Source organism: Lissotriton helveticus, chromosome 12 (genome assembly GCF_964261635.1).
Source record: "Lissotriton helveticus chromosome 12, aLisHel1.1, whole genome shotgun sequence".
Classification (NCBI taxonomy): domain Eukaryota; kingdom Metazoa; phylum Chordata; class Amphibia; order Caudata; family Salamandridae; genus Lissotriton; species Lissotriton helveticus.
In genome coordinates, this window is record NC_136073.1 from 770,060,087 (window position 1) to 770,204,265 (window position 144,179).

General features: G+C 43.4%; 1 protein-coding gene across 1 annotated transcript; it reads right to left on the reverse strand.

Annotated features, from left to right (window-relative positions):
• Nucleotides 1–10,306: 10,306 nt before the first annotated feature.
• Nucleotides 10,307–106,992, reverse strand: LOC144797754 (intelectin-1-like). Its single transcript, XM_078668513.1, has 7 exons — nucleotides 106,929–106,992; nucleotides 105,179–105,349; nucleotides 64,137–64,384; nucleotides 52,876–53,034; nucleotides 42,131–42,251; nucleotides 31,324–31,427; nucleotides 10,307–10,459 (listed from the first exon to the last, which is right to left on the reverse strand). The coding sequence occupies exons 1-7, from the start codon at nucleotides 106,984–106,986 to the stop codon at nucleotides 10,307–10,309; spliced, it is 1,014 nt and encodes a 337-aa protein (XP_078524639.1). The 5' UTR covers nucleotides 106,987–106,992.
• Nucleotides 106,993–144,179: the final 37,187 nt, after the last annotated feature.

Below are 144,179 nucleotides of genomic sequence, written 5' to 3' on the forward strand. Positions count from 1 at the left end.
AGGATATATGTTATTGAGAAAGTTTCCATTAAGCAAGACAGAAAGTGCTGAAAAAGAGACGGAATATTGACGAGAATCCTGAAATTAGGTTGGTAATGTCTTTAATCCCTGACTAGTGCACTTGATAAAAATAGCACTCCACCATCAGCCCTCAGAACAATCTAGGAAAACACCAGACGATGGAAGACTCCTACCTAACTTTCCTATGAAGAAGCCTGTGGTAACATCTACTTTTCCCCTGAACCCAAGGACTGGAATGACTCTTCAAGGATCAGTTGACTGATCCTCTGAAACTGCCTTAGAGTCACTGAGGAATACTGAAGAATTGCTTGATCCTGTGTGGGAGAATCAGCTCCACAGTTGGGTGTTGAATGCACAGTCCAAGTGTTCGCCCTGGTAGAGAGAGAATGGCTTTTGCAGCATCTTCAAGAAATTGTTATTCTTAGCTGTGGCAGAGAGGTCTATCTCCTCCTTGGAGCTCCTGCAGGATTCTCACAGACACTCATCAAGAAGACGGAGAGCATTATAGTGTACCAGCCTGAAAAATGGCTGATTTCACTTGCAGATTCCTGTCTGCACAGCAGAATAGTGTGGCAATAACTTTTGTCTTGATATTGGTGCAAAAGTGGCCTCTTGTGGTTTTTGGGGTAACACACCTTTGCTAACTTTGACTTTTACACCCTCCTTTGTTTATATGTGCATTTTTTGAGTTTTCTTTAAACAGTCAGAACTAGAGTTCCCTTCAGCCACTTCTAAGAATGTTTATTTTAATGTGGAGCCTATTGTGCTTTGTTCTTAACTTTGATGTTGTTTGGTAGTGCGTGTACATATCACACATTTCTCTGACGAAAGGATGTTGCTGCTGCCATAACTACCAAAAAATAATCCGAATTTTCTCAGTGAACTAGGTTGCATTCTACTTTGTGTTTTGTTGAATTGTTAGGGTCATCCTCTCTCAATTTAATAACCCACATGCTGACAATACACCAAGATATTTAATACAGGGATGTCCCAGGCTTACAAAGTAACTACTGTGTCTTAAGAATTACTGAAATAAATGCATTCATTACAGTTAAAGTTTTGAGCTTCACTTACTGTCAGGCGTCCGCAGTGTCTTGTTGATACATTATAATGTTTCTCAATAATGTTTATGCAAGAAGATCTTCAGAGAGTTATTTAGCCCACTGTCGGTTATCATCTTAAGTGACAGTATTAAATCATCCACAAGCAAGTTCCGTTAAACTTTGTTGCAAGTGAACTACCCCAATTACTCCCATTCACTACCACCACATCACTGGCTCAAAACAATAGTTTCCCTACATTCAACTTCACAGTTCCCACAAAGGCCTCCTTCATTGATAAAAACATTGACAATTACTTCCACACTTCCATAGACAGATCAAAAATGATTACTAAAACTCACTGGCAAGATGATCTTTAACAATCCGTTCCTGTTCAGTCGAGACAAAAAATCTGGTCTAAAATCCACACCACTTTTTGCTTGGCAACCACCACACAGACGCTATTTTATCATTATAACAGGTTATATCTAACTCCTTTATGGTTATATCAATACAAATTATCCTCAGACAATAATTGTTAGATGTGCCAAAAAGAGGGGAGTAATCTTGTTCATGAGTATACGCTCTAAAACCTTGTTGACATTGCCCTGAGGCAACCCTGCTCACCCCGTCTTTGTGGCCAGCTGCTGTGCTCCACGAGTCCTCCCGCTGCTGCATTTGTCATCGCTGCGGTCGCCGAGCAGAGGACTCGTCACCCCATCACCCCCTGAGGCGGCGCAGACCGGAAAACGTCATCTAAGCGCCTGGAGGCGCTATAAACTCAGCCTGACCCCCGCCTCGCGTGAGTGAGCGCGGAGCGAGCTGGGCGAAGCCCGGGCAAAGGGCGGGCCCTCTTAGGCCCTCAGAGGCCCGAGGAGACTGGGCTGGGCCAGAGTCCCTGGTTGTTAACTCGTCTGAGGACTACGGAACTGTAAGCAACCCTCCTTTTCGTAGTGTACTTTTACCCTTTTCCTTGGGAGTTCTTGACATTGTCTAAAAGTATAATCCTCACCCCTGAACTGTGGATCCCATCGAGGATCCTTTAGTCTGCACCAGCAAATTGCACATATTTGGAGCATATCACTTTGATTGAATACAGCCTCTACCTACCTAACCTATTTTCTACATGTTCCAAAAATAGCCTTATTAGAATATAGCTCTCTTATTTTTTGAGAACCCTGATATCCGCAGCTCACAAAAATGACACGCGAAACTAGAAGTAAGGCTGCAGCAGGAGGGACAATGTTGACGGGAACACTTGACGATTTCATAGTACGCACAAATTCATTGATAGATCAAGGAATTGTACTCATGGAGAGAAGGGTATCTCAAGACCTAGCGTTTGCTAAGAGGTCGTCCATGGGCCACATTGCCGCGGCACGTAGCCCTGAAAACACCTTAAGTAAATCTATTTCCTTGCAGACACACGTGGAGGTCCATAATATCGCCTGTACCCAGCCTGCTCTTCAAGATTTGATCTCTCATGATCCTCAGGCTCTGGCACCTTCGGGAAATATTATGACTACAGTACAATTAGATACCCAGGTTGAGAGTAGCAACAGTCAAATGAGAGGGAAAAGGGAGGGAGCAATCCCTAAAAATAAGCGTATTAACAATAACAACTCCACTGCCAAGAAGGCAAAAGCAGCGATGTGATGATAGTAGTAAAGAGGCAGCGAGGGAAATTCTTGGGGATGAGTGAGGGAAAGAAGAGGTTGGTTTTAAAACCGTGCCCATGACCGTTTTAGATGACATCACCCTAGACGACACATTAGCTGACATTTTTTCTAATAGTACCACAGCTAATAGCACAGGTACAAGAGCAGAAAGGGAAGATTCTTTAATATGTACTTTGACGATATTAATTAAATCCCTACTTACTCCCCTAGAAGAGAGGCTTCATGGGATAGAAACCGAACTCCATGAACTGCAGAAGGACATAAAAGCACAGTACATTGGCCAGGCAAAAAGAGTAGCCCATGCAACTTTATCGGCTAATAAACCCCAAACACTTAATCAATGTGTAGCGGAAGGGAAAAAAACAGTATCTAAATCCCCCTTGCCAAACCCCACTTCCTCTGAAGCAAGTAAAGCCTGTGCCAAATCCACTCCGGCAATCGAGGCAACCACAAATAAACCAGCTGGCCCCAATGTACCCACTTATAATCCCGACAAAGCTCAACAAGACAAGACCGATAAACGTAGAAGCATCAACTTACCACCAGAAGCATGCCCCTACGTGGTGGTCCTGACTGGGGTTCCAGAATTGACTTCTCAAATTATGGAACCCTTTTGGGCACTTAGAAATAAGGTGTTTCATTGGTTAAACTCCAATCATCCTTTACCACCAGCAATAACTAGTAACATCTTAATGGTTCAGAGGGTTCCCTGGGTGGGTTACAATAGAAAAAGATCTCAGGGGGATTGTGTGGTTGTAACCTTTGAAGACCCTCGAACAGTGGATCATATCTGCTTGGGGGTATCTAGAAACCATGGATCAATGATTGTGGCTAGACCCCTGTCCTACTTCTATATGCTAGTAATGCAATCAGACAACAGATGGAGCTGGACTAGGGACTCCAACTACGCCAGGGGAGGGAGGGGGCATGAAATGTATAGGGATTCCAACCAAAATAGCTGGGGAGGGGGCGGAGAAGATGGATGGACTCTAATACAACGAAGGGCTGGGAGAACACATCATGGTGGTCATCAGCACTGTGTAGAATGGTTGGGCCCACTGTTTGCTCCACCCTTTATCCCCTGCTACAATCGGTTTAGTGAATTGGAGGCTGTCGACTGACGCCCAGAGCGTGAAGTGGCCCTCCAGTCTTCCCCTTCTTTATCTGCTCCCTCAAATCCATCAGATAGTAGCTTACTACAGGAAATGCCTGACATGATTGTAAGAAGCTCAAGTGATAAGAGGGCCCCTCATGGCAATGAAATCATAAATTTGACAAATATTTTGGTGGGGGAGACTAATATATGCAAAAAGGGAGTAGGTCTTAAGAGTAAGAGTAATCAGATCTCTGTGTCCACAAAAACCCATGGTAAAACTATATCTGAAAAACATGGGAAGGAAATGGGACATGCCGTCATGGATGAGGCAGCAGTGGCTGAGAATAAAGAAATCTGCAGCCTGATGTTTTGGAACGTGGCAGGCTTAAAACAGAAAATCACTAATCCCTCCTGGGAAACTGTCACAATTAGTCTGGATATCTTGGCCTTGCAAGAAACTTGGACCATTGATCCTATACATCTAAACGACTATAAAACGTACTGTACGCCAGCAGTGGGGGGAGCATACGGGAGACCTAAGGCCGGTTTAACCACGTACCTCTCAAATTGTCCAACATATGAGAGGGTACGTTTCTAATCCAAATGTAGTTTTTATCATAAAATGGTGATAGATACTAGGAGGGGAGCTAGTGTCATTATCATAAATTTTTATAATAATATCCCAAGTAGTGCGATCCAGGATATTTTGAAAATGTTAGGTAACGATTTACAATGTGAAATAGATAGTAAGGAGAAGGAAGTAATCATTTTGTGGGGGGGGGGGATTGTGGTTCTGTGAAATCTGAACCCGTTTTATAAATGGCATGGTTTCGTTACGAATTTGATAATAGCAAACCGTAACTAGTGAGTTCGGCAAGTACGAGTGATCTCGTCACGCTAGACTTACAGATTCACTACGTATGTGGAGATTTCGTTCTGAACCATGTGTTCCATTTTGTGCATGGCAGCCATTTTGTGGTTGCCCTCACATAGGCTGATGACTGTGGCAGAACTAGTCTTTTTAAGGACATGTACACCTTAGCTCGAGTTCGTGCTGACTCCTGTTTGACCTGAGCGAACTGACCTCGTTGCCTGAATCTGACCTGGTTGAACTAGTTCCTTGCCCTAGAGCTGATCAAGATTGAGGATCAGAGCACAGGACATCGTAAAGTTTGATATGCACACAGACACCTGCCTTATCCTGCCCTATATCTGTTTCTGTTCTTCCTTTATGGCCTCTTTTATGACACGGGTTGTGGTCCTTTTATTATGGGTGTCGTTTGACTTATTGTAAGAAGGAATGTTGGGCTTTCCTGTATAATTGATGGTGGGCCGGGCAACTGAAAAGTGGGTTTGTCGTCATGCAATACTTTAGTTGTGGAAACATGTGATTGGTTAAAACTGTAAATAAGGAATGTTTGCCTGAAGCAGGATTTTTGGCATAAAAAGGGATGACTTGCTTTGTAAAGTTGAGCAGTCTCCTGAGAACTCATACCGTGATGATTTCTAGGACTTCTGTTACTGGCTGCAGCCAATAAATTTGATCTTTGACGCCACCAAGAAGTTTCCACGTTTCTGTATTCTGAGACAGGTGATACCCGAAGACTTTGGGCGTGCCCCTGGCGCCGCTGGGTCTTAAATAACCCGGTTCTTCAGGATTTTAACTGTCCACTTTGCAAAAAGGGCCAAAAAGGCATTTGTGGCTTAATGTTAGAGCAGGAAATTAACCTTACACATTTTGATCATACTTTAATCGGGGATCTGTAAAATGAGATATTATTTAATTATGATTTGGGATACGCAAATGAAATGGCCCATCGACCAACACCATTTTCCCCGACCTTTATTGGCAGGGGAGCATCGACTACTATTGATTTTAGCATCTGTTCAAATAGTTATGGTCATAGGATAAGTAGCTTCAAGATTCTGGACTCACCAATGAGTGATCATCTCCCACAATTACTTGAGATTGATATCCCATTTGTGGTATGGCAAAATGACCAGCCCCCTACGCAGGCAGCCCCGGACGTGATGCTGGGGAGGCAAAATGGGTACACACTCAAGTGGAGTAAGGTGGTCCCGGAGGAATTCCTAGCTAAGCTGGTGAATACCTGTACAGATAGCTTCAGAATTTGCCTGGATGAAGACTCCAAGAGTGAACACATAATAGAACATTTTAATATTATAGCATCTACTATTAAAGAGAGTCTGAGGGTGGAGTCAAGGAATGGGCACAAGAATAGCAGAAGATGGTTTGATAAGGCATGCACCAAGGCCCTCACTGAGCTTAAACACGCCATCCACCGGGTGCCCCGGGACCCCTCTTTAATAAGAGACCTAAGGAAACGTTACAATCTGGCATTGATTAACAGGAAGAATGCCATAAAAAGGGTGGCTTGGGAAGAACTATGTGCAGCTTCACAATCTAAAGACACATCTGCTTTTTGGAGGGCGGTAAATTCCCCCTTCCTTTATGATAATACCAAAGGCCGCATGGAAATTGCGATTAATGAAGATGACTGGGTTGCACATTTCTCCACTCTCTACATGTCCCTAGAGGAAACTCCCGAAATAGGACCCAACCTAATGCACGAGAAAAGGGACGATGCACAAAAACTGGTGGTAACTCTGCCCGAAGTTTTAATGAGTCTGAAAGCTACAAAGGGTGGAAAGGCGGCAGGTCCAGATGGGATCCCAGCAGATCTATATAAAGCCAACAGTGACATCTGGGGCCCCATGCTGGTACAGCTTTTTAACGCAGCATTAGTGAGGGGTCTGAGTCCATCATGGTTTACATCGATCATTGTTCCTATTTACAAGAAGGGAGATAGGCAAAATTGTGCATGTTATAGGCCAATATCCCTACTCGACTCATCTAACAAGATCCTTGGTAAAGTTATTTTAGCTAAATTACAAAACTGGGCAGAGGATAATGGGGTAATAAGTGATCTACAATTCGGATTCCAAAAGGGCATAGGAACCATTGAGCAGGGCCTAAATTTATTTATTGTTCAGCAGAAATACATAACGATAAAAAGGGAGCGTTTATATTTCACGTTTGTCGATCTCACATCGGCTTTTGATTGTGTGTCTCACAATAAATTATGGGAACTGCTGATAAGGCTGGGCGTGGAAGAACCGATCATTCGCTTCCTGAGGGAATTGTATTCAGGGGCCACTGCTACTGTTCGCTATGGAAAAGGGGGGGAATGTAGTAGATCATTTGGGATAGGGCGTGGAGTACGCCAGGGGTGCATCCTGGCGCCTTTTTTATTCCTGATCTATATAAATGGCCTGGAGCCTCGTCTCCTACAAGAGTGCAGGGATATGCCCATGGTCGGTAAAAGATCTATCCCTGCACTCTTGTATGCAGACAACGCTGTTTTAATGGCTCGTACCCCCATGGCCCTGTAAAACCTGATAACCTCCTTCAATAAGTTCATGCTCAGTTTGGATTTAAAAATAAACTGTAGCAAAACTTTTTCCATGAACTGTGGAACACGAACAAAGTAGCAAATGAAAACGTTGTTCATAAATAACGCTTCCTTAGAAAATACGTCCACCTTTCCTTATTTAGGCATCCTGTTTCATGAGACTGGTTCCTGGGCAAGTGCAGTAAAGGCAAGAACTCTCTTGTTCTCGAAGACAACAATGGCCCTAAAGAGTTTCATAAAAAAACTAGGAAAGAAACCGATAAGGGAAATTTTAACTATTTATAATGCAACGTGTTTATCGGTGGCTCTGTATGGATCGGGACTCTGGGGGTATGCCAACATAAAATCAATTCAACTAGTTGAAAACAAGTTTATGCGGTATATTCTGTCCATACCCGAAAGTATTGCGACCCTTATCTGTCACGCGGAGCTGGGGCAGCCGTATATCTCAGATATAATTAGAACCCAGCCCATTCTCCTGTGGCATAGGGTATGGACTATAAATGAGTGTGTAGTAAATCGTGCCATACTCCAGGATGTGTTAAAAGTTGCAAATGTTAATGGTCTTAAGTGGTTAAATTATGTTAAAACTTTTTTGACAGAAATTGACTGTCTACAGTATTATGAGGACCCACCTACAATGGTACACATATCCAGAAAATTATTGAAAAAACTGTGTATGGAACACCTGAGGGAAAAAAGATTGTCAGAGGAAACAAAGAAAAAGACGGTTTGCTCACATCAGCTGATTTTAACCGGAGATAAATTACAGCCATACCTAAGCCTTCCTATGTCCAATTATGATAGATTTCTTCTTACACGTTTTAGACTTAATATTGTTTTTGTTACTGACCTTCCCAGAAATGAACTCTTGGTCGAATGAATTGTGTATGTGCCCATGTAATGAATTGTCCCTGCAATCCGATATTCATGTTTTATTTTTTTGTACATTTTACACTTTGTCTCGTAGGAAATTTATTGTCCCTATCCTCAAAGAGATGAATTTAAATAGATGTCGCCCAGCGTTTCTTGAATTACAAAGGATGGACACTGTTTTTATTGTTGCATCACTATCAGAATTTTTTAAACATGTTTTTAAACTACGAAAATCGATCTGTATGGATGAATTTTAATTGTTCTTTTAGGGAAAAATTGTGTCTCCTTCTCCTTAGACAAAAACTGTTTTATTATTCACTGTAAATGGAATCTTAATTTGTTGCTTTTATGGTTATTGTCTTTTTAACCGAATAAAGTACTTTTTGAACTTTGAACTTTTGACTGTCCCCCGATCAGTCGATCCTGGTTACAAGTTTGGGTTACCATTACCGATATTTCCATGATTTCTTCTCCATTTGATAAAATGCATTCTTTTTTGGGTAGGACTTCTCCTATATGGAATAACTCTGTTATGCTGGGGAAGTTTGCAGATGTGTGGATTGCAATTGCTTTTCAGGTTATAATGTCTAGCTGGAGGAACGTCCAGGAGGTTTAGGGACAGATGTAGGAAGCCTAATACCAGTCGGTAATGGCCGAAATTACCGAATTTCGGCCTTTACCGACCGGTATTAGGCTTTTCAGATGTAGGGGCCTAATTTAAGGATTCGGTAATTTAAGGAATCGGTAAATTACCGAATTCTTAAATACCAATTCGGTAAATTACTGAATCCTTAATGTAGGAAGCACTCAAGTGAGTGCTTTTCACTTGTAAGGATTTGTTATTTACCACCAACTACAAGTTGGTGGTAAATAACGAAAACCGTTAAAAAAGCAATTTTGTGCTTTTTTAACAGTGCCATGTGGGCATGTATATGTGCCATATGTGCACCCATGCACTATTCAGGGGTGCAACAGGGTGTCAAAGTGGCACCCTGCCACCATTGAATGTGTTTCCCATTTTACCGAATCGGTATTTACAAATTTGGTATTTCCCATTCATTCCTATGGGCCTGGAGACCCATAGGGATGAATGGGAAATACCAAATTTGTAAATACCGATTCAGTATTTACCGAATCTTACCGATTCAGTAAAATTTACCGAATCATTAGCTACATATCATTTACCGATTCTAAAATACCAAATCGGTAAATTTTGGTATTTTAGAATCGGTAAATTATATTTACCTACATCTGGCCCTATGTTCCTTAAATGGTAGAATATGCGTTTAAATCACCGTAGACTAGACTGTGACGCAATCACTTCTACTAAGCTAATAATAAAGTGAGATGTTCTGAGGATGCGTCTTTCATCTTTTCTGTCTGCAAAATTGCCTACCTCCCCTTCTACCACTCATCTGTTCAACTCCCTTAACTCTATTTTTTTCTTCCATTGTCGTTGCTCATTAATTTGATACTGTGGTAGCTTATACCCTTCTCTTCCTCTTAATAGGCTTCATCCCACCCCCTTTTTCCCCTTCCTTCACTCTTTTCCATTATAGAAATGAGGAAATACTAAGTTATAACTATTAATTGTTTGTTGATTTAGTATATAGCGGTTAAGAACCATTGATTCTGGTTGCGTTATAATGACAATTTTATTTACAGTATGCTGTACTCCTGCTAATGTAAATTTCGTACTTCTTTAATAAAGAATAAAGACCTAAAAAGAGAATCCAAAAAGCAATCACTGCAAATGAAGACTAGTACAGATTAAATATGATCAAGGCATTTGGAAGTAATTGACAACATGATTAATACAAACGTGACATTTTCAGGTGATTTCTCTATTTTTTTATATGATAAAAACGTTGTATTTTATATGCAAAGAAATAAAGCATTTAATTCTAGCAGTCCACATTTTGCTACCTTGATTTTTCTTTTGTCGTGTGATAATGACATTTGACTTCTGCATATATAGAACTACAGTATATAACTCTAGCAATCCGCATTGTTTTAAAGTGCACTGGCGCCTTTGTCCACAACAGAACTTCCTACCTAATTTTCAAGCTCACATAACGATGTGGATTGAGTTAAATTGCAAATGAAGGGAATAGAATATTTTGCAATAGATGGGCAATGGTGTTTCCTGTTTTCCACTGATCAGCGGTACCATAGCAGCACCGCAGCCTCTGTGATCACTTTGCTTGCACTCCAGAATGTACCAGCTCCATAACCATTCCAATCAAAGCTGGCAAAGTCTCCGCACTGCTTGGGAGCAGCTTCAGGGAAGTGTCCTCCACCACCGATGCAATGCTGGAAGAAAGCAAAGGTAGATAAAACATCAAAAGTTATCCCCATAGAATGAAAAAAACCGAAAACAATTGCTACTTACAGATGATTACTTGGTATTTTGTAAAATAAGTATTATGTACAAGGTGTGTACAACTATGTTCCCAAAGTGACTGAATATGAGAAAACAATTATCTTTGAGCAGTGTGTGTTTAACCTATGTTGTTTTATGTGCCCCTGCGCCTAAATACATCAACTCCTACCTGAACTAAGGTATCTTTTGTAGACCCAATCGTATGTCATGTTCCTTTTTTCTTCCTTTTAACCAAATGGACATTCTGCTGCATGTCAGAAGCTATTGTGGGGCCATGGGAAACTAATTAGATCAAGTGAAGCTTCAAAGTTTAAATCAAAATGTTCCGCAGTTAAAAATTTAAAAACAGCAGAGTCAGCGCGTAGTGTCATCCAGTGATATTAGTCATGTTAGCGGTCTCTTCATTAAGAAATAGGGAAGGCTTGCTTTGAAATCTTTTAATGAATGTTCTAGTGTCCTCCTTGCACTGCCTTCTGGCAAGTCTGCAATGGGTGGCCAATGGGGTCTTTTATTTTTGTGCTTTTCATATTTCATATTCATCATTTTGAAGTCTGGATATAGATAGGCAACCTAATAAAGAGTATGTAGCTATACAGTAAACAACACAGATAAAAAAAAGATACAAAGAGGGAGGCACCTATTTAACGCCGTATGAACAATTTTAGCACAGCTTGAATGCAAAAAAATGAAGCAGTACCATATTTTTTGAGTTCTGCTCGCTAACGTCACCAGATGCGCTCAAGCTAGTAATGCAATAATTTCTCATCAGACTAAACATTGCACTATAACAAATAGGTGAGGGAGAGGTGTCTAGTGTGTGAATTGTAGTTAAGGAACAACCTCAAGTAGAGATTTTCACTCCTACAACTGCCCAATTGAAAAAGGCATTAGCAGTTGTGGCCGGTGCAGGTAAGTGCAGTGGGGCAGTGGAGCCCCACTGAGTCGACAGACGAAGGAATGGGTTTTATTTATTTATTTAATTTTACCTATTCCGTCATGTGTCAGCTTACACCCTACCACCCCAGCCCGCCCCCGCACACACCTGTACAGGCCACCACTGTTCATTTATTTACCACTGACTAAACAAAGAACACAACCCCATGCACTTGCATAGGAGGCTTCAGAACTCCTCTATGTGTTAAACTCTACCCAGCGGGAACAGGAGTTAGCAGCAATTGCCATAAAATGTTCTCAGAAGTGAGCCCGGAAATTGGTGCCAGGCTCAGCCTTCCACCTCAGTACTGTAATGTTTGTCAATATCAAAAAGTGGCACATCTACACTTGTTTGTAGGTGAACTTTTACAGGTTTAGGATTACTACTTGTTGTATGAATTGGTCCATATTTCTGATATTTCTTTTGCCCATTGTTGGCCTTTTATTAGTTTGGAGTTCTGTACAAGAATTCCACGCGCAGTCAGTTGCTATCCTGTTGTACACCTAGGGCTGAATCATAATGGACTCTGGGTAGAGCTGAGTAACTGTAATGTATGCAAAGCCAATTCATTTAGCTCCATCTTTCTCCAAATTAGAGCTCAATTTTGGTGTTTGCCTGTTTTTGAGCTGTGCGGTCTAAAACCACAGACTAACTTGGAGTCATATCGGGTTAACTGAATTGACTTTATGCCTTTTAGGCAGATAAAAAAGGGCCAGATTTATCAAAGTTTTACGAGGCCCTTGTGCTGTGCAATGAGGTTCAATGAGTGAGATTTACCTTGCGTGGCCCTACATGCCTTGATAAATCTAGAGAAAGACACACAATGAGTAACGCAAGGAAGTGGAAATCGCTGCATTGCATTACTATGCAGCAGGGAGACATTCCATGGCTGGAGCGTGGGTGTTTCCATGCATCCACCTATAGATTTTGGCGTATCTCCAGATTTACCATTAGTGGTAGACATAGGAATGTGTCAAAATGCTACGCCTCCCCAGGTGAGGCTTAACGAGAAGAAATATCTTTATTTCTCTTTGTTTTTCCTCTTTCTACATGTGCTACATTTTGCAGTACACATAGAAAGAGGAAAATGGCGTTCATGATTGTTTTTGTGCAGAAAAGTGTCCCTTCCTGCCTACAATGCAAACAATGGGTGACAAAGGGTGCCTGCCTTGGCGTTAGGCAGTCAACAGTGAGCCAGCACACAGAAAGGACATAAATGCACCTTATAATTGTAAACGCTGCATATTCCTGTGGTAAATTAAATTTACTTATTACCTCATTTCTGAATTGCTATGCTTAATAAATCATAATTTCTTGTCAATGCAAAGCGAGGAGTCCGTGGTGCTCAAATGAAGGAGGAGAAGACCAATAACTCGAGTTAAGGGGAGCGCTTCCAGCACCAAGCGGGCACAGGAGCAATCTCTTAAGTCCCTCTCTTGAAGTGGGGGTCTTTATTTTCAACAGCAGAATATTTATACAGTCTTGGTCACGAGGCAAAATAGAGGAACAAACAGGTCGTGGCAGATAGAGGAACAAAGATCAGCAAGAGGAGCAGAGTGTGAAGAAATGGGGGCGTGTCTTAGGCTTCGTGAGGGGACTTGCGATGTAAAATAGTCTGACAGTTGGAAGGGGGAGGCTTCCTCATTTGGGGGTTTGTGCTCATGCTTCATGTCAGAAACATGAACCATCTCTGCGGGGGAGCAGGAACTCATGTACTGGTTTCCCGGACTTGGCAGAAACCACATAGACAGATGGTGAAAATGTGGAAGGCCAGGTGCAGGGGTGTCGTGCTCGTGCTCGGGGTCTTGGGACACCAAAGGGTGAATTAAAAACAAAATGGTGCCGGCTTTTAATGTGGGCAATTATTAATCGCGCAAAGGGGATCGCGCAAAGGGGCATAATTAGATCGCGCAGAGGGCAGCGAAGGGGCATAATTATAGATTTTATTTCCACATTCCCTCCTTGCCCCAGAGTGTACCTACATTATATCAACCAAGGAGGTATCGATCGTTCTTTTATGTCTGACATGGGGCACTAGGAGGTCTCGGTGGTAAGTGGATGGGGCCACAAAGACAGGGGGTAACAGGAATGCTATATAGCAAGTTCCCCCCCAGTTCAAGGGCAGCTGCACATAGGCTGTTTGGCCACAGCTGAAATAAGTATGGCGAGATGCTAGAAATGAGGACTTTCCTCTGTCTTCAAAACTTATAGTGGTATGACAGTCACTGTGTCCTAATAGAACAGAGCCATTTTTCTGGATGCACAGGTGTCCTGTTACTGGTGAGACCGAGATGGAAGGGGGACCAGCATTCTTTTTAGGTTTGGTATTTAACATCTTGTAGGACATGGTCATGTTCCCTTGCTTGTATTCTTCACTTTCTAGGACTGGACCGGTCGCCTGAGGATCTCCCTCCTTATTAGGGTAACAGGCAGTATTGATTACCTTGTTTAAATCCCCCCAAGGCCACCCATTCTTGCATGAATTATTTCCGTCAGGGCAGGAGGTGGGGGTAGTATCGTCAGCTGTTATTAGGGCGAACCAGGCTTCACAAGTTCCATTATAAGAGAATGGGAAAGGAAAAAGAGGCATCCCTCCCTTTTTCTGATGAGGTGGGATGCGGCCACATATCCAACAATTGGTGCTATTACTGGCCTGCTGAGTGTGGTGTAGCATCTGTATGAAGGTATTGTTTCGCAAGGCTAGTCTATGGGCTTGTTCATGAGGGGGTAGGTCGTGATAGGTGTGTTCCTGAGTGCTGTTGGGTGAATGAGAGGTGTGTTGTGTTGGAGGAAAAACAGTGTGGAGAATCCAACCAAGACACGTCATAACTGCCATGAGGAAAAATAATACTGTCAAACATATAATAGGACCATTATGTCTTTTTCTAGAGTTCATTTTTTTTTCTCCCACATAGTCAAGGTGTTAAAATCCATTCCCATGCTCCAACCGCTTCACCACTGGACCGACGCCCAATGGACTTAATTAGCCAGAGTCCGAATGGCAGACCTTAACTTTGATTTGTAATCCTGTTGTGGGGTTAGTTCCAAAGGCAATAAAGATTGTTCAGTCACAATGTCAGTGGGATTGGCAGGGCCATCAGCAACAGTGTCTTTTTGTCCAAAATGTTTCCGGCAGTGGCTTGCGTGGAGCCAGCCCTTCCTGCCCTCGACCTTCACTGCTGTCCGTGTTGTTAGTAGTACGAGTCTTGGCTTCTTCCACCTGGGCTGGAGGGGACTGGTCCGGTCGAAGTTCCTCATGAGGACCCACTCCCCGGGTCGGATGGCGTGTTCTTCCGGGTTGGTTTTGTCAGGGAAGGTGGCAGCAACCTGAGAACGACAAGATTGGAGTGCAGACATCAAGGAAGCCAGGTAGTCAGTCAGCATAGTACTGTCAACATCAGTTATTCTTTTAGGCCTTGGCGTACCCCACACATTTGGTGGTCTGCCAAAGACCACTTCATATGGAGATAAGCCAGTTCTGGAATGGGCTACCATACGCATGTAGAAGAGGGCAACCGGTAAGGCTACCATCCAGTCCACGCCTTTGTCAGTGCATATCTTGGCCAATTTTGTCTTCAAAGTTTGGTTGTGCCTTTCTACTAGACCTGCTGCCTGAGGATGTCTTACACAGTGAAACTTCCAAGTGTACCCTAACAGAAGAGACACTTGCTTCATGAGTTCAGAGGAAAAAAGTTGGCCGTTATCTGAGTAGATGACATGGGGCAACCCATACCTCGGGAAAAACTCTCTAACTAATTGTTTAGCAGTTGTCGTTGCAGTGTAATCTGGGACGGGATAGGCTTCTGTCCATCTGGTCAGAGCACACACTACAACTAGCACATACTTGTGACCTCTACATCTCTCCATCTGGATATAGTCCATCTGGAGAACTTCAAATGGATGGTCAGGGGGTTGGAATCCTCCCTGTTCCACCTTTGTGCCTTTTCCTGGGTTGAACTGATTACAAATCATGCACGTTTTACTTTTTGTTTGGCTGCAGCTCTCAAATGTTTGTTGTGCAATATATTCTGTATGCTGTCTAACATTGCTTTTTCTCCCAGATGCCCTGGTCCATGTATGGTGTTTACCATAACCTGTACCATGGCATCCGGTAGAAACCAGACTGCTCTTTCAGGTGTCATCCAGCCTTGATCTGTAAGGACCCCTCCTTTTTCCTTCCATTCTAGCAGTTCCTGTGGTGTGGCGTGACTTTGGACATCCTGGATGTCAGAAAAGGGGTCTCGTATTGTATATTGGCGGTGTGGTATACTTAATTCTGTGTTTGCTGCTAACTTTGCTGCACTGTCTGCAGAATCATTCCCTTTTGATATTTCATCTGTTCCTTTTGTGTGCGCTTTACATTTTAGCACTGCGATTTTCTCTGGTAATTGACTGGCCTCTAAGAGGGCAGTGATGAGTGTAGCATGCTGTATTCTGGACCCATGTGATGTGAGAAAACCTCTCTCTTTCCATAATGTACCGAAGTTGTGTACAACTCCAAAGGCATATTGTGAATCAGTGTAGATGTTAACTGACTTTCCTTTTGCTAAGTGACATGCTCGTGTTAGGGCTATGAGTTCTGCTGCCTGTGCCAACAGTATCTCTATCTTGTGTGCTTCTAAAGTGTCTGTACCGTTTGTGACGGCATAGGCTGCTGCTAATTCTCCTGTGGGGAGTCTCATACATGAACCATCAACAAAGAGTATCATTTCTGCCTTAGCAAGGGGAGTATCTTGTAAATCTGGTCTTGGTTTGGTCACTAAATCAATTATGTCAATGCAATCGTGAATTTCTTCAGTAGGAGAGGTCAGTGGCAACAGTGTTGCTCGGTTTAAAATGTTGCAGCGTCTAATCTCAATGTGTGGCTGAAAAAGTGTCATCTCATATCCGGTGAGTCTGGCTATTGTCAGATGCTGTGTTTGTGTTCTGTTTAACAGAAGTTCTACAGCGTGTGGGACCTGAACTATCAGATGATGTCCCAATACAATAGAATCGCTTTGTCTAATAGCTTGTGCAGTAGCTGCTACTGATTTTAGACATGCAGGCAATGCTTGTGCTACTGGATCTAATGTGCTTGAAAAATAACCACATGGTTTATGTTTGTCTGCTTGAAGTTGGGTCAGAACTGATAGTGCTGTACCTGAGTTTTCTGTTACAAATAATGTAAAATCTTTGGTGTAATTAGGTGTTGCCAGCACTGGGGCTTGACACATAGCTTTTTTAAGAGACTGAAAGGCTTACGTGTGTTCATCTGTCCAGGGTAATTGTGGAGTAGCGCCAGCTTCGAGTGTTGTCAGCTGCACTAACGGTTTGGAAATGAGTGCAAATTGTGGGATCCACTGTCTACAATATGAGGTGAGACCAACAAAAGCTCGAACTTGTTTCTGTGTTGTTGGTTGTGGTATTTGTTGTATGAGTTGGATACGTTCCTGTGTAAGCTGCCTACCCTCCTTTGACAGCAAGTGCCCTAAGTATGCCACTTGCTGTAAACAAAATTGGAGCTTACCAGGGGAAACTTTATGGCCATTTGCAGCTAGGAATTCTAGTACTAGTAGTGATGCTTCAGCATATGCTGCGTCAGATCTGGCCGTAATGAGGATATCATCCACATATTGTAGTATGGCTGTATCCGTGGGCATTTGAACAGTATCTAGTTGTCTTTTTAATGCTTGGCTATATACGCTTGGACTCTCTGTGAAACCTTGAGGATCTCTTGTGAATTGGAAACTTCGTCCTTGTAAGGAGAAGCCAAAAAGGTATTGACTGTCTGGGTGAATAGGTATGCTAAAGAATGCGTTTTTCAAGTCAATGACTGAAAAATGCGTTGCTTCCGCATCTATGGCTGTGAGTAGGGTGGAGATGTCTAGAACCACAGGGTGTTGTGGAACGACACATTTATTGAGCTCTCTCAAATCCACCACTAGTCTGTAGACAGGTGGTGTTCCTGGTTCCACTTTTTTATGAACTGGTAAAACAGGGGAATTGCAAATGTTAGAAGTTGTTTCCTTAATCACACCTGACTGTATTAGGTCCTGAATAATTAACTTTTATGCTTGTTCAGCCTGAGGTGGAATTTTGTATTGCCTTATGCGTGGTAGTTGGGCTCCCTCTTTCAACCTTGTGAGGTGTTATTTCCATACATCCTACTGTGGTGGAATCAGTGGCCCACAGGGTGTGTGGCAAATCTTTCAAACGCTCATCTAATTCTCTGCTTGTGTAGTGGCCCTTGAAATCTCGTAGAAATAGTCTGACATCTGTAGGTGAGCAAACAATGACAGCTCCTAATTCTTTCAATGTTTTTATACCAAGCAAGTTTTCTGGACATGATTTTGTCAATATAAGATCTGTAGTTGTCATGAGGGGACCAACCTGCAAGGGCAGTGGCTTTGACGTGGCGTTTGTCAGAGGTTGTCCCGAGAAACCCAGAGAAATACTTTTTGAACCCGAGAGAGGAGCCTCTGGGACCTCTTGATGGCTTATTGTTGTTTTACTGGCCCCAGTGTCTAGTAGAAACTTCCTATCCTCCCCAAGAAGTCGGACCTCTATAAATGGACCTGTCTGATCTACTGGAATGGGGGTTAGGGGCAGTTTGTCATCTTCTCTCTCTGGGCAACATCATGAGAAATCTGGGTAATATTCAGTGTAGGCGCTGTCTATAATATTCATTTGGGCCATTTGTGTTGTCAGTGGAACTGAAGGTGTTGAACTGTCTAGGGAACCATTCTGTTTTGGCTGATATGGGCGTGGCTGGGTCTTACCAGTAGCCAAATTGTGCTTTAAGACAGGGCAATCTTTAACGAAGTGTCCCATCTTTTTGCAATAATTACAAGTGCTTTTTATATTTGTCTGGCTACTTGGTGTCTGTTGACGCTGGGGTGCAGTTTGGGCTACTAATGCTTTCATCTTTGTGTCTTTCATGCGTTTCTTATCATTTTCTTCTTCATCCCTAATGCGATTCTGGTGATATTATAGCATTTGTAACACCTGTGGAGGTGTATGTGCTTGCCAGGCACTTTCTACTTTTAGTACTCTGTCCTTAATGGCTGGCAAGGCGTTATCTACTAATTTGGAAAACAAACAGATGCGGGTAAGCTTCACTTGTCGGCGTAAGGCCGCTATTTACCGCAAAACACTTTTCAAGTCTAGTGTAATAATCTCCTATGTCTTCACCATGTTTCTGTTTGCAGGAGGAAATGGCATCCCAGTCCTCCTTTTTCACTGTTAGTAACTGTGGTAGCACCTTTAAAATAGTGCCAGGAAGTGCTTTTAGTCTGTCTCCTATACCTTGACCTGCTACTCTAGTATTTTCGTCATTCTGAAGTTCAGTCCATCTAATGTGTTCACCTGCTATTTCCCAATATTTTTCTCTTAGTTTGTCATATATACCTGATGGCAACAATAATTTCAGAATTGCTGTGATATCAGAAAGAGTATATGTTTCCATCATTAATACATCTCCTAATTCCTTAAAGAATCCAGCAGGATCCTTTGAGTGGGAGGGAACCATCTCTTTCATCCTTAGTAACTCAAGTTTTGTCAAGGGTACATAAATGAAGACGCGTTGTAGCGCTCCATTTGTGTCAGCTCTGGGGTGGACCTCTCTCATGGGGAACTGGCGTGTTTGAGGAAGTCTATTCGTTGATCCACACGTATTATGGGGAGATCTATATCCAGTCACTTTCTGGTATTTCTGTCTAAAATCTATAAATGTGTTGAGAAAAACTGAACTATTGTGGAGGAACATGTTATCAGCGCAGTCAGACAGAAAATCTTCGAGTCTTGGATCATGTTTAAAATGAGAGTCATTGAGTGTGATGAGATGTTGTACCATGTAGAGACTTGCTAATCTTTGATGTGAGCGTGGTAATGCTAGAAAAAGCTGGGCTATGAGGTAATTGTCATATATCTTATGTTGGGAGACCCACAGGGTCGCAGTTCTGGCTATTTCCTCCTCCTCCGGTGTAAGCGGAGGTTCCTGGTCTAACCAGTATTCTAATGCATTGGATGTATTTTCAAATAACTCATCTGGAGATGACCGTTCAGAGTGACCTTGGAAGAATGTAGGCGGGGGTGTTCGTGAATTAGGGGCGGAAGAACGAACGGGTAGGACTTTTTCAGTAGGTTCAGTAATTTCCTCCTCAAGTTTCGTATTCTCTTCATTTGTTTGCAAGTTTTGCAGAATACGGGTCACATTACGGGTGAACCTGTCTAGTGCATCATTTATAAGTTCTAGACTAGTGTGGTCGGATGCGGAATCTAATAAGTCAAAAAGTGAAACTGGTACATTTCTTTCCTCTGCATGTATGTGGTTTATGAAACAGCAAAGGAGGAACCTATACATGTGCATTTTTACAGGGTGTGATCTTCTTGTAGTCATAGCGTTAATGGCTCGTGAGTTCTCTCCAGTACGAAGAAACTCAGAGGCCGCTTGAAGAAACGTGTCAATTGCTGGTAGATGTCTTATTTCTTCCCAGGAGTCATGAAGTATTTTACTTATTCGGCCCGCCTCCCCTGTGTTGCTCGGAGTCGGGTCATAGGGGCAGTCAGGAATTGTTTTACCTGGGTCTGGACCTACGGCACCCCCTTCTGGAGTGAGAGGTGGTGCGTTATGTTGTGAAAGGAGTGGCGGAGGCAGAGGGTGTTGAATGACTGGAACTTCATAGGGTGGTGGAGTATCTAAGATAAAATTAGTAAAAGTATCCTCTGGTAGTGGGGCTGTAGGCTGTGCTGATGCAATGTTAAGGTTTTCAGGTGCAGATGGCAATGCAGGATAAAAACCAGTAGAAATGGCTGATTGTTCCCTTTTATTCCTTTCCCTAACTACTTATTTCCCTATTTCTTGTAACTGTTCTTTCTTGGCCTGCTCTGACATTCTCTTACCCTTTTCAACTTTGTGCAATTCCTTCTGTTGCCTCCTATGGACTTCTTTTCTCCATAATTCTACTGAGTCACTCTGTGACTGGCGGACTCTCTTTTTCTTCCATAACTGTTCCTCTAATTTCATAATACACTCCGTATCAAAACTACCATTTTCAGGCCATCTATATCTGAGTTCTAGGTCTTTAGTATATTCTACCCATAGATCACAATAAATAAGTGCACCGACACCGTGTTTTGCATACATGAAGAGTCCTGGAGTATCCCGAGGAGGAAGGGGAATTTCCTTCTCAAGAATACTCCTTTTGGTTGCCATCTTACGTATTTTCGAGAAAATAGGCATGATGGCAAGACTTTCAAAGATTTTAGAAGTGAGAAAAACACAAACAGAACAAATATCTTTACCGTACCCACGAAAGAGGTGAGTCCGTCTTTTATACTAGTTTAGTAGTCCTCACAAAATAAGTGAGAAACCCACAAAAAACATGTATCTTTACCGTGCCCACAAGGTAGTGAGTCCGTCTTTTATACTAGTTTTAGTAGTCCTCACCAAAGATAGGTGAGAAACCAACAAAACGCGTATCTTTACCGCCCCCACAAAAGCTGTGGGTTCGTTTTTATACTTTTCAGCAGTACTCACCGAAAAATAACTGGAAGGCCTCTTGAAGATTTTGGGAAAACACGGCGCGCAGTTTCAAGGTGGGATTTGTAGAACCTCGGACTCGTCTGCTTCGCAGGTTGGGCTTTGGTTCAGGACGTTCCGCTATTTCCTCACTGCCTCGTGTGGATGCTGGGCCGTAGTCGGTCCCCCTCTTCGCCTCGAGGGAGTTAGCGGGAATTCCCTGCGTTGTGCACTTTTGAAGTCCGTCAACGGTCAGGAGGGGACAGTAACGGGTCCAATATCGCCGGCGCGTGGGGGAAAGGGAATGTCCCTGTTCCGGGCGCCAAATAATGTGGTAAATTAACTGTACTTATTACCTCATTTCTGAATTTCTATGGTTAATAAATCATAATTTCTTGTCAATGCAAAGCGAGGAGTCCGTGGTGCTCAAATGAAGGAGGAGAAGACCAATAACTTGAGTTAAGGGGAGCGCTTCCAGCACCAAGCGGGCACAGGAGCAATCTCTCAAGTCCCTCTCTTGAAGTGGGGGTCTTTATTTTCAACAGCAGAATATTTATACAGTCTTGGTCACGAGGCAAAATAGAGGAACAAACAGGTCGTGGCAGATAGAGGAACAAAGATCAGCAAGAGGAGCAGAGTGTGAAGAAATGGGGGCGTGTCTTAGGCTTCGTGAGGGGACTTGCGATGTGAAATAGTCTGACAGTTGGAAGGGGGAGGCTTCCTCATTTGGGGGTTTGTGCTCGTGCTTCATGTCAGAAACATTTACCATCTCTGCGGGGGAGCAGGAACTCATGTATTGGTTTCCCGGACTTGGCAGAAACCACAGAGACAGATGGTGAAAATGAGGAAGGCCAGGTGCAGGGGTGTCGTGCTCGTGCTCTGGGTCTTGGGACACCAAAGGGTGAATTAAAAACAAAATGGTGCCGGCTTTTAATGTGGGCAATTATTATTCGCACAAAGGGGATCGCGCAAAGGGGCATAATTAGATCACGCAGAGGGCAGCGAAGGGGCATAATTATAGATTTTATTTCCACATTCCTACCCTTGTCCTTTGAACAGGCGCAGCAAAGAATGATAAACCTGTCCCAGGATCTCTGTGCTGAGTCAGCCGAGCTCATCGTGATTTGGCTCCAGGTTTTGTGTATGGTGAAATTGAGGACTGCTTGTGCTTTCCTGCCCTGTTGCATATGGTCTGGTACTTACCTAGGTCCCCTACTCCACGGCTGGATTCTACAGATTCTGGGGTATGGATGGCACCTCCCTCTCGGGAACTACATCATTTGAAACCACACCAAAATATTAGATTTTTTGATTGGGGGGTGTAACCCCCCCCCCAGCCGATTTATCAAAAATTAAAAAACATTTTTAAAAAACATATACAAAATTTTACGCAGAAAGTACAGATACATTGATAGACAAATGTTGTTAGAGGGCTAACTTTAACACAGTCTAATGCACAAGACACTCCTACCATAAATCTAACAATGCATATATTTACTTTCTGCGTGTCCCATCCAGAGCCTACGGCAAGGTCAATGACTGGCAGCTCCCCTGATCCCAGTGTACTACCAATACTACTCCCGGAGAAAGGTTGCGTAGGGGGTGCAGCTTACCAGACGGATACTTTCCCCCGGTCCCCCCTACGCCCTGTGCCTTAAACTCCATTACGGGGGCTGCAGACTTTTGCATACTGGCGCCTTGATGCGCATGCGCATGCGGTGGTGGCCCCAGGCGCACTGGGAAGGATGACTCCCCAGCCCCCATACCCCAACAGCCTACTTACCAGCTGTCACTACCCCTGGAGTTACATGATGCTGACCGCTAAGGACCAAAGACTATGCTTACCAATCATGACCTTACCTCCTGACCAGAGACACACAACTAAATACGACAATATTTAACTGAAACGGAAACTAAAAAATCTCACACTTTTATTTATACGTTAATTCCAAACAATTACATTCAATAACTTCGCTACCTGAAAATAAAATGGTTAAGGGAAACAAAAGAAAATTACCCATACATCACAAAACAAGTCCTTCCAACAACTCTGCCTTAGGCGATGATGGGTGGGAAAGAAAATTATTATGGGCCTCAGCTGGCCTGGAGGAAAGTACTGTGGTGAGCAAGAACAAGAGACTGTTCTGCTTCCCACTTCTCCCTTAGAAAGAGGGTGCCCGGGCTGACCAGTCCAAACCGGCCGACCTGGGCGCAGGCTGGACATTTGAACCGGAAGCACAGAAGTGCCTCTGGTTCAAAAGTCCTGCCTCTTGCCGATTGGTCACAAATGTGGGAGGGAGTGCCATGTCATTGCTGACACGGCCTCCCCCATCCCTCTCCTAAATCCGGGGACTAGTGTGACTGCCATAATGGCGTCGCGGGCTATCCTAGCCCTCGCCTTCCCCATTCTCATTTCATTGACTATCAGGCGTTTGGTGTTGCATGGTGCAAAGATGTTTGGTTACATGCTTGCTTCAAGTCTTTTGATTGTTGACTATTGTGCCATTTTGCATTGCACAGTTGTTCACAATAATCTCTTGTAAATTTGGGGCCATGGTTCCGCGCATGGTCTTTTTTGGTACCAATAATTATCATTAGGGCCCGACTGGCCGTAGCGGGCACATGGCTTCCCCCGGTGGGCCGCCAGGGTGGGGACTAGTTTTGGATCCCTGGGAGGCCATTTTTGTTATCGTGGTCTGGTTTTGAAGCATAGCTGCAATGTCGGTCCTCTGTAACAAAAGCAGCTGCAGTGTTTTCAACGCGCACCTCCACCCCCCTCCCGCGGGTGGTCCGACTCAATTGCCAGGGCCGGTTTGCATTTTCGGCCTGGCCCGATTATCATGAAGTGTATAGGCCTAAATACTTTAATTTAGGAGAACCAAGACTATACCTCACTACTTGCATTATATTTTTGTTTAAGGGTGCATCACTGGAACACGATATTCTGCTGAAACAAAGCAATCTGGCAACAGTGCCAAAGATACTTAACTTTGCAACCCCTGTTCACTGAAGCCTCAAAGTTTATGAATTTATTACGTACACTAAATGTGCAGGAGTAAATTGTAGGCATACTGATATTGTCCTGTAAGTCGCTAAGGAGCTTGACCACACGGTGCATGAAAACATACCACAAGGTCATGGACAGGCATTAGCAAGGACAAGACAGGTTTATCTTTTTTTCTAGCGCATGCGCATACCGTCACACAACATGCACTAACACATAGAAAACACCTATGCATGCGGACCAGCAGACATGTAGACACCTGCAGATAATAACAAACAGACATACAGGCGCTGAATACAGCCACCAGTGCACACAGGCTAACAAGCATAGAAAATATGCACCTAAGAGCACAGATAACCAGAAATAAATAAACCCATGCACATGACCAAGGGACCATTCAACAGGTCATCTCGAATGCAAGCATCCACGTGCATAACAACAGACTTATTAGCACTCAAATACACACCAACAACAGACATACAGATTCACGCATGCTGTTAGTCACACATGTATTCAAATATAAAATGTTTTTTGGCATCACCAGTACCAAACGCACAGATGAACAGTCAGCAAAAGGTGCAAATATAATGGCAGAGGGCTAATATATTTTTTTCTTGCCGCAGTAGCACGTCATACTTCACTTTGGGTTTTTACATGCACTGTAAATGCAACGTGCTTCTGTCATCTAATTTAAAGGTGCTCAAATTACTGCCCTTAAAATCATGGAAGGCTGAGTTGGCCATGTCATGATTTAAATTAATGACCTCCAGGCTACAACAGCTGTCCGCTCCAGGGTTAACAAATTCAGCCATCTTCATGGTATGCATGAAAGGATGCCGTATTAGATGGACAGATAACACCCCATAGCAAACTATAAAAGTTCAAACACAGACCGACAAGCTAACAGACTCCCATGAGCATAAACCTGCAAGCATGCAGGTGCACCTAGTCCAACAGTCAGATAGACAGCAACATACACTGAGCAACAGTACTATCACCTCTGCATAGCCACCAAAAGACACGCAGATGTCCATGCAAAGGACAAACAAGCATGTGAAGGTGCTCGTAGAGTAATAAACGTGATGTTATCCATTCATGCGCACACACAAGCAGGCATCAATACCACAGAACAATAGACATCCAGTACCCATGCCCTTGCAGGCACCTATGCACAGACAAACAGCACACCTAAACTACAATCACCCATATTAAGAGATGGACATAAAATCACCCACAGCCCACGTACAGGCCTACTTAGAGTAAAAGAAAACACACATACTGGTACAAATTATTGGTGGATGGGAAGAACGGATAGAGGGATGGACGAGGGACTGATGCAATGCTGGATGGGTGTTTGGATGCTACCGGCCTTATTTACCAGGCCCCTAGTGGCACATTTGTGTCACAGGAGTATCACTTTTTTGGCGATCTGGTAGCTGAATGTGCCACAGCAAGTTTACAAGGCCATGCAAAGCCACTATACGTGCACCTTCCACACTGAACACTGCGTCGAAGGGGATTTATATGGATGTTGCTGTGGGTGTTTCCACACAACACCCATGGAATCTGAAGCATTCCCAGATTTACGATGAACCATATACCAGGGAATGTGTCAGATTCTAACAACACCCCAGGGGCAACAAGAAGTACTATCTTTATCTCTCCTCGTTTTTCCTCTTTCTATGTGTGCTTCATTCAGAGGCACACATAGAAAGAGGAAAACACCTCTTGTGATTGTTTTTGTGCAGGAAGGTATCCCTTCCGGCACAAAAATGATCACCCGCTACAATGCAGACACCCTAACTCCATTGCGCAAGGGTGCGTGCGTTGGCTCATGGCAACCATTTGTGCACGAATGCTGCGGAAAAGGACAGGAATGCGCGATATCTCATAAACACGGCACATTCCTGCCCTTTTTGTTTGATGCAGGGCATTGCAGCAAAATTCCTTGCAGAACCCCCCTGCCTCATAAATGAGACCCTAAATGTTTAGATGGCTTAGCTCATGCTGTTGCTCATATGATTAAGCAAACCTATGGCTCAGCTCACTTCACACTTCTTCATCACACAATCACAGCTTCCAACAGGAAAAAGGCAAACAAAAAGCCTTGGATGCAACCAGTGGGGGCCGGCACATGTAAACATTGTGGGCGGGGCAGGACACAGCAGGTGCGGAACCGACAGACACCGAAATAGGTATCATTTATTTATTTAATTATACCTATTCCGTCACCTGTCGACCGAAACCCCCCCCCCCACCAAGCCACGCCTCACCTCACCCCACCACATTTACCTGTGCCGGCGGCCGCTATGCTCTACCATCAGCTAAATTCTTTGGGTCGACCCGAACACCAGTAGGTCTTCACCCCTCTCTAATGAAGCAATTTGCCCTATCCGAAACGCTCACCATGTTAATATTATTATTGTTGCCTCAGTGCAAAGGTTTTTAATCCCGGACACTCGCCTAATTATTATTGATTAGCTCGTACCTCCCCTGTGCACCTGGCTAAGCAAAGTGTGCATGCAAACATTCTGCTACCATGCAGACAGAAAAATAATTAGAGGAAACATTGTCGGGTAGAGAAAGGCACTGAATGTCACCTCAAATATGGTCCTTGGCCTGACTCAGAGAAATATTTTTTAAAAGAAACTTCACAGTTCATGCTCCTACAAATCTTGTTCTGCTTCAAGTTGGAATAGTGCAGTGCACATTGCATGCCCATGCTTTCCTTGGTCTCTTGGATATAGCCGTGCACCTTCACTGCAATGTAGCACTACAATTTACCTCCGGCATTTATAGCACAAACCAATGTCACACTTAGAGTGTCTGATTGTTCCATGGATGCCCAGTATTAAATATACTGTCCTGGAATTTCCATTTACAATTCTGGGGAACCAGGCTCGCTAATCCAATCAGTTGCAATGAAGCATTGCACTAATTTGATGTATGAAAGGCCAGGACTTTCTTACCTGACCATATCTGGCAACTCTAGTTAAGGGGCTGTCTGTATGCATCGGTTTCACTCAGAAATTCTTTCCACAAAAGACACGTTTTTTTTTATTCTGTTGAGAGTTCCAACTGTTTGTTTTCTTCTTTTCAGAGGAATTTGATGTGTATTCCGTGTTGACATTTTTCAACAACATACACGAAAATAGAAGACCTGCTGTAATATAATTTTTTTGAATCTGCCCGGCTCCCATTTTCATTACACCTGTTTACATTTCCCTGCGGACATGAATGACCCCATACAATAAATGAGATATTGAGGACTATAAAAGCTAATATCTGTACTATATTGTCTATTGCTGCTAGTTATGTGATTTGTATATGTTTTAAGCTTGACCCTTTAATTTATTGACCCTCCCTAATGAGGTGCTACTGGATCCCAAGCATACAAGCCAATGGCTCCAGCCATAGTGTGAAATCTATGACTAGTGATGATTTCTCAAGCCGTTATACGAGTAAAGATCATCAATGATTTTAATAAGGTTTGAAGGATTTTATCGATTTTATTGTTTTAATGGCTTCATATGAATTGTATTTGTGTGTACTTTTATGGCAGTGTCTGCCGAATAAAGAATATGATAAGATAAGATAAAAGCTAATAAAGCACTTTGACATGGATACCTTATTTCAGTATGACATCCACATATGGCTGTCGTAAATAGAAGATATACGATCCAGGTGAAGCCAGTTAATCCTTTAATAAGATGCAGAGAAGATACAAGAGTGGACTCTCCACCACAGCAGCAACCAGTAACTGCCGTGGAACAGAATCCGAGATCAGAGGAAAACATAGAACATGAGAGCAAAGCACATTCTGCAAAGCACATTCTGCAAGTAAAACATTCCAGAAATACTAGAGCGAATACTTTATGTACAACACATCTTCTTCCTTTCTATTGTTAAAAACAAAAGATAATGAAATTAAAAGAAAAACAAACAGAAATCTTAACAGATGAGCAATGACCATCACATGAGCATAAAAGCAAAACCTAACAAACAAAATCCTGTAAACAGGTTGGGGGGCCGAAATGCCTTGGAACACGATCATTGACCAAGCCACTAGCAGGTAAATTAGATGTTTGGAAAGAGTGGTTTACAGGTATAGGAGCATTTCCACTCCCCACATTGCGAGCTTCACCAGTCGGAAGTAAAGAAACAGTCTCAACAGGTGTATGAGCTAAGAGATAACCACTAGAACTGAGGGAAGAAGAGACATTATTCTCACCAGAAACAGCAACATTTCTTTTATATAGCGCCACTCTCCTAAAATTCCAACATTCACTATTGTTGAGAATGACACAATGATCAAGAACTTTCTTGACAGTAAAAGGTCCTTTGAATTTAGACAACCCTTTTTGGACTCTTCCACTCTTAATTTTGACCAGATCACCCACAATAAAAGGAGGAGACACTTTTGTGGAAGAGGGTAAGACTGGAGCTTTAGTTTGTAAAGTAACAACTTGTTTCATCCAGGCTGGTACCAATTTGAAACCAGGAGCTCGCCCTCTCATAATTTGGAACGGTGAAAACTGACCATCAAGTAAAGGAGTTGTGCGGTAGTCCTATAGCATTTCATTAACCATTTTCCTCACAATAGAACCATTGGCAGAGGCCATCTGAATAATAACTTTGACCACTTTGTTAGCTCTTTCACATATTTCATTGCCCTGGGGATTGTACAGGGAAGTGCGACGGTGAGAGACCCCACAAAGCTTTAGAAATGTCTGCATCTCTTTAGAGGTATGTTGTGTGCCATTATCTGTGATAATGACCGAAGGAATGCCTTCACCCTTAAAGAGATTTCCTAATAACTTAATAGTACTCTCCGTAGTAACATCATTAGTAAACTCAACATCTAACCATTTAGAAAAATTGTCAACCACAACAATGGCAAATCTATCCCTTTCATTTAATTCACCCATGGGACCTATAAAATCATGGCACATGCTGTGCCAGGGTAAGCCCTGGTTTTGTATGTGAGCATCCATAGATTTGGGTCGCACTTTGAGTCTTTTCTCACCTTCCCTGCAAATAGCGCAATTTTCCACCCACTCCACAACCTGAGAATCCATCCCTGGCCACCAAAAATGTTTTTTAAGCTGACACTGTGTGAGGGTCTGACTCATATGACCTTCATGTGCTAAGGCTAAAAGTTTCTTTCTGAGGCCAAATGGAGGTATACATTTTTGATCTTTGACTAAATTGTTATTATTGATGACAGATAGATCATCAAGAACTTTGATAAAAGGGTCTGACTGAAATAGGGACAGAACTTTCTCTCCTAGAACCAAGTCTAAGAAGTCTGATAACTTCCTGAAGAGTGTGATCAGCATTCATCTCGCGTTCCCAGTCACCAGCATCAAAGACACCCTCACCGGCAAACACGGCATCCTCTATGGAAGCAACAGCAATGTTATCAGCACCTTTATAGACAAATGGATCAGGAATGGTATGCCAATCCAGAGACATTCTAGAGAGGCAGTCAACCTGTACATTCTTCCATCCCTGGATATATTCAACAGAATATTGAAACTCTTGAAGTCTGGAGGCAAGTTTAACTAGTCTAGCTGACCCTTTACCAGTATCTCCGGGAGAAAGAATTTTAAGAAGTGGTTTGTGGTCTGTTCTTAAGACAAATTTCATGCCCCAAAGATATGTCCTAAAATACTCCACTGCCCAGGAAGCGGCCAACGCCTCCCTTTCAATAATCGAGTAGTTATTTTCAGCCTCGGTTAAGGTCCTTGAAGTAAAAGCAACTGTATGTTCAGACCCACCTTTCACTTGTAAAAGCATAGTTCCAAGACCAGTTGCACTTGCATCCACTGTAACAACAGATTTGTTATGTACATCAAATGACGATAGAAATTTAGCATTACAAATTTCTTTTTTGATATTTTCAAAACATTCCTGATGTTGAACATTCCATGAAAAGCCCACACCACGTTTAAGTAAGGATCTGATACATGAAGTTTTGTCTGAAAAATTCTTTACAAATCTTGAGTAGTACTCAATGAATCCCATAAAAGACTGTAACTGGTCATCGTCTTTTGTTTGGGGTGCAAAGTGAATAGCCTGACATAAGTCTCTTTTAGGTTTTATCCCTGTAGAAGTGATGGTGTAACCCAAGTAATCAATGTGATTGACTAAAAATTTACACTTATCTCTGCGGAGGGTGAGACCAGCTGAAGACAGTCTATCTAAAACTATCTTAAGAGTAGTGTTGTGTTGTTCGACTGACTGTCCATAAACCAAAATGTCGTCTTGAAAATAGACCATGTTACCTACTCCCTCAAAAATACTGGATACCTTCCCCTGGAAAACACTGGCCGCAGAATTGAGGCCAAAAGGGAGACGAGTGAACTGAAATGTACCATAGGGTGTGAAAAAGGCCGTCAAGTGTTTTGAATCTTTGTGTAAGTTAATCTGGTGGTACGCACTCCTAAGGTCTAGCTTGGAGAATACCTTGGCACCTTTCAAAGTGGTAACTAAGTCTGAAATATTGAGCAAAGGAAAGGTGTCTGCAACCACACACTGATTTAAAGACCTCAAGTACACGCAAAATCGGAGCTTACCGTCCGACTTCTTGGTGACGACAATGGGAGAAATCCATGGTGATGCCTCCATGGGTTCTATAACACCAGTCACTAACATATCCTCAATGAGCCGCTTGACTTCATCTCTAACAAGAATGGGAACCCGCCTAACTTTGTGTTGTACGGGAACTGAGTTTTTCTTTTAAATTATTTGTTGAGAATACCCTTTGAGTTGACCTAACCCTTCTCTAAATACACTTTTAGCTTCAGAGAGAATACTATCTAAGTCTCCATCCTCAATGATGATGACTTGTGGATTGGAACGAGGATTTGCAGAGAAGATACAAGAGCGGACTCTCCATCACAGCAGCAACCAGTAGCTGCCGTGGAACAGAATCCGAGATCAGAGGAAAACATAGAACATGAGAGCAAAGCACATTGTGCAAAGCATATTCTGCAAGTAAAACATTCCAGAAACACTAGAGCTTTATGTACAACAGTGGGATTAGTACAAATGCCTGGCACCACAATGTATTCTTTAAAGGAAGGGTTTCTATTTTTTGATGGAAAAAAACAGGTTCCATATTAACACGTTTCAACAACTAAACCCCTTTCGTCCAGCATGACACTACTTGGCCTCTTTTCTTGTTGCACTATTTCACAATTCCACATTACACACCCCAGTTCCTTGATTTTTCACCTCCAATATATTGAGTAAGAATACCAAATGTGACATTGAGGCAAACCTAAAAATAAACCCTACTCCCTCCCTCCGTCCATTTCGAATGAATATGTGGCTGATGATTGCCACAACTTACATGTTCACTGTCACAGCCGGTGACCTTCAACCCGGAACACAAGGCAAGGGCAGCTCGCTCGTTGTTTATCACTCTAAATTGGACATACCCAGCAGTAAATTGACCTGATGGTAAAAAAGACAAAAATGTATTAATCTGTAGGTAGACAACGTTATAGAATCTTAAAAGAGCTACAAATGTAACTGCAATTACAAGCATAATTCAGACTGATACAATGTTGTATGCGTTTGTCATTTATTGTATAGTGAGCTGAAATATTTAGGGCTCCCAGATGATCATGATTACAAATTTCTTCATGCTTTACAAGTTGTTTGCATGAATGAAATGGGAAATGTGCAATATTTCTGTAAGAATGTATTTCTTGGAAATAAAATATTTTGACTACGATTTTAAAATGTTAATATCAACAGAAATCAACTGTTTTGTGGGTCTTTATTGTTTTTTAATTACAAAAAATCATAAATTAGAATTTCTGTCCATACTGTACATCATGATTAATAGGCCAATAAATGGGTGTGCATACTGGTAACATCCATTTTAAAAAAAGGTGAGATGTGCTGTTTAATTTGTGTTTCACACACCTAATTGCCAGTTTGGACACATGCCCTACATTACAGATTACATTTTTATTCATTAGTGCATATTTGATTAAGAAATTCCTTTAAAAAATATATAAAAGTGTTACAATATTTTTTTCACATTTTCTGACAAGAAAAAAACCACAATAGTTACCATTGTGCAAACTGATAAAAAGGTGTATAAATCGCTGAAATGTGGCTGCACCTGTGCAAACAGGGCTGTACACCAATTATTTACTACCTCACATCAATTCATGATGGACTTTGTCTGCAATCCTGAACTTTCGCCCACAAATCATTTATTCTAGATATGTTCATCCTATGTTTTGTGCAGGGGAAGCAAAACATAACAGCAATCGGAATGCATGAGGCTATCACATAAAAATCCAAGACTGGGTGCAGTGTTTGTAATAACCGGGGCAAAGGTACCTACCCGAAGATTAATGTTATGCACCAGCACATTTTTCATCAATCGATCATAGTTGTGTATAGTGTGCTAATCACCCCGAGGGATATCCAGGTGCTAGCTTGATGCGAGTATATTCCAAAAGCCAGGTCTTGAGTCCACTCCTTAACTCGGGGAGGGATGTTGATACTCGGAGGTGGATGGGGAGGTCAGTCCAAGTTTTGGCTGCTAGGTGGGAGAAGGAGCGATCTCCTGTTCAGGTGCGATGGATGCTTGGGAGGGTGGCGAGGGCCAGGGTGGCAAACTACAGAGGTCTGTTGGGCCGGTGGAAGGTCAGGCAGTTGTTCAGGTATTCTCGTCCAGTGTTGTGGAGAGCTCTGTAGGTTTTCTTTTTAATACAGCTCATGGCACACTTGTAATTTAATGTGATGTCTGCTCTTCATTGCTACATGCGCAGTACTTCACATTTCTCCTTTCTACCTCTTCAGTTGAAACAGAAAGGAGACTTGTGTTGCCAATTGATATCATTGTGTAGACGCAAAACATTTTAGATGCTGAGGAAGTGCACACGTCTCCTTCCACCTCTCACTTTTGGGGAACCTTTTATGGTTAGGCATTCCATGAGAGTTCATTGGTTTTCTAACTCCCTCCTTTCTTGTGTGCGCCCTTCAAATGCCCATGCCCACATGCTCATTGTTGTTCTCGCCTCACATGCTGCCCCGCTCATTGTGTAGCTGTCCTTTGTTTGCTTCTCATCCTCACAATTGCTTCTGCTCTCTTGGTGATTTGTGTTCTGCTCTCCCTCGTCCCTCTGCCTTGTGTTCTTCTCCCCATGGGAGTGTCTCCCCGCCTCCATGTTGCTCTCCCCCTTATGCTGCATTTTCTCTGTCCTCACCCCATGCGCTCCCCCTATTTCCTCTTTTCTTACACCAGACCAACAGCTCTTTTTCTGTAAAAAAATGCACTTTTTCACTGAAAATCTAAATTTTTTAATTTACCAATCCAAGTGGCATCCGCCAGGTCTAATTGGTAAATAAAAACCACTTGCGGACCACGGATTCCAGAGCTGTCGAAGAAAGATTTCTGATGTTTTCACGTTAGTCTGCAGCACTTCTGTTGCATCAGCATATATTACAACTACCATAAAGCAACAGCATTTGCGTTTTAAGCCTAGCATTATTGCCCTTGCAGTTTAGAGTGCTGTTTGTTCTTCTAGACTGCCTTTACTCTAGGTTTCAAGCAGTATTTTTAACCCCTCTCATGCCCATGACGAGCTCAGCTCGTCATGTGCCATGGTGCTCCGGTGCTCATGACAAGCTGAGCTCGTCATGGCCCGTAGAACACTCGCACGCTGGGCTAATTCCCCTGCTGTGCTGAGCGTTCCATTAAACGGGCGTGGTCGTGACGAGCTCAGCTCGTCATGAGCACCGGAGCGCCGTGGCTCATGACGAGCTGAGCTCGTCATGACCATGGGGGCGCTGTGTGCCCCCCCAAGCCCCCCAGCACAGCAGGGGAATAGCCCCAGCAGCCAAGGGGTTAAGTCTCAGATCAAGAAACCTCTTTTTCATTGAACTCATCTCCTGCGTCTCTGTATACTTTAGGAAGCATGTAAGGGTGCAGAGACAAAGGGACATATTTACAAGTAAGTTGCGGAGCGCAGGTTAGCTCAAAGATTGCTAACACCCTGCTTGGTCACTTTAGAAATGCAGGGATGTGTCGTATTTATAATAATACAGATCACCTCTGCGTTTCTCCCTGCACTGGTGCTAAAATTAGCTGTCGTGCGACAATGCAGGCACGCTTGCGCCATAGTGCAAGGAGGCCTGCGTTGAGGGAATGATTGTTTGTGTGCAGGAAGGTTTGCTTCCTGCACATAAACAATCCAGAATGCATTGTGCAGCACACTTAGAAGTTGCATACATCATTTTTTTGATGATTGTTTATGTGCAGGAGAGGACACCTTCCTGCATATAAACAATCATTAAAGGCATTTTTGCTCTTTTATGTGTGAAGAAATAAAGCATGTCTCCTTGTTTTGCCATGTTAAGACCAGGTTTTCCCTGTTCTTAACCTCTTCCGTGCTCATGACGGCTCCCTGCCATCATGAGTCATGGTGGGCTTGTGCGCACAATGGCCGGGGGCAGTCTGTGCCATGCCTAGGATTGGAATGTCCCAGGAAAAGCTGTGGATTTCGCGCCGCAGCAAAGCGGTTAATTTTGGATCAGCTTCCCATTTATGCCACACTTGTAAATAGGGGGCAGCATCTAAATCAATGGGTGTTGCGGGGGAATACCAGCCTCAACACCCATTGCCCACCCCCTTCACGCTAAGTGTAGCGTGGAAGGGGGTCTTATTCACAAGGCAACGTTGAGCCATGTTACGTGGCTTCACACTGCCTTGAAAATAAGGCGAAGCCCCTATCGCCACAGGAAAGTCAAAAAAAGTGCCATTCATCTGGCGATATGGGCTTGTAAATATGCCCACAGGTTTCGTCAGCTGGGTGCTTTGAAATGCGCAGTTACAAACTTTTCATAGCTAAGGTCCAGATATACAACCACCCAATTTGCGACTTGCAAATTGCGCTCAATTGAGAGTCGCAATTTGTGAGTCGCAAATTGGGATGTGCAACAGTGTCAGAGACATTGTTAGCAATTCCCAATGGGGTCTCAAAATGCGAGGCTCATGAATATTAATGAGCCACTCGCAATTTGTGACCCCATTGAGAATGGCAAGCCCTCCCAGGTATGGTGGCCTGCTGGGATCAACAGACCACCATGTCTGGGACTGCTTTTAAATAAAGCAACCCGTTTTCCCTAACGGAAAATGGGATGCATTAAAAAAAAAATATTTTCTGAGCAAGTCACAAACCATTTGCTACTCCATTACCACCCTCTTGAAGAGGGTGGCAATTTGAGAGTGTTTTGCGACCACAATTGCAGTCGTAAAACATTGGTACACAGCTTTGCGGTCGCTATTAAGAAGGGAACACCCCTTCCTAATAGCGAGCCGAAAAACCTATTTAGCAAGTTGCAAATAAATTGTGACTCGCTAAATAGGCTTTGTACTTGGCCCATGAGGTTTTTGCATGCGCAAACGGGTCGCAAACGCTAAATGCATTTAATACATAAGTATAAGGTTTTAAGCTTTCGCAAGACCTCTGATTTTCTGATTTGGAGGGTCTGCCAATGCTAAAACTCTTTCACATCTGGCCCTGGGTGCCTTGAACTGTACAGTTTACTTGCATTGGTGGGTAGAGGATGTGGCGTTACGGCCAGAGTTGCTGACTTTGGAAAAGGAAAACCAGATTTAAGTCCCGGGGTAGGCTCAACATCCTGTGATTCCGGGAAAAATCACTTAATCTCCCTGTGTCAAAAAAATATAAACAAAAGAACTTTGACCTTGTGTAATGTAATTAACACTTACTGCCCTTGGGCCAAGTTTGCGCTTCATAAAACTGCGAAAAGATTTTGACCTTGGGGTCCCTGCCACACCCTAACCTGTTTGGCAGCTGCCTCCGGTTCTGTGGTGCTGCAGCCACCAAGAACCCGCACCCAGATATGTTGCACCTGCCAGTCTCCCCATGTCAAAGAGTGGCTTGCTTTCAGGGCTGGACTGGGAACCACAACCGGCCCTGGCAAAGTGCTCTCCCAGTGCCCCCCCCCCCCCTTCTCCCCACTCGGGGGTTGGAGGTGCTGACGAGCTCTTTGCCGGGCCGCTATGCTGCAAAAATGGCCCTGTAACAAAAATGGCCCACAGGGGCCCAAGACCGGCCCCCACCCGTGCAGCGCACGGGGGATTGCCCTATGCCCGCTAAGGCCCTGCTTGCTTTTATGTCCTCACCTTAGCTTGATACAGTTCAAACGTTTCGATATGAATGAGTCTGCGTCAGACATTTCCAACATGGCTGCCCATTTCAACCTCCGAAATCACTCTCTAACTAATTCATTTTCACCACATTTTATACTGGAAGGGATTATTAACTATTTTCGACAACCAATATTGTACTATGTGTTTGTAGACAACTTTTACTCTTTTATGTGCGCTCTTTAAACAGGTTCTAGTGCCTGTCTGTTCACTAATTGTCTAACCCGCCCTATAGCAACAACATCACATTTTTAAACATCAATCGTATGGCACCTTTCCAGGAACACTCACACCAGCACATACATAAGTGCCAAATATTCTGAATGCATACGTGTTAAATTCTAATGTTTGTGGTTTGCCTCTGTGTGACGTTTGCATGGCTTAAGAGACACTTTCAGTGACCTATTTTCCTGAGCTGAAAAGTGATACAATGATCACTAATCTTATTTAGTCCCTGAAAAAGGCAATCTGTAGCTGTCTCACATGACGTCTGTAAACACAAAACAAGCACGGCACAGCTGGCACATATGCTATTTGTATGTGACGGCACTTTTAAAGCCGGCCTTATTAGCTTTGTCAGTGCTCATTGAAGACTGCTGCCTACTTGATCAGACATTACAGAAGGCTATCTTGTGACTGTGGCAATTAGCTTCTACATATTGAAGGAATGCCCACTTCTACAAACGGGTTGGTAGATAACAGTCCTTCCACTTTGACTAGAGTTCTATTAATGTTGAAAAGACTAAAGTTTGAAATGTCGTAGATGCTAACACATCTACTATACCTATAGTCTTGTACACATAAAAAAAAGGCTGCATTTAGCAGTAGGTATTACCTTTACAATGTCTGTGCCCATTCAAACACAGAAAAAGACCACCACCTGCTACATGTAGTATAGCAATTCAAAAGGGGGACAGAGTATCTGAATTAAGCAGAACACTCCTACCCAGTCAAAAGATCAGGGCTTGATCCATCACCGTTTTTTAGCTCACTGCACCATCCCAGTTCAGAACCTGGCTACATGCAAATTAGTCTGTCCCTGGCCCAGTGCATCATGGGAACAGGGCAGACCAAACTACCAAGCCAATTCTTTACCGGAAAGGAAACAAGCTTCCGGGGACCGGTTTCTGGCATTACAGCCGTCTTCGGCCCGGCTTGCTTGAATCCTGATGGAGCAGTGAGCAAGGGACTCACATCTGAGCATACCCATCCACACTTGTGGTGGCCAAAATGATTCAAAAGGGGGTGGTGATGGACAGAGTATCTGAATTAAGCAGAACACTCCTACCCAGTCAAAAGATCAGGGCTTGATCCATCACCGTTTTTTTAGCTCACTGCACCATCCCAGTTCAGAACCTGACTACATGCAAATTAGTCTGACCCTGGCCCAGTGCATCATGGGAACAGGGCAGACCAAACTACCAAGCCAATTCTTTACTGGAAAGGAAACAAGCTTCCGGGGACCGGTTTCTGGCATTACAGCCGTCTTCGGCCCGGCTTGCTTGAATCCTGATGGTGCAGTGAGCAAGGGACTCATTTCTGAGCATACCCTTCCACACTTGTGGTGGCCAAAACGATTCAAAAGGGGTTGGTGATGGACAGAGTATCTGAATTAAGCAGAACACTCCTACCAGGTCAAAAGATCAGGGCTTGATCCATCACCGTTTTTTAGCTCACCGCACCATCCCACTTCAGAACCTGGCTACATGCAAATTAGTCTGACCCGGGCCCAGTGCATCATGGGAACAGGGCAGACCAAACTACCAAGCCAATTCTTTACTGGAAAGAAAACAAGCTTCCGGGGACCGGTTTCTGGTATTACAGCCGTCTTTGGCCCGGCTTGCTTGAATCCTGATGGTGCAGTGAGCAAGGGACTCACATCTGAGCATACCCTTCCACACTTGTGGTGGCCAAAACGATTCAAAAGGGGGTGGTGATGGACAGAGTATCTGAATTAGGCAGAACACTCCTACCCAGTCAAAAGTATAGCAGGCACTAAACATTAGAATGAACTTGGACCATGCACTAATTGAGCTTATACAGAGGAAAATTTGTTTTTAGGATTTTCCACATTATAATTTGGATGAAATTTTTCATTATGTTAGTTGAGCTTCCCCTAGTTTGCAGAATGTTAAATACAATCGATAAAGGCCATATTCAGTGGGGTTGGGGTTATACTGACCCCTGCCACGAATTCGTAGCACCATCCCAAAGTCACACTTCTGAACCAACAGATTGGCTACATCGCATGGGTGCAAATTCACGATTTGCACACATTCACAGAGCTCTCCATGCCTGAAAATCTCAGACAAGCGTTCTTTATCTGGTGTGTTTCTGGATAACTCCAGTAAATTCATGTTTTTCATTTAAAAAATACACTTGTGTCCACAAGCAAACATTTTCATGTTTTTTTTTTAATCACCAATGTGAAGTTATTTGTGACCGCAGAGAGCCTTACTTCTAGCTCCCACCTCTATTTTTGAAGGTTGTTTGTTTTCACTTGACTTTCTGAATAAGGGATTTAAACCTTCTCAGGCGTTGCTCTCCCAGTATTTCGAGGGTGGAAAAGGGTTGGAAAATGGTTTGTGGTATTGGTTGACAGTTTAATGCTGTTTACAACCGTCAAAGCATTCCCATCCTGAAATGCTGAGTCCCCACCTACATAAAAGATATAGGTGCTCTTTACAAGGGGCCTTTTAACTGTGATCCATTCACAAACACTTTTTGCACATGGATCGCATTTACAAGGGGTGATAAACATTGCTTTGCGTACGTTACGTTTCGGCTGATAAAAACTTCTGGAATCCAAAGGCCAAGTTTTTAGTGGAACAGGCAGATTTTGAAGCTGTACGTACCCAAATCCACATATTATCCACATATTATTTTGCAAATAAACAGAATATGCGTTAATTGCTGCATTCAATAAAATCCCTAACACATTGGTGTATGATTTTATTCATACGATAATTAGTGCATCAAAACACTGGGCCACTCCACAGAAATTGATCCGAGTGTAAACACTTTTATGAAGGTTAATCAGCCTTGCAAAGGGTGTATACACACACATAAAACTGGTTATTTGCTTGTGCAAGTTAAACCTTCAGGTTTGTGAATCTGGCCTATCTTTTTTAGGTCAAGCCTGGGCAGCGCATGAGCTGCCCTGCGAGACAAACTGTATTCCGTCTATGGGCTTTCGACAAGTCCATCGCTTCTGTTTGGTTGGTTGGCCTGTCTTTCGAAATTGCTTTACTCTGGTTGGTCAATAGTGTCCGCCTTTGGGTGCTTGTGTCCCTCCCACAGAACATCACTGGTTGTTTCTTTTGGTTGGCCCTCTCTGGCCATCTGTTTAAATGAAGCAGTACAGCCTCTGTGGGCTGCACTTCAGATTTAATGCATATATCTATATGTTTGTTGAGCCCGCACAGTTATTTTATCGCTTCTGATTTCTACCATTTTTGTAATGTAGCTCTCGCCATCATCGTATTTTTATAGAATGCTAAACTAACACATACCGTACATCAGAGAGCTTAAGTAAACAGCAATGGTACAAGGTAAACTACTAAAAACCTACCATTTAAACAATTCATGAACCGGCAGCGTCAATCTTGTTTCCCTCTGACCTTTTTAATAATTGTATAAATTTAGAACACCATAGCTTCATCGGGCACCAGGCACTATTGGATACTTAAATACATGTCCTTTAAATACAGAAAGAAACTTTTTAAGAACTGCGATCATACGTGAAAGATAAAAAGAAACAAAAGCCTTTTGATCAGGTGTCAATATTTCACTTTGTTCATCCAAAGACGCATTCATGAAAACTGATGCTCGACGCAAACAAAGGGGCCCATTAGGATGTCAGGCGGATCGCCACCGCTATGCGGGCGGTGGTGAACCGCCCGACATCCTTGTCCGCCCGCCACCCATTTTCCCCCGCCATATTACTATGGCGGGGGGGACTGCGCGGATGGAAACACCGTCCGCCGCTTTTCCGCCCCGGTCACCTTGCGACCGGGGAGGAAAAGGGTTCATATGGCGGCGGTGTCTATCAGACACCGCCAGCCATATTATAATGGGCTAATTCAGATACCTTTCCGTGGTAAGGCATGCGGTCTTTACTTTGGGGGACCGCAGGGTGAAGGCGAAGTAGGGGGTGCACATGGGGGTACCTCTGGTCCCCCCCTGCATTTGCATATACAATGTGGCAGGCACCGCGTGGTGCCTGCCGCTTTGTGTATTCAAATGCATACTATGGATTCATAACATTTCGGCGGGTGCTGGTGTGAACACCGCCCGCCGCAATGTTATGAATCCATGATGCGCCCTCCAGTGTGGCGGGCGCATCATAATAGGCATGGCGGGACCGCAGCTCAGATTGCGGGCAGTCCCGTTTTCCACGAGGATGGCGGGCGGGTAAAGTCCGCTCGCCATCCTAATGGGGGCCTAAATCTCATATGAATAGAACAGAACCACCTAGGATTATGTGCACGAGTGAGTCAATGGGATCCTATGTATGCTCTGTACAACAGGCTCCCATTCACTTCAATGGGGCTCCGAGCAACCCGAGTCCGTCAGCTCTGAATTGCATCGTACTCGGTCACTCGAAGCCCAACAGCCCGAGTTGCTCCGAAATCTCTAATGGCACGAGTCGGCTGTACGGCTTTCTCAGCGAGATCTGAATCAGGCCCTCAATGTGGAAAAAAAATAAGATCATCACTTTAATGTAGTAATATCAGTTGTCACTGGCATGTTTCTCACTTCTGAATAAAGCTTTTATTTGCTGCCATCTAGTGGTACATCTAGGTAAAACACCAGTAAGTGAACCAAGTGCTTTCAGATCCGGTCCTACTGACAGCTTTCTGTGGTAGTGTTGCAGCACATAGCTTTCACAGACAATTAACTTGCTCCAGTTCTTTCTGAAGACATGTTTTTATTTTTTTAATGTTTTTTTATATATGACCATGGGTTAAAAATACTATGGTAATTATCTTTGCAGCACAGATCCAGCCTTAAGGTGAACACTTCAAAAAGTTACCACCAATCGGCTTGGTACTTTCAACTTTCGTCACCAATGTTAGATCACCACTCCTTCTTTGTTGGAAGAACTGCTTATGATATGTACACTGCAAAATGTACTGCCCAAAGATGGAGCAGTGAAGCAATCTGTTTATGACTTAATCGAATTCTCCGAATAAGCAGCATGTTTTGTTAGAATCATTTACTTGTAAAGGGCACTGTGGGTCGCAAGCTTGAGGCATTTTGCTTTTATCTCAAATTTAAAGGTGCCTAATTAAAAAAAAGAAGTGCTGTAACGCCAAATTCATATAGCTTATACCTACACTTATAGCTGCTTCTCCGGTCTCATCAGTAATTCCTCATTCTAAGTTCTATAAGCAGTGCTGCAGCTCCATCTTTGGTCCTGTCAGTAATTTATCATTCTAAATCTTCTAGACATTGCTACTAGCTGCATCTCTGGCCCTGTTGGTAGTTCCTCATTCTAAGCCCTCTACACAGTGCTGCTACTTGCTTCTCTGGTCTCATCGGTAAATTCCCATTCTAACTACTCTAGACAGTGCTGCTTCTCTGGTCCCAGTGGTAATTCCTCATTATAAGTTCTCTAGGCAGTGCTGCAGCTGTGTCTCTGTTCATACTTCCACCACACTCCAAACCAAAACACACAGGTAAAAGACAGTGTCATTTACAACGCCAATAGCCCTAACTCTAAATAAATGCAAGCTCTATTGCATTGCAAATCCTTGTTAATTTTGCCCCTCTCTTCGGATTTCTAAGGACAGGCCTGGTTCAGGAAGTGAAACTTGAGAAAGAGGACATTAGGCTTCTGAGATTGTAGCTTTGCAACTTTGGCAACCGAGTTATCTTTTACTACAATAGCTACCCCAATTCTAATGCATTACAGACCATGCCACAGAGCATAAAAAGGAATAAAGATGTATCATACCTCGCCCATTTGGTGAATAATACACTGTAACCTTCTGGGCATTGCCTTTGTCGAAAATAATTGGCACAGCTGGGCCATTGCCAGATGGGCAGCTTGCAATGCCATATCTTACTGGGTATTTCTGGGAAACCAAGACAGGAGTAAAATGAAAAAAAAATAAACATAGCCAGCACAGGACAGTTCTTTGTCTATAAACAGTTGTAAATATTAATTTGACCCTAAAATGTTGTAGCATTTGAGATGTGAGTTAATGAGGGAAAACAGTGCTTGTGACCTGCACTGAAAACGTTCAACATACAATGCAGCTATTTTCAAAGCAAATTGGTTAAGTACTCTTAACCACTTGCATGCTAATGACAAGGTGAACTCGTCATGAGGCACACTGGAGCTGTGCTCATGACAAGGTCAACTCGTCATGAAAAAATGCAAAACATAAATCTCCAGCACAGGAGGGGAAAAGCCTTAGCAGCCAAGTGGTTTGAGCATTTGCGTATTTTTAGAAATGCCTTCCCGCCATATGAGTCACTCACAGAGGTGGCTCCTCCGCTGAGGCAGAGGAGCATCACCCCACTGCTCTGAGAGCAGGAGAAAGGAAAAATAAAATGAAAAATACCCTGTTATTATCATTTTATTTTTCACTACGGGCTAGGTTAGGACGGGAGGTGTGGCCGGGGTCACAGGGGGAGGAGTGGTTTGACTCCTTAATGGGCATGACTGTTTTGCCGGCCCTCTTGGGCGGGTCAAACAGTCATGTGCAATTTGCATGTTCCCCATCAGACTGCATTACACAGCCTGGTAGGGAACATCCTAAGCTTCCCATTTCCTGTCTGAGCGCCGAACTACAGCGCTCAGACCAATCGCAACTCTGCATTGCAGTGTTGTGATTGTCTTAGGGGAGGGAGCCTGTGTGCTTCCTTCTTCCACAGAAGCTGAGAAGAAGCTTAACAAAAAGAAGAACCTGGCAACCATTTTTCATTTGCTGCTATTGGTTTCAGCAGACTAAGGGCCAATATTTATAATCCTTGGTCCTGGCTACATTATTTCGCCATCATTTATACTTTTTAAAGAAACATCAACATGTGGTAAAACACTTACAAATCAATATTGCTCTATGCTGAGTGTTCAAAAGGTCAAAACATAAAACATTCATCAACAGTACATTTGCATTTGTCAAATTAAACAGTTGTGCTTGAATTCAGTCTATGTGTAAGCAAAACAATTAAACTTAAATGCATGTGTAAATCATACTAACAATTGCAAATTTACACCATTTTCTAGTTAATACTTCTATTCAATTAAGGAACACTCACATTGAACCCAATAGATTTTCTTTTTTGGAGAGTTGCCCTCCTTGAGGAGAATATTCGATATCTGTGGGGGTAATTCAGTGTTCATATTCCCTCTACAGATTCTGTGATTAATTTAATCAGTCTCCATCAAGGTGGAAGAAAAAAGAAAGTGCCGACGCGTTTCAAATCCCTGTTCTACTCAAGGGGTTATCTTCAGGGCGGTAACATGGTGTAATCGGAAAATAATAAAGAAAAAATGAAAATATTCAGTATTTTGTTTCCCTTCTCTTTATCACTATTTGTTCTGTGTAGAAGACAATTCTGGTACCTGAGTTATGTTGGTGAACAATCTTCCTGACTGAAAGGTAAGTTTCTTTTTTGGGTTCCGGTTTATGTCACTTTTTAAACAATCTGAAATAATGAACTGACACTGTTGATTGTTCTAACATTTATACAGAATAAAAAGAAAACTGAAGGAATTAATTTGTGGCTTACTTAAAGATTTGCTCTATGTCCGATAAAGTCTATGACGTAGCGGGCTTCTCGGTTACACTGTGAGCTTGTTAGACCGAAGCTGCCGGTTCTTTTTATATTCAAGTTCAATTTCAGGTCTTCTGCAATAGTAAAAGGCAACATTGTATCCCTGTTCCACATAAAACAAGTTGTTTAAATTGAGCATGAGAGAAAGCTCTCGGAAACTTACTCGGAATTGAAACATTGTGCTTGAATTCTTGTTTTGTTCTGTCGTGGGCCTGCGATGACGCTTGTACATTAAATCTAGGACGGAAGAAAGGAACATAATTTGTGAAGCCTGTTTGTCAGAGGTGCGGGGACTTTTTAAATGTACAGCCTCCAAGTACTTACTTACACGATGAGCTTCAGGGGCATCTTCTGAGGTTCAATTTCTCAACCGGCTGATTCCTTTGTGTCTGCTTTTCCGATTTGCAGCACATATTTTCGTTTTTTTCTACCTTTGAACAGGAAATGTTTTGTGTGATGATTTCTGGGCGATGTAGTTCAAAATGTTGCATATCTTCGTGTCCTAATGCATATTCTTTCTATTTTTGAGTGGTGAATTGCTAATTTATGATTTTATTCAATTCGGACATTTTGTTTAACCCTTTCTGGGTACAATTGAATTTTAAAATTAAATATGCCTCTTTTTTCAGTAACATGGTTTCCACATTGCCACCCCGTGGTGGTTGTTTCAGTACAGATGACACTGTCCATACAAAGTCTTTTTCTGAATGCTTCTTTTCCAAAAAATGAGACACCAGAGTGTCTGTCAGAACCTGTTTCTTAATCATGGAAGCGGTGTTGCACTATCCTTTGGTGTATATGCTGGTTCGTTTTCCCTATATATAGTTTAGGGCGTGGGGACTGAATTGCGTAGATTGTGTTTTTGTTTTTACAATTTGAAAACTCTTTGTGAGTCCCTTTTATTGACTCATATATGAATTCGTAACCTTCAATTGTGCTTTCCCAAATGGAGCAATTGCCACATATATGGTGGCCCTCGATGGGTCTCATGTTAAGTCTTTTTTCTTGGTGGATGATACAAGATCTGCCCTTATGATTTTTTGACCAATGCTTTTGCTTTTTTTCATTGCGAACAATGGTCGGTAAATTGGACATTCTAATTGCACAAGGAGATGCCAGTTTTTCAAAATCATCTGTCGAAATTTGTTAGTGTGTGGGCCAAACGTGGAGAAGCAGACAAGTTTGTCTGTAGGTTTCTTTTCTTTTTTGATGAGCAGCTCTTCTCGAGGCGTATACCATGCCCTATTTGTCGCATGTTTAAGCATATTGCTGGGGCAGCCTTTCTCTTTTAGTTGGTCACAGAATACCCCTGCATTGATCATGAAATCTTCTTTTCTTGCACAGTTTCTTCTGATCGTAATATTTGACCATATGGGAGGTTATCCCTGAGATTTCTTGGATGAGAACTTTGGTAATGTAATATTGTATCTCTGTCAGTTTGCGATGTAGGGTCGTCATCAATCTTTTTTCATGTGGAATAACTTCAAAATCAAGGAAAATCAAGCATGTTTTGCTTTTAGAAATGCTGAATTTAATGTCACAGTGTCTTGTGTTTAGCCATCCATGGAATTGTTGGAGTTCCTCTCTGTGCCGTTCCAAAGGCACCATACAGCATCTATATACTTGTCCCATTGCTAGATATGTTTTCCAAAAGGGTTGTGATTGATAATAAATGTATCCTCAAAGCGAGTCATGAACAACATGGTTATTTCTGGGGCGAAGGGGCTCCCCATCGCGGTCCCTTTGATCTGCATGAAGAATGTAACATCGAACTTAAAATAGTTTTTCTTTAGGGCTAATCCTACTTGTTCAAGTATAAAGTCTGTTCGTACTCTGTGGGGCCTTTGTCTTGTTTCCAAATAGTGTTCCATTCTTTGGAGGGCTTCCTCTTGAGGAATCTGGGTATAAAGTGAGATGACATCAAATGATACCAGCCATTGCAAAGCAGGGTCAAATGTATGGCCTTCTATTTTGTTTATGAAGTAAGTTGTATCCCTTAGATAAGATGGTACTTGATCCATAAAGGGCTTCAGGAAGATGTCAACGTATATTCCGATAGGTTTCAATACTGAGTCGCAACCGGAGATGATTGGTCTTCCGGGTGGTTGTGTGAGGCTCTTGTGAATTTTTGGGAGAAAATAAATAACTGGAATTCTTGGGTGTGTTTTGTTGAGGAAATCACATTCTTTGGATATAAAATTCCTTGCTCTAATCCATCTCTTAGTTTGGTAGAGATCTCCCCTTCTTTTTGACATGTGAGGTCTTCCTTAACCTGTCGGTACCATTCTTGGTTCAAAATTTGAATCTTTGTTTCAGCTAGATACATCTCTTTTGACTAGGGGTGGGCGGAATTTGTGTAATTGCTTTACGCAAATCTCCGCGAAGCAGAATTGCTTGTTCGCGATGCTTTTTTCCTGTTCGTAATTGCTGTTTGCATGCTCGGGGGAAATATCTCTCGAACACGCATTTTGAGAACGTGAACAAGCAAACAATTTCGCGAAGTCGCGGAACGCAGAATTTTGGGCAATTTCGAGTTCTCCGCGGTACGCGAAATTACCCAAATTTCGCAAATTACGCAAGCGGAACGAAATTTACCGCCCATGCCTACTTTTGACCAAATGACAAGAGCCCCACCTTTATCAGCTGACTTGATCATTATTGTGTCATATTTTTGTAGGTCTTCTATGGCTTTTGTTGTTCCCTATTAATATTCCTTTTAATGTACAGTTTTCTGTTTTCCAATTGAGTAATAGAGGACAAAACTGCCTGTTCGAGGGGGTTACTTGTTTTGGAATGCTGTATGATGGAGGATTAAAATTTGATTTTCTGGTTAATTCTGAAGGTTCAGTGTTGCCTGTATTTTCTTTCCAATGGAAGAACACCTTGAGACAGATCTTGAGCAAGAATTCCAATACTTCAATTTTCAAATTGGCGTAGAGTGTATACTGGCGTGGAACAAATTTAATTCCCAATTCCCAAACCTACTTCTCTGCTTTGGACAATCCTTTGGTTGCCAAATTTATTATTGATGTTTTACTCAAGTTTTGTAAAATTTCTCCTTGTCCTCATTTCCCTTGGTTTCTGTTGTTTGAACCTTATTCCGTTTCTTTGATTGCCTTTCTGTAAAAAAGAGCTCTGTCTTTTTAAAGGACCTTCTCTTGGATCTGAATCACCTGTCGAATCCGATGATGAGGATTCTCAGAATGTAAAAAATCTATTCTTAGATCTGCCTTGATACTCAGAGAAGGCTCAACGTGAGTTCACTTTTGTGTAATAGTCGCCCTTCAAGTAGGGGTAGACTGTCTTTATGTTGAAAGATTTTGAGTCTTTATCGAATTTGGAAGTTTTGAAGTTGATGGTGTTGTCTTTGAAGGTCTGAATTTCTTTGTCTATTTTCTTGAGTAGTGTCTTTGCTTCAGTCACATTATGATTGTTTGAATTAATTTTTCAAGTTCGTCAACCTCTTTCTGGCAAATTCTTTGGGCTGTTTCTATAGTATAGACAATGAGGTCATGACTACATTTGGTACATTTGGTATTAACAAAACTGAAACCATTTTTGTATTCAGGATCATCAATAAATATTACTGGAATGTTTTATATCAGGAGGCCCCAAAGGATAATGCCTGTTTTTAAATGCTCCAACAAAAAATGTCAATGAAGCTCTGTTCTAATATGCTTCTTGTTTAGACAAATGAGTTCCTCCAATTCATTGTGCTGCCTAGCTGTGGTGCTCAATTATATTGGTGAGAAGGGGGAAGGCATGGAAATTAGATTCTGAATGTGGGTTTCTGAAAATGAGAGTGTATCTTTCTCAGACATTTTATTTCACAGGGAGGGTGGTTCCTACCTGTATGATTCAATCTTGAACCTTTTAAGAAAGCTCACTTATCCTTTTTTAGCTTCAGAAGCTGAGGAGAAGGCGGCATGGTAGCGGTCTGCAGAGGAGGAGGGCCGGCGGCCAACAAATTATGTGTTTTTTCAAATGTATTTTTGCCCATCCTTATGTCTCCCTGACCTGCCACCCCATTCTATTTTACAGAGGGGTACTTGTACATCAATTGTGGAATGCATCTCTATTGCCCTGAAGGATCTCAGAAGTAAAATTGATGATTATGGAGATCTTGTGGTTCACCTGGCTTAGGATGATTTGCATTGCTTTACTACAGGTGTAGATTGCAGTGCTTCATTTGTTTAGCCTACGGCAAGTCTTTAAGTCTCAAATATAGAGGGGCAAGTTAGGAGAACGTTGTTAGGAGATTTCAAAAGATCTACATAGTAGAAGCTCTTTTGTTGCCGACATGGATTGTCCAACCCCTGAGCCAGTCACCAATGAGATTATCAGCTGTTTAAGATAATTTTGATGCATTCTTACACACAGTGGCTGCTTGGTAAGTATCCTTTATGGCCAGACACCTTACACGGCAAATCAGCCTGCAACACTGCCTTAGGTAAGACATGACTGGCAGGTTTGCAAGGCATGTTTCATAGGTCATGATTTTGCTGCTGAGTGGAACCAGGTTCTAAGGCTTTGGGCCCTATTATGATGCCGGTGGGACAAGCGTCTCACTGCCACCATAGGGGAAGTGGGTCCACCCGACAAGGAGTTGGCGGTCCTGCTTCAAATATTTGGATGTGATCCCCTTTGTGGCAGTCAGACAGCGTATACCTTCCATTGCGGCGGTACAAAAGGGGGTGGTGATGGACAGACTGGGTGTGAGTGTTTGATTGGTTCAGATGCTCCGTCCATCACCACCCCCTTTTGTACCGCTTTGTTCGCCATAAGTTGGCAGGGTATGCTCAGACATGAGTCCCTTGCTCATTTTGCCACTGGATTTAAGCAAGCCTAGCTGAGGATGGCTGAACTGCCAGAAACCGGTCCTAGGAAGCTTATTTCCAGTCCAGGGAAGGCATGGCTTGGCAGTTCGGGCTGGACTGTTCCCATGAGGCACAGGGTCAGACTTATTTGCATATGGCCATGTCTAAACTGGGGTGGCAGAGTGGGCTAAAGAACGATGATGGATTGAACCCAGATCTGTTGACTGGGTGTAAGTGTTTGATTGGTTCAGATGCTCCGTCCATCACCACCCCCTTTTGTACCGCTTTGTTCGCCATAAGTTGGCAGGGTATGCTCAGACGTGAGTCCCTTGCTCACTTTGCCACTGGATTCAAGCAAGCCTGGCTGAAGACAGCTGAAATGCCAGAAACCGGTCCTAGGAAGCTTGTTTCCGGTCCAGGGTAGGCATGGCTTGGCAGTGCGGGCTGGACTGTTCCCATGAGGCACAGGGTCAGACTGATTTGCATATGGCCATGTCTGAACTGGGGTGGCAGAGTGGGCTAAAGAACAGTGATGGATTAAACCCAGATCTGTTGACTGGGTATGAGTGTTTGATTGGTTCAGATGCTCCGTTCATCACCACCCCCTTTTGTACCGCTTTGTGCTGTGAGCCGTAGCACAAACCACAATAGAAAATATACACTTTTTAAGCATCCATGCACCATGTGGCAGGACCCATAGTAGAGGGCCCCAGGAGACAGGGGCTCCAAAAAAGCCTTTCCGACAGCCTTTTCATGTCGGAAGAACCAACATGAAAAAGCTGGCAGAAAGGTGGATCGTAATCCCCATGACTGTGCCTGAGAAGGTACCGCCTCCATTGTGGGAATGCGATCTGACTGCCCGAAGGGCTCCCTGAGCACATTGGAAGCTGCCGGTCTGTCCCTCCACCAATGCGATCTGACTGACCTCAGTGTAATGTGTCAGTCTGATTGCTGCCGCAGCTATCGGTGGGACCGACATTGACGTGCCGTCGGTGTTGGTCTCACCGACATTGTAATGAGGCCCTTTGTGTTCTTGTAGTAGACAGTTGGATTGTACTGGTGATAGTCATTTTAACATATATTGTCCTGAAAGCTTTTCATAAATGGAACTTGCTGCAGGATTTCCAGTGTTTCTCTGGCATAATTCTGAGCAATTGATGGCAGTTCTTTGTGCAGGAACCTTAGTGTGCAAACGATTGTCCTTGAATGTTCCCAGTCCAGTAAAGATGATCTCAAATCCTTGACCAATGGGGAGCTTATGCTTGGGACCAGCAGGAGAAGGGCTCATGAAAACTAATTCCGACACAGTCATGGCCTTTAGAAATCAAGAACTGCACCATAGAGCAGCACTAAACATCAGATGTTTGCGCAAAAGCTCCAAGGTATAATATGGGTGTAAAGTTCCAAAAATTACTGCCACACTCAAATTCATATCTGCGTCACTGTCCAATTTGCCATAATGGGGACCCATGTCATGTTGTGATCTCAAAGAACCTTATGTTGGAACACAAATTATTTCTCTTACCCTAATAGATGTAAGTTATCTAATAGAGATCCCTGCATGTCCAAGTGATTATTTTCTGGTGTCAGTTTTTGCAATTTCAGAGAACAGTACAAATCTACCTCTTCCATTATGCTTATGACTGCAAGAGTATCTGCATTAACTTCTTGAGCACAAGACTTTGGCCTGGCCATGCACCTTAGGCCTGGCTTAAACTCTGCTATTGAGAATATTTCTAGGGCTAGAGAGCAGGCAAACATATCCTTAAGCTTCATCATCAACTCAACACACTCAGGGGCTTGTACTGATTAGGGACTGCTTTCAAACCTGATCTTATGTGAACCCTTTATGCACTCAATTTAATTAATCACATTTACCTTGTACCCTTAAAGTAGAAGTGGCACAAAACATTGTCAAGCAGTGCTGTGCAAAAAGAATAATAACTAAAGTAAATTCTTTGCGCTACGGTGAGCCTAAAACTCTATAGCTACTCCTCATTGTTTGTGCCTTCTCAAAGGTTTGGTCCTGATGACTCTGGCCCTCCATCTGTTTACCACCTTCCTGGTTGACTGGACATCCTCATTTGAATAGTCCTACCTTCTGTTTGGTGTTGGCATATGAATCATTTTAATTCTGATCCCTAAGCGCACTCAGCGAAGCTGAAGTAACTTACTGCCTCACTGTTACTGATTATTGATTAGTGAATGTATTATGCCTCATTCTTCCAGACCATCCTATTAAACATGAAGCTACATGTATCCTCCTTTACTTCACTTATAGAAGTACCTTAACTCCTTTTTTTCTTGGAACACAGTATTCTAATCTTTCAGCTTTCACCCTATCACAATCTGCATGATCCAATCCACCAGTTATCTACCTGACCTGGACTGTGACTAATTCCCTGGTACCAGAGAAACCTGAATGAGTTGCAGCATTGGCCTCTCACACATCATATTCTTACAAGTTGAGATTGTCCTTACATTTTTCAGCTTTACCTTGTTTAACCACTCAAATGCAACCACTAACTCCTGCTTCACCTCCAGACAACCTGTCTCTCAATTCAACTATAAAGAATTCAAATTAAGTTTTAGCTTGCAAGTTCTACCTCAGTCGTCTGATAATCTCTGTCTACTCTCAGTGCCCTTCCATTCACAAAGCCTTACTCTCCAAATGTCAAAACGTTGCTCTCATAAAGATCTTTCACTAAGCCATCCCCCATGTATTTAAGGCATATCACCCCCTTGCTTACATTCAGAGTCATTTTTAAAAAAAACACCTCTTTCTCCGAGAGGGTTCTGACTTAAGCTCATCTCATCCTGTTTGACAGTATGATCACTATTCACAGTATTGGCTCCACCGGAGAAATTCGAGCGTACTCCCTAGCAAAGCATTCCATAAAGCTGCACTCAAGGGTTCTTTAGCATCCTGAAAATCAATTTAACTACAGATCCTCTCATTCAAGTTATGGATCACACTGAAAATATGTATGTATATTTTCTTTGTAAATAAGCATTGGTGTATTTTGCCTTTAATCATGTATCCCTACACCATGCAACTCCATCATAGTCAATCTGTTTTAGACTTTTATGTACAACTTGTTGATGTTTGTGCAAAGTTTCTTGAAGAGGTACTTGCAATACATAATCTATACAAACATACCACAGATAAACTCTGAAAAGGGAGGAGGTTCCAGGGTGATTCCTTATCCCACAACTCTTTTCTCATCAGAAGTCAGTTAGAGAAACTTCAGTGTCTATTAATTCTCCAAAGTGGAAGATGTCATTCCACTCGCAGAATTGGCAGAATTTGGCAACTCTGCAATACTCTTGTTAATACGGAGTTCTGGCTAAATGCTGCCAATCAGCATTTGTGACTGAACTTTTTGTAGAGTTCCTGTCACTAGGAGGACTTCAAACAAGATTTTCTAACTCGGGCAGTCACATATGATTCCTATCAGAACACTGCTTCTCGAGTAGATTTTCTACTCGAATGGCAGCAAAATCAACTTGAATGGCTGTGCACTCTTGCACACCACTTAGTGGCACCACCAGTGCTAAATTGCAGTACAACCAGTGTGATGGGCACATTTCTGCCCGTTGGCAGAACGCCACAGAATCTGGCAGAGTTTTTATTTAACTCTGTGAAATTCGGTGGACTGAAATTCCTTGAGTGCTGCCCATTCCTATCCATAATATCACTTTCAAAGGTGTTCCCATTTACTCTTGTCTTAATCAATTTACCTGAATAACTACCTTGCTTTGGAGTGTTCCGTAAAGTCAAAGCAATAAAGTATGTCGATATTTGGGGAGTTTGGGAGCTAAAATTCAAGCCCACCTTCTTCCTGGTAATCCAAATGTTTGGACTCTAACCTCCGACCCCACCTTCTTCCTGATATCCAGCTATTTGTGTGTTTTGAGTCTCTTTCTGATGTCACTTTCCATTTGTTAAGAAACAGATTAAATGAAAGTTTATGTATAACATTTGCAGGACATCTTATCACTAAACTGAAATGCATTTCTCTATCTTGGTAGAAGCTACAACTTTATTGTAAATGAAGACACCAGAAAATCAACACAGACCTTTCACCTCCTACATTACCTTAAAAAGATGGAACAGATTCCCTCCTTCAGATGGAAGAAAGGCAGTTTCAGTGTGGTATCTCAGTATAGCGTCACTTCTCCAGTCTTTCATCGGTGTGACATTTGGCACATGCCACACGGCTAGATCCTTTGCTTTGATATCATAGTAGCCAGGATTCTGTCAACAAAGAATACATTTACACATTTATCAAATACATACAGTTAAGTCTTACTTGTAACCAAACTTCTCCTAATCAATCGCTTATACCAGTAAGACATGTTGGGGAAACAAATAGAATTTTTTGTAGACCAATATATAACAGTATTGATGTTCAATTGTTGTCCTGCATGACTTGCTTAGATAGAAACTAGACTCATCATCTACCCTTCCTTTAACCCCTTCCGTGCTCATGCGTGCTCAGCTCATCATGAGGCACGGTGCTCGGGTGCTCATGACGAGCTGAGCTTGTCATGAGCCGTGGAACGCTCACACGCGGGGATATTTCCCCTACTGTGCTGAACCTTCCACAGAAATGGGTGTGGCCATGACGACCTCAGCTCGTCATGAGCACACGAGCACTGTGCCTCATAACTAGCTTAGCTCGTCATGAGCATGGGGGTGCTGTGCACGCCCCTCTCCCCCCAGCACGGCGGGGGAATGAGCCCCGCAGCCAAAGTGTTAAACCACAATTATCTTGGTAAATCTCTAAAGAAGCTACTTCACTGCTTCATTTATTTCTTTTTTAGTATGTTTGTTTTCAAGTCCATAAGAAAACAAGATGAACAAAAATATGAAGTAGGGCGTCTTCTATTTATTGTCTTTGCTTAAACTATAACTTCCTGATTTGGAATCATGGAAGAATTCTTATGTTGGTGGATTTGCAGAACTGTTTCCCTTCATTGCCTCCCTGACCTCCTCTATCTGTTCTCTGTGGCCAAATAATGGGTCTCTCACAAATATATTTGTCTGCCTTCTATTTTGTTCTGAAAACGGAGTATTAGGAATTGACAGTAGGCCACCTGGGACCTTAGCTAACAATATTTTAATTGTGGGCATGTGTTACTTACAAAATTATAGGCATCCAAATATCTGCACCTCCAAAAGTGGAACAGCTTCCAATATTTTAATTGTAGAATTTTATGTCTCACCCTCCAAAAATTGAAATGATTTCCCAAAATTTGAGCATTGGAATTTAATAACTTCTTCTCCTAAAAACGTTAATGCGGGACTAAGTACCAATTTTTAACAACTGAGATTCCAGGGAGTTGTGTTTCCATGCAGCCATTGGTACACATTGCTACTCAACCCAATCTACGAATTGATTGCCCTGAGAAAGCTCGGCCATAAATGGTAGTTTAGACCTCCATAGCACTTCAGTATGCCATGCAGAAATGATGGCATGTATCGTACAAGTAAAAAACAATCCGAAATATCAGATAAAAAAAAACCTAGCTTTCAAAATGAGTCACTTTCAGCATTGGATGTGGCTCACACGTAGGAAACAGAAAAAAGGGGGAGGAATATCCTTTTTCTTTAGTCCCCTCAATCACCAGGGTTTCCTCACTGTGACATGCTTCATCATAGGGGATTCCCAACCCGCTGCGGGTTGAGGCGTGCTACAACTAGCGCCACTACGTAGGAGCACTTTTTAATTGTAGACTATGTGTGGTGTCATGTGAAAAGGGAAGTGGGTGGAGTGGTGTGAATTAAAAATACCCTACTAGTGGGCGAGAAAAAAACTTTATTCGTGCTCCTAGTGGATATATTAAAAGTGGGGTGGTTCTCTAGGTGAGCTGCTCCTATTATGAGATCAGGACCCTAGTAGAAAGCCAACTAGTTTCGAGCTCTACCCCTCAGCTCTTCTTCGGGACATCACAGGGTCCAGCCCTGTGAGTACCCTATAAAAAAGTGAATATATGCCTAACAATGAGCAGTAGTTAATATATATACATACGACTCTTCTGCAATTCAATGGCGTATCTGTAGAGAAAAGTATTAACGTGTGGTGAATAACCTTTACAACGAAACTATTACAACGCACTACCATTACAACGCGGTCATTACAACGCAAACCATTACAACGCATTGCGCTGGGGGGCGCTGTAGGATAGGGAATAAGTTTAATTTTCTATCCAACACCTTCCCTAGTGTCCACGGGGACTGGAGTTGGAATAGAAAATTATACTTACCACTATCCAGCACCTCTAAGCGCTCTGCGTTGTAAAGGTTTGCGATGTAAAAACCGCGTTGTAAAGGCAGGCATTGTAATAGCCTGCGTTGTAACGTCATACATCCTAACGTGTAGACTCTAGAAGGATTTCCAGGTCTCGAGTTGCTTTTACTGTGAACTAAAAAAGAGCTGGTTAGAAGTGCCTATTTGCTCAATTTTGTGGCGCTCGTGAATATGAGCGTGATGTCCCTAGAGGGAAAAAAGTTACAAACACTGTATTTACATGCACCGTTTAACCCTCGTGTTTTATTGTCCTTCAGGAACTCGAGTGTGAAATAAAAATTATATATACAGATATATACAATGACCACGGAATAGTGCAGTGCCTATATACAACACAAAACACAGACGCACAACAGGGGGTAACATACGTTTTCTAAGGCTCTAATGGGCCTCTGGGTCATTCAAGGGAACAAGGGAAAGTCCGCGGAACAATCTGTAAAGGTAAATGGTCGAAAGTTAGTTTAGCGCGGATCTTACCAGTATAGCCCGGGCGTGCCGTGTGTCTCAAACACGGTCGCCCCATTGACTCTGTGCGATATTATAAACATGGAAGGGTCTTACTTGTTATGGAGCTCTTCCTCGCTGTCAAACCTAATCGGCATCCCTCGAGACCGGCAGATGCCGTCTCAGTCTTGGGGGCTCAATAAAAAGCTTTCCGAGTTGCCGCCCAGCTTCCTGTGGGAAACTAGACCGCGGGTGATCTCCCAAGATGGCCGCCCAGCTTGGAACAAACCGGCGTCCATCTTTAAATACTCGAGAGGGAAACTAGTATGTTTTAGACAAAAAAGCGTCAATAAAAACCAGGAAACAAACAACATGAACACAGTGGGACACAGATATATTTATTTATATTTATTTACAGTGTGGTAGTTGAATTTAAATCATTATATAATGACTAACCAATACCCCTTAGTGGTTTAGTGTGAGGCGTTAATCAATAATAAATACCCAGTTTGGAAAGGTTAGTAATTAAAGCTAAAGTTGACTTATGAGTGTCTAGCCAATAGGCCCCATGGAATGGCATCATTCAATCTGTGGGTATCAGTCTTGAGCTTGTACACCCAGCGATGTTCCTTCTCCAGAAGACATTTTTCCAGGTTGTCCTGTCCATTTAGATGTTCCAAAATTACCCAATTCATGTCGTTAGGTGTGTGGCTCTTTTCAATGAAATGAGATGTCATTTTTGTGGTGCTCTTTTTACATATTATGTTGCTTCTGTGCTCCACTATCCTCGTACTGGCCTTTCTTGTCGTCATGCCAATGTAGTGTAGATTGCAAGTGCAGGTAATCATGTATACTACGCCAGTAGTGTTACAGTTAGTGACATTTTTGATTTCACACGTCATTTTGTTGTTAAATTCAATTTTCTTTTTCACACTCGTCAAATGACACACACTGCAATCACTGCATGGGTAGTGTCCTGTGGGTACCGTGGTGATTGTTCTTTGTTTTAAGTTCCTGTTCTCCACTTTAGGGCGTGTATGGACAAGTTAGTCTCTCAGGTTTTTGCCTCACTTGTGACTAAACATTGGTTTTGGGATATCTAGATTCCCACAATTCAGAGTACGCCAATGTTTCTTGATGATTTTGGTTACTCTGTCAGAAGCAATGTTACATGTAGTGATACAGATAGGTCTTTTTTCGCCTGGTGTGTCCTTGATTACCTTTGGTTCCAATAGTGCCTCCCTATTGTTGTTAGCAGCTCTCTTTTTGGCTTTTTTGACCAGATTCACTGGGTATTGTCTGTCAATAAGTTTTTTTGTGAGGTCATTCGCTTGTTGATGGAATGCATCTTTTGAGATACAATTGCGCCTTAATCTTAGAAACTGTCCGAAAGGTAGGTTCTCTTTTAATTGTCTCGGGTGGAAACTGTCGAAGACTAAGAGGCAATTCCTTGCAGTGGGTTTAAAATGGGTTGTGGTACTTAGGGAATCGCCAGTTGCCATGATGTTCAAATCTAAGAACACTAAGTTTGACCTGCTCATAGTGTGTGTGAATTTAAGGAACGGATCATGCTGGTTAAGCCATACTAGAAATTCTAGTGCCTCCGTCTCTGTGCCTTCCCAAATGAGTAGGACATCGTCGATGTACCTTTTCCACAAACTCACATGTTGTTTATGTGGGTTGTTATCATTCAGGATCTTTTGTTTTTCCAGTTGGTGGACATACAAACCCGCCACGCTTGGCGCGAAAGTACTTCCCATGCTGGTACCATGGGACTGACGGAATAGGGTTTCCTCAAAACAGAAAAGGTTTTCAGTGAGGGCGAGGTGGCAACACTCAAGAACGACGTGCCTCGGTGTCTGGTATCTCCATGTTTGTTCAAACAGAACATCCTCCAAAATCTGTAATGTCTTAGTATGAGGTAGACTTGTGTATAGACTCTCCACATCCAATCCTATAAGGATATTTTTAGTGGGGTCAAATGGTAAATTTTGGAGTAATGTAAGAACTGATTTGGTGTCCTGTAGATAGGTTTCGGTGCTTTGGATCAGTGGTCTAAGAAAAGCATCGGCAAACTTTGATAGGGGCTTGAGTATTGATCCTATGCCTGATACTATAGGTCTGCCCGGAGGATGGGTTATGGATTTGTGAATTTTTGGTATTGTGTAGAAGTAGGGAGTGATTGGGTTTTTGTTTTCCAGGAAATCGGCTTCTTTCTTTGTTAGCCAATTGTTCGCAGTTGACTCCTCTACTAGGTATGCAATCTCTTTTCTAAGACGTTTGGTAGGGTCTTCGGAGATTTTGGCGTAGTTTCTTCGGTCATCTAGGAGGTTTAAGCATACTTCCCTGTAGGTAGTTGTGTTTTGTAACACTATCGCCCCACCTTTGTCCGCTGGTTTTACTGTTATTTCCTCGATTGTTGCTAGGTTCCTTAGTGCTTCACTTTCAATTCTACAGACGTTATGGAAGACTTTGATAGTTCTAGGATCTATTTCCCCAATGTCTTTCATTACCGCTTTTTCAAAAGCTAGGACTTCCACCGGAAGATTTGCACTTGGTGGGGTAAAGGTTGACTTTTTTGTAAGCTTGTGTCATTTGTAGACAGATTGGTTATAGGTTTGTCTTTGAAAAAGACTTGTAACTTGATTTTTCTTATAAACTCGTTTAATTCACGAGCTAGGAGGAATTTGTCCATTTTAGGGGTGGGAACAAAGCCCAACCCCTTCTCCAGAACTTTTCTTTGTGTTTCAGTAATCGGGAAGTCAGAGAGGTTGACCACTAAGCTGGTGGTTTGTTTGTTGTCAGCTGATCCACTGGGCCCATGCTCCTGGTGTTACTCCTGGATGTTTCCAGCGGTTGAGCCCACTGGACTTGTTGTGCTCTTCTTGTTTTTCCCCTCTGTGGTCCTCGGCCTCTCGCTAAAAAAGACTGTGTCTGTTGTTCTTGTGCTTGTGCATTGTCCCAGAAATTGTTGGGTTGGTGTGGGTATTGTTGTTGGAAAGCAGGGGCTCCGTAGAAGAAATGAGGTGGTGGGGGAGCCCCATAAGGTGGCTGTCCATAATATCCTGGCCAGTTAGGGTTAAATCCACCTCTGTTTCTGAAGCGTCCTCCTCTGGGGCGTCTATTTTTGTTACGGGTGTAATTGTCACCACTATTAGAGTTGACCGAGCCAGTGTCAGAGTTATCAGAATCTGTATTGTATCCCGGGTTTCTATTGGAGGGGATATAATCTTCTTCTGTGTATGGGTAAACTTTTTCATGAGAGAAGTTCTTCAGGTCTTTTTTAAATTTGGTGAACTTGGTGTCTTTGAGACTTATCTTATAGTCTGTCATTTGTTTGTTCAGTTCATCCAGGCGTTTTTTAAGGTCAGTTACGTTTTGGAAGCTTTTTAGCTGTACTTCAATTTTGAGTGCCTCTACTTTCATCTCTTCACTTAGTCTCCCTGCTGTTTTTATGATCAGCACGAGCCAATCCCTGGTACAGTGCCAAGAAATTAGCGACCAATCTGTTTTAAATTGTTTGTCTTGTTGGAAAATGTACGGTTCATCTTTTACTATTAGTCCTCTTGGGGCTGCATTCGCTCTTAGGCATTGTGCCATCATGACACCATGTATCAGGGTCTACACTTGGTTCTTTTTAAGTTCTGATAGTTCATCCCAAAACTGGTTGAAATCATCCGAGTCCTTGTGTGTGGTGTCTGTTAGTGGAATCATTGACGCTATAATTTTCTCTACTTCTTCTTCTGAAAAAGTGAGTTCTGTGATCTCTGCCATTTTGTGGTATGGCACTGAAACAATACCGTGGTCTGTGTAGGGGAATTTTTTTAATTTTTTTATGTACAACGAAACTCCCACAGTTTCAGGCTGTAAATCACGAAATTAAAAAAGCGGTAATGAAAGACATTGGGGAAATAGATCCTAGAACTATCAAAGTCTTCCATAACCTCAGTAGACTTGAAAGTGAAGCACTAAGGAACCTTGCAACAATCAAGGAAATAACAGTAAAACCAGTGGACAAAGGTGGGGCCATAGTGTTACAAAACACAACTACCTACACGGAAGTATGCTTAAACCTCCTAGATGACCGAAGAAACTACGCCAAACTCTCCGAAGACCCTACCAACCATCTTAGAAAAGAGATTGCATACCTAGTAGAGGAGGCAACTGCGAACAATTGGCTAACAAAGAAATAAGCCGATTTCCTGGAATACAAAAACCCAATCACTCCCTACTTCTACACAATATAAAAAATTCACAAATCCATAACCCATTCTCCTTGCAGACCTATAGTATCAGGCATAGGATCAATACTCGAGCCTCTATCAAAGTTTGCCGATGCTTTTCTTAGGCCACTGATCCAAAGCACCGATACCTATCTACAGGACACCAAATCAGTTCTCACATTACTCCAAGATTTACCATTTGACCCCACTAAAAATATCCTTATAGGATTAGATGTGGAGAGTCTATACACAAGTCTACCTCATACTTAGACATTACAGATTTTGGAGGATGTTCTGTTTGAAGAAACATGGAGATACCAGACACCGAGACACGTCGTTCTTGAGTGTTGCCGCTTCGCCCTCACTGAAAACTTTTTCCGTTTTGAGGAAACCCTATTCCGTCAGTCCCATGGTACCAGCGTGGGAAGTACTTTCGCGCCGAGCGTGGCGGGTTTGTATGTCCACTAAGTGGAAAAACAAAAGATCCTGAATGATAACAACCTACATAAACAACATGTGAGTTTGTGGAAAAGGTACATCGACGATGTCCTACTCATTTGGGAAGGCACAGAGACGGAGGCACTAGAAATTCTAGTATGGCTTAACCAGCAGGATCCTTTCCTTATATTCACACACACTATGAGCAGGTCAAACCTAGTGTTCTTAGATTTTAACATCATGGCAACTGGCGATTCCCTAAGTCCCACAACCCATTTTAAACCCACTGCAAGGAATTGCCTCTTAGTCTTCGACAGTTTCCACCCGAGACAATTGAAAGAGAACCTACATTTCGGACAGTTTCTAAGATTAAGGCGCAATTGTAGCTCAAAAGATGCATTCCATCAACAAGCGAATGACCTCACAAAAAAACTTATTGACAGACAATACCCTGTGAATCTGGTCAAAAAAGCCAAAAAGAGAGCTGCTAACAACAGGGAGGCACTATTGGAACCAAAGGTAATCAAGGACACAGCAGGCGAAAAAAGACCTATCTGTATCACTACATATAACATTGCTTCTGACAGAGTAACCAAAATCATCAAGAAACATTGGCGTACTCTGAATTGTGGGAATCTAGATATCACAAAACCAATGTTTAGTCACAAGAGAGGCAAAAACCTGAGAGACTACCTTGTCCATACACACCCTAAAGTGGAGAACAGGAACTTAAAACAAAGAACAATCACCACGGTACCCACAGGACACTACCCATGCAGTGATTGCAGTGTGTGTCATTTGACGAGTGTGACAAAGAAAATTGAATTTAACAACAAAATGACGTGGGAAATCAAAAATTTCACTAACTGTAACACTACGGGTGTAGTATACATGATTACCTGCACTTGCAATCTACACTACATTGGCATGACAACAAGAAAGGCCGATACGAGGATAGTGGAGCACAGAAGCAACATAAGATGTAAAAAGAACACCACAAAAATGACATCTCATTTCATTGAAAAGAACCACACACCTAACGACATGAATTGGGTAATTTTGGAACATCTAAATGGACAGGACAACCTGGAACAACGCCTTCCGGAGAAGGAACAGCGCTGGGTGTACAAGCTCAAGACTGATACCCACGGATTGAATGATGCCATATCATGGGGCCTATTGGCTAGACACTCATAAGTCAACTTTAGCTTTAATTACTAACCTTTCCAAACTGGGTATTCATTAGTGATTAACACCTCACACTAAACCACTAAGGGGTATTGGTTAGTCATTATATAATGATTTAAATTCAACTACCACACTGTAAATAAATATAAATAAATATATCTGTGTCCCACTGTGTTCATGTTGTTTGTTTCCTGGTTTTTATTGACGCTTTTTCGTCTAAACATACTAGTTTCCCTCGCGAGTATTCAAAGATGGACGCCGGTTTGTTCCAAGCTGGGCGGCCATCTTGGGAGATCACCCGCGGTCTAGTTTCCCACAGGAAGCTGGGCGGCAACTCGGAAAGCTTTTTATTGAGCCCCCGAGACTGAGACGGCATCCGCCGGTCTCGAGGGATGCCGATTAGGTTTGACAGCGAGGAAGAGCTCCGTAAAGTAAGACCCTTCCTGTTTATACTATCGCATGGAGTCAACGGGGCGACCGTGTTTGAGACACACGGCACGCCCGGGCTATACTGGTAAGATCCGCGCTAAACTAACTTCCAACCATTTACCTTTACAGATGGTTCCGTGGACTTCCCCTTGTTCTCATGAATGACCCAGAGGCCCATTAGAGCCTTAGAAAACGTATGTTACCCCCTGTTGTGCGTCTGTGTTTTGTGTTGTATATAGGCACTATTCCGTGGTCATTGTATATATATATCTGTATATATCATTTTTATTTCGCACTCGAGTTCCTGAAGGACAATAAAACACGAGGGTTAAACGGTGCATGTAAATACAGTGTTTTTAACTTTTTTCCCTCTAGGGACATCACGCTCATATTCACGAGTGCCACAAAATTGAGCAAATAGGCACTTCTAACCAGCTCTTTTTTAGTTCAGAGTAAAAGCAACTCGAGACCTGGAAATCCTTCTAGAGTCTACACGTTAATACTTTTCCTTTTTCTACAGATACCCATTTGAATCGCAGAAGAGTCGTATGTATATATATTAATTACTGCTCATTGTTGGGCATATATTCACTTTTTTAGAGTGGTACTCACAGGGCTGGACCCTGTGATGTCCTGAAGAAGAGCTGAGGGGTACAGCTCGAAACTAGGTGGTTTTCTACTAGGGTCCTGATCTCATAATAGGACCAGCTCACCTAGAGAACCACCCCACTTTTAATATATCCACTAGGAGCACGAATAAAACATTTTTCCCACCCCCTAGTAGGATATTTTTAATTCACACCACTCCACCCACTTCCCTTTTCACATGACACCACACATAGTCTACAATTAAAAAGTTCTCCTACGTAGTGGCGCTAGTTGTAGCACGCCTCAACCCGCAGCGGGTTGGGAGGCCCCTATGATGAAGCATGTCACCGTGAGGAAACTCCGGTGAGTGAGGGGACTAAAGAAAAAGGACATTCCTCACCCTTTTTTCTGTTTCCTACATGTGAGCAACATCCAATGCTGAAAGTGACTCATTTTGAAAGCTAGGTTTTTTTGGTCTGATATTTCTGATTGTTTTTTACTTATTCTTTGCTGTGGAGGGCGAACCTAGCTTTTTTTTCCTCTGCCTCCCCCTTATTTTTTATTTTTGGCATGTATCGTACACCAGGTCCACCCACAGCTCTACTGCCAACTGTAATAGCTGACCGTAATGAAAAAGCCAGAAACAAAAAATCTGAGGTTTCGGATAAGGAACCTATCTTGGTAAGGTAGATTTTCATCAGTGATAGATGTAATCTTGAAAGGAAAAATGTCCTTTCTTGAGTCCCCTCATTCACCAGAGTTTCCTCAAGGTGACGCTGGGGGTTGAAGCGTGCTGCGACTTGCAAAAATACGTAGGAGCACTTGTAGTGTCGAACTATGGGGCCTATTACGATTGCGGTTTTTCCGCATCCTCCGGGCCGGTGGAAGCCACCGCCGGTCCGGAGGATGCGGAAAAACCGCAATCGTAATAGCGGATCCACCAAAGACCCACTGCCACATTAGGATGGCTGGTGGGTCCTGGTTTCCGTCCGTAGCTTTTCCACCGCGGTTGGCTTATAACCGCGGCGGAAAAGCTCTAATATGGTGACGGTGTCTCTCAGACACCGTCAGCCATATTAGGATGGGCTGTAAAAAATGCTTTTCCGCGGCGGGTTTTCCGCCGTGGAAAAGCATGGGTAACTCCACTGCGGGGGCCCGTTGCGGGCACCCTGAGTGAAGGGGGGGTGGGGGGTGCACATGGGGGGTACCTATGGTACCCCCTTGCATTTGTATACAGAAATCGGCAGGCCGCTTTTTGCATACAAATGCAATGTATGCATTTTTACCATTGCGGCGGATGCAGCTTGAAGCCGCACCCGCCGCAATGGTAAAAATAGAGGATGTGACCGCCAGGGTGGCGGTCACATCCTAATTGCACAGGAGGGAACTCCGCAGGCCATGCGGAGGTTCCCTCCTACTCTATGGTGGCGGATGGACTCAGGTCCGTCCGCCATCATAATCGGCCTCTAAGTGTGGTGCGGTGATGTGTGTGGAATGGAGTGATTTTAAAAATACCTAACTAGTGGGCGGAATTACTTTATTCTTGTTCCGAGTTGATATATTAAAAGTGGGGTGGGTCTCTAGGTCTGCCTGGTTAGGAATGAGTCAGGAGTCCTAGCAGAGTGCCCTGTTAGGACTCCTGACTCATTGCTAACCAGGCAAGAATAAGTGCTCATAGTCGACTGACCAAATCAGTGTCCAATGCACACTGTATGAAATTCAAGAACATTTTATACCTTATAGTCATCACTTGTAGCTCCACTTGCACTCCCAAATGTGTTGTAATTTGCCCAGTTATCATCTCCTTGAGGCAGATTTGGGTTGCTTCCTTGCTGGCTGGACCAGCGGTCTCCTGTAGTGCACTTCCCATACATATTATTTTCATGGACACTTGCTACCAAGGTCCAGCCACCTCCATTGGTGGTCATGTCACAATAAGTCTGATATGGAACACCATCCTCAGTTTTAAGAGTGTAAAGTCCATCTGTAGGGAACACAGGAAATAATGTGAAATGTTCTTAACACTTTTCTTCTAATATTACAGTAATATGGAACACACAAATGTATCGATACAAGTGTTAAGTATTTTGACACTTTGATGAGAATATTGATTTAATTAGACAACGAATCAACAATTGAAGAGACAAGTTGTCCTGAGTTGTTAAGTCACCCAGGTTTCGTTTATCAGTGTGGTGGAAATTGGAATGTGGCCAGTAACATGAGGTACTGGTCAGAGTGGGATTATAGGATTAGCAGGAACAACGCAGACCTGGTGACTTTCAATGAGAGATTGTGGTTGCTGAAAGCAGACAGAATTTCAGGTGAAATAGCAGGCATGCTATGAGGAATACCTTTTGAGGTCTTGTTGAAGAGTTTGGCGGGTGGGTTACTCCATCATAAATGTCATGGAAATCCCATCCGCCTTACTACAAGAGCATTATATCCTATAGCACTTGTAATAGGGTGGACAATATATCCATCACATTTGTGACACAGTAACCCATCTGCCAAACTTTAAATTGGGCTCTAAGCTGGTATCCTTTGCTTGATTCAGATGATCAGAATGTATGATTCATGTTAATTCCTAATCTCTAAGAAGTTCTTCAGGGTCCCACTTACAATACCCATTAACTGTGACTCTCTCCACACAATAACCAGAACCACAGGTATCATTAACTCCAGACATAGAGCTAAAGGTTACCAGGGCACTCCAAAGGAGGGAGAATGACACATGCTACTACCCCAATACATCGATTTTCACATACTATCTTTCAAGAATATATTGGATCCTATAACATGTCTTGTGAATTTTATGTTATATTTATTTTATTTATTTATTTGAAAAGTTTTATATAGCGCTGGCTAGACCCGGAGGTATCAGAGCACTTTACATGAGGAAAAACATTGTTTCAGAGCATAGTTACAAGTTACATGAGTTACTGGAGCGAAGTTACATGCGTAAAAAACATAGACGTAAGGAGGAAAAAAGCCACAAAGGGGGGAGAGATTCAAGGGAGAGAGGATAGGAGCATGGGAGGTAGACCAAGAATGAGCGAGGGAAAGAGGAGGGGTGGAGGGTGAAGGAAAACGCAACCAGGAGATGTGGAAAAACAGAGTCTTACGTCCGGTGTGCTGTGATCCCAGTGGAAGAGGTATCATTCCCACACTTCCGCTGTGCGTGGTTTCCTTTGCACTGTGGACTCTCTCAGAGGGGTCTATGAAACTCCAGGGCATAAATACAGGATCCCTCCCCAACAAGGGGAGAAGGAGTGCTTTGGCAAGGGGTGCCATTCCCACACCTCCACTGTGTGTAGCTCCCTTGATGCTGTGGACTCTCTCAGGGGGGTCTCTGAGACTTCTGGGTATAAATGCTGTAACCCTCCCCAACAAGCGGAGAAGGAGTGCTTTGGTAAAGGGCACACACAATGGTGGTACATTTAGGGATAATGATGTATTGTGTGGTGTAACAGTTTTAGAATCCGCCCATGGGGCATTGTCATTGTCAGTCCAGGCAGTATGTCTCAAGTCATTGGAGATGTTGGTGGCTACTTTTTGGTGGCGTAAGGGCTGCGGCATGAATCTGGCTATACCCAGAGGTATCAGAGCGCTTTACATAAGGAAACAATCTCGTTACAAGTTACAGAATTTCACATTAGTTACAGCATGATTATAGATTCGAGACAGTAGTTACTGGAGAACACAAAAAACAAGAACCAGAGAGACCAATGGAGTGTTGGGAGTCAATAGGAAGAAAACAACAGCGGAGAAAGCGACGAGAACATATGTCTGAAGTCCGGCTGGGTAGGTGACGGCCATAGTGGTGTGCCAGAGCCAATCTCCCCTATAGCTGCGGTGCAGCTCCACCGGGAATCAGCCATGTGGTTGAGGCTCCGCCGGATGACGGGAGGGAAGATCAGGAAGTGACCAACGTTTTGAGTACAGAGACGGGTGAGTGGGGATGGCGAGTATGTTAGGATTGGTAAAGGTTTGTAGCTTGGCTGCCATCATATAGTCAGGCAAGTTGAGTCTGATTGGCCACCGTGGTTCAGCAGCTGGGCATGCCTCAAGTTCTATGGCTTTGTTAAACTCAGTTATGTCATTTATCCTGGGAGAACAACTGGGCCCTCTCAGCTGATTGGACATCTTCCCTCAATGGAGAGAGTACCTAGGTGGGCGCCATTTTAGGATCAGGTTCAGTGAGTTTAGATTTGAAAGTAGATTGTCGAGCTCTTATTGGGAATTAAATTAGGTGCTAGAACGTTCCCAAAGCCCACAAAGGGATCGTATGTGGCTGTTATTTCATTCCCCACTCACCCACTCAGAAGCGCCTGCTTTGGTTCTCGGAGGACACTGCCGGCAGTGTATTAACAGCTGATGTCGGGTTGACGCCAGTCAGCACCACCCCATGTCTCACAAAGCAGTGCAGAGCCCAGCCCCCGGTCTAATAACGCAGTGCCCCGGGGCTTACTGTAAACTAAATGCCGGGCGTGTTGCTGGATGTTGGGCATGAAGCGGCCCTAGGAGCGAACAGGAATGGTGGGCCCCACTTTGATCAATTTCATCTGGTTGCTCCGTCTGTCTTCGCAATCACGCCGTTGGCCCAGTGACAATGCACCCGCCGGCGAGAACCGCCGCCCAAGATCATAGGGGTCAGTGTAGTCTCCAGATTTAGAAATGCAGTACTTGCTAGATGATTATAGGAGGTCCACCCCAGCTTTAGGGTACCATCTATGGTGCAGCGCCAGGGTAGTCCGCAACAAGTCAGCTCGGGGTAGGCGCCATCTTGCTCGGAACCGTGAACTCTCGATTCGGGGCCAGTTATTCAGGTTAGGGCAGCGATGTTATGCCCAAGCGCCTCCAGCCATATTCCGGTGCCGGAACCTGCCTTTTGTTCCCGATTGGAGTGCTGGAAAGCTTATTTCTGCAGCCTTGAGTGCGGGGTCGACACGGAGCTTCAGCTCCAAGCCATGTCTTTACCTTCTCATCACTGGTCCTCAAGAGAATCATAAACGCAATGGAATAGAAGAGGATGCATGCAGTGCATCATGGGATCACTAAAGAATGGCTACACCACAAAGACAGTGATGAAGGAACTCCAAACAAAATATGGGAAGAGTAGCTTTCTCCTTTAGTAAAAACCACTAGATCAGGCACCCGATCTATAACAATACTAAACTCCTGCTTTACATTCCCAGGAGAAGACAGGGATAGACAATGGCCAGATGAAAGTATGATATGTCCCTTATGTCAAGGAAACGTGTCAACGAAAAATAAACAAACAGAATGTACAGAACAGAAGTAGGAGTTGCATGCTCAGGAGATGAAGAAAGGGAGTATGCAAAACAAGACTAGGAGGAAGTAAAATCGCTCAACAGTAGTCTGCCTAAAGAAAAAATATTTTAAATATTTTCAAAGCAACAGAGACTGGTCTCTCACATGGTGAAAAACCTCTTAAACTGGAAAAGGACTTTAATGTGGAAGTGTGGAGAAAGCAATGCGTATGTTAATTTCCACTTTGCCTTTGGACGATGCCAAGGCAATCCTTTTTTTAAAATGCTTACCAAACAATCACAAACATGATAATAGGCTGAAGTGCAAAGTCTAAATGAGAGACAGACCCAAATAAACAAGCTCAAGGCAACATCCGGTAAAAAGAAAACCATTAGACCCACCTGCAAAAAGAAGGAGAGACTAACAGGTGTTATGTTATGTTAGGTTGAGATGTATACTAATCACCTGTTAGAGTGTCTGGGCACTTGGGCAGGTGTGTGGTTTCTTCTGTGTTTAATCGAAAAGCCAGGTCTTCAGCTCCTCAAGAAGTGAGGAGGAGGCTCTGATGTGTTGAGGGTGGTTGTTCCATGTTTTGGGTGCGATGTAGAAGAAAAAGTAATCTCCGGCTCTTTTTTTGCAGATGTGCGAAGTGTGTGTGAGTGAGAGTGAGGCAGTGCATAGGTGTTTGGTGAGGTGGTGAAAGTCTATCAGCGGAGATGATGGAAAATAAAGGCAGTAATTCAGTAAGGAGAAATATATTGGTTGATTTCTCATAGTTGGGTTACAAAAAATGCAGTTAAAGGAAGAAACTTTTATAAAAAGATGTGTAATAATTCTGAATCAGAGTTTAAACTTAACAAGCATTGGCAAAGCCAGTTGCTCCAGCTTTAATATGTTAATGCATGAAAAGAAAGGCAAAAACAAATACTGTTGACATCTATTAACAAATTAAACCGAGACCTGTGTTATTTGCCAATGCTTGTTAGACGCTGAATGTAAAATCCTGAACAGTACCAGTCAAGACAAAATGTTATACAATGTGCCATCTGTTGTACTTGAGGTAAATGGTGTGAGAGTATAGTGTGGCATTGGCTGTGCTCGGTATAAACCGCAGGAGAGTGGGGCATAATGTTTTTCCAGAACAGTGGGCGCAGCGTGAAAAAGGAGGGTTCAAGTTGACCGATTGGGTAACCGGTTGTATTTGTACAGAGCTGAAAGGCAAACTAACTGTACTGCTGAATTTACTTCTAATATGAACAGAGAAGCAAAACACAGGAACTGTCACTGTAAGTGCTCGTTGTCAACAGGCCAACATGTGTTCCCCAATGTTACATGTCTCTTTCTTGAGGCATAAGTCGCTAAATATGTCCTAATCAAGGTTAATTTCTAGAAGTCTAATTTCAATCACAAGTGGAAAGTGGCTGAGAAGAAAATGTCTCTCAGCCCTGGTAGATATCTGTTTTTCCGCTGCTGTGAGATAGTTTGTGGTCGCAAAGTTTCGCAAGGGCAAAAAAATTGTCAAATAGCAGGATGCGAAATGAAAAACAAAACTGTGAAAAATGCAAATGTCACGAGATTGCAACAGCGTGAAAAACGTTTCGGCTGGGCTTAGAACCAACCTGAAAGTAAAACACTGTCAGGTTTTTAAATATGTAATTATAGCCTTTGCATTTGTTTTTCACGGAATACCTTTATTAACGTTTAGTAAACCCAATCAATCAGATAGCTTTATTCTTCCAATAAATATGATCGTAAAAGCAAATACATAAAATAATACTTGATTTTAAAACCATCAAAACAATGTGTTAACTTTTAGTAAACATACACACAATGTGACATAGCATGCTCTAAATGACATGGCATCACAGCGGTTATCTCTGCAAGCTGACCTGATAACCCACCAACCATATTATAAGATTCAAAGTGCATTTATCTGATCAGACCCCCAGGTATTGCGGCATGGATTAGGAATTTTAGCGGCACAAATATGGAAATTTAGCTGCACAAATATGGACATTTAGCTGCACAAATATGGACATTTAGCAGCATTTTTGTGGCACTTTATTTTACTCATAATCATTCATTTTCAGCCTGAAATCAATGGATGTCAATTCATAACAATGACAGTGGTAGCCTGAGTGAGGTATTACCCACATGGCTATTGTTCCCATTGACATTACGAGTTTAGCTATGTGTTCCAATGTTAGCCTAGCAAAATATAGCAAGGTAGAATGGTAAGGGGTGGAAACTGCAGAAAATTAACATGCCTCAGACTTCTGCTTGCTTTCTGCCTCTACTGATGCCTTCGTGACCTCTGAGACCACAGATAACAATGAACAGGGTGCCAAAGGAAGGGCTTGGGTCGGGAACCAATCTTTCTTTTTCTTTACCTTTGCCTTTTTTTGAGAGAATTAGCCCTATTGGGGTCCAAAATCAACCAGAGGATATCCGAGCTTTTCTACAAGATAGCACTTCACTGAAAAGCAAGTACCGCAGGCGCATCCATGTGCAACTTACCACCTCCACACCGAGAATCATCGCAACAGGAGCTGGTAGAAGTGGTCAGATTAAAACTAAGAAATTAGACCACTGCTACATTCCAGTATTCAAGCTCAGAATCAATTAATAGCGAGATCAGCACACAGGAGAATCATTCCCTCAAGAAGAAAAGGCTTTCAGAAGTCTTACCCTGCTGTTGTTTCACCATCACCACACAACAGAATAGCGCCTCAAAGTAGAATTGATACTAGCCCATACAGAATAACGTGTCGCGCCACAAGAAGTGCTTAAGATGTAAAGAATGGTGTGTGCAATCATTTAATGCTCTGTTTAAAAACGACTGGATTGTGTGGAACGGTGAGTTCACTTAGCTGTCGTCCGATTAGATATATGTCTCATCAGGCTTCGCCATTTCCACTGAAAGTAACAGTGTCTGTGGTGGAATGCATGATGAAAGGTGTACATTTCACCTGTGAGCACAAGCACGCGGCTAACAGAGGTAAAACACCGGCATCGCAACATACCAGCACTGCAACATCTTAGGACATGTGATAGGACCCCTGCGTTAGGCTGTTGAGGGCATGGATTTGGCAGGCAGTTTTGTAAAAATCGCTGCATTTTTGCAAAACTGCAGATTTTGCGATTATTTACCAAATCGCGAAATCCTGGAGGGTCTGACTGAAGCCCTCATCCCCTTCTTTTATAATTAGACTACTGCGGTTTCCTCTTATAAATCTCTTTCTATATCCCAAAAATCTACACACTCCCCCAGATTTAATTAAATGTTTGTATAGGTCGTACTTTGTATATTGGTACTTCTAGAATCAAGCTGTGAACCATCCCCCACATGCATCAACCTATTTAGGAAGTGCAAACGGTGCGAATCGGTAAATTCGGCCGTTTGCACTTCCTAAATACGTTTTTGGGATGCATCAAACACTTTTTCAATATTCACATTTTTTTGCATTTCTTAAAAATGCGAATGCATTTAAGGAATTGCATTTGTGCGATTCCTTAAATGCAATGCATCAATTTAAAAAAAAATGCAAATTTTGAAATTGGAAGTGCAAATTAACACGAGGTTGACCCTCGTGTTAATTTGCGAAAATCTTTCAAAATGCAAAAAAATTCATTTTTTACACTGTCATGTTACAGACACACATGTCCTTAGGACATGTGTGTTTGAAACATGCACTTTCAAATACATTTCAGGGGTGCAGGGGGGGGTCCTTTGGACCCCCCCTGCACCCTTGGAATGCATCAACAAATTGCGAATTCGTAAATGCCTTCCCATTGACTCCTATGGGCCTTTTGGCCCATAGGAATCAATGGGATTTGCGAAAAAGCAGTTAGGAATTCGGTATTTATTTGCAATTCGGTAAAAATTGCGATTTATACCGAATCACAAACAAATACCGAAAAAAATGATGCATAGCATTTTGCAATTCTTAATTTGCGATTCGGTAATTTTCGCAAATTAAGAAATGCAAAATGTATGAATGATGCATGTGCCCGCATATCCCTATTCTTGAGATCTGGCAGGTTTTCATTTCTCCATGCTTTTGCTAAGTTGCACTTTGTGAACACCAGGCCCAGATGTAGCACCGCCAATTTGTATCTTGATCAGAGTACATGTGAGGCAAGACAAGTTTGGGGGGTTCTTCTCCAACTGCCATTCTGTCCCTTCTCCCAATATTGGCATCCAGCCCTCCCAGGACAGTCTGATCTAAGGGCATTCCCATGTAGTATGAATAAAGTCCCCGGGTCATCGTAGGTGTCTCGAGCAGTTGGCAGAATCTGCCCTGCCAACTCATCAGAGTTTATAGCATGTGATATATGAGCAGAGATGATGTTTAAAGTGGATGCCCCTCTACTGAGGGACTATTCCCACACCTTCCCCTGTAGATCAACCAGTGTCCCTTTTCCTGAGCTTAAATTTTGAGTTGTGCGAATCACCACAGAATGATATAGTGTGGAGACTTGTTTACACCCCATGTCCCTCATCCAGTGTTTGGCCTCTAATGCAGTGGTTCCTAACATGCAGTTTGTTGACCCTGTGCAGCCGCAATGACTATCCAGGGGATCGGTGACTGTTTCGAAAATTAAATAATATTAGCTGATTAATGAAGTATATATACATTTGGAAGCAAAAGGTAAAATGTAACATTTAAAACATTCTATAACTATGAAGGGATTTGAAATTAAATATGAAAAATGAAGAGACTGATTTAGAGTTTGGCGGACGGGTTACTCCGTCATAAATGTCATGGAAATCCCATCTGCCATATGACAGTTTCATTTTATCCTATGGCACTTGTAATAAGGTGGACAAGATATCCATCACGTTTGTGACAGAGTAGCACATCTGCCAAACTTCTTCTTTTGGTCTTTATTTCGATCAATATAGATCATAAAAGTGTACAGCAATTTAACACAAATAAAAACAGTGACCAGTATAAGAATATAAAAACAGTACAATTAATCTATATTGATGAATTAAAATACAGAGGATTTTAGAATCAACAAATACAGTTCATTATCCTATAATTAGCTAAATGTAGCCAAACACTTAATCAAGCTCTACGCTGGAATCCTTTGCTGGATTCATGGGAGCAGTCCAAGTACAGCAAACAGAATATAGTAAGGACGATGGGTGGTGTCAACGAAGAGCCAACAAAAAGAGATCATGCATTAGAAGCAAAAATAGGCAAAGTGATATGCTGAGTCTAACATATTACATCCTTTTAAAATTAAAATCTAACTTTAGAAAAGGTCAAAATTTCCCATTAAAGTGAAAGTTTCTATTTTACAATACTTGTTTGTGAATATATCAAATATTTTGCCATTTCTAAATTTGTTTCCTGACTTCTTGTTTCTATATTGTTTGCATTATTTTGAGGTGCAACTCATAGAAACTGCTTAGACCCAGGTCTCCAGCTTCCAGTCATGACTCAGTGTGGGTCCCCGATTTGCAGAAATAAATGCACTGGGGGTCCGCAGAAGTCAAAATGTTAAGAATCGCTGCCCTTAGGGGTTAGAGTTGGGAGTTTAGTGATGGCACTTTCAAATGAACCCTAATTGTTCATCACACATAAGGTCAATCTATCATATTAATCAATGTGGCACAGACACAGGCATTTTTTCACTCAACAATTAATGTATTCACACAGTAGAACAAATCATAAATTGTTTTAATTTAAAGATGACGATGCTGATATAGAGCCCATATAAAGGTCTTGTAGCAGGTAAGAAGATAGTGAGGGCAGACAAAAATGTGTGTTACCATAAAAGCATTAGAATATAGATGTTAAACATCACCTGTGTAATATATGAAGACATTGAGCCTCGGTGTACTTCACTATTTAATCTAATTTGAAATGAGTACACCAACTGAGTCAGGCTATGTTAATGTCATTTATTTTGGTTTGCATACCACAAAAGTTCCATAGAGTCTTAAACAGGTATGTTTCAAAGAAGGTATACTGGTTACACTTTTGCCTATGGTTGGATACAACAATCAGAAAATGTGCAGGGAGGTGAAGCGTGAGGCAGCAACCCAGAAGTCATGGATGTTTACAATATGCTAAGCTGCCCGCCAGAAGGAGCATGGAAAGGTGGGAGTCAAAAGTACCTGGCCCACGCATTTTCAGGGCCCCACGCTCAATTTGCAACATTTATTAACATTACAGATTGTAAAGCATGCCTGCTCCATTCAGGGCCGGACTGGGAACCAAAACCGGCCCTGGCAAAGTGCTCTGCCATCCCTCCCCCCTCCCCCTGGGGTTGGGGGTGCTGCCGAGCTCTTTGCCAGGGCCGGTTTTCGCCCGATTTTGTTACAGGGCCGATATGCTGCAAAAACAGCCCTGTAACAAAATCGGCCCACAGGGGCCCAAAACCGTACCCCACCCGTACGGCGCACCAGGGGATTGCCCGGTGCCCGCTACGGCCAGTCCGGCCCTGGCTCCTTTCATTGTTGACAGACCATCCGACATGACTAATACCTCTAGATCAGAGGTCTTCAAACTGTGGGGCGGTGATGGGTTCCCAGGGGGACGCGAATGCCTCTGCAATAGCATGTAAATGAAGATGGCCTGGAAGTGCAGCAATGTTTATTTGCTGCATTTCCAGGCTGTCTTCATTTACTTCGAGCCCTTGTGAGAATGGTGATCAGCATGCCATGGGGGCGGAGGTCAGGAAGTGTGCTGGCAGGGTCAAAAAGGTTGCTAAAAACAAAAGACATTTATGTATTATTTATTTTTGCCCCATTTCAATTCCTGACCTATGAGAATTGCTCAAGAATGAAAGAAAAGCACCTGATGCCACATCCCTTGCCCCAGCAATCTTGAAAGTATCAATAAAAATGCCAGGATAACTCCAGCGATTAATGTTCTTTCTGGGGAGAGACCGGAGCTTTGTCTGGAAGTGGAAGTTTCTTTTGACTCATCATAGCACAGAAGGTTAATATGCCTGCTGCACAGAACATGTCTGATTCAGATCACAAAGTACATACACTATAAATAGGTCAATGGGTTATGGTTTTTCTCAGAGAGATGTTTTTGTTACTTGCAGTTTAAAAGTTAAAGTACTAATATATAGCTGAGTGCTATTAACTGTCATCAAAGAGCTGCCTGCAAACTGCAAGGAATATATTACAGCTACATATTTTTTTGTCCAGTTTTTCCTTATCCAAGTATTGCAAAAAGGGATCATTTGGGTAGAAATCAAGTCTTCTTTTTAAAGAAAACCACTCACAATGGTGTTACATTTTAAATTCTTAATTTGTGCTTTTCCAGACCAAGGACTCTTAAACTATACTGCCTACCAGTATGCATGACATGTGACTCCTACAACTTGTAGGCCACTGTCTTATGTAGCATTTCCCATACACGGATTAACACTTGTATGATTGTCTCCGTGCAATGTATGTGTGCTGTAACGTGTTCTGACACCCTAAACTGGTATGAGTGGCGCTATAAAACTAAATTAATCTAAAAGACAGTGGTAATGGAGACGTGGGGGGCATTGTCAAATGGTGGTAGTGAGGGAATCCGTGGCGAGGTGGTCATTGGGGGGGAGGGGGGCATCACCAAACATTGTCGCACAGGGTGCCACCAGGACTAAGGCCGGCCCGGAGGCCTTTTTTACAGAAATTTCCTTAGTCCCGAATCTTGTGGTAGCACTTTTTTTCTGCTTGAATCATGATTATAAGAAATGTGGTAATTACAGAACAACAGTGTTGGTAAATTCAATTGTTATTTCCTATGAGGTTTACATGCACTTGCAGGGCACTGGGTGGATTGGTAGGTACTGCCCTCTTCACCCCAGGAGATTTGGGAGTGGTAATTGCTTCACAGCACTGAAATTGTTAATGGGGGTGGGAATTGTTTAGCGGCCAAGGGAAAGTTAATGTTTGTTTGAGTGCTGTGAGGACATATTAATCTGAGCGGCAATAAGCAGATTTTCTTTTTGTACCTGAGCTCAAACGGCCTTATGGCAACAGCAACAAGGTGTCCGTGGTGATCCAATCCCAAAGTATGTTTGGGAGATTAAATGGCTGCTGAATCAATGCTCAACATATTTCAAAAGCATTGCAGAAGACCACAAAAGAAGTGAATTGTGCAGCAAAATAAACCGCAACATACATAGAACTAGGTTCACTTAAAAACACAAGTGTGCAACAAGAATGTATTTGTCTTCCTGTACTGCACAATAAAGCAGAACTATCGAAAAGACATAAATCTGTCCTCCAGAATAGAATGTTTGTAAGTACTAGTTTACAGCACTGAAGAATTGGATATGCAGTACTATGCAGCGGATGTTGGATTACGTAGCAAATGCAGTAATATAAGTGGCCTTTCTTTTCTTTAAAAAAGGCCTTTCATTAGTGAAGCAGGTACTGCGGCCAGGTGTGTAAGTGGCTACTGCTGATTATCAATAATTACGCAGATGCAGAAGAACTGGGGCCCATGGGTTTGAGGGGCCCACTGCATCACAGTTATCACTGTCTACCTTTAAAAAAGAGGCATGGGAGCTTATTTTCCTTTTTAGCATTAGGACCGAGGGCACCTTTGCAGAAAAAAAGGGAGATATACTGTGAGAGCTTTATGTTTTTTCTGAATGGGACAGAGAACCTTATTCAAAATCGGAGTGATGGGCAGGCATGGTGGAGAAGAGGTGAAAGATGTAGAGGAAATAGCCTGCTACTCAGGACTGCTGTTATCAACAATACAGCAGGTGTAGTTGCATTGGGGTCCAAGAGTGGGAGGGGCTACAACACCCCCATAGATGGTGACAAATGACCCAGACTCGGTAAAAACCTTTAAAATGCCTGGTACTCCTTGTGTACTGATTAGGAAGATTGTTTACAGGGGACCATATTACGCAGGTGAAGAGGGTGTGTTGGTTGGGAGAGTGGAAGTTATAAAGGGGACAATTACCCTAAGGATACTACAAGATATATGTTGGATATGTGTATTTCTTACTAGAACTGTTGTTTTTCACAATGCTTTTTTATTTTTTATTATTGAAAAATCCATCAAAATTCGAAGGATAAAAAGAGCAATGTACTTGAAATAAAACAAATTCTCAGGAAGGAGGGGGAGTGAAACTATATAACCTGTGGCATAAATCTGGTATATGAAATTTGACGTAGGGGAGAAAACTACGGGCCTTATTTATGAAAAGTGACGCATCGCTGCGAGAAAACAGAGATGCGTCACTTTTCAATGCACCCTCCTTGCGACACCAATTATGCATCAAATTTAAAATATGTGGCATCATGGCGCAAGGACTTACAGATACGTCAGTATTTCTGACATATCTGTAGGAGCAAAAATTACACATTGCCGGAGAGTGTCACAAAAGTGACGCAGCTCCAGCAATGGGTCATTAGTGGAGAAGTGTGGCTCACTGGTTAGAGGAGGCAGACCCTGAAGCAAAGGTCAGACCCGGGACCAGGGTTCAATTCCCGACGCGGCAGGGTCTTGAGCCCAAATATCCACGGATTCGATAATTCTCGTTTCGGTGCCTACTCAAATCATGGGTTCACACTCTGCAGCTCTGGGCATTAGCCTGCTTAATCTCCACTACGGCCCCCCCGCGGCGGGATGCCTGGCTTTCACCTTGGGGGAAGCCAGGACGGGTTCCCAAGGCAAGCGCCGAGATGCCTACGGGTAATCGAGCGCTATATAAGAACGCATAATAATAATAATAATAATAATTACACATGAGCAAGTCCCATGTGACATGTGGCTGCGTCAGTCTTACGCCTGCCATGAGGCAGGCGTAAGATATGACGCATTTACATAAGATATGACGCATTTGCGTAAGATATGGCGCATTTGCGTCCTAGAAGTGGTGCAGTGAAATCTCATAGATTTCACTGGGTCACCTCTATAACCCTTTCTTGCGTCGGACCACCCCCTGTATACATTATATCTGGCGCAGGTATAATGTAGCACAGGGGTTTACAAAGTGACGCGTCTACCTAGATGCGTCACTTTGTAAATATGACGCAACATGGCACACTTTTTACACTGCTGGTGCATCACAAAAAGTAACACACCGGCTGCGTAAAAGTGACGCAAGACCTCATAAATAAGACCCTACATGGGTAATATCAGACACAGTAAGGCAGTCAGTTACATGAGCAGTGAGTGTGCAAAAAGATGATGGCGAGGAGACTAAAATGTGAGAATCATTTGCAAGGAGGTGGCAGGTAAAAGAAGAAAGTCAAGTCCACTCTTCAAAAGAGGACTGTGCACAAATAATTTTGCAGTATGTTGGCATGCTTTAGGGGATCTCTGAGAAGCTGAAAGGTTTGTGTTACTGCTTTACTTACAATTAGCAGTGCCTCACCTGGAGTATACTCAACCCCATAATACACTTTCCCAGAAGGAAGGAGAGAGTGGACAGAATTTAGAGAGAACTACCAATATAGTGCATGGCAGGTCCTCTAAGAAAAGGTTAAACTATTGAATAGAATTTATAATATAAAAAGGGAAATATTACAGTAGTATTAATTGTATTTAAGAATATCAAGGACAAATAATCTCATGGGGCCAAAATCCGGAGACCTTAATATTGAGGACAACAATATTGTGAAGGGAAATGCATACAAGTATGGATTTACTATTCTTAACTCCACATCTACATACCTTAAATACTTGTATATCATCAAAGTGCATATATGTGAAGTTAAGAATAGTAAACCTATACTTACCTACATATACTTACCTTCATGATATTTGGCCCTAGATATTTTAGCCTCAATATTTTGGCTCCATGATATTTTGCATTCAATATTCTGCAGAATACTATCACATTTCTAAACAGAGAGAAGTGACTACAAAATAGCAAAATAATTGGTTCTTTTTACAGTAGTGGTAGTGCCAGATATAAAGGTCTGCTTATGGCACTACAGTGCTAGGCTCATTTAAAGTATAGTTATGAAAAGAGCATTATTCTATTATCAGAGCTGCTAGAGTAAAAACAGTAGGTTAACATATTAAAGGTCTTGAACATGGGGGGTAGTAAAGCTGTTTTAATGCATGTACAGATGGAAAAGCACATAGAATATGTAGGGGGTGGCTGATGGACATACTAATCTATCTGGTGTTGAATTCTATACTTGCATGTACTCGTTTCATAACTGCAATATTGAAGACAAAATACTGCATCCACCAGTCAATCTTATGTAGAAGTGGGACTGCCTCAAATCCCATTCAAGCATGAGCCACTTTAAAGAATTTAGTGCTCATGATACTTTCACAAAAAGAATATCTCTGATATTTGTACAAGTCTTTATGGATGTATGGAGAGGTAAGTGGACCAGGAGCTGGTCGTAGAGGCTTTTGTGAATGCTGACAGAAAAGTTCAGTATAAGAATGCAGTCATTTGGGATATCTGGGTCCATCATGAAGCCGCAGACTTCCTTTTTTAGAAACAGGAAAATAGCTGAGTTGCAGATGAGTGCCTTCATCTGGTTCCAGGCTGCAGGTCGAACACTTTGTCAGGGCCGGTTTTGGTTCCCAGTCCGACCCTGAAGATGACCAGCTTTTGTCACTGAAGACCACGTGGCACCGCCCCCTAAGTCTATCCTGCTGGGTTTTCTTCTTGATCACCTGAATTAATCAAGAAAAAAAGCAAAGCTGATAGAGTGCCCAGTGACAACAGCAGTCATCTCAGCAAGGAGTTGTCCATGCCTGTCCTGACACTACCAATCTATTCTATCCCTACTTTAAAAAAAGGCTTCCTTTATTAGTCTTTCCTAAACATATTCAACAATACAGGGAATCATTTATTCCAGTGGTTTTAAGCTTTGGTCCTCAAGAGCTAGAGATGTGCCACTATCGTCAATGCTGCAAGCGCCCAGGATGGTGGGTGGACTGGCACCGCTTGGCCAGCATCCCCTGTCGGAGAAACATGACATCCTCTGTCCCACCCACAACTCTTGCAACTTCTCACACTGAATGTACCTCTGGCAAGATCCCCTTGTGTAAGCCCCCCATGCCCTTTACCCAGGATTCCTGCATATGACCCAACCAGCTTCTCTGCCCAACCCTGCCCTACCTTTTTACATCTACTTCTTATGTACTTGCTACCAGCATGCTCAATTTAATGTATGCCAGCAATGTGGGTGAAGTAAGAACATCAAGGAACTGAATGTGAATCTTGTAGAAGATCAAATGAACAACCAACTATGTGCATGTGTTGACCAGTATAACCAATACACAGAGATCAATGGGGTGAAATCTACTAGGGGTGGGCGGAATTTGCGTCATCGCGTTATACAAATCTCCGCAAAATGGTAAAAAAATCTCACGTACACGCAGAAATTCTGCAAACACGCGGAATTGCTTGTTCGCAATGCTTTTTTCCTGTTCGCAATCGCTGTTTGCATGCTCGGGGGGGGGGGGGAATATCTCGCGAACATGCATTTTGAGAACGCGAACAAGCAAAAATGTTGTGAAGTCGTGGAATGCAGAATTTTGAGCAATTTCGCGTTCTCCGCGGAACGCGAAATTACCCAAATTCCTCAAATTCCGTAAACAGAACGGAATTTACCGCCAAGGCCTAAAACCTACTTGGAGGCTTAGTGCATGTTGTTGAGGCAGTAGAGCTTCCCTCTTAACAGCTTGCGACAACCTGTACACAAGTCACTATTTGTTCAAATAGGACTGGATGAGTGTATAATACTTAATAACTCAGCAATTGCGATGTTTCTAGCTCTGTTTTTGTCATTGGCAGTGAGAAAAGTCAGGATCACAGAAATGGGGGACTAAATAAAAATTAAATAGCTAAATTGCCCTATTGACTTCCACAGTACCATCCTACAGTTGCTTGTATTATTTGCCCAGAGCCTGAACACATAATACACGCAGCAGTAGGTTCCAGACCTTCTGAGCGGTTGCATGATAGATATGAGTAGCTCATTTGGTCTTGGTTATATTCTTTTTGGTCTGTAATTTAGTTTTCTGCTGTGTCCATTGCAAATGCAGGACTACAAGTCCCAGAATGCAAAAAAAAGAAACAGAAAAGGGTAATATTCTCACATCTGAGGTTGGAGACCACTTAAGATTGGTGTGAACCACTTTTCAGCATGCCAACCATTCTAATAAAGAACATCTCGCAGTCACAGCAAGATATTGCAAAAGAGATTAGTAAATATATTTTTTGGCTAAAAAATCGAAATTTTGCGCACATGAATTTGGATTTTGCAGCACAAAAATCAAAATTTTGTGGCACACTTTTGCATTTTTGGCAGCATTTTTGTGGCACCTTATGTACGCGACCTTTAATAGTTATGGCCTAATAAAAATTTAATATGAAGGAAAATAATATGGTGCAAATTCTCCTAATCAAATCTACTGAGAACTTGTCTTCAAAGTGACACTATGTTGGGGTACCAGTGTGGGGCACAACCTTGGTGGAGAGGAGCTCTTGAGGTGTAAAATGTTTGGACCAGTATCCAGGATGAGGAGTGGAGAGGAGTTGTGTGGGTGTCAAAGTTTAATTAGTGGAATGGGAAGAGGGGGGAAGGAATGATGCAAAAATGCTGAAATTACCTCCAGATGAATCCCAAACTTTATTTGCGCCCACAGTGAGTGTCGGTGTGAGGAAGAGCCTGATGATGAAGCATACGACCCTCGTGTGGGAGAGGGCTTTTGTCCTTAAAGCAGATTAGGTCCATACATTTGAGGCTAATGTTTTGGTTTAAGATCTGATAACCTGAAGTATTCTTTGTAGTGTGATTCAATAGCTGAGCAAACTTTTAACTTGTGACTTATGGAGGACCTTCGAAATGATGCATATGGTGTTCACATTTAATTGGTGCACTGAGAAAATGTGACTGCTCAACCATAGCCAACATGAGAAGAATCCTTTTTAGGGAATTATGCCTGAGCAAAAAAGCAAGTACCTGCCGTGAGGCGTTGCCATATGTTTTACTCAAAAAGAACCACAAATCCTGGCTTGTAGTGGGCTTTTCATACAAATCATTAGATATGCTCTCCAGCCCCGCCCTGGGCCCCGACCTGGCCTTCAGACAGTCCAATAGGTGAGCCTGGATTATTTCAAATGAGTCCGGTATGACCCTCAGATAAGACCAGGCCAAAGGAACACTCTTGGCTACCCTTTTAAGTTGGAGCACCAGTAAACCGACAGGCTGCCATCCTCCCTTTGGAGGAATGATTAGAACGTAGTAACTTGGCCTCTACTAGAACTCTCGATCCTTTCACCTGGGCTGATTCTGTACTATGACTACTGCATTTTACGATGTACTAGCGTTTTTATTTTTTATAAACTTTACAACTGTATTGCAATGGTTTTAAATAACTTATGCCCGAAATAAAAATACAGACTCACTTCCAAGTACAAGCTTTTGTAAATAATAAAAATCGATTAGCATAATGAGGAAATATAACCAACCAATATGTCATAGATGAATACATTTTGTATCAAAAGACGTAATTTAAAATAGTTAATGTTTATCTGCCGTCCCTAAGTGATTGACTTGTGTCTGTTCCCACATAAAGTTACCAAATGATTCCATGTCTTTGGGGACACAGTACTCCAGTGCTGGGCTTTCCATTTAGTAATCACTGTTGTCAGTTGTGTTGGTCCAATTGATTCAATTGAAATTGTATTGCATTGTAATTGCATTTATTTAGCTCTTACTAAAGCTCATAAGAAATTGAAGAGCTTTAAGATGAGTCGCACACTTCTCAGGATCCCAATCGTGGTGGGTATTCCAGTGGTTGTTGTTGGTTTTTTTTGGAATAGTCTTGTACTCTTAAGGAAATCATTCCATGCACTTATTACAGTTTGATCCTCTATGGGTAACCGTGATAATGATAATGTCCCACAAGCCTCTGCTGTAAAGTGCTCCCCCGGGAGGGAGGAGCAAGCCCGCACCGGAGCGCCTAAAGGCGCGCGACACCACTGCGGGGCGGGACCCAGTAACACCTGTCTTCAGAGGGACTCCCTCTCCCACAAGCCTCTGTTGTAAAGTACTCCCCCCAGGAGGGAGGAGCAAGCCCGCACCAGAGCACCTAAAGGCGCGCGACTCCACAGCGGCGCAGGACGCGCGCGTGCAGCGCCTGGGCAAAGCCCGGGCCAAGGGCGGGCCCATCCTTGCCCGTCCATGCCAGGAAGAGGCAGGGCAGGGCCACCCCCCTTTTGCTTGAAGATTTGGTCAGGCATACCGGGATTGAGACAATATTGTCATTGACAAGGTACTGTTCTGGCGTTATTGTTTTCTCATCCGCCTTGACTCTGTAAAATTCTGGTTAATTTCCATTTGCTAATTGTTGCTAATTTGCGTAAATCTCTTTAAGCAAGAGCATTATTTTGCAGTGATGGGGAAAAGAAAGTCCATGGAAGGGGGGAGTGGGGGGTGATGAAGGGTTAGGTGGCAAAACTCGCAAAGGGAAAAAAGCAAAGAAGGCATTCAAACATCCAGCTAGTAATTGTGTACTGGATCGTATTGATACGCTCATAGAGGAATGTGAGGACCTGTTAGTGAGTGAGTCAAACCCACAAGTGGTGACAGATAAGTCCCCGTCTAGTACAGTACATCCTTCCAGGGATAGTTCAAAAATCCGTCCTGTTATCCCTAATATGTTCCACAAACGCAAAAGGTGCCCTAAGAAGAATATAGATGTGAGTGGCACAAATTCTGGCAGGGAGGAATCCCTCTCTGACACCGTCCTAAGTTCTACCGATGTGGATGGCCACTATCCCACATTAATCAATCCTACAGTTATTAGTAAAAATAGATACGCTGTACTATCATGTACTCAGGCGGAGGAAATTTCCCAGTGCTTGGAACTCCCAACTGCAAAAAACAAAGGGCAGGATGATAACCAGGCCACAAATCATACCCCAGATACACAGATTATCCTTGAAGTCCACTCGCTTTGGACCGAACTAGGGTCCCTGAAGAAAATGATGGAGAACCTAACATCTATGATTACTCTCCTAATGCAAGGAAGGTCTCCCAGTACTAACTGTTCCACTTGTAGCGCTCTCACTCAATGTAACCAACCACTAGTCCAGTTAAAAACATCTATCCTTCGCGGTAGTGAAATGCAGGAAAAAGTGACCCCCTCACGTAACGAGTTGGCCAAGCAAATCAATCCCTGCATAGTGATTCCCTGTAAAAGTAAGGTAGAGTTGAAAACCAGAATCACTGCCAACCCTCTACTTAATGACACATTTAGGACGCAGACACAGCCACAGTGGGGTAAGATTATAAAAAATGGCACTTGTGAGTGAGGCACTAGCTAAAAACCTGCTAGCACTAGAATACAGAACTTGTTCACCTGATCATTCAGTTATCCAGTTTCGACAGTCCCTGCTTACTAGTAAGCCCCTTAATCATCTAGAGCATCTGGTAGTAGGACAAATAGACAGCTCCACGCTTGAATGCAATGATTGACTGACTGTAGTACCTAGATCCCGAGCTGGCAGTGTTGATGATCTGATATCATCTATAGAAAATGGCCAAGGGAGTTGGATTTGCGGAAACTCAGGCATGTCAAAATTCAACCTTGCAACTACCTGAAATTGTGTGCCCAGTGGGGCCCAGTGGTCCATCTACAGGGTACCCTGCAGACCCAGTATGCAGTAGTTATGCCTTCGATAGGGACACTCTGGTATCATGGAGCATTGCAGGAGTTAGTTCAAAATGTTCATCACCAGATTGGCTTACATTTATTGATTCATTTGATATCTGTTGTTTCCAAGAAACCTGGCTCTTAACTCCACTACATCGGGTAGGCTTTCTAAATTACTATGTGCCAGCAATAAAAGGGGGTAAAGCTCGTCCCTCGGGTGGATTGACCATATGGGTATGGCAAGCACTAGATATTAGTATTCGGGAACTTTCTTCCAACAGTATTGGGATCCACGCAGTGAGATTAACCCTGGGATTATTAGGCAAAGTTGATATTTATATTATCTATTTGAGGGGAACAAGAGGGGGTAGGTCTAAAGTTTTAGCGGCTTTAGATGACCTCATCGAACTACACTCACTAGATAGTTATAAAGTCATAGCGGGTGATTTTAACTCAACATTTGAACCACTAATCTGTGATGAATGGCTCGCCATTGACGAGGAAGATGCTAAGTGGGAAATACCAAGATTGGAGCTTGCCCCAATAAAGAAATGGACTGAGGTGGTTATCCAAATAAACTCTATTTGTCTTGAGAAGGGGCTAAGGGCCCTGAACAGTAAAACCTGCCTTGATAGATTGGGGACTAATACATTCAGTAATGGATTCAGCACAAGTAGAATCGATGATATACTTGTGAGTCTGGAACTCTGGCATACCATTAACAATATGGAAGTAAGGGTTCGACTCAAAATCAACCACAATCCCCTTTGTGTGTCTTCTAGCTGGTGACGGTTGCCAAAACCGTCCGAGAGTTAGACTTACATACGCATGACGTTGTCCCCACCAATGACGTAAGACGACTGAAGTGGTCAGCTATAGTGGAAAATCCAGGGGTTCTGGAATTGATGGTAAAGGATGTTGATAATGCTTTATTAGCGTTGGATGGTGCAGGTCATTCTAGTTCAGGTCTTGAGACTGTTCCCATGACAGCTTCTTTTCTCATATGAAAACACATTTTATTAAACCAAATAAATCCAGAAAAGGGATAAACCAGAAATCCAGCTGCTGGTATAACACTGATTGCTGGCAGTCAAGAGCTCTCTTAGGTAATGCAATTAGAGGTGGCGAACCTGTTGCAGTATGTGCAGCTAGGCAGGCGTATAGCAAATCTTTGTTCATAGCCAAACGCTCCTGGGATGATAAAAGATGGCAGGATCTCAGGGAGGCTAGCACTAAGAAAGATAGCAAACAATTCTGGAACATCATAAAGTGGGGTAGGGAGAGCATCCCAGACCAACCACAAAACCACGTCTCACAGGAAGAGTGGGTCACACATTTTGAGCCTCAATATACATGTAGCCCACTTGAGTCAACTGTGGTAGGTTTAAGTCACGTGTTTTATGAAGAAGAGATTTTTAACAGCAGGGATGTAGAGAAAGCGTTTGGAGCAGTGGTAGGTGGGAGAGCACCCGGCCAAGATGGCATCCCTGCTGATGTGTTCCTCGACGATAAACCCAGATGGGGAAAGTACATAATGTTACTGGTTAATGCGATTGCACAAGGAGCCCCTGTACCGGCTTCATGGAAAGGAGCGGAAATAATCCCTGTGTACAAAAAAGGTGATAAGTCTCTGCCGGGGAACTATCGACCCATCAGCCTGATTGATTCAGCACAAAAAATACTAGGGAGACTGATTCCTAACAAAATACAGGAGTGGGTTGAGGAGTATAATATATTGTCACCATTGCAAGCCGGCTTTCGTGCAGCCACAAATACCATCGACCAGGTGTTCCGTTTTGTACTAATACATTGGAAAGTGGTGGTCTTGGGCAAAGGCAGCCTGTATGCTGCCTTTGTCGATGTAAAAACCGCTTTTGATCTTGTTCCCCGTTCAAGTCTATGGGTAATTCTATATGAACTTGACTTACCTATTGATCTACTGACTCTCTTAATTAGACTGCATGAGGGTAATTACGCGAAGATGCGATGGGGCTCTCAGGGACAAGTGACTAGTTATTTTCCTGTTGAGGACAGGGTTGTGTTATGTCGCCGACTTCGTTCACTGTGTTTAATAATATTGTAGTTGACTGCATGCCCCATGCGAATACTGATTCCCCAATTTTAGCCGGGACTAGAATCCCGATTTTAATGTTCGCAGATGACACGTTGATAATTTCGAAGACTCTGAGTGGGCACCAGAGAGCTCTGAAAATATTTGAGGAATTCTGTACCACACGCGGTCTCGAAGTCAACGTGTCAAAAATGAAATTCATGAGTTTTAATCAACATAAAGTTTTTAAAGGTTGTATTACAATGAACAATCGCCCTCTGGAGCAAGTTAGGGAGTTCATTTACCTGGGGGTGAATATTCAGAATGATCTCAAGTGGAACCACCAGATTGATATGGCCACATTAAAACACAGGCAACTCTTGGGGACCTTATGACTAGAGCATAATAGGTCCTTCACCAAACCCATTAGTCAGGTGCTTCAGGTATACAACATTAAAGTGGTTAGCTCAGCATTATATGGTGTAGAGTTATGGGGTCTAGGCAACATATCCAAACTTAGCTTGTCAGAAAACAAGTACTTACGGGGTATTACCAACCTTCCACACAGCACGCCACTGTGCCCGTTGTTTTATGATCTTGGGAGAAACCCCCTTTCTGATATTGTAAAGCTACGTGTTGTGCTATACTGGCGTAGACTGTGGACCACGCCTGAACTGGCACCATATGCCACCGGGTTTGCAGATATAGTAAAATCTGATACTTTCCATAAAATCGGCTGGCTTCGAGGCATTAAAGACATCCTAGCCAAAATCGGTATGTCGATGCTTTGGGAGGACCCCGCCACAGCATGCTTTACCTCTAAAAAAGTTTTGAAAGCAAAGCATTGGGAAATGGTCATACTTAACAAATTAACAGCTAGTGATTCTTCCTCATTAACAGGAAGATTTTTGGATTGTAAACTCACCCCGAGTCTGCAACCATATTGGGATTCTATCACCAAACCAATGGACAGGAAGCTGTATTTTCTGTTGAGAGCAGGCTCCCTGCCCCTAGGGTCTTTTACATCAAGGTGGAATAAAATAGGTGATAGTAGGTGCCCCAGCTGTCAGGCATGTAATGAATCAGTTGCACATATGCTATTTGTCTGCCCAGCTTATGACGTACCACGAAGGGTTTGGTTGAGCCGTGTATGAAAGAACATGGGGACAAAAAGTAGTATGGTAGTGGAAAGAATCCTACGCACCAATACCGCACCCCCTATGTCTATAGCAGTTGCAAAATATCTAGGGTGGATGTGGATAATTAGGATGAAATCAAGCCCTGACTAAATTGCGCTTGCAATGATGAATTAAAACATCTTCCAGGGCATGTGATCATATTGTCTCTGCATGAATTCTTACCTATAGTGTTTTTTGAACCGAGACTTCATGTGCTAGGGTTTGACTAATAGTTACACTGATTGCTCCAGTAAATAATGAACTATTGTTATATTTGATGATGTATATAATTGTCCACTGGCCAAACAAGTTTATTTTAGTATTTTGTCATGATTTTTAAAAAATGTATTTATATAAATATTTGTATGTGCTTTATGACTATTCGTCGAATAAAGCTTGCTTGAACTGAACTGAACCGACTACTGGACCCATTACCCAATGAACAAACTATCTCACTGGAAGTGGGTCTATTTGATTACAGGTTCTGTGCATGCAGCATGTGCATTAGTTTGGTCTTATCTTGTAGTAGGGTTGGAATGTATGACCCGTAGGTAGGTTTCATGCTCATCTCACTGGCAGGTGCATTACACCCTGAACTGCCTTCTCAACTCAGATTAGCACATAGGAAGAAGCTTAGGGCCTATCAGCTGTTCAGGCCTCTCCCCGGGAAGAGGATCAGGATATACAAGAGAGCCCTCCCCCACCCGCCACTCTGTGCGCAAGTAGAGTAGTCCAGCTCCCAGAGGGCTGCAGATCAGGACCTTATCCCATGAAGCCAGGTTTGGCTTATCTGATCTTCAAAGTGGACAGGAGGGAAACGCTCTGTACTGTCGTGCACAGGGATTACTGGAACAAAGTGATTCTTTATTGCTTTAATAATAAATACCGTTGCAATGTAAATACATAATAAACACCTATACAGTAACATATAGAATCGAACCATCATCATAACTTCATGGCAATAAAATCAATTTAAACCTGTGCCTCCGACCTAGGGAGCCCCTTTCTTTATGCACGTACTGTTGTGTCAAAAGGTGCTGTGGCATAGTAAGGGTTAAAGTGCAGATGCTCATTTTAGAGACCAGGGCAGGTGCGGGGAAGATAGAGTAAGCCTAAAGGGATCATTACCCTGCTTAGGTTAAAAATATGAGTGCTTATTTTAAAATCAAAGAAAGATAAGACCTAAGAAATCAGTGCAACCATAATAGAAGAGTCAATTTTGAGGTGAATGTGTAAATGCTCATTTGAGCGCTCTAGGAGAATGCATTATGAAACATTAAGGTGCAAGTGTAAATTTGTAAACGTCTATTTTTATTACATTTAGTGTACAGATGCGTATGGTAAAATCTAGGGTGAACGCTGGGCTTGGGAGCAGCAAACTTAATAGAAAAGAAAGACGAAAGTGCTCGTTAAGAGGTGTAAGGCGGTAGATTTTTAAAGTTAAAGTGCAAGTACTTACTTCTTAGGAATCCACGTCAAGAGAGGAGTTTGCCTAAGGGCTAGGGCGGTGGACCTCAAATCTGGGGAACCAGGTCCGAGTCTCGGCAAGGACGTGCAACATCCTGTAATTCTGAGCAAATCATTTTATCTCCCCGTGGCAACCACAAAGGAATGTTTACTCATGTAACGCAACTGGTGCTCGTGTAAAGCGATCTGGTACCCGATACCTTAGGTTCAAGTTTGTACTGTATAAAACTCCATAAAAATAAAAAAAAAATGGATTATGGAATTTAGACATGAGTCGGCCATTGGGTGCAGCTGTCAATTGAGGAGGTATGAGAAGATTTGAGATGTGGATGTACATAAGAAAATCAGGAACAATGCTATCTTCTCAAAACAAATTCCAGCCTCCCCGCATTCAGCTAGATCCTTGATCGCAGACTTCCTATCAAATCTCTGTTGGAACTTAGCAATTGCGCAATTCAGACTAATGTCCATTGGTTAAAAACAGGCCAATACCGCCTCCCTACATGACCTCATGCCCTGATCTCTCCACTTCCTTTACAGAAGCTGACGTCGATCCCCCATGCCAGAGTGTCATAGGCATAAGACAAAACAATGTAATCCAGCTCTTGTTGGCATAGCCGACAGAGGTTTTGCTCTGGCCTCCTATTCCATGGGGGTAGATATCTTAATAGGGGTAATAGTCCCAGCCTATATTTCATGACCTTGTTGGCCTGGTGGACCTTGGACTGGTTTCCATATGTTTCGCTTAGGTAGCCCTGTGGTTTTAGTATCATCCACCCACGACCGCGCTTGGACAGTCTGTGTTTTTAGGTCTTGCCTGGTGACGCAGCGTGAAGCGCTGTCACCAGCGAGATTATTGTTACTGAGTTGCCTCTCATGGGAGACAAGAGATGGGCACGCGCAGGAGATGGGCTGGAAATGTGGACGCGCGCGTGAACACGCGCTAGCATCCACTGTGAGCCGTTGCCGTTAATTAAGTTTCAGTTTCATTGTTACAGATGTATAGCTTGCACGTGGATGCTGGTGCTTGGCGCTGCGTTAATTAGGCTCGAGGCGGGAGTTAACTTGTGAACGCGCAAACACACACACACACACGTAGCAGCCGCTCCCAGCCAGTGCACGAGTACTCAATCACTAAAAAACAAACACATGCACCAGCCCCCAAGGTACAAGTAAGCCCCACTCATCGGGCTCTTTTGTCGCTGCTACAGGATTCCCATGGTCTCATTTCCTCTGCTTTGCATGACCTGGCACACGCGGGGCTTCCCTCACTCATGGGAGCCCCGCACTTACATCGGCGGCATCAGCCGCTACTTCTGACCCTCCTTACTTCTGCACTCACCGCGGGGCTCTCCCTCAGGCATGGTAGCCCCGCGTCACCACTGCTCCTCTCGGGCAGCCATTCCATGGGCGATGGCTTCCCGTAGAAGGCGGAAGTCCCGCCCCACGACAGGCGTGATGCTCCTGAACTTCCGGTTTTCGCGCCAAATCGGGCCGGCGGTGGTGATACCTTCACTCTGAGCATAATTAGGGGTAGGCTTCCTCATTGATTACAGGATTGATTTGCCATTCGGCATGGTTTTCTGCTTCAGCCACATTGCATTTCCTTTGGTTAAATTCAGTGTGGAAAATGGTATTAGACATTTTTTAAAATAGCGAACTCCCTACCCAAATGGGAAGACAGTGGCTGTAACACTTTAGGAGATCTTTTCCCCACCGGGCTATTTTTCACATGGAACGAAGCCATGGAATCCTTCACACTAGACGTGAGCCAATACCTACAATATGGGAAGATCTTAGCTACTGCTCGGGACCTTTGTCCAACTTTCTCAGATGCACCACAACCATCTGACAGACTCGTGACACTGTTAAACATGGCAGGAAATGGAGAATGATGTTTATTATTTACAAGGCCCTATGTGCGGACATTCCGACCGGACACTTAGAGTCCAAACCAAATGGAAGGAGGTACTGGATAAGATAAGACTGGACACGGGTACATGAGGGAGTGAAGATGGTTCGTTCTAATGCCAGATTAAAATTTTTGCAATACAATAACATAACCAAACCTTTCTCCCATGACACTACATACCATATATACTACCCGTAGCGATAGATGCCCACGTTATGGGACAACGGAGGTGAATTTTGTACACATGGCATGATCCAGTGTAATGTTGATAGCCTACTGGCAAACGGTGTAGAGAGATGTCGAACCACTGAGTGGAACATACAGCTCACAATGAAGCAGATACTACTATGTCTGATCCCAGCACCCTCCCAGAAATAACTTAGCAGAAAGTTCAACTTACTTTGTCTATTAGGTGGTTGAGTTCAGAACCTCCGAGGCACTCAGACTTGCTCAGAGATGTTTCTGAATGAGGGACTGCAGAAGAGACACGTGTGAAACACGTCCGCAAAGATGAGAGGCTAGAAATCGACCTGAGACCCTCGGCAGCCAGGCTGTCTGACTTGAAAGAACCCCCGGACGATGTCCACTCCGAGGGTTTAGCAGTGTGATGCTTCCCGAGACCCCATGGGTACCACGGCAGGGGAGAAGTGTGCTACCCTGATGCCAGTTACGCTTCAGAAACAGCTTCATAATCCATCCACAAAAAATTATCCCATTTTACTTATGATGCTACCTAACCAGACAGTTTGGGAAGGGGGGGCTGTTTGGGATTCGTTGACCTGCTGATATTGAAAACAACATTGTGCAGTTGGATTGTATTCCATATTGTATCCTAAAAAACCTAAATAAAGATCATCTAAAAAAAAAAAGAACACCTGGGCTTGGTGTCAGTTTCTAACATTTGCAATGCAATAGGTCTCGCATTTACAAGAGTTTGGGCCATTGACATTGCAAATCGCAATGCCTTTTATTTTTGTTTTTAACACAAAAATAAAAGGCATTGTCACTTACAATGCCAATAGATTAAACTCGTTTTCTCAAGCATTGATAGCAATGGTATCCTGGACTTGTTATCTCGAGGTTGCCTAGCACTGGATAGGCCGAGAGAGCGCAAGGCCTGATTTAAGTAGGCCTGCCCCGGAGAGCTCGACCTAAACTACAGGTCATGCCAAAGGTAACAGCCCAAGGAAGCTTCCAGTGTCACCCTTAGTTTATGACAACAAATGGGCGAAGGCCGCCTTTTGAGCCAAAGACTGTTTGGCAATGCTAAACTTCAGACTAATTTGGGCAGGCGATGTGTTTGGTGGTAGTTGAAAGATTGACTTGTGTATTTTTTTAGTACCATTTTATCTAAGGTGGTACAATCCCGACCCCTGAGCCCCTGGCTCCCATAGGTCAGAGTGGGGAGTATCTTAGCTTGTGCCACCTGCAAATCTGGTTTGAGTGCAGGGCCACTAAGTTTGTTGTATAGAGACCTCAGGCCCAAGCCAATGCAAAACAGCTGAGAAACACCTGCCAATGACAGGAAAGGCTCAAACTCAATACATTTGTGTACAAGAAAAAACAATACTTTCAAACTTTGTGGAACATAATGCTCACTATCTCCTCCCACAGCCGCTGCAGCTGACGGGACGCCTGACTGAGGAGGCAAGCCTCTGAAAGCTAGAGCCAGTTACCCGGCTCAGCTCGATGTCTTCCTGTAACCTCATGCCCAAAACGGGCTGAGCTTTAGCAGAAGGGGATGCGGCCTGGAGGTTATAGCTACTGCCCATGTAACATGGAGAACCAGGTTTGCATCCCAGCCATGTCTCAGCATATAGGAAACGCAAGACAACTAACTCGCCCCATAGGTCACTGGTATCTTTGCCCTCATGGTGGGGGTAGGAGTGTTTATTTTATTTATTTTTTATTTATTGCGATTTTATGTAGCGCGAACATTACCCGAAGGTGTCAGAGTGCTGTACATATGAACCAGTTGCATTACATAAGGACTTTGGATTACATGAGTTACATAAGAGATATAAACAGGAGAAAAAATTGCCAATGGACAAGTGGAGCGAGGGGGAGGGAAAAATTGCAAATGTACAAGTGGAGCGAGGGGGAAGGTAAAATTGCAAATGTACAAGTAGGAGAGTCACTCAAGGAGGAGATACAAACAGATAAACTCTAAAATCACATAGGAATGATAGTAAGTACAAAGGTCTACTTCATATACTAGTGGTTAGAGTTATAAATATATTTACAAATTGCTAATTCACTCAGGATTGCATTTTAACAGCGACTAGGCTTGGACAATTATAGATTACATATTTACAGAGCAGGTTTAACCAGAGATTTAATCTGGTGAAACTTTGTTGCATGACGTACATGTCAAATATTTTCAGGGCTCGGCTCGCGCATGGGCTCGTAGAGCCAGAGCTGATCACAGGCTCGGGCTCCTGGGCTAGTTCTCCTTCCTTAATCCTTGGTTGAGTAGGTCAAGGAATGGACAGAGGGATGGGTGAAGAGGGACTAATAAAGACAAGTTTAAATATAGCAGAGCTCATCGCAGGTGCAAAACTCCTGCTCATCTTCTGGGATCACCGAAAGAAAATACTGACGCAGGCCTGGTGTCCGCTCTCCTAAGAAAAGGAATCGTCCCCTGTGTGAAATTGTCAAGAATTGACAGCCACTCAAACTAGTTGTTTACTAGAATTTGGTTTGACAAGACTGTTTTTTGAAGTATTCTCTATAGACATGATTTTTTTTAAATGAATAACGTGTTAACGTTTCCATGATATTTGCATTTGTTCTATGTAAATGGTTTTATGCAATGTATTGATTGATTTTAATATGAAAAAGGTTTTGATTACATTGAAAATGAAGGAGGAGATATACATTTTTTTACCAAAAATAAGTCTTGTAATCTATGTGGTATGCATGAAATGGGGGCTAGAATCAGATTGAGTGGCAGTCAATTCTAGACAAATTCACACAGGGGTTGATTCCTTTTTTAGGTTCTTTGAAACCCAGTTCCCTTTGCGTCTGAAGGGTTCCTCTCTTATGTGTTGATCTGGTATCCGCTATACCAACTCTACAAGCAACTCTAGGAATGAGGAGGAGGAGGAGGAAGAGCAGAGAAATAAATCAAGGGAGCAACACTTTTGTTTTCGGGCCACCGACTGAAATTGCGGGCATCACGCACCTTGGCCGATTTTGAGATAAATACACGATTTGGAAAAGATGGGAGGCTGACAGTCTACACACACGGTCCATCAGGATGTCACAATGCATTAGCATCCTCCACATACCAAGAGATGAAGAGACAATAGAACATGGTAAATACAGAAGGGAGCAACCCTTAAAAATAAGGCAGATTGATGATCTGATATCCCCCTGTTCAGACGAAAAGTCCATTCGAGAAAACATGTAGACACTGGGAAGGTAACACAATTTTTGGCATATTATTCCTGATTACAGATGTAGAAAATCATAATGGCATGGTAAAAGGACAGAAATACCAACCTGCGTTGGTACCACCGTGTGCAATATTACTATGGATGTTTGTAGCCCGTTATGGGTCTTTGCAACCTCTCTAAAATGTGAGGAGCCATCGGTGCACTTATTATGGGAGATGTATGTGTGGCTGCCTAGCTGCCGGAGTAGCATTGGCATTTATAAGCTGCCCTACTCCGCTTTTGGTGATATAAGGGAAATCAACAGAATCAAATTGGCCCACTATTGATAGGCAGACCCCCAACTAACCAAATGCCGCCCACGTTCTGACCTGTAAAACCAGCCCCTCCGGCACCGCCTCTTTGCCTTGTAGGCCAGTCCGACCCTGTAGCAAGGATTGCTCACTAATTTCCCCCAATTTGTAATCGAATAAGTGCTAGGGCCCTCGTCAGGAGGCCTCCGCAGCTTGCACTACCCATTGCCACCAAAAGCCTTAAAAAATGCCTTGGGTGGCAGGTATTATTTGATTTTTATGTATACTAAATTAATAAACAAATGCTGTTCTACTCATCTCCAACTACACAAACAGTGCCACCATGTGGCAGCTGTCAAAAGTGGGGTGTTGACAATTAAGTGCCGGTGCCGAGCACCAGAAACCGAATCACTGACAAAATATTAAGTTCCACAATATTGAGGTACAAAAATATTGTGACAAAAATATTGAAGTCAAGAATATCGACATCCTATTTACATCATGGTAAGCACAAAAATATAGAAAAAAATATCGTTGTCTAAAATATTGTTAAAAAAACTTTTTTTTAATGTTAAAATAATTATGTAAAAAAAACTAAATAATACATATAATTAAAAGAAACATATTTAAAAAATATTTTAAAATCTTAAAAAATTATAACTAATACATATAGAGGCCGATTCTGATCTCGCTTTGAAGGTCCCCGAACGTGATTCGGCCGTAAAAAGTACGAGCTGTAAGCGTGTTCTCCACCTGACTCGTACAGCTATACGAGCGAGCAAGTAAGATGCGATAAACGCAAAATCGTCGACCGAATCGTTTCCGGGTCTGAACCGCTCCATATGCCTCGTCCATAAACAAACCGTGCCGTGCAGCGGAGGCGATTTCCGACCGAGCCGGTATGATGCACGCGTCGGACAGCTGGGTCGAACCGAAGTTTCCGGCTTGCAAAACGTCCGACAAGCTGCCATTGGGAGTCCGCGTCGGACCCCCTGTCACCCGTAGCCTTACAACTCGGACACAGGGGGAGACCCAAGGCTCTCCCCCACACAGGCATGTACGGTACGGATGACACCAACGTGTACCCACTGTAGGGGGCGCCCTTGTGCGAGAAGTACCCATTCAATCAATGGGAGCCCATGTACGCGTCGTACGTCCGGCTCCTATTGACTTCTATAGGAGTCTGATCAAACTGAGTCCGGCAGCATGCGGTCACATCGTACTAGCTCAGTCGGACTGCAGGAGTCCGGCTCGGTCGGAAAACACTCCGGACCCGGCTTGATCCGAGAGCGTTCCGACCCAGATCAGAATCGCCCCTAAAATGTTAAAATAAATTAAACATATACATATAAAAATATATTATATATACTTACTTAATATTATTTGTAAATAATTCTTTTAATAACTTAAAATTGTTAGAAACAGCTTGTAAATTATGCAGATATATAAACACATACAAAAATAATATAAATACAAATATAAAAAATAGATATAACAAATTAAAAACGGCCATATTTTAAAACTTTTTACAATACATTATACACAACATTAACTAAAAGAATACAGAAAAATATTGTATAGCGGAGGGAATAAAAATACTATTCCAACTCTAGAGATTGCAACAGTAGGAAAAGTTTTGGATAGCGTAGGGGTAAAAATAACTATTCCAACTCCAGAGAGTGCAACAGTAGGGAAAGTGTTGGATAGCGTAGGGGTACAAATTACTATTTCCACTCCTGTGAGTGCAACAGTAGGGAAAGAATTTGATAGCATAGAGGTAAAAATTACTATTCAAACTCCAGAGAGTGCAACAGTAGGGAAAGTGTTTGATAGCGTAGGGGTAAAAATTACTATTCTCACCCCAGAGAATGCAACAGTGGGGAAAGTGTTGGATAGTGGAAGGGTAAAAATTACTATTCCCACTCCAGTGAGTGACACAGTAGGAAAAGTATTGAATAGCGTACAGGTAAAAATTACTATCCGCACTCCAGTGAGTGCAACAGTAGGGAAAGTGTTGGATAGCGTAAGGGTTATAATTGCTATTCCAACTCCAGAGAGTGCAACAGTAGAGAAAGTGTTGGATAGTGAAGAGGTTATAATTACTATGCCCACTCCAATTATTGCAACAGTAGGGAAAGTGTTTGATAGCATAGAGGTAAAAATTACTATTCACACTCCAGAGAGTGCAACAGTAGGAAAAGTTTTGGATAGCGTAGGGGTAAAAATAACTATTCCAACTCCAGAGAGTGCAACAGTAGGGAAAGTGTTGGATAGCGTAGGGGTACAAATTACTATTTCCACTCCTGTGAGTGCAACAGTAGGGAAAGTATTTGATAGCATAGAGGTAAAAATTACTATTCACACTCCAGAGAGTGGAACAGTAGGGAAAGTGTTGGATAGCGTAAGGGTAAATTTTACTATTCCAACTCCAGAGAGTGCAACAGTAGGGAAAGTGTTTGTTAGCGTAGGGGTAAAAATTACTATTCTCACTCCAGAGAATGCAACAGTAGGGAAAGTGTTTGATAGCGTAGGGGTAAAAATTACTATTCCCACTCCAGTGAGTGCAACAGTAGGAAAAGTTTTGGATAGCGTAGGGGTAAAAATAACTATTCCAACTCCAGAGAGTGCAACAGTAGGGAAAGTGTTGGATAGCGTAGGGGTACAAATTACTATTTCCACTCCTGTGAGTGCAACAGTAGGGAAAGTATTTGATAGCATAGAGGTAAAAATTACTATTCACACTCCAGAGAGTGGAACAGTAGGGAAAGTGTTGGATAGCGTAAGGGTAAATTTTACTATCCCAACTCCAGAGAGTGCAACAGTAGGGAAAGTGTTTGATAGTGTAGGGGTAAAAATTACTATTCTCACCCCAGAGAATGCAACAGTAGGGAAAGTGTTGGATAGTGGAAGGGTAAAAATTACTATTCCCACTCCAGTGAGTGACACAGTAGGAAAAGTGTTGAATAGCGTAGGGGTAAAAATTACTATCTGCACTCCAGTGAGTGCAACAGTAGGGAAAGTGTTGGATAGCGTAAGGGTTATAATTGCTATTCCAACTCCAGAGAGTGCAACAGTAGGGAAAGTGTTGGATAGCGTAGGGGTACAAATTACTATTTCCACTCCTGTGAGTGCAACAGTAGGGAAAGTATTTGATAGCATAGCGGTAAAAATTACTATTCACACTCCAGAGAGTGGAACAGTAGGGAAAGTGTTGGATAGCGTAAGGGTAAATTTTACTATTCCAACTCGAGAGAGTGCAACAGTAGGGAAAGTGTTTGTTAGCGTAGGGGTAAAAATTACTATTCTCACTCCAGAGAATGCAACAGTAGGGAAAGTGTTTGATAGCGTGGGGGTAAAAATTACTATTCCCACTCCAGTGAGTGCAACAGTAGGAAAAGTGTTGGATAGTGAAGAGGTTAAAATTACTATGCTCGCTCCAATTATTGCAACAGTAGGGAAAGTGTTGGATAGCGTAGGGGTAAAAATTACTATTCCCACTCCAGTGAGTGCAACAGTAGGGAGAAAATGTAGGATAGCGTAGGGGTAAAAATTACTGTTCTCACTCCAGTGAGTGCAACAGTAGGGAAAGTGTTGGATAGCGTAGGGGGTCTAATTTCTATTCCAACTCCAGAGAGTACAACAGTAGGGGAAGGTTTGGCTAGCATAGGGGTACAAATTGCTATTCCCACTCCAGTGAGTGCAACAGTAGGGAAGTGTTGGGTAGCGTAGGGGTAAACATTACTATTCCCACTCCAGTGAGTGCAACAGTAGGGAAATATTATTAATTATTACTCTAATAACATTAAATTACTTCCCACCCTAGTCCCCAATAAACCCCCAACCCGCTCCGCATAAAAATGAACACAATAAATATAATTACCAATTAATCAATTAATAACAATTAACTATCAATTCATATTTAATTAAAAATAAATGAATTAATAAAAAAGAAACACCAATTAATATTTAATTAACAATCAATTATCAATACCAATAAATAATAATCAATACAAATTCATTACCAATTAATAATTAATTAACGATAAACTAATTATCATTACCAATAAATATTAATTAATAATTACTTAATTATAATAAATTACTTCCCACCCTATTCCCTTAAAAAAAACACAACCTGCTCCTAAAATTAAATTAACACAATTAATATATTTATCAATTAATCAATTACTCAAAATGTATTACCAATTAACAATTTATAAACAATAAATGTATAGTCAATACCAAAAAAAATTAATGTATTATAATTAATTTATTTCCCACCCTACTCCTATATAAACCCACAACCGGCTCCAATAAAAAATTAACACAATTAATATAATTATCAATGAATCAAACAATAAAAATGTATTCGCAATTAGTAATTAATTAACTAACAATAAACTAATTATCAATCCCAATAAATACAAATTAATCATTACTTTATTACAATTACATTACTTCCCATCCTATTCCCCTATAAATCCACAACCCGCTACGGAACTAAAAAGCAACATTTTATTAAAAATTATTTATAATTTCTAAAAATTATGATTTAATATACTATAAATAAATTATTTCCCACCCTATTCCCCTATTAACCCACAACCCGCTGCGGTACTAAAACACAAACTTTACCTAAAAAAAATGACTAACTTATAAACATTTACTAAATATATTTAAAAAAAATACAAAACATAACAAACATGTGAAACACTTACATATAAAATACCTACTAAAATACATAACACTAACATAAACATCGATATTATTAACATCAATATTTTCGCTATCGATATTACTAACTTCGATATTAACAAAAACGTTATTTTTTTCCTTCAGGTCGCTATTCTGGTCAACGATATTCTTGATGTCAATATTCTGTCCTTGCGATTTTTAAAACTCAATATTTATGTAGGTCGAAATAAAAAACTTGATATTATGTCTGTGCACCCCGGAAACCACAGGCTCAAATGACGCACTTAACTTTCCCCCAGGAATTAAACTATAATGAAATAGCTTAGTAAGGACATTTGTAAACATCAGAATACACACTCACAAATTGATGCTCATCTAGGATGCCCATCTGTGACACGGTCATTCTGGACAATGTTTTCAGTGCAGGACTTTCGGCCACCAATTAATTCACTCTGGGAGTTGTAGTTTTATTCTTCTACCATTGAACTTATGAGACTAACACATTTTTAATGAAGGATTTCTAAGTGAAAAGTTCAGAACTGGCGACAGTGTCCAAAATGAGCTGATGGGAGGTGGTCACCAGGGCCGGACTCAGAGCAGCCATGGCAATTTTTTCGTATTCCCCCTCCCTGAGCCTGTGGTTGGGCGCAAGTGGGAAACACTGCTGCTTTTGTTACTGGGGGCCGATATTGCAGAACGGCTGCAAAACAAGCCCCCAGTAACAAAACCGGCCCCCACCGCTGGAAAACCGGGCCCCAGTAACAAAACCATCCCCCACTGCTGCAGAACCAGCCCTCACTCTTCCACCCTCCCAGGGAAACAACCAGATGCCCGGTACAGTCAATATGGCCCTGGTGCCACTCCAGTTCTGACCCCTTCAGAATTAACTGGCAGCTTATGATGAGACCATCAGAATAGGTGCAGGCCTGGTACTCAAGTTGCACAATTCTAGACATCTGCATTGGACATTGCTTGCCAAACATTTAAAACAAATGCCTTTCCCTTCTTTGCTTCATTTAAATTACAGCCCTAGCATATCAGAAGCAGTTTCCCTCCTCCTGCAAGTGAATTGTGTATGCAGTTGTGAGAGTGTAATTTGCTATGCTATTTACTACCTGAGTGTCGGTATGCAGCACTGTAATGAGTAATCTGAAATTTACTACCATTGTTGTGTGTGATCCACCAGAGCCGAAACCTTGAGTGGGTCACTATACTCCTCTATCCTAAACAATAGTGATAAATATCACATTGCTTTTTATGCATCTGCATCTGCATTTGCTTTATTTTATTATTATTATTATTTTTTTTAATCTGTTTATTAATTTTCCACCACAATCAACTTACATAGTAATCAAATACCTCAATGCATGCACTTTCAGCAGTACACAGGCAATAATAAATCAGAGTCCATGTGATAATACAATCGGCATATTAGATCAGGATGAGTAATGTCCACACGTTGGGTAAGAACTAAGTAGGCCCTATATTCTCTTTGCTGGCACCAGAATACACAACTGCATTGTAAATATGCATGTGCTGCATGGCCATATAATAATAAGTCAAACTATCCCACCACCCCACATCCCACCCGCAACCCGCCCACTCTCACCGGCGTGTCAGACTTTACAGCATAACATATCACAATAACCCATTGGAACAGCACTAACTAAACAGGGCTCCATTCTTATGGCAGTGCACAAAAATATGGCTATAGTAGGGGGGAAACACACTCACGCACCCCCCGTTCTGTCTATTGTCTCACTCATTCACAAGGCTACATTTTCTACCTGTTCGCTTGACTCCGAGCCAGAGTCTGCATCAGCAGTCTTAAGGTCCGTGACCAGGCTCTCCCACGCCCGCGCTGCTTCCAGCGCCTTATCATTGTGGGATCTCTGGGCCTGTTGTAGGCGAACTATGCTCTCACTCCCCGCCCATGTAAGTAATGCTACTCTCCACCTGGCGAAACTGGGCCCCCCGGCTGCCTTCCAGTGGATCGTGATCTCCATTTTGGCCAGCAGCAATCCCAGATCCAGAAATGTACTAGTTGCAATAAACAGGTACCTTTGTCTGGATGCATCTGCATTTGCTTTATGCCATAAGCAATTTTCATGGGATTTGTTTCTGGAAAAAATAGGTATTCAACCAAAACCAGGGTGCAAGGGATTACATTTATGCAACATGCAGAGTCCTCCTGACTACTTGAAGAGTTGTTTCCCAGTGTAAATTAATGGTTGCAGGCAATCTGTGAGTCAATAACCCGTGTTTTTCTAATGTCACTTTTGCTGTACTGTGGTATAAACTTTAAATTGACCTTTGAATTCTAGGTTTATAAGTGTGAGTGTACATTTATTAGGAAAGTTGCTCTGAATAACATGTGTTATTAGGCCACATTTATTTTCACTTCCATGGCATAACATATACATATTAGGGCAGTGTTGTGGTAGTGTCAGGAAGCATACACACAGGGTCTATGATTGACATGCAGAGTTCTAAAAGTTTTCTTGGCCCACGTGTGAGTAGCTCATCAAGTGCTGGCTTATTCGCTGCATTCTGAGATTTGTAGCCTAATGAATCCCAGAATACAGTGGAAAATTGGGGCAGGATAACTTACTCACACATGCACCAGGGAAACCTGTGAGCTCGGGTGATGAAAAAGACATTCTAGTCTGAAAAGAACATTGAGCCTCATGTATGACCTACCCGCACTTTTGTGCCGCCGGAACGTCACTTATTTGATGTTCCAGTGGTGCAATGTGACACTACCATAGTTATAAGGCCATGTAAAGCCACATTACACGGTTTTTCATGGCCTTATAATATGGGCCCCTTTCACGCTGAAAACGGAGTGAAAGGGGCATTCCATGAGTTTTACTAGGGGCGTTCCCAGCAACATCCATGACTTTTTGACACTGCCCCAGATTTACAAAAATTATAAGTCTGAGGTAGCGCCCAAACTTAAGGGAAGTACAGTGAGGAGAAATATCTTTATTTCTTCTCGTTTTTCCTCGTTCTATGTGTGCTTCATTCTGCAGCACACATAGACAGAGGAAGATGCCTCTTTTCATTGTATTTGTGTAGGAAGGTTTCCCTTCCTGCACAAAAATAATCATCCCCTTGACCTTAATTTACATCTTGACGACCCTTCTATCCCCTTTTGCTCTAATCTGTTAGATGATATAACGGCCCTTAACCTGACCTTAGTCAATTCTGGACCTACCCATAAAGCGGGCCATTTACTCGACCCCATTATTTCTAATATCAAGGAGCTTAAATGGCATGTTACCATCCTCATTTGTTGGTCTGACCACCATTTAGTAAAATTTAGCATCAATCTCCCACCCACCACCACTATGCAATCTGTTTTTTTAGCTACGTCCAGGAAAAACTGGAAATTACTAGACATGGCAAAACTTAACGCAGCACTCCATGAAAACCCTCCTACAAAAGGTCACAACATGGATAGCTAAGCAGTAGCCAATCAACAATGGCTCAGTGACGCAGCTGATCACTGCTTACCCACCCCTCATATCAAAGGTAACAGACACCGTCACCCTGCCCCATATTTCAATGACCTTCTGAAAATGGAAAAATCGAAATGCAAGGCACTTGAGCGTCAATGGCGTAAAGACTACGCCCCTGACGTAAAAAAGACCTACCATGAAGCCAGAAATTTATACCACACTGCTTGCGCAAAAGCGCGAGCTCTGTTTGTTTCAAACACCATCATGGAAGCAACCAATAAACCGAAAACTCTGTTTAATAAGGTTAAAGAACTTGCAGGTGCACAAACCACAGCCTTGGCTCCCCCTCTCAACACTTACCAATGCCAAGATCTAGCCTGTTTCTTTACAGAAAAAATCGAGAAAATCATCAGGGACATTAAGACTAATAATAATGAACCATCTCCTTTTGCTGACACGGAATATGCTCCCTCCTGTGAGAATACCCTGGAATCTTGGCCTCCCATCACGGTTAATATACTGAAGACCATTTTTAAGACCATCAAATCCGGCTCCCCCAGGGACCCGATTCCTATCAAAGTAATTAAACAACTGGACGATCGCTCCCTGGAAATCATTGTGGATACGTTAAATTTCTCGTTAGAACTTTTCACAGTTCCGGCCCTCTGGAAACACGCCATGATAACGCCATTGTTAAAAAAGCCCACAGCAAATCCGGAACTCCCAGCAAACTATAGACCTATATCTTTGCTCCCTGCTTTCTCCAAATGCTTAGAGAGACATGTCCACTCGGTCTTATCCATCTTTGCTGAAAACTATTCGCTCTTGCACCCTTCGCAATCGGGTTTTCGGGCTGGTTTCTCGACAGAAACCACCCTCCTAGGAGTTACAGAACACATCCGTAACCTCCTTGATAATGGTCAAACGGTCGCGCTCGTGCTATTAGACTTGAGCGCGGCCTTTGACACCATATCCCACGAAACACTCATCAATGCGTTATACAGAAACGGTGTACGTGGGAAAGCGCTCGAATGGATCCAGTCCTTCTTGGCTCAACGGAGATTCCAAATAACATCCTCCTTAGCCTGCTCCGACACCTTTAAAGCCCCTCATGGAGTGCCATAGGGATCTATTTTGAGCCCCCTGTTTTTTAATCTTTACCTCAGACCCCTGGCCGACCTAGCGGAAAGATCCGGACTTATCCTCATGACCTATGCCGACGATTCCCAAATTAGTTTCTCCCTATCTGAATCTTGTCCATCTTCTCCATCTCTCCTCAAATTAGGGCTTCAAAACATCCTTAATTGGATGACAAGAAATCAGTTAAAGCTTAACGGAGACAAAACAGAGATTCTTCTCTTAGGGAAACAACGTGATCTTTGGAATCCCTCACACTGGCCCAACCAGATGGGAAATTTTCCCACCCCAGCTACTCAAGTACGTAATTTGGGAGTCATCATGGACAGCTCCCTCTCCATGAATCAACAGGCCAGCAAAGTTGCCGGCCTATGCCTTACCATTATCAAATGGCTGAGGAAAATCCTTTGGATGCTGCCCTCATCCACTCAAAAAACCATAGTCAATGCCCTCATAACATCACGGCTTGACTATGGCAATATTCTGTACCTTGGTTCCAACAAAGCGGTAGTCATTAGACTACAGCTTGTTCAAAACGCAGCTGTTCGACTACTGTGCAAAATCCCCAAAAATTCCTGAGTCTCGAGCTACCGCCGTGAACTCCACTGGCTCAGGGTAGAAAGCAGAATCCATTTTAAAGCCCTGAACTACATGTTCAGAATCAAAGCAGGCCTTGCACCCAAATACCTTCTAGCGTTGGCTCATCCTTACACTCCCAAGCGAATCCTTCGCTCGCAATCAGCTGCCAACTTCTACGTACCAAGATTCAAACTGGCAAGAATGGGAGGCAGATCTTTTGCCCACCTTGGACCATCCCTCTGGAACGCACTCCCTCCCTTCATTCGAAAGGAGGAAAACCATGCTAGGTTTAGAAGGCACGTTAAGACTTGGCTATTCGAACAATAACTAGAATAGCCAGAAATTCCCTGCCATCATTATGCTGTGTCTCGGCGCCGGGAAACCCTTTTTGGGTAGCTGTTGCGCCTTATAAATAAAAAAAAAATAATAATAAATAAATAAATAAATCCCCGCAATGCAGGTACCCTTGCACCACGGTGCAAAGGTGCCTGCATTGGCGTGCAGCTGCCCATTTTGCACCGGTACAGGGGAAAAGGACAGGAATGCGCCATATCTATTAGATACGGCGCATTCCTCACCTTTTCTTTTGCCGTAGAGGGCAGTGCAGTAGCAATGCCTGCTACGCTGCCTTACTGCAAAAAAAACATAAATGAGGCCGAATGTGTGTTGGAAAGGAGTACCGGAAACCCTCCCTCTAAAGTGATGGGCACTTCTTTCTACTTACCCTGGGATGTCTTATCGCGAGACTTGATCTCCTGGCAGCTGCGCATAAGCTTCATTGCCTCCATGGGATGGTAGCCGTCATACTTCTGCTCGCACTCATCTGCGTTCCACTTGGCCACCAGGTCCAGGATGGCCAGCTTCTTACAAGGAAGATCATTGGCACCACATTCATCTGCAAGAAACATATAGTGTTCAGAAAACTCACTACTCCTTGATACAATCTTCAAGAAAAGTTTAACCCAATGTGTGACAAAAGCAGATGATGGTATTTGACCAGAATATTGCAGGTGAATTATTGTGATATCAAACAGATGTGCCTAATATATTGAGTTTCAAAATATTGTGAAGATAAGTTTATATGAATAAGTGTACGTTTATTATCCAAATCTCCATATAGAGGTATCCAGACAATGTAGTTATCGTCTAGTACTTGAATATGGAGGTAGAAAAAGTGGAACAATGTTAACCTGCATTTACCTACTTTCACAATATTTTGGTTGTCAATAGTTAGGCCACAATCATTTTCATTATAATATTTCTGTCCTCAACATTCTGACATATTTGTATACAGCCATTACTCAATATTAGGAATTAAAGAGTCTTCAATCAGAGCAACAAGTGACTGGCAACTAAAAGTATTATCCGAATGAACTTCTGGCGCCATCCTACTAGCAATGTGGGATAGTGCCCCCTACATAAATATGTCCTGTTCAACTAATGCTTGGTTGAATGTATACGTCAATGTTATTCTACAGTAATATTGCATCTGCTACACCGTCTTCCACTAAATCACAAAGTAACTACATAGTTAGTATTCTTAGCTCCACCTATACCTACTTTGGGAGGCAAACATAAGCAGTAGCTGCTCGCACAGGTTAGAATGGCGGGGCGGTAGGGCGGTGGGGTGGGGTGGTGTAAGTCGACTGATGACAGGAAAAGTAATTATAAATAAAGAAATAACACTTACTTTGTACTCGCGGCATCGCCGACGCAGCAGTGCCGCGAGCGCAAAGTGTAGTCTCCTCTATTTATTTATTTAAAATTACTTATCCCGTTGTCTGTCGACTTCCACCACACCCCACTCCACCACGGCTCTTACCTGTGCGAGCCGCTACGGAGCATGAGTGAGGTAAAGAAAGTTTATTATATACTTACCTTGCAACAGGATTGTAAATTGATGTAGTGGATGCAATATCATCGACATACGATTTGTTGCATATGATATAGTGACGCACTCACCCAACAAATGCAGTATCCTCAGACTTGATCATGCAAAGTACTGAAACAGATGCATGTGCATAAGTGGGCTTATACTCAGTGGGCACTGGATTTCCACACTTATTCCCTCAGTCCTGTTTATCACACAGAGATTTTGCTTCCTAAAAATGATAACCCTGAGAGGGCCAATAACTTTCATTACCAGCACCATCGGGGTTACTGGTGCACTCGGAATGAGGCCCTCAGTAGAGGACTTTAGATATCTCACAAGGTTGGGTGCAGCATTAAAAAGGAACTGAAGCTTTTATAGTGCACACTATGGCTCAGAGAGTCAACAATGTCGAAAGAACCGCGTCCTCTCTCCGGGGTCACCCCTCATATGGAACCAGTCCAGTGATATACAGCTCTGAAGATCTCAAGTTGAGCCCACCCATCCCATCCCAGACCTTTGATGGAATGTGGCCTCAGGACATAGGCCCCTTTCCCTGTCCCCCCACCCACAAACCCCATGTGCCCTGTTTGAAATCTCCTACCTGTGGCTGAGCTCCAGGACACGGAGACCAGGACAAGAACCAGGCAGACAATCTTCATTTTACAGCTCTCCCTGAGGGGGTGAGGGAGATAAAAGAATATTGTTGAGAAAGCATAGATTGCCATTGGAATTACAGGAATTTTCAATTGTGCATGAAGAGAAAGACCGTAGTCACCAATAAACACGTAGATGTATAGACGGAGATTTACATGTCTGCTTGCATGCACTTCCACAGGTGTTTATCCAGTTATAAACATTTGGAGAAGTATGACTAGAAAGATGCACCGTGCACAGGCCTGCAGGGGTCCTGGTATTCCCATGTGACATATCTTGAGTGGTCCTCTTAGGTCTCTCTCACTGGCCACCATTCTGGAACCAAGTATTTTTAATCAGGTAAATAAGCCTTAATTGATTACTATGTTCAGTGCTGACTTTGTAAAAGGCAAACCGTAATTTCAAGGTCTCAATGATTTTCCTAGAAGCCCCTCATCAGTGTTCACTGATGCCTGGATTGGTAAATACCAGGGCTGTGCAGTCTTGGTTCCACCCCATTCCTTTATCTTCCATCCCCCTACGCTTCTCGTCTTTATCTCACTCTTGCCGTTCTTTCATCCCTGTTTCCTCCATTTCTAACAGCTTTCCTATATTTTTCTGATTCTCTAATTTTTCTGTCTTTTTTCCCCTGTTGCTCCGGATCAAAATCTGATGATGAAAAATGACACAATTTAAGGATGGATTATAACTTTCATTTTATGTTACCTGGAACACGCTTCAATACCCAGGAACACTGAGACGCACTTCAATAACCCGGACCACTGAGGCATGCTACAGTAACCCGGAACAGGTAGACATACTTCAAAAGCACCGGAACACTGAGACACACGTCAATAGCCCGGACCACTGAGATGCGCTTCAATAACCCGGACCACTGAGATGCGCTTCAATAACCCGGACCACTGAGACATGCTTCAATAACCCGGACCACTGAGACGCGCTTCAATAACCCGGACCACTGAGACATGCTTCAATAACCTGGACCACTGAGACGCGCTTCAATAACCCGGACCACTGAGATGCGCTTCAATAACCCGGACCACTGAGACGTGCTTCAATAACCCGGACCACTGAGACGTGCTTCAATAACCTGGACCACTGAGACGTGCTTCAATAACCCGGACCACTGAGATGCGCTTCAATAACCCGACCTACTGAGATGCGCTTCAATAACCTGGGCAACTGAGACCTGCTTCAATAACCTGGACAACTGAGACGCGCCTCAATAACCCGGACCACTGAGATGCGCTTCAATAACCTGGGTCCGTGCTTCAATAACCTGGACCACTGAGACGCGTTTCAATATCACAGACCACTGAGATGCGCTTCAATAACCCGGACCACTGAGATGCGCTTCAATAACCCGGACCACTGAGATGCACTTCAATAACCCGGACCACTGAGGCGTGCTTCAATAACCTGGACCACTGAAACGTGCTTCAATAACCTGGACCACTGAGATGCGCTTCAATAACCTGGACCACTGAGACGTGCTTCAATAACCTGGACCACTGAGAAGCGCTTCAATAACCCAGACCACTGAGACGTGCTTCAATAACCATGAACACTGAGACATGTCACATGTTTCAATAACCTGGGCCACTGAGACGCACTTCAATAACCTCCACCACTGAGGCGGGCTTCAAGAACTGGGAACACTGAGGCATACTTCCATGACCTGGGAACACTAAGACATGTCACATATTTCAGTAACCTGGGCTACTGAGACGCGCTTCAATAACCTGAATCTCTGAGGCCGGCTTCAATAACAAGGCACCATTTGAATGTTTGTATATTGTAGGTGTTTGAATGTTTAACAATTAATTACATTTTCAGAACGTGCTCATAAAACTGAAACCAGCGCGTTACCTTAACCATTCAAAAAAGCAGTGTGTTGCAAGACTGCCACAGGGCCTAATTCTGGAGGGTAAAATGGCACCCCTGCATCACAAGTCTGTAATAAAAAAAAATGCCATAAACGAGGTTCAGAAGGCTTCTCATACCGCTAGGCCCCGGGTGTCACTGAACCTGCTGCACTACTGGTATTAGTTCCTCTTTCTACCCGACTTTCCCTATCTCATCCCCATCTCTGTGCCGTCTCATCTCCTTTCACCTCTCTTCATTTCAGCATCGTTTTCTTATCTTTTCTCTCAATCACTTTCCTATACCTATTTCTCTCTTTTCTCCATTTTCCCAAAGTTCCGTTCGTTTTCAATTTAATCTCTTCTTCGTTTTCCTTTTTCTCAACTCCAAATCCATCCAACCCGCCTCTGCCCAGTGCCAGGGTCTGTGTTTAACACCTTCAGCGCGGCGCGAATTTCAGCGCTGTGCTGAAGGTTCTAAAAAACGGGCGGGCCGTGACAGAACGGTTCCCTCATTAGCACAGCCCAACCGGCGCTCATGACGGAACCGTTCCGTCACAAGCATCGAAGGTGTTATAGCATTCAGAGCGGATGACCTGTAATGTGCAGCCTGTACCAGGCAGACTGCCCCCCCCTCCCCCTCACTTCTGGACCCCGGTGCCACTGCACCAGCTGCACCACTGATAACTACACCCCTGCAAAAAAAGTTGTATCCTCCAATTACCTGCTTCGCCTCTCACGAGGAACGTTGCTCTAGCCTGAGACAACCTCTAACTCAGAAGCTTGTCTCGGAAGCCGTCAAATAGACTGCAGGGCTGCTGACGAGGGCTCTCCCTTTTATACGATTCCTCTTATCAGCGGCCCGTTAGATAAAGATTATGGGTTGCAACATAAATAGGGAAAACCGCAGGGCAAACATGTGACATGACTGGAAATGAACCACAATCGTTTTCCTGCAATTGTAGAAGGCATGCAAGGGTGTGGCGGAGAGTGCAAACAACTGAATGTATGCAAATGGGATTAGTAGTCGTGCTGGTCCATTCTGGTTCTTTCTAAGTAGGGGCTGGGGCTAGCTAAAAAAATGTCTACCATGCTTCCGTAGTTTATATTTCGAAGGTTTTTTACAGCGCGAACAAGACATGGGTATCAGAGCGCTTTACAGGCATATGTAGGAAACAAACAGTTCAGTGAACGTGCACAATAGTAATACAAGTTATATATAGAGTTCATGTGAGTTCAGATAAGAGAATAGCTTTCACTTCTTTTTTGAAGTAGACAAAGGATGGATTAGAGTCTGGTTTTTATGGCCAGTGCATTCCAAATACTGGGCGCCATGACCGAGAAGGCACGGTTATAAGTTTTCTTCTTGGCAAATCATTGTGGTTTCAGTAGAAGATTATTGGAGCTCCATGAGGATCTGTTGCCACAAGAAAGTACCAGTTTCTGTGCCAGATAGCTTGGAGTGTTGTTGTGTATGGCCTTCTATGTCAGACATGCAAATTTTAGATGAATCCTGTCTTCGAAAGGTAGCCAATTGAGGGCTTTGAGGTCAGGGGAGATGTGACAGTTTCTTTTTGCGCCTGTGATGAGTCTCGCTGCTGTGTTGATTGAAGCTCTAAGGGAGGCAGTCGATGATCTGGGGAGGCCGCAAAGAGAGACGCTTGCATATTCCACTATTGAGATTACTAATGCTTGAACTGTCTGTTTGAAGTCATTTGCGGGTAGGAAGAGTTTGAATCTTCTCAAGGTGTTCATCTGAGAGTTCGCTCCTCTTGTTGCGGTGCTGATGTGTATCTGCATGTTTCGATTTTTAGCAAGAGTAACTCCCAACGATTTTGCTGCGTCAATGAGAAGTGGTTGGCAGTTGAGTGCTGTTAGATGTGTCAGCCAGTCTTGAATGATGGTCGATTGTTTAGGGGGAGCAATTAGGAGGAATTTGGTTTTGAGAGTGTTTAGTTTCAGATGGTTTTGGCTAGCCAGGTCTGTGTTTTCTGTAACGTTAGGTTGAGAGGATTGATGTCCTCTAATTTGTGGATTTTAAAATATATTTTTGTATCGTCTGCATGCATGTGATAGTGGACATTATCAGAGTTGAGAATTTCGGTGAGCGGTTCCATGAATAGGTTGAAAAGTGTAGGAGAGAGGGTTGATCCTTATGGGACTCATTTCGAAAATAATTGTTATACTTTCTAATTGTCTGTCGAAAATCTTGTTTGAAAATAAATAGGTGGGCCTGGTGAGAGGTCAGGGTTTGAACACCATTCCCAGTTATGCTAATATTTTTTCAGAGGTTGGGATTTTGCCTGTTTTACAGCATTTCCCGAAACATAGAGGTCGGGTTTCTCATCCCAAAAAACTACTGGAGGATGTGTGGCTACTTCAGTGGAGACTGACATGATTTTGCATCGAAAACTCAAATGTTCATGAAAATTCTTGAGGGTAGGCATTTAACCTTTCAGGGAATCCACGTACAAGGCCTCAGGCCAACACTGCATTAAATAAACTTCTGTGCAATTACAGGTGAGCCTTAAACAAATCTTAACCAGTCCAATTCTGCCACACACAGAGTGCCAAGACCCTGAGACCAGGTCCATTCTTCATTGATTCTGTAGAAGTGTAAAGATGAGCAATGTGGAAAAGTAAATTTTGCCATGTTGTATGTGCCTACGTGTTCCCCATCTTATGTCATATGTGCATGATCGATATGCATGTATCCCCCTATGATCGATTAAAGACGCAATTATAGTTGTGTCCAGCTCTAGTATGCCAGTTTCCAATCTTCGTGAAAACAACGAATATTAGGCCTATGTAAACCTATGTTGCCACATTTTACAGTGTGCACGTTAATCCATTGAATTGTCCCCGTTTCTAGGCCTCAAAAGGGCCCGGACTCAGATTCAGCTCCTGTCTCCTGAACCCTCTCCGAGGAGCGATACAGCCCCCACCTGCATCCCTGACCCTTAGCTTACTTCTTGCCACGCAGTGCCCGGCTCGGCCTGGCTCTGCCTCCCAGTCTGCCAAGAATATGTTATGTTTCTAGTTATCAGTCCAACCCTCCTTCTCTGCATTCCTAAGCTACTGAATCGCATCAATAGTTTCCGTCATGGTCTAGCCTTTATGTCTCCATGTAAGAGAAATACTGTATTAATGTTCATAGAATATTCCTCACACACGCACTACATGTAGAATAATGCATGCACCAGTCTTAATGTCTGTTAGCCTTTACCCTGATAACTTTTGGATTCTATCAACATGTTCTCTAAACATCAGATACTAGATATGCCTGGGTACATGTCGCTCTGACACTTCTTCTTCTAGTGCAGAAGTCATAGCCCCCAGTTCTCCCTGGTAACACGTCATTGTCAGTTTGCGCGCACCATTAGGTTAAAGGTCCCAGCTGCTCAGGTAGCCCCCTCCATGTTTCCGCCCCGTTTATGACATATTCTGTTACGTTTGCATCACATGTCTATGTATACGCCCTGTACACACCTCTTGTTACACCCACTTTATGCCTTATCTTTCGCGACTGCTAAAAACCCCGCCTACTGCTACGCCTACTATATTGAATGTAATGTATTCTGTTTAACTATAAATATTGTGCACTGTTATTAAAAAGTTAGCCTATTCCTGCCCCCGGCAGCTGCCATCCTATTCCCGTACAGGCTGTCCTGTTCCTGTCCTTTATGCTTGATTAAAGCCTGTCAACTCCAGCTACCTCGAATCTTGACTCTTATTTATTGAGCTACCTGTTTATTGATTATAGTCAAAAATAGATCTGGTAATTAATTATTTATTTACCACATAATGGCGCCCGAATAGGAACTTGCCCTTTCCCCACGCGCCGGAGAAGCCACGCAGGCCCCCTGATCCTCTACAGCCGTGACGGAACCATACCGGCCACGTGCAGATATTTCTGCTTCAAGTATCCCTCAGGCCCACGGAGGAGACGGAGGTTGCGGTCCAGCATCCAGACGAGGCGGTGGAGGAACGCGGCGAGTCCCGACCAGAGCCCAAGCCGAGAGTCCAAGGTCCGAGGTATCCGGAGGCCCACCTGTAATGTAACTGAAGTCCGAAGTTCGTCCGTCCGTCGTCGTAGCAGTCCAGTCCAGTCCGAGGCCTTCCGTTCTTGCTGCCTGGTGAGTACCGTTGCTGGGGTAGTATCTAGACAGGGTCAATTAATTTGTCTCTGGTCCGTGGGTTTGGGTACACAGATCCAACACGAAGTGTCCACCTAGGTGGATGCGGGTCCTGACGTGTCTCTTTATGGGACCGGTAAGTTTCGTACTGTTTTAGCAGTGCATCTAGTCATTCTAGTAAGTTTCTGTTCTAGTAAGTTCTGTTCTCGAGAAATTCATGTATTCTGTTTTCAGTATTCCAGGTAATATTCTGTCCGAACTGTTGTTTTAAATGTTATTTCATGTGTTTTCAATGTCGTGGTATGAGTGATTTGTTTTCTTAAGTTATTATTGTGTTTATCGTGTATTGTATTGTGTCCAGATTCCAGTCTAAGTCATGCCTCTGTTCACAAAGTTACGTCAGTTAAAAACCAGAAAAGGTCTGCTCGAGGAAGCAGTTCCTGTCCCGCCTAGGGACAGTCCAGGTCATTTTATGTATCAAAAGCATGGCATAAGTGCCATATTATATCTAGATTTATGGGTGGAATACACCAAAGAATTAGAAGAAAAATATAGATGGCCGGTATCAGGTACGTGGGATGCCGAGTGCATCATGCGAGTAGAAGAAGTATTATGGAAAAAGAAAGCCAGACAGTCCCAGAAAGATGCCATCGAGTTATGGCGCAAAGAATCTCATAAAAGAACCGAAAAAGAAATCAGAAAGTCAGAATTAAGTAGGGAATCCTCAGAAAGAGCCCAAGAAAGGGAATTAATCGAAGTAGGTGAACGAGTTAAAGCCGAACAGTCAGACAGACAGAGAAATGCCCTCATTAAGGGTATGTATCCTCTTCTTGCCGAGGGCTTGCCAAAAGCAACCCCGGAAGCATCCAGTAATTTCCCGCCGCCATTAGTTCCGATTAAGCTACGTCACAAACCGACCGCAGCTGATATTTTTCTCTCGTCCTATTTGGACGACACAGTCCCAGAATATGCAAATCCTGTTCCGCCAGCTCCTGTAAATAATGTAATTCCTGTTCCTCCAGACACCGGGGCACCTGTTACAGTACCTGTTACGGTACCCCCGGTCCAGCCCATAGTACAAGTTCCCGCTACATCGGTCACTCTGCCAGCACGAAGAGTATCAGTCGACGATTCCAGTTTAGGGGCCGCGGGGGGAGGTCCTCCTGGTACCCCGCCGCCACACAAACGTGTAACGTTAGTCGAGTTACATGAACGTGCATTACAGCGTACGCCCAAATATCAGTCCGTTGCAGATATCAAACGAGCTCTCACCGAATGCCGTTATGATCCAGTCCCAGGCGATGATAATATGGTTATATATTCATTGCGTGTAAGACGGGTGACCGAGTATTTGGACACCCTACCGAATATGAAAGAAGATCTAGACAGAATATATCGTTTCATCCGTACAGGAGAAGATCCAGAAAGTATTGGCGAAATCATGTCTCTAAGGAAAGCTGAGACTCAGCTCATGCTATTAAAGTTTCTAGTTAATTGTTTAATAAGGGAACAAGATTGTCCGACTAAAGATCCGATCGAAATGAGAGTTCTGACAAAGTGGAGTGATCATATAGCCGAGGGAAGACACAAGACACTCAGTAGTATAGACAGTATGTACAAGAAAATTCGTAAGGAAATAATAAGGTTACACGAGAAACGCAAAGCAGCACAAGTGTCCGAGAAAGAAGACGACTCTCCTACCGAAGAGGTAGACGACGAGAATCCCACCAGAATAGCGTATGTAGGTAAATCTAGATTTCCAGACCGACATTCACGTCTAGAACACAAGAAAGTTTTTCATCCTCCAGCACCAGAACAAGGTTCTCTAGAACAAGTATTTCAAGCTACCGATCACATTCTGAAATCACGAATCGGTTATAGTGAACTTAGTACCATGCATGAACAAGAACTAGTCCAATCAGCAGTCCGATGGGCTACTGATTCTACCACTTTTCCAGACGAAATAGTGGCACAAATGTTTCTGAAACTGCCCCCAGCCGAGCAGCGACTGGTGGGTATGTATATGATCCAGCACCTCATCACACTGTATGAGGGTCAGCATTCTGATCCAGGTCCGTTACATGATGTTCTGAACGAGTTACTCCAATATAGATGGAGAGGTTTAGGTACCGATTTAATTAGTATCATTCTAGAACAGCGCCACAAATATAGAACGTTTCTGAATCCGCATTTTGTTCATGTCTCACCTCCAGAAAGTAAACCATTTTACATAGATAGACAGCATCCGTTACGAGAAGTACACCCAGTTAGGACAACGGGTGGTGAAATGCAACGAGTATTTGTTTACACCCCTATCACAAAAATGGAACTCTTAGAGATGAAGAAATTAATTCCCTGTCACGACAAAGACCCAGCAGGGTTCCATCGAGAATTAAAAGACATGCTCCGTATGGGAGAATACACGTATCCAGATATCATTAAAATGTTAAAGGTCCTGTTGCCCGCAGGGGTATATGAAAAACTCAAGGAAAAAGAATGGGAGGTGGGAGAGAAAAAGATTGATTGGACAGCTTTAGAAGCTGAAGATAAAATACGAGTACCAGGTACCGGTCTTGGGGATAAATGTAAAGAATTGCCCGAGTTATTGATACAAGTTTTGCCAAGGTTACTAGCCACGAAAAAGGAAGATTGGGATGCAATCTCAGCATGTAAACAGAAACAGGATGAAGACACTAGTGATTTTTACTCTAGATTTGAAAAATGTTTTATTATCAACAGTGGTTTGAAGACAAGTAGCGAGTCGTACCCTCATCTTTTTGTTACTAAACTAGTCGAGAATTCAAGTCCACAAGTTAAAAATCGAGTTTTGAAAGTCGAAAGTAGTTGGCAAGCTAATACTCCGTCACAAATGCTCCAGATGCTCCAGTATCACCAGAATAGAATCAGGGAAGAGCAAGAACACGAAAGGAGACGTATGAAAGACACGAAAATGAAAGTATTAGTTGCACAATCTGTTCCACAAGACAGTCAGAAGAGGGGTCCGAATCAAGCCAGTCATTCTGCAGCTCCCGTTAAAGGGACATGCAATTACTGTAAACAGCCAGGTCATTTTATAAACGAGTGTGCAGTTCTGAAACACAACATAGCTACTGGTAAAACTAAAGAAAGACCACGTCCGCCTAGACAAGAACAAGTTTCACAGACCTCTCAGTCACCCCAGAATGCACAACAGACAGTTCCAGCACCGCAGCCTATCGCTGCAACACAGCATGTTACACAGCAGATGTACCAGTATGCCCAGACAGAGTATCCAGAGTATCAACAGTATTCATGAAACAGCCTAGAGAGGGAGGTAGGCTTGCCTCTCATCGAGATACCTGTAGATCAAGAGGGTCCCTATGTACACAGTCAAGTATTAGGGAAAGACAGAAGGTTTCTGATTGATACAGGGGCAAGTAGGACTACTATCAGTCATGACGAGGTTCCAGGGGCTCCGCTCTCAGGCTCTAAAAATGTTTCCCTTGGATTTTCAGGAAAACCGATTGTTAATGAGATTTCAAAACCAGTTTACCTAGAAGTAGGTCCATTGTCCCGAATTACTGATTTGTTACTTACGAAGTCATGTCCAGAAAATTTGTTAGGTATTAAAACACTGAAAGAATTAGGTGCAGTAATTTGCTGTTCCCCAGAAGGAGTCCGATTGTTTTTAAGAGACTTTAAAGGTCACTATGTATTACGTGATTTTGATCCGAGATTATTGAATGTACCGCAGCATTTATGGGCGCAAGGTCCAACTGATGTAGGTTTTATGCAAATCACACCCCATCGTGTGACTCTCAAACAAGGTATAGTTTTGCCACGAATCAGACAGTACAGATTGCCACCTGAGGCTGTAGCAGCCTTATCCAAAATTATTGACGAGCTTATTGTTCAAGGAGTGGTTGTAGAAACTGACTCCAATGTATGTAATTCTCCTATCATTCCAGTCATGAAACGTACTGATCCAAATGCACCTCCAGTATATCGATTAGTGATTGACCTTCGAGAACTTAATAAGTGTATCATACCCCAGTATCCAGTAGTCCCAGATATTTCTTCCCTACTGACAGCCATTGATTCTGAAGCTACATTTTTTACTGTTATCGACCTCAAGAATGCATTTTTCAGTGTTCCCATTCATCCAGACAGCCAGTACCTTTTTGTTTTTTGTTTAAATGGAAGGAGCTATAAATTCACACGAGCTCCTCAAGGTTTCACAGAAAGTCCTAGTATTTACAGTCAAGCACTTAAAAGACAACTAGACAACATTCACATGCCAACTGACACTGCCCTGCTCCAGTATGTCGATGATCTACTGATCACAGCCCGTTCTGAACGTGACTGCGAGCGAGCGTCACTTACAGTTCTGTATTTCTTAGCCGAGATGGGGCACAAGGTGTCCCCTTCCAAATTACAATTCTGTGTCCAGCAAGTGATCTACTTAGGCCACTTACTGTCCAAGTGGGGTAGGCAGTTGACACCAGACCGTATCCAGTTAATAGCGAGTCTTCCACAGCCCAAGACACAGAAGGAGGTACGTGCTTTTATTGGCCTCACTTCTTACTGCAGACAATGGATTCCTCAGTATGCATTTCTAGCCAAGCCATTGATACAGTTAACGACACAGGAGGCAGCCGTATCGACTGTCCTCCCTTGGACCCAGGAACATACACTTGTTTTTAATGAGTTAAAGAAAGCCTTATGCCAAGCACCTGTTCTAGCTACACCGAACTACAGTAAGCCTTTTACACTTTTTGTCACAGAACGTAATGGTACTGCATTATCTGTTCTCACACAAGATCAAGCAGGACAGTACAAGCCCTGTGCTTATTTCTCGAGCACATTAGATCCAGTAGCCCAGGCTTTGCCTGCGTGCCTCAAGTCAGTTGCAGCCACAGCTCTAGCAATCAGACAAAGTGATTCCATAGTGTTAGGACATTCCCTGACAGTACAAGTTCCACATTCCGTGGAAGTTCTTTTAAACCGAACACAGACTCAGCACTTGACAATTGCACGTTTAACAGGTTATGAACTGACACTGTTCCAGCCACACATAGAAATCAGACGCTGCAACATTCTGAATCCTGCTACACTGTTACCGTCAGTTACTTCAAATCCTGCCACACATGACTGTGTGGAAGTTATTAACACCATGACCAAGCCAAGACAAGACCTGACAGACATTGCATTACCTAATCCCGACCTGACACTTTATGTGGATGGTTCATGTATGAGAACTAGTACAGGAGAACTAGTAGCCGCGTATGCAGTGACTACTGAAACCGAAGTAATAGAAACACACCGTATTGACACCCTGTCTGCTCAAGCAGCAGAGCTAGTTGCTCTGACCCAAGCCTGCATACGTGCCAAGAACCTGAAAGTAAACATATACACAGATTCACGTTACGCATTCGGAGTCGTACATGACTTTGGAGTGCTCTGGCAGGAGAGAGGTTTCATGACTTCTCATGGAACCAAGATTCAGCATGGTCTCCTCATTCAAGCTCTGTTAGATGCAATACATTTACCGACAGCTATCGCTATCATGAAGTGCAAGGCACATACGAAAGTTACTGACATCATTTCCCAAGGTAACGATCTAGCAGATCGAACAGCCAAGCTTACAGCTCAGACTCCAGACATTCCAGTTAACAAGACACAGACATCCATTCCAGAACAGACTACTTGTATGACAGTTAAGGACCCTACACAAGATGTCATAGACATACAGTTACATGCTACTCCTGAAGAAATCAAGAAATGGTCTGAACAAGGAGGGGTCCAGACAGATCAGGGATGGTTGACGAAGGGAAAAGCCACATGGTTTCTCCCCGACTCCATGGTTCAAGTCATTATTAATACCGCACATAGTCCAGCACATCTAGGAGAAAAAGCTATGTTAGACAGTATTCAGAACCTTTGGTTCAACAAGCACTTACGAGCTGCAGCCAAGCAGAAAGTCCGTACTTGTATGATATGTTGCCAGTTCAATCCAGGTAAAAGTGTCCCGGTGGAACAAGGTGGATTCCAACCCCCTGACCACCCTTTTGAAGTCCTCCAGATGGATTATATTCAGATGGAGCGATGTCGAGGTTTCAAGTATGTCCTCGTAGTTGTATGCGCTTTGTCCAGGTGGACAGAAGCATATCCAGTTCCAGATTATACAGCCGCGACCACTGCCAAGCAGTTGGTTCGTGAATTCTTTCCCCGCTATGGACTCCCTAGGGTCGTGTATTCTGATAACGGCCAGCCATTCTCATCTGAGTTAATGAAACATGTTTCCCTTTTGTTAGGGTACCAGTGGAAGTTCCATTGTGTGCGCCATCCTGAAGCAGCCGGTCTCGTAGAGAGACATAATCAGACCCTGAAAATCCGTATTGCCAAGACATGTAAAGAGAAAGGTGTAGACTGGCTAGTTGCCCTGCCAGTTGCTTTATTCTTCATGAGGATGGTTGCACATTCCAGATCAGGTCTGTCCCCTTATGAGGTCGTATTCGGCCGCCCCCCAAATATGTGGGGTACACCTAGACCCCGCAGTATTACAGATGTTTCCAGTAATATGTTGACAGATTACCTAGCTTCCTTGATGTCTGCCCTACACTCTTGTCGTTCACAGGTTGCCGCCGCATTCCCAGACAATACCGAAGTGAAACCGCATGAGGTCATTCCAGGTGACCTTGTCCTCGTCAGGGATTTTGATTGTTCAAGTCCACTGGAGCCTCGCTGGAAAGAGCCGCGACTTGTCCTCCTGACCACCCGCACGGCCGTGAAGTTGGAAGGCCGCAAGGGGTGGGTCCATCTGTCCCATATAAAGAAATTTCATGGACCACCAGACAAAACATTTTCTTAGGACTGTTCCATTTCTAAAGACTGCCTGAAACCAGACTTTGATCTGAATCCTGAACTGAAAGTTCCTCTGTTAGAGAAAACTCCGCAACAGGAGTATAAGTTAAAGCTCCGGTCTAGTAAAATAAGTCAGCCAGTTTAATTGTCTAAGTCCCTCTCGGGTGAAACGGTTAGACAGGTATCTGACATGTATGAGATAGACCCCCATAGTGAGAGAGTTAGTCAAAACTCTATACGATGTATCGTTTTTCTAAGTTTCTTATTGTTTCTAAGTTTGATGGTTACCTGCACAAGTTATGCATTACATTTATGTTTTCCAATTTCTCATGTAAATAAGTTTTCTAATGCTACAGTAGAGCACACATTTAGTGATCTGCCTCCTCACGAGTTATCCTATCGTCTTGCTATGAGAAATAATACATTTATAAGAATGTTACACTATTCACACCAGACCAGCAATGCTACTAATTGTTGGGTGTGTGGTCGACTCCCCCCTTTCCAGACACCGAATGGAGTTCTGCCACTCTTTCCTTATCCGTTTTCACATAATGGTTCGTGTGGAGCATGGTCCACTTTAACGTCATCCTCCAATGACATGTCCCTTCTGAATAGAACATGTTTCCCAGACAAGCAAGGTCTCTCCCATAGAACAGGGTTAGATCTAGAAAATGAAGTTTATAATTTAGGTAATTATTCTTCGAATTTTATGGTCCTGAATGTTCAGTCTGATACTACTCCAGATTTACCTGCTATTTCAGTACTACCAGTCAAAGGCGAATTATGTGTCAGAAAGAATGGTTCCGCACATGTAGGACATAGTGATTGTACTACTACTGTCGAGTATAGTGACAGTGGGACATCTATTTTCAAAGCTTCACGTCATTCTTATTTTGTTTGTGGTCAGACCGCATATGTTCGTCTGCCCCTCGATTGGGATGGAACATGTTACATTGCCTTCCTACTGCCACCAGTTTTTCTAGCCCCATCCGATTATCATAGAAACACACATCTAGTACACGTCAGACCTAGAAGGGAGATTGAGTCCCCAATTGTCGATCAAACTGAAACTACTCTAGAACAGTATCAAGACTTTAATAAAGGTTTCTTCTTCTTTATAGGACCTATCCAGAATAGTAAGTTAATACGCAGACTTACCAGAACCCTTGAAGCAGTAGTGAACGAGACTACTTCTGCTCTAGGTAACTTAACCGAAGAGCAATCTGCTATGAGATTTGTTGTGCTCCAAAATCGTCTCGTTCTTGACGTCATACTGGCCGATAGAGGAGGAGCATGTAGAGTCATCGGATCTAGTTGCTGCATTTTCATTCCTAATAACGCGCCGTCTGTTTATTCAGCTATAACCAGACTTCATAAAATTGCCCATCAGTTACACCAGAATCCAGGCACCTGGACATGGTCCGGTTGGCTCTGGAGTATCATATCTGCCTGGGGATGGAAAGTATTGTCATTCCTAGGTATTGCAGTAATGATCATATTCAGTTGCTGCCTCTGTATACAATGTGGCCCTGCGATTTGCGGCATGTGCGCTACCTCTTGTATTCCTAGTCCTAAGTCCCGTTCCAAGACAATTCGAGACGAGCAAATGATGCTATATGAAATGATAGATGGTATCATGAATATTGATGTTTCCTGATGGAAACGTAGGGCACAAGGAGGGAATGTGGAAAAGTAAATTTTGCCATGTTGTATGTGCCTACGTGTTCCCCATCTTATGTCATATGTGCATGATCGATATGCATGTATCCCCCTATGATCGATTAAAGACGCAATTATAGTTGTGTCCAGGTCTAGTATGCCAGTTTCCAATCTTCGTGAAAACAACGAATATTAGGCCTATGTAAACCTATGTTGCCACATTTTACAGTGTGCACGTTAATCCATTGAATTGTCCCCGTTTCTAGGCCTCAAAAGGGCCCGGACTCAGATTCAGCTCCTGTCTCCTGAACCCTCTCCGAGGAGCGATACAGCCCCCACCTGCATCCCTGACCCTTAGCTTACTTCTTGCCATGCAGTGCCCGGCTCGGCCTGGCTCTGCCTCCCAGTCTGCCAAGAATATGTTATGTTTCTAGTTATCAGTCCAACCCTCCTTCTCTGCATTCCTAAGCTACTGAATCGCATCAATAGTTTCCGTCATGGTCTAGCCTTTATGTCTCCATGTAAGAGAAATACTGTATTAATGTTCATAGAATATTCCTCACACACGCACTACATGTAGAATAATGCATGCACCAGTCTTAATGTCTGTTAGCCTTTACCCTGATAACTTTTGGATTCTATCAACATGTTCTCTAAACATCAGATACTAGATATGCCTGGGTACATGTCGCTCTGACACTCCAGACTTTAGTCTCCTCTTCTAGTGCAGAAGTCATAGCCCCCAGTTCTCCCTGGTAACACGTCATTGTCAGTTTGCGCGCACCATTAGGTTAAAGGTCCCAGCTGCTCAGGTAGCCCCCTCCATGTTTCCGCCCCGTTTATGACATATTCTGTTACGTTTGCATCACATGTCTATGTATACGCCCTGTACACACCTCTTGTTACACCCACTTTATGCCTTATCTTTCGCGACTGCTAAAAACCCCGCCTACTGCTACGCCTACTATATTGAATGTAATGTATTCAGTTTAACTATAAATATTGTGCACTGTTATTAAAAAGTTAGCCTATTCCTGCCCCCGGCAGCTGCCATCCTATTCCCGTACAGGCTGTCCTGTTCCTGTCCTTTATGCTTGATTAAAGCCTGTCAACTCCAGCTACCTCGAATCTTGACTCTTATTTATTGAGCTACCTGTTTATTGATTATAGTCAAAAATAGATCCGGTAATTAATTATTTATTTACCACAGCAGTGACAACACTGGTGGGTGCATATATTTCCTGGACAACACCTAATCTAAATATAGTTTACAAAATATAATCCCATTAAGTGTAGATTTTATACACAATATTTATGCCAGATGATATTCTACCCCTGATGAGGCATCAAAGCGCTTTTTTGGCGAGTAGCACGCTACTCCGCAACCGACAAAAGATTAGTGTTGAATTAGTGTAGTAATATATGAAAGTAACTTGTGTGGTGAATAGGTTAGTCAGTTAACTGGATTCAGAAGAATAGCAAAGGGATAGTCACTTATAACTGCACCCATCGCAATACTAACCTTCTTCCCTCGAGTCGGCTCCTACTCTGACTTGTTTCATACCACCCACCAGGAAGCATTGGATCTGTTGATGACCGTGGTGTTTTAATTCACAAATCCCATCCTGTGTGCCACTCTGCATTTTTTGAGAACCCACATTCAATCCAACAATCAACAGACTCCCATTCACTCAATTTCTCTCTGGCCACTCTCTTAATTCCACTCATTCTCTTTAACACACATCCAGGCATCACCATCTGAACCTGAATCCTCAACGACACTGCAGACGACTCCAACCATGACCCCCACTTCATCTGATTTTGATTTCTTAAAACACTTACTCATTCCCTACTTATCAACAGCAAATCTACCACTGACCATACATCACACTCATCAGCTTCCATCCCTCCTACCTCAAACCATTTAGAGAAGACCCTTATCAACATTTGCTGACATTGCCAGAATGCTCATCAATCATCTCTAAATACAACTCATAAGACAGCTAAACCCATTTAGAAATCCTTATCTTTATATCAACACCACAACACATTGAGAAGAAAAATAGAAAAGGGCTGGGCGAGCCTGAGAGAAAATCAACTTCTTTAAAATGGGAACCAGAAAATGCCTTTGGGGGTTTCATAAAACCTACATATAAACATAAAATGCAGCAAATCCTGTGGAGACTGGCCGTCGCAGCCACAGGATGCAAATTCTTGTCCTCTAATGCATCCCTTAGGCCTTGCTAACAGGAGGTGAAAAAAAATTCATCTGAAACCTTGTTAATAAAAACCTCTCATGTATAGATAAGGACCCTAACAAGTAGGGCTCCGTTAGCGGGGTTGTTTTAAGCGTTAAAAACAACTTTCTAACACTTGGTTTCTGCACCTCCTGTTCATCCCTTTCTATTTTCTTGAGGGTTAAAAAAGCTAAACTAATTGATTGCACATCTTTTTTAACAATAGTTTTGGGTTTAAAAAATAAATCAGTTCGCCCTAACCCTTCCAAACTACTTCTAATGTATCTTAACCAGGGAATTCGCATTGCCTTATAAAGAGACATGCACTCCCGTAAAATCAAATGGTTTAAAGTTAACTCCTCGTTCATCCAGCACTTCATCCAAAATACAAGAGGATGTAGACCCAGAGTGTCGCTTAAAAAAGGGACTCCCAGCTCCTCACGGGCCACTAAATTTGATAAACCGCACGGAACACACAACAACCGCTTCAGGAATTTATTCTCTTTTTTTTTTTTGTTTTTTTTTTTTTGTTTGTCGTCATAGAATGTAAATAATCCTCATCTAGTAACAGGTTTCTCTGAAATGACCAAGATCTACTTGAATTCTGAAATTCTGTAGAAACCTTGATCTCAGCAATTATGGGATTATGGTCTGAAATGACTTGGGGCAGAATTTCAAGACTAATTGTCTCCAAAAACTGCGAAGACGTAAAAAAATAATCTAATCGGGCAAACTTACGATGTGGATAGGAATAAAAGGTATATCCAGGATCTTTAGAGTACCTTTTGTGCCACACATCCGTTAATCCGTTATTCAAAACCAACTCCCGAAGGGCATAATAGGTTCTGGGTTTATGACCGATATACCTCCTTCCTGAATTAATATTCCAGTCGGCCGGCAGATGAATGTTTAAATCCCCACATATTATAGTAGGTTGCGCCCAGATAGCTAATTCTGTATTAATAGTATTAAAAACTTCCGCATCATCTAAATTCGGCCCGTACATACAACATAGAGTAAATTTAGAACTACCAATGATTAATTCAGCAAGTCCCCATCTGCCCCATTTATCAGCTAGAGTTTTCGAACACTTCGCAACTCCCTTTCGCATACAAATAGCTATACCTCTTTTTATACCCATCTGCTTAGAGACAAGTAGTACATCCAGACCCAACTTATCCAAAAGTGAGCGTTTGTCCCACGCAACATGAGTTTCTTGTATACATAATAAGTCGATAGACAATGCCTGAATCATAGAACGAAACATTCCAATCTTTTTAAAGTCATTAAGCCCATTAATATTAATTGTACATATTTTCACCTTTATCATCTTTTCCTCCATATTGAGATAATAAAAAGAGAATATAAAAAAGAAAATTAGCAAACCTCAGCAATATAACGTCCTCGCTACTACAACTTAAATACCATCTAAGATACCAAATTAACATCCTTGCAACGAATACCTCTGCCTTACACCCCCACCACCAACCCTTACCCTTTCCCACCCCCACCCATTTCCCCAGAACCCCTCCCCCCACCCTCCCCATTGTAGGAGGCATAGGAACTATCAGTTCCTAAAGCGCATGGGTGCCGTGTCCCTGGGCCATAGCGTCCAAAAGAAGAAAGGGAGAAGAGAAAAACAATTAGATGAAGAGGAAAAAGTTAGAGGAAAAATTAGAGAAATAAGAAAAGAGGAGAAAGAGGCTAATTACTCCTATTTAAAAAAGAAAAGGAAAAAAAAGAAAAAAAACAAAGTTTCAACAAGATTGCTTAAGCAGACAGCCCTTTAGTTCTTATATACCACATCAGATTATAGTTCAAATAGAATCCAAATATTCTTTGGCTTTGACCTCTGAAATAAAGTATTTAACTGTGCCTTTGAACACGGTCTTTAGCTTAGCAGGGCCTTGGAGAAAAACGGCAACTTCCTTCTTTTGAAAGTCAGGAATCAATTGTCTCAGCCTCCACCGTTGAGCCACTGTAGCCTGACAATAATCCGGTCGTACAAAGAACTGGCAGCCAAGTCCATCCGCTTTCTTGTCTGGTCTCGCTGACACATAAATAGCTTCACGAGCAAGAAAATTATTAAATGAGACCAGAATAGCCCTAGGATAATTTACTTGGCCTTGACGTGGACTCCGCACAGTGAAGGGGAACCTGTGCGCACGTTGTACTTCTCGAGCCCAGTCCCACTCTACCATATCAGGAAAGGCATCCTTCAATAAATTGACAATAAACTGCCGTGGATCAGATCCTTCTTTGTTTTCAGGAATTCCCAAAAAGCGTAGATTGCTTCTACGGGCCTGATTCTCCAAATTAGCAATCTTATCGGACAGATCCTCTTTTAAGGCCATAAAATCACCAACTTCCTGTCTCTGTGCCATACTTTCTTCCTCCAGAACTGCTATTCTGGTCTCCGCTTCAATAACTCTGTCGGTGGTCTCAGAGCACATCTTGATGGCACGGCGAACTGAATTTTTGACCTTGGCGCAAGTCACCTGCGTGCGTAAGTTTTCGGCCTTACTTTCAGCCCTGTGGTTCATCATGGTGTCATAAATCATCTTCAAAGTTATCTCCTCAGGGCCTTCACTACTGTCCTGTACAGTGACCGAACCAGAGACAGGATCTGATATAGTTCCCACAAAATCCGTGGCATCAGTGGTAGCAGCAGGTACCAAACTAGAAGACAGGCTGGGAGATAGTATATTCCCCTCTTTGTGTGAATTATCTGCGGCTTCCTTACTCCCCACACGTAATGACCGTTTTTTCCAAAGTTTTTTTTTAATGGTAGTAGCTGTGTTAGCATCAGGACTCACGCTAAATTCGCCATCTGAAGATAGGCTCTCACAGCTGATCTCAGCCCAATCTTTATGAACTCCTGTCGCCTCATCCGAGGATAGTTCTGGCAGAGAAAAAAACTTCTCCGAGGCCTCCAAATTAGTGTGCAGTACCGAGTCTACCGCTGTCTTCTGTTGCTCATTTTCTATTGATACTAGTACCGATAGCGTGGGCAACGAGTAGGAGCGAGTGATGCCAGCAACACCAAAGACTACATCTCCCATAGTACCCTTCTTTAAGGGATTAGCCAGCAACAAATTTGGGGAATTGTTTAACGGATTATTATCAATTTCCGCTGTGATAGTAGATTGCTCATGTTGCATAGCCATCATATCAATACTTTGCACATTATCATCGATTATTATTTTTTTTCTGGCCGCTTGCTTCTCGAACAGGGCTGGCAGAGTCTGTAGCATAGCGTCCTTAACACTCACGGTCTCATTATGTTTAGCATGAAGTCTACCGGAGTTCTTACCCTGTTTAGTTGCGTTGTTAGCCGGGGTTGAGCTTGCAGCCTCTGGAGCCTCGGCCATAGCAGATCCCTCGACGCCCGGGTCTGCGTTTCTCTCCGTTCGGCCCACGCCGTTTTTCTTGTTACTGCGGGTGCTAACAGACGAGGGTAACGGTGTCTTTTTTTTCCCCTTCCGTGTACCGCCTCCGCCTCCACCTCTACCAGGAAGGACACCGCTCTGCACCCAGAATAGGCAGAGTGTAGCACGCCACAGCGGGGACCGCCGTCTAAGCTCGTAAAAATTCAGCAACATTCGTGTTTTTCTTACGAGGGATACTTTGTATCGCGTATCACGTTTCACACGCCAAAACGCTGACAGCTTCCAAGGAGACTTCTCCGCAATACTTTCGCCCGCCTTTCTTCACACCGCAGAAACCGCCCGGTTATGGAACACCGGACCAGATAAACAATTTATTCTCAATCACCTGAAGGGGATTCACAGCAATATGTCCCCAAATTTCGCATCCATAGCTAGCTACAGCCACGCTTTTTGAATGATAAACTTTTAACATGGCACCAATAGGTTTCCTCCCTACTTTGGAAGCAAAGTTGAAAATTGCTGCGTTTACCCAAGACAGGTCCCCCTTTTCTTCGCAATAAGAGGCCCCCAATTTAGCTGGTCATCCACGAATACCCCAAGATAAGAAAAAACATTTGTACAAGGGATAATTGATCATTATTTTCAGGTCGCTGCCCCACTTACATTATATAAGATTTAGCGTTATTTACTGCCAGATTACAATACGTCATAAATTTGGAGAATGCATTTAGTAGAGATTGCAATCCTAATGAGGTCCTGGATAAAAGAACAGCATCGTCAGCATAAAGTAAAACTGGGATGACACGCCTCCTTACATATGGAAAGTCTACTCCCGTGGCTCTAAGTACACTATCCAAATCATTGATATAAATATTCAATAACAAAGGGGCCAAAATACAGCCTTGATGAACTCCCCTCTTAATCTCTAGGTCCCTGGTAACCCTAAAGTTAACAACACTGTTGTCCACCCCCTATGCCCTCATGGACTGCCACAGTTTGACCCTGTTGACACAGTCAAAAGCTGAGGACAAGTCCATGAAGGCAAGGTAAACAGTGCCGGGGCGGGCAAAAGTGTATTTACTCATTAACATAGAAAGGTTGAGGCACTGGGCAACCGATGAACTCCCCGGTCGGAATCTAAACTGGATATCCGACAGAACTTTATGCTCCTCCGCCCAAGGAGTTAGTCTCTCCAGGAGAACACAACTTATAACCTTGACCACGGAGTCAAGAAGGGAGCTAGGCATATAGCAGTGAGTGCTATTCCTATCACCCTGTTTGAAGACAGGAACTATAGTAGAAGTGGCCCAGGACCGGGGACAACCGTTCCTAGAGGCTGCTTTAAACACAGCTACAAGTACTGGAGCCCAGAAGAAAGGGTCAGACTTATACAAATCCAGGGGAATGCCATCTGGGCCCGGTGCTTTGTTGGTACAGAGCCCTGTGATGCCCATCTCCACCTCACCTTGATCAAAAATGATTACCCGGGCATTTAAATCCCGAGTTTCTTTACAGGGACAGGGGTGTTCCATTGGGTGCGCAAACATTGATTAAAAATGCAACACCCATTCCTCCTCCGTTATGTTTGCATCTAGTCCATCCCCCATTTGCTGATCAAAAAGAGGGCTGTTAACGATACTCCAGAACCTGGAGCTATTACTGAGGGTACTCGAATCTATCAACTCTCTCCAAGCCTCCTCTTTAAGAATACCCTTCCATCTAGCCAGGAATAATTTTTATTCTTTCCGGCAAGTACACACCTGGGTTGGGTTTCTAGGTTTAGCGGCCAGAGCTTTCCTTAGGTTTTTCGCAGCCCGAGAACAGGACAAGTCAAACCATCTGGGCTTGGGACTGGCTGTCCTGCCTGGAGGGATACTTAAAAGTTCCCCGACTTTGTGGGCCAGAGATTCATAGGCACCAATAACCTCACCTGGGGAGGAACCAACCGCAGTACACTGAGCTAGCTCATGGGCACGGGATTCTCTAACTGCCCAATAGAATTTGTCTGGGGAAATCTGGGTCCATTTCAAATGACTTTTTCCATCCAAAGGTCTAAGGAGACCCCTCGATACTATATCTCTACACTGTGCTGACCATAAACCCCTCATAGAGACGCAAACGGGGTTATGATCAATATATACACTCACCACAATTTTGAAAGTACAAAATGCTGATTGTAAAGAAGAAGAAGTTAGAATAAAATCAATGAAAGACACTCTACCTCTCCCTTTAAATGTGGGGACCGGAAAAGTGGTGTGCGGGGCAGTTAGGGACATCAGGGTTGTTATGTCAAATTCATTTAACAGATTATCCAAAAGTTCTCCCTGAACAAGATGTTCGAAGTGAAACCCCTTCATGCGCGGAAACCCCATTTCAGAAGTACAAGATACCATGGGGTTGCCACAAGGATGGATATTAAAATCATCAAATACCATGAGGTTATATAAAATCGAGTCAAAAGACTGTCTTATCACTGAGCCCAAAGAGATGATATTACATTCACCGGGAGAATAAGGCACAGAATTATAAAAATTAATTAGACCCCTCCTAGGGTCTCCCTTTTATACCATTAGTGCCAATATACACGGGCAAAAAGCTGTAACAACCCCAATATGACAGTCAATGGCCAGGGAGATATATGTGACTAAGCCACCCTTGGCTCTTCCACTGGTCGTGGGAGTGGCTGGGATATAGAAGCTCTTCTAACCCACCAGGAATTGATCACAGTCTACCAACCATGTCTCTTGCAGGTTGATCACCTGGAATTGCTTCACAAATTGCAACCATAGTGGGTTCTTGTATTTGTTTGCCAATCCTGCAATATTCCAGGACAAAAATGTAATAGATGATACCCTTTGGCTCGCCTTGGCTACCTCAAATGAAGACTGCTTCTGAGCAACATGCTCAATGTTATCTGACCTTGTATTACCTAGTCAATCACACTCCTCCAACCCCGGTAATGCAGACAATCTATTGTTTTTCTCCAGCAAAGGGCAGGTTGCATACAAGTCCGGTGTTACAGGTGGTAAATGCGCCGCAGGGGTAAGGTGCTGTACTGGAGTTGTTCTTGAAACCCACCAACCTCGATGGGAATCCGGATAAGCATTAGAGTGCACTTACCTTGGCAAAAAAGATTTATAAAAGAAGCCCAAAGCGAGTGCCCTAATAACAGATCCTGGATTAAGGTACCGAGTAGCCCCAGGCAATATCCTACCCGCAATGTGAGGGTTATCAAAATTAACAATTACACAGTCACCCATGCCTGTTTTGCGGGAAATCCTGATCCAGCTAACCCTATGGGCCATATTGATGTTTTTGGCCATGTGAGCACCCAGGGCAGTGTTATGAGTCAGCCAATGAGTTATTTTGTTTTTCAGCTGCCCAAAATCCTCAATTACCCCTCGGGGGAGATATGAAACACTTCCCAGGACTACTACATATGGGGTGGATTCAGGCGGTAGGTCTATTACTGAAAGACTCATTTGCACCTCAGTTTTCTCCATCCTACCGTCCTTGGGTCCATGCCTGACATCTAAGCCATTCATTGGTATAAGGGTGTTACTTCTTGGGCCTACTTTTTGTGTTTCATCCCCAATTCCTTGGTCAGCAGGCTGCAAAGATGGTAAACTTAAGGGATGATTTATAGGATACTGCTGGTTAGTATGTGACTCGGGAATCCGTACAAGCTTCTGCTTGGGGACTGTACTGGGGGCTGAATGCGCTGCTACCACAGGGTTACGTGACACTAGAATTTCCTCTATTTTAGTCAATCTCTCAAGGATGGGGCTCAGTTTAAGAACTAGGAGCTTAGACAATACTAGCTGGAATTCTGATAAAGCCCCACAAAATCTAATATGGGAGGAATAGGTAAGGGGGCCGATTCTGGCTGAACGATGTTAGAAGCCAGATTAGATTTCGCTTTCTTTGCTTTACCCCCAATAAGGTGGGATTTCCTTTAAGTGCCTATACCATGTTGCGGATTCCCATTCGCAACCGGAATTACCCCTACACTTAAATGAGCTGGGGGAGGTGTCGGCACAAGATTACTAACAGCCACCCATTTCCCAGCTCTCAATCAAATCATCACCCTTGTCACGTATTACAGTAACAGGCGAGAGTGGCAAAGACCTTGTATTACTAATGGGGACAGTAGATAATAATCTAGATGACCCCAAAACCCCCTGAGTGATCGAATAGGGCCCAGAACAGGTGGTTAAATCTGTAAGTTCAGAAATACCGCCCTCTCGAACCACTTGCAACTCCTGAGCGACCGCAGAGGGCAAGTTAGAGGATACACCAGGAGATCTCGAGAGGCGCCTATTCACCAACTTGATCTTTTTGTCCAGCACAGAGGCAGCCCTAAGCAGGAATTAATCCATCGTGAAGAGACCGCTGAGGCAGCTCCCACCTTCTTCTTTCTCAAAACAGGTATGGAAGTAGACGACGTTGCCTTAAGCCCAACCATGGCTGTAGGTCACGAACAGACAGCGAGAGGCTACAGTCAACAACAGTCAAAGTGTGTATATCAGATCAGAAGTCCAGGGCCACCTCCCTAGCAAGTCCTCCGGCCCTGCAAGTTTGATATTGCACTAAAGTAAACCTCACAATTACCCCAAACTCCTACCTGACCAACAAACTCACCCCAGATCAGCTCAAAAAGTGAATAGGTCCTTACAGCTAACACGGTGCACCCAACCTCAAAACTTCAGTCAAAACTTCAGTCAATGAGAGTGGGCCCAGCCCAGCCTCGTCCAGACACGGACGGGCCCACCCTCGGTCCAGGCTTTGTACGGGCGCGTCCCACGCGCATCCTGCACCACGAAGATCCTCTGGCAGCTTTATACTACGCAGTGAAGGGAGAGTGGCATCAGCTGGGCTGGAATGCTGGGTCTTGTAGTCCACAGTATGGCAGTGCAGAGCTAAGCGAGCCAAGAAGTGCCAAAGAGCGCTGAATGGCCTGGTATGTCCGGTGGTGCTCCTGTGCTCTGGTCCCCCGTTAGGCTCCGCGCAATGATGAAGTTGGTCCCAAGCTCTTAATGAAAGGGGCAATATCAGCAAGGCAACAGCAATTGGTCCCGCGCCGCTGTGGGAGAGGAAGCGCTATAAGTGTGAAGGTCGGTGTATGTCCCACGTTGAACGAGCCAGGGAGCAAGAAGTAAGCTGAGCGCACGCGTAGCAATCCCAGCCGCGATGCACTTCTCCCAGCACAAAACAGCAGATCAGAAGCGGCAGCCTCGCACAGCCCACCACAAGTCTCTGCCAAACCAAGAAAGGCAGCGCCAGTCACCGTGGCTCCACTTCAAAACTTCACTCGCACTTAAAAACTGTTACTGCCAAAATAAAGCTTGTACAAAACAAATAGCTCTACCTGGGGCTATTGCGACGTTGTGACTGCAATAAATCCACATTACGGCGTCGAACCCGAGGAGAGTGGCGTCGGGCACAGAGTCACATGGACCCCCAAACAAACAGTACCCTGGAAATGATGATGCTCAGAGTTGTGGAGCTGAGGCATAGGTGCAGAGATCAAGGCCGGTTCGCTGGCTGGAATGAAGGAAGCGAGGTGTCATGTTTGTGAGGAGGTGACGTGGTGAGTCCAGGACAAGGGAAGACGGTTGTTTCGGTGCAAAGTCGGCGAGTTCATGGAGTCACCCTCAGCGGCTATCGGCGCCGTGATACCAGGATGCAGGAGCTGGTGGTGACGAAGTCGGTATTTGCACTGGCAATGGGAATGTTGATAACTGGTGGCGTCGAAGGGCGTCGGAGCAGTGGTGCAGGCCGGGGAAGCGTTGTGCACTTCACGAGCGGTGCTTCTGGCCTCGTGGCAGGTAGTGACATCACATCGGCATTGCTGACACCTTCGGAGACAGGTTTTCTTGCTTTTTTCAACTTGCTTCCAGCTCCCAACAGCAGGAACAACCTCCAGAGGCCCAAAACTCGATCAGGCACCTCCTATCTGGTAGAACTCTCATTAATAGAGTTCAGGATAGATGGAGGTGAAGTCTTTGTGTTCCTGAGACTTCAAAACAGGAGGCCAGCACACACAAGCCCCTGGAGATTCTTCCTCAAGCAGGTTCACAGCAAAGTTCAAGTCTTTGTCCTTTTTCTTGGCAGAAGCAACAACTGCAGGCCATCCCACACAGCATACATAAAGGAGACAATACTCCTACTCACAGTTCTCCAGCCCTTCTACTTGGCAAAGGTCCCTCTTGAGTACATAAGTGATCTAAAGTTCTGTTGTTTAAGGTCCACTACTTATACCCCATTTTGTCTTTGTTCTCTTTGTACAAAGGGCTCTGAGCCTAGTACAAACCAGTCCTGTCCTTACTCATGCAGTATGACCACAGGGGGTGGAGATAGCATTGTGCTAGGGAGACAGGCCCTATTCAGGTGCAAGGAAAACTCCCACAACTCTAAATGCAGACAAACCTCAATCGGCTCAGCTCTGAGCCATTCAGGAAGGGCCAGGCACACCTCAAACCGCCAGTGTATGTCTACAGTGAATGCACATCCCCAGCCCCTGTCACTACAAAACCAGACAGTCAATCTACAAACAGGGAGAAGCACACATAATGGTTAAACAAGAAAAGGCCTACTTTCTAGGGTCAGACTGATTTGCATATAGCCATGTCTGAACTGGGGTGGCAGAGTGGGCTAAAGAACGGTGATGGATTAAACCCAGATCTTTTGACTGGGTGTGGGTGTTTGATTGATTCAGATGCTCCGTCCATTACCACCCCCTTTTGTACCGCTTTTGGCCGATATAAGTGTGGCAGGGTATGCTCAGACGTGAGTCCCTTGCTCAGTTTGCCACTGGATTCAAGCAAGCCGGGCTGAAGACGGCTGTAAAGCCAGAAACCGGTCCTCGGAAGCTTGTTTCCGGTCCAGGGAAGGCATGGCTTGGCAGTTCGAGCTGGACTGTTCTCATGAGGCACAGGGCCAGACTGATTTGCATATAGCTATGTCTGAACTGGGGTGGCAGAGTGGGCTAAAGAACGGTGAAGGATTAAACCCAGATCTTTTGACTGGCTGTGAATGTTTAATTGATTCAGATAATCCGTCCATTACCACCCCCTTTTGTATCGCTTTTGGCCGCTATAAGTGTGGCAGGGTATGCTCAGACGTGAGTCCCTTGCTCACTTTGCCACTGGATTCAAGCAAGACGGGCTGAAGACGGCTGTAATGCCAGAAACCGGTCCTCGGAAGCTTGTTTCCGGTCCAGGGAAGGCATGGCTTGGCAGTTTGGGCTGGACTGTTCCCATGAGGCACAGGGCCCGACTGATTTGCATATAGCTATGTCTGAACTGGGGTGGCAGAGTGGGCTAAAGAACGGTGAAGGATTAAACCCAGATCTTTTGAGTGGGTGTGAGTGTTTGATTGATTCAGATGCTCCGTCCATTACCACCCCTTTTTGTACCGCTTTTGGCCGCTATAAGTGTGGCAGGGTATGCTCAGACGTGAGTCCCTTGCTCACTTTGCCACTGGATTCAAGCAAGCCGGGCTGAAGACAGCTGCAATGCCAGAAACCTGTCCTCGGAAGCTTGTTTCCGGTCCAGGGAAGCATGGCTTGGCAGTTCGGGCTGGACTGTTCCCATGAGGCACAGGGTCAGACTGATTTGCATATAGCCATGTCTGAACTGGGGTGGCAGAGTGGGCTAAAGAACGGTGATGGATTAAACCCAGATCTTTTGACTGGGTGTGAGTGTTTGATTGATTCAGATGCTCCGTCCATTACCACCCCCTTTTGTACCGCTTTTGGCCGCTATACGTGTGGCAGGGTATGCTCAGACGTGAGTCCCTTGCTCACTTTGCCACTGGATTCAAGCAAGCCGGGCTGAAGACGGCTGTAATGCCAGAATCCGGTCCTCATAAGCTTGTTTCCGGTCCAGGGAAGGCATGGCTTGGCAGTTCGGGCTGGACTGTTCCCATGAGGTACAGGGTCGGACTGATTTGCATATAGCCATGTCTGAACTGGGGTGGCAGAGTGGGCTAAAGAACGGTAATGGATTAAACCCAGATCTTTTGACTGGGTGTGAGTGTTTGATTGATTCAGATGCTCCGTCCATTACCACCCCCTTTTGTACCGCTTTTGGCCGCTATAAGTGTGGCAGGGTATGCTCAGACGTGAGTCCCTTGCTCACTTTGCCACTGGATTCAAGCAAGCCGGGCTGAAGACGGCTGTAATGCCAGAAAACGGTCCTCGGAAGCTTGTTTCCGGTCCAGGGAAGGCATGGCTTGGCAGTTCGGGCTGGACTGTTCCCATGAGGCACAGGGTCAGACTGATTTGCATATAGCCATGTCTGAACTGGGGTGGCAGAGTGGGCTAAAGAACGGTGATGGATTAAACCCAGATCTTTTGACTGGGTGTGAGTGTTTGATTGGTTCAGATGCTCCGTCCATTACCACCCCCTTGTGTACTACTTTCTAAAAGTGGCATTTTCAAACACACAATTTTAAAACTATCTTTACTAAAATATGTGTTATTACATTCTGAGTTCAGAGAGCCTAAACTTTATTTTCTATCTTGTTCCAATGAGAAGTTATACTTGTAAGATGTTACACAGTATCTCCCATGCTACCCTATGGGACAGATAGCCCAAAAAGTGAATTGGCAGTATTTCATTACTAGGACATATCACACACATCAGTACATTTCCTACCTTTCACACACACTGCACCATGCCCATGGGGGTACCATGGGCCTACCAGAGGGGTGCCTTACATGAAGAAAATGGAAGGTTAGGGCCTGTCAAGTGGTTGCACTTGCCAGGTCAACATAGCAGTTTATACTGCGCGCAGACACTGTAGTGGGAGGTCTGAGATACCTTTTCAGGGCTTCTCATGTGGGTGGCACAATCAGTGCTGCAGGCCCCCTAATATCATTTGATGTATAGGCCCTGGAACACTCAGTGCACTTTACTAGGGACTTACCGGTAAATAAAATATGCCAATCAGGGAGTACCAATTGTAATAACAATTTACATGGAGAGCACTTGCACTTTGACACTGATCAGCAGTGGCAAAGTGCCCAAAACATCTAAGCCAGCAAAAACGAAATGCAGCACATCATTATTTATTTTATTTATTTCTTTATTTCGGCCAAATATGGCCATAAAAGTCACATACATACATAGAGAATAAGCAATCAAGCAATATGCATGGCAACAATTAATTAAAAAATGGTACTAAAAAGAAAAAATAATTTTTACATTTTCATTTTAAGATACATTTCATTTTGGTAATGTAAGGATTTTAAAAACATATACCATTTAAAAAGTTTTTTCATTTTTTAATAAAAGGGTTTTATGAATATATACACCTGTCCAGCTCAGAGTGCCTGTCCTTGTTTCTTACGGATTATATAAACAGAGTAAAGGAATTTACTTATGCTAAATACAATGTACTGGGTTGAATTACTTTTCATGATCCTATAGGCTATAGAACAGGATCTAGTTCCCAAGAGGTTGCACATTGGTTTTAGCCATTTCTTTCTAGCATTCACATATGCACTACAAACAAAAAACATATGAACCTCGTTCTCTATGCAGGCATTGGAGCACATAGGGCAACACCCCGTTTTAACATTCAATTCTCCCAGTCTTTTTTGTGCCCATCGTTCTGTATTTTGGTTCAGCATAAGTATCCCGTATCTGAACTTCAAATAGAGGGACTTTGCGATGGGTGGCTCTATCTCATCCAGGAATGATTCAAAATAGAACTCATCCTTAAATGATAGAAAATCCCGAACTGCGGACCCAACTCTACTTCCATCCACTATTTTTTCACTCATGTGAGTCCAGAAGGCTCGCTTGACTATTAATTTGGAAGAGGTAGGCAATTTGCCAGGAGTTTCCCACATTGAGTATAAGCCCAGGAGTGTAAACCATTTTTTAATGTGCACTAGCCACTGGATGGAGTTAAGAGAATCAAGAATCAACAGTTCTTGTAGGCCATTTCTGTATTCTATAAGCTCCGGGGTGGTCCATAGCCTAACCCAGAATATTAATGGTCTTAAAATAGCAAAATAGTCTGTTCTCCTAAAGTTCAGATCGAGTTGAAGGGGTAAGAGAGGTGTACTATTTGGGACCCTTACAATGGCACGCATAAATTTGTTATCCAGGCTCTGAAAACTTTCTTTTGCCCAAGGGCCCCATATCTCTGCTCCATATAGCACAGCAGATTGAATTTTAAATTTAAAAAGTTCTAAAACAGGGGTTACACTTTTGCTTGTGCTGGCATTCATTTTACATATAATTGGTTTGACGTTGTGGGCATATGATATCTTACTTTTCTCGATTTGGGCCTTCCAACTTAGTTTCGAATCAAGTACAACGCCCAAATAAGAAATGTTTTCCACAGTACCTAGTTTTTGACTATTCAAGGTCAAGAACCCTCTGTCTGGTTTACTGGGATTTAATGACATACATTTTGTTTTGTCAGCATTAATTTCCAAACCCTTTGTCAAGCAGTAGCAGCTGAAGGAGTTAAGGAGTGCCTGGAGGCCCTTTTTTGTCTGAGATATAAGTATGGTGTCATCTGCGAAGAGCAACGCAGGCACCCTTTCTCCATTAAGCTGCGGGGAATCATTAACACTGGCATTCAAAAATTCGGGGACATCATTAATAAACAGAGAGAACAAGGTGGGGGCCAGAACGCACCCCTGGCGAACCCCGCGTTCGATGGGAATATTGCGTGTCAGCTCACCATTAGGGCCCCACTTAATGTTTGCAAAGTTGCCAGCGTGCACCTCAACTATTTGGGCTAAGAGGCATCCCGGTAAACCTACTTCTATTGAAGTTTTCCAGAGCAGACTGTGCGGGACAAGATCGAATGCAGCTCTCAGGTCAACGAAGGCTACATACAGATGACCTTTTTTAATGTGTACATACTTCCAGATCAAACAACAGAATCTAAAAATTTGGTCTATAGTGCTGGTCTTGCTCCTAAACCCAGCTTGGAATTTGGAGATTATATTCGAGTCTTCCAGCCAGTCGTTGATCCGGAATAGCAGGTGTTTGGCATACAGTTTTTGTAGCGTGTCCATAAGACTGATTGGTCTGTAGTTAGAAGGTATCAGTCTATTCCCCTTTTTAAATATTAACACAACCTCCGCTGCACGCCAACTATCTGGAAAGCTGCAGTTTGAAGACAAAACATTAAACAGGCGGTTGACATAAGGGGCCCAGACATCAACATCGTGTTTGTATAGGTCCCCCGGTATTTTGTCTGGACCAGGAGCTTTGGTGTTTTTTAGATCGTTGATCGCCCTTACTGTCTCCTCCAGTGTAAAGTTAAGGGGTTCAATAGGAGGAGGGGACCATATGCTCCTGTTGTTGTCACCATCGTATTGTTTATAGAGAGTTGTAAAGTGGGTTACCCAGGTCATCTCGTCCAGGAACACATCTTTCACAACTCTCCCAGCGTGCCCCTCATTTGCCACCAGCCTCCAGAAGCCAACATTATCATTGATTTTTGCAGCAGCTAACATTTCAGCCCAAATCGATTCCTCCCAGAGTTTTTTAGATGTTTTTTGGGCACGTTTGTATTCCACCCTTGCAAGTTTAACTTCTTCCTTTGACTTAGTTTTGATTGCGAGCAATAAGTTTCTTTTAGCAATCCTGCATGAGTGGTCATACCATAGTTTTCCGTGATTGGCCACTCTTGTGTTTTGTTGCTTTTTTCTTGGCATTTTTGACAGATATGTTTTTAGTTCTTTGAAGAAGACATTATGGAGTTCAATAAAATGCTCAAAGTGTTCAGGTAAGAAGGTGTGATCAACTATATGTGCAAACGTTTGCTCAAAAAGAGAATACACCGACGCTAAGGCCTTACCATCTGCCAAAATGCGGGGCCATTTAACTGCGCGTCTATTGTTGTTTATGTGGACATCCTCACACATACTTCCATGGGTGTTCTCAACTGTTGTTATGATGGTGTCACTAACCATATACACATCGATGTAAAGTTCCAGAGGATAGTGATCACTTTCCCCCCTACTTGTCACTTTTAGGTCAATCAAAAAGTGCCAGATGCTAAGAGAGACAAGTACAAAGTCTAGATTGCTATTAGCTTTAGAGAAGGTTGGTTGTTTTTGCAAGTCCGACGGGAGGCGGCCGTTGCATGCTCTAAGACCATGATCTACAGTTAGTCTTAGGAGTTGGCCGGCCAAGGTAGAGTATTTAACAAATTTTGTGGTCTCAAGCTGGGGAATTTTATACGCTTGGTCCTCATCTTCAAAAACATCATAAATGCCCGGTACAGGTTCGAAATTACAGTTTAGGTCTCCTCCCAAAATAACCGGGGTGTCTCCAACTACGTTTTTCAAGAGGAGATCCAAGGCTTCAAGTGTTGGCGAAACCTTGGAATGGCCGATCGGTCTGTTGTAGACATTAATGATGTAACATTCATTTCTGCTAGGAGGAGTAACCTTTAGGGCCAGAATATCAGGAGTGCCTGTATCTATAAATTCAACCTGCATGACCAGAGTGATTTTTAACCAAATAATTAGGCCCCCTGATGGTCTTCCTCTGTCAGACTGGACTGCCTTGGTTCCATAAGTTTTGTATCCAACCCGATGTGGAACTTCAGTCGCCCAGGTTTCTTGTAACAGACAAATGTCACAGGTGTCAATATAGTCTGCCCAGTCGGGGTCTTTTAGGTTCTTGCCAACACCTGCGATGTTCCACGATAGAATAAGTAAGCGAGGTGATAGGCTCTGGTCATCAAAGGAAGGCTTGATTACTGGCTGATAAGATACAATGCCTAACTGTAAATTGGGCATGTCTTTCTCTAGGTCTTTGGCTTTTTCTCTAACTACAGCTTCAAATCCCCCATCCAGACCACCCCTAACTAGACTATAGCATGCTTTTCCAGCTGATGAAGACAATTCCCTTTTCTTGTGTTTTGAGTTGGACCTACGCATCCTATCCTCAGTGACCTGATCATCATCATACAGTAGTAGGACATTTATATGATGAGGATTGCCATTATCCATGTTACAAAAAGTGTCATATAACTTGGAAATACAGTCAGGCATAGTTCCAAGTCAATCGACAGCATCTAAACAACTAAATCTATTGAAGGTGGGGATGCCAGACCACATATTATGATCACCCTGTCTGGCCAAGTTTGGTGCATAGCCATGATATTGGTTGACAGTGTTCCAGTTGGGGCCGTGTTTAATGGATCTAGGTGGAGGATAAAAGAACGATAACGGCCTAGCTTCAATGGGAGGAGTTGCTCCGTACGATTTCCAATTGCAGATCTGTTCAGCACTATGGGGTTCCTCAAAGGATATAACAATACAATCTCCCGTGATTGATTTAGCCATGGGCCCTACCCACGGTACCCTCCGAACCATAAGAATTTTACTTTTCATCTGGTTCGGAATGGGTTTATATCTATTTAGCCAAAAAATCACTTTATTTTTTAGGGATTGGAAGTTCTCTTCATATTGGCTATCCAGTTCAGGCACCCCTGTGAGAACAGCTGCAAATGGACTGGAGTCAGGTGGCAGATCTATATACCCTCCTCTAAAATTACTATATGTATGGCTAGGCTGAAGGTTTGTTTTGTAGGTGGTATTCGCGAAAGATCTATCAGGCAGAGGTTGATTGCTCGCAGGGGTGATATAAGGGTATGCAGGCGGATTTGGTGGGGGTTTCTTTAGAGCCGGTGCACTCTGGATAGAGTGGCTAATGGTAGAAATTGGCAGTTGTGATGTGTTATTGTGACCCTGACTTTTCTGCGAGGGATTACTGGTGGAGTTTACAGTTATAGAGGTTGAGGGAGTTGGGTTTAAGTTATCATTAGTGCTAATTGGCTGTTTGGTGTTTGAGTTCCTTACTATTCCCTCCTTTTTTTTCTGTACATTAAATGGGTTTGTATTCGATGGTAAAACCGGGGCGGGAACTAGAGCTTGTTTATGGACTGTAGACACTTCAGTACAATTGAGGCTTAAGCTTGAGAGGGTGATGACACTTTTCTCAACCTCGAGTAACTGGTTCTCAATGCCAGTTAGCCTGACTTCTAATGGTCTAAGTAATCTCTTAAGCGTCTCCCACACTATTGTTAGAAATTCTTCCCTTCCGCCATCTTGTTCTGTCATATCAGACGAGACTCTTTGCCCCTTATGATCAGAATGGTCAGCCATTACAATAGAGATTTGTTCATCTACGCTGACATTAGTACTTTCTACAGTTACCGACGCTTCATCATGTATAGTGTTATCAGCTGTTACGCTAGGCATACTTGGAGTTCCCCCCGTGAAATTGTAGCTAAGTGCTACTTTTGCCTTTTTCCTAGCATAGGCAGTTAGATGTTTGCGTTTTCTCTTGTGTTTTGATGATGCCTTAATAGATGCCTGACTTTTGTTAGACTCTAACTCAACCGGTGACTTACAGGTCACCCCATTTGTGCTATCCTCAGAATTCTCCATTGGAAGGTCCAATGGTGGAAGGCTTTCGAATTCAGCGCCAACGGAGGGCACAGTGGGATCATGGTTAGTAAGAGGGGTTATTTCCTCTATTGATGAATGAACCTCGGCCAAAGTGATGATTGGTGTTGGGCCAGTAGTGCGTTCGGGAGTTTTTGCGATAGCAATACTGCCTAGAGAGGATTTTTTTCTAAGTGCAAGTTCGGTGGAGAGCCTCCTAGCACACTCTAGTTCTATTGATACTTTGTGTTGGAGTTTAGTTATTTCATTATCAATAGAGAGGCTGGTCCTTGTGATAAAATCATCTAGGGTGCCTGTAGCTTTTTTGGAGGTCTTAGTAGCCTTACTCCTAGTTTCGCGAGGAGACATTGTATGGAAGATATATGAGAGTAATCAAAGCAGGAAGGCCAACTAATAGATCACAAAATAAAAAAAAAACAAGAAGGCTGGCCCGGTCCGGTCTTAAGCGGTCTATAACGGCCTAAAACGGCCCTGTCTTTGCCCAGTCTTAGCCCGGGCTGCGTCCCGCGCTGCGGGAGTGAAATGGCGTTTTGTAGGTGGCGATTTAGGTGGGGGGCGGGCCGGCAGGGAGAGCGGACCGGAAGCTCTTCCTTGGTCTCGCAGGGACTTCTGGTAAATGAAGTCCCTGCACGCTCGCAGCCCCGCTGGTACCTCGCGCCCCTTACCGCCTTGCCGCCTAGGACCTTGCGTGTACTCCCACGAAGCTGCTAACACAGGAGCTCTCCAGCGATGCGGCACCCGCGAAGCGGGTGCGGCGAGGAGTTGGCTGGGAGTTGGCTGGGAGCCTCGTGTGCTAATGCCAAAGTGCGCTGGTGCAGTACAATGACTCTTTCTCAGAGCCTGGAACCTCCGTCCAAAAGTAAGTGTCCCACGGAATGAGGATTGCAGGTACGCTTTTGAAATCCTTTGATGGGCGGGGGGCGGGCCGGCAGGGAGAGCGGACCGGAAGCTCTTCCTTGGTCTCGCAGGGACTTCTGGGAAATGAAGTCCCTGCACGCTTGCAGCCCCGCTGGTACCTCGCGCCCCTTACCGCCTTGCCGCCTAGGACCTTGCGTGTACTCCCACGAAGCTGCTAACACAGGAGCTCTCCAGCGATGCGGCACCCGCGAAGCGGGTGCGGCGAGGAGTTGGCTGGGAGTTGGCTGGGAGCCTCGTGTGCTAATGCCAAAGTGCGCTGGTGCAGTCCAATGACTCTTTCTCAGAGCCTGGAACCTCCGTCCAAAAGTAAGTGTCCCCACATCATTATAAATACAGGAGGTAGAGGCAAAAGCACGCCAAAGATGCCCAGTCTAAGATCCATTTTGCTGGATCTAATGCTAAAGCTAATAGTATTCTTTACGTCTAATGTTCCCATTAAAACAACAGTAGTCCCAGACAATACGCATTGTAAAATGTCCCCCACAGACTGGAAAAAAAGTGGGTGAAATTAGTTATCTGAATCCTGGAAATGGACTTTCACTTTCTGTGAGCAAATGGATTCTGACCCTATTAAACACTATGGGGCTGATTACGGTATAGGGCGGATCGCCACTGCCCGCATGGCAGTGGTGATCGCCCTACATTTCCCACCACCCATTTCCCCCCACCATATTAGTATGGCGGGGGACCCCATGGATGGAAAGACCGTCCGCGGGTCAACCAGTCGACCGGGCAGAAAAGGGGCTAGATATGGTGGCGGTGTCTGCTAGACACTGCCATCCATATTAGCATGGGTGCTGGAAGCAGCCTTTCCATGGTGGCGATGCAGCCACAGAAAGGCATGCATATTTTGCTGTCAGGGGCCCATTGCTGGCCCCCAGGTTATTGAAGGGATGGGGGGTGCCTATGGTACCCCCTGCATTGTCATGGACAAGGTGGCAGGCACCACGTGGTGCCTGTCACCTTGTGCATGACAATGCACACAGTGCATTCACAGCATTGTGGCGGGCGATGCTCTGAGCACCGCCCGCCACAATGCTGGGAATAGAGGATGCCACTGCCGCGGTGGAGATGGCCTCCTCATTGCATGTGCGAGAGCACCGCACCACTGGTGGCCAGTCCCAGAACCGCTAGGGTTGTCCGCCCGCCATCTTAATCGGCCTCTTAGGGGCTGATTACAATGTAGGGCGGATCGCCACTGCCTGCATGGCAGTGGCGATCCACCCTACATTTCCCACCGCCCGCCACCCATTTCCCTCTGCCATATTAGTATGGCGGGGGGACCCGGCGGACGGAAAGACCGTCCGCCGGTTTTCCACCGGTAGACCAGTCGACCGGGTGGAAAAGGGGCTAGATATGATGGCGGGGCTGCTAGACACCGCCATCCATATTAGCATGGGTGCGGGGATCAGCCTTCCCGTGGCAGTGATGCTGTCACGAAAAGGCATACGGATTTTGCTGTTGGGCACCCGTTGCGGGCACCCAGGTTATTGTGAGGTTCCGTGGTTTTCGGGACCGGACTCCATTTTGTTTGCGTTGTTCATAACGCCATTTTGTGTTGCCCTCACGTAGGTCGTGGAGGTAACCGAACGAACAAAGTTGCATGGGCCTCATTGTTCATGTATGCATTAAACAGGCCCTTTTCTGACTTGTGAGTGAACTGCAGGACGCTGACCTCTTCACCTGAAACTGACTCTTC

Bases quoted from the DNA above. Each gene is read 5' to 3' on its own strand.
- LOC144797754 (XM_078668513.1), bottom strand. From the start codon at position 106,986: ATGAAGATTGTCTGCCTGGTTCTTGTCCTGGTCTCCGTGTCCTGGAGC. The intron at 53,035-64,136 runs GTATAAAATGTT...CTTTGTTGACAG, and splicing joins CTACAAGTGATGACTATAAG to AATCCTGGCTACTATGATAT. The intron at 42,252-52,875 runs GTAATGTAGGAG...TTGGTTTCCCAG, and splicing joins ATCTGTTCCATCTTTTTAAG to AAATACCCAGTAAGATATGG.